The 130571-nt window shown below is 38.6% G+C and overlaps 4 protein-coding genes across 10 annotated transcripts in view; 2 read left to right on the top strand and 2 right to left on the bottom strand.

Moving 5' to 3' along the window:
* Positions 1-10765: 10765 nt before the first annotated feature.
* On the top strand, positions 10766-49798 carry golim4a (golgi integral membrane protein 4a). 6 transcript variants are annotated; one of them, XM_038285558.1, is made up of 16 exons: positions 10766-11163; positions 32514-32588; positions 32680-32729; positions 32856-32876; positions 33124-33274; positions 36145-36227; positions 36374-36457; positions 38814-39014; positions 39097-39369; positions 41562-41857; positions 44651-44730; positions 44910-44977; positions 45164-45379; positions 45462-45524; positions 45702-45797; positions 48845-49798. In XM_038285558.1, the coding sequence occupies exons 1-16, from the start codon at positions 10977-10979 to the stop codon at positions 48989-48991; spliced, it is 2091 nt and encodes a 696-aa protein (XP_038141486.1). In that variant the 5' UTR covers positions 10766-10976; the 3' UTR covers positions 48992-49798. The 6 variants fall into 6 exon arrangements, with proteins under 6 accessions (XP_038141486.1, XP_038141482.1, XP_038141484.1 ...); XM_038285554.1 differs by having other exon boundaries at positions 32823-32876; XM_038285556.1 differs by having other exon boundaries at positions 10977-11163; positions 32823-32876; positions 41571-41857.
* A 6962-nt stretch (positions 49799-56760) lies between these two features.
* On the bottom strand, positions 56761-64706 carry LOC119783860. The gene is made up of 7 exons (XM_038285567.1): positions 64402-64706; positions 63842-63971; positions 61099-61192; positions 60817-60947; positions 59295-59437; positions 57197-57394; positions 56761-57121 (listed from the first exon to the last, which is right to left on the bottom strand). The coding sequence occupies exons 1-7, from the start codon at positions 64410-64412 to the stop codon at positions 57004-57006; spliced, it is 825 nt and encodes a 274-aa protein (XP_038141495.1). The 5' UTR covers positions 64413-64706; the 3' UTR covers positions 56761-57003.
* A 2510-nt stretch (positions 64707-67216) lies between these two features.
* On the bottom strand, positions 67217-93852 carry serpini1 (serpin peptidase inhibitor, clade I (neuroserpin), member 1). Of its 2 annotated transcripts, none has more exons than XM_038285565.1 (9): positions 93717-93852; positions 80774-81075; positions 79491-79721; positions 79102-79296; positions 74672-74876; positions 72313-72410; positions 69865-69951; positions 69675-69764; positions 67217-68280 (listed from the first exon to the last, which is right to left on the bottom strand). In XM_038285565.1, exons 2-9 carry the CDS (start codon positions 81051-81053, stop codon positions 68204-68206), a joined length of 1263 nt encoding a protein of 420 aa, XP_038141493.1. In that variant the 5' UTR covers positions 81054-81075; positions 93717-93852; the 3' UTR covers positions 67217-68203. The 2 variants fall into 2 exon arrangements, with proteins under 2 accessions (XP_038141493.1, XP_038141494.1); XM_038285566.1 differs by lacking the exon at positions 93717-93852 and adding an exon at positions 92647-92671.
* Positions 93853-122844: 28992 nt separating this feature from the next.
* LOC119783842 overlaps positions 122845-130571 on the top strand; it is an 18374-nt gene continuing 10647 nt past the window's right edge. Inside the window, exons 1-6 of the mRNA XM_038285535.1 lie at positions 122845-123019; positions 123131-123436; positions 127986-128159; positions 128644-128718; positions 130112-130204; positions 130334-130508. Coding sequence (XP_038141463.1) covers positions 122879-123019; positions 123131-123436; positions 127986-128159; positions 128644-128718; positions 130112-130204; positions 130334-130508 — 964 coding nt within the window. The 5' untranslated portion in view covers positions 122845-122878. The remainder of the gene's footprint in view (positions 123020-123130; positions 123437-127985; positions 128160-128643; positions 128719-130111; positions 130205-130333; positions 130509-130571) is intronic.

Genomic DNA, 130571 nt, shown 5'->3' with positions numbered 1-130571 from the left:
AGGTAGAATATTTACTTTTGATTGCACAGCCACAGCATATTTTTTTGCTCATTATTCACTATTTATTGAGACACTAAAATCGATAACTTAATTGTAAAAACTAAAAATATTCCTGCAAATTATTAAATTATCACACTCAAAATATTGCAGCTAGACTTCCTTTATTTGACAGTGTTTTAATCTTTTGCTCATGTACCCGTCCTTTCTATTGTCGCCCTCGGTAACTGCTAACATGGCGCTTATCAAAAACCCACCAACCACACTGCTGTCGTTTTTGATAAGGGCCAGTGGGCACCTTCACTCCTCTGTGTTTTTGAGTGCTTCTCATTTTTCCAACAGTTCTCCAAATCTGAGTTCTTTCTACCATCTTTCTGCATGACATGGTTTCTATTCTAGAACACTTGTTTGCACTTGGTGACGGCTCAGAAAGCTGCAGGTCCTGCAAAACAGCATAAAGAGCATGAGTGAAATTTGTTTTTACAATACGTGTCAAAATGGGAACCAGGCAGTGAAGACAATGGGGCCGTTGTGTTGAGGAAAAGAGTTGGCTCAAAAGCAGCTATTAGTCACTAGAAGGGATGGTCTCTGTGGACTGTCAGTGCCAGACAAACCTCTGGACAAACATTGTAGAGGCAGTGATGATTGTGAATCAAATTTCCTAAACTAAATGGAATTCTTTCAAACAGTGAGCAAAGGCTGAGCCGACACGTTTCTTCAACACAAAATATTAACTACCACTGTTATTTTATCTATAAATACATTTTCAGAATACACTTTTTTTCTTTATGCAATATTCATAAATTCTAAAGAATTGGTGGAAGTTGCAAATTATATAATGCACAAAAAACAATTAATTTAATAATAAAAAAAAGACTTGGGAGCAGTTGAATAAATAAATGAGTCAGTTAAATTACAAATTAGTAAAGCAATACCTAAAAAAGTTGCTAAAAAGTTATTTTCCATGGTTTATCATAGCTTGCTGATTACAGATTTAATAAATCTGCCCTTTGAAATGGCTAAAATACCAGTGAAACTGGTCTTTTTTGTCAGAGATAATTTTAACACAAATTATTGGCCCATTTTGCATTGTATCAAAGAAAAAAAAAAAAAAAAATGGACGCCATGTTTATTTAGGACAATTCACAGTTCATATATTTATATCCATCCATCCATTATCCCAATTGGGGTTGCGAGGGGTGCTGGTGCCTATCTCCAGCTGTCAATGAGTGAGAGGCGAGATACACCCTGGACAGGTCGCCAGTCCATCGCAGGGCAACAAAGAGACAAACAACCATTCACTCACACACTCAAACCTAAGGAGAATTTTTAGAGAAGCCAAATAACGTAACAGTCATGTTTTTGGACTGTGGTAGGAAGCCAGAGTACCCGGAGAGAACCCACGCATGCTCAGGGAGAACATGCAAACTCCATGCAGAAAGACCCCGAGCCAGGAATCGAACCCTGAACCTTCTTGCTGCAAGGCAGCAAGATGTTTTAAAAGAAACATCACAGAAAAAGCACTGAGAAAAATACATTACAGTGGCATAGAGCTAATTAAATATGAATAATGAAAAATAAAATAAATACAAAATAAAATAAAATGATAAGATGATTAATAAACCATGAATAATACAATTGCTGTTAATGATATGCAAGAATGTTAAATATTAGCATTTTTACAGTTTCCTGAGAATTTGTTCAAGATTAGCGGAGCAGAAGAACAAAAGCTGCTTCCACATGTTTGCTTCTAGTTCTGGATAGTGTAGAGATAGGAGCTAGTAGACTTGCGAAATATGAGCTTTAAAAACACTAAGTCTGTAATGTATTCTGGTGTTAAGATATTTTTGTTAGTCTACAAATCAAAGAATAATTTAAGGTATATTCTCTCAGACATCGGAAGCCAGTGTTTAGTTTTAGTGAGGATTCAAGCAGCAGTATTCTGGATCAACTGCAGCTGTTTGATCAACTTTTTCGGCAGACCTCTGAAAATGCTGTTTTCAGATCCTGCTTAGACATTAGTCCTTTAATCCTGAAGATTTTCTTTAGGTGATAAAAGCCTTACTTTGTTACTGTCTTCATGTGCCACTGGATTTTCAGGTCTCAGTCCATAATTACACACAGATTCCTGATTGATGGTTTCTGACTGTATCGAGTAAAGATGTGTGCGATCTTTTCAACACTCTTCTTTTGTTCCTAAAATGGTTACGTCAGTTTTAATTTATGTCATCATATCCATGCATTAAGTTATTCTATGCATTCATTCAGAACTTGATTAGGTTCATAGTCACCTTGTTGCACCTTAATGTACAGCTGTGTGTCGACCACATGGTTATATTAACTATTGCTGTTTATTAAAAACTGAGAAAGAAGAACATGTAGATATTGAATTGGATGGGCTCTAAGATAGATCGACGCGGAACACCAGAGGTCATTTTTGTGGTCTATAATGTAAAGTAACCTACTAACACAAAAATGTCCCTGTCCTTCATGTCCCTTGAATGAGAAAGGCTGACCCAGTTTTCAAAGCCTATAAAAATGAAGTGATCAACAGTGTTGAATGCGACACTGAGGTCCAATAATACCAGCACTGTTGTTCTTCCACAGTCTGTATTCATATAGATGTCACTGAACACCTTGACGGTGTCAGTCTTTGTGCTGTGATGTATGTATTTACTATTTGAGTTGAATATCAATTTTCCAAAAATAATCTTCTCTCTGCTAATAATTTTGGTTTCAGACTGAGCCATTGCTTTATCGTGACAACATTAAGTCTTGTCATGTGTGTGTGTGTGTGTTTGTGTGTGTGTGTGTGTGTGTGTGTGTGTGTGTGTGTGTGTGTGTGTGTGTGTGTGTGTGTGTGTGTGTGTGTGTGTGTAGATCACCTCCTAAACCCGTAATACAGACAGTTGATGTTATGTCCCAATTTTGTTCTTTTTGTGCACATCACTGTTGTCTATATTCTAATGTGAATCGCTCATCCTGACAAAATTGAAGGAAACCCCACTGGTATGTGATTACTTAGAAATGTCCAATAGGTCTATGTCTATTCTATGTTTATTTGCTACACACTCTACTTGACTTACCATGTTCAATATTTTCAAAATAAAATAAAAAGACGGAGCTAGCTTTCCGTTATACTACAGCAAAAATACTGGAATAAGCTTCAAACAGCACTAAAACAGATTTTTTTTTTGTATTCATGGTATTTTTAAAACATATTGTAATGTAAATGATTAACTATCAAAGTATAAATTTTCATGATCTGAACAGTTTTCTTGATTGTAAGGTGTTCTGCCTGATGGGCCATCGTGTCACTACTTCCACCAGGTTGTTAGTATAAATAAGAATTTGTTCTTTTAAACTTATTTGGAAAACTAAAGGTTAATGTACTACTTTCTTTCATCTTGTTCCAGCACAAAAACATTTGCTCCCTGAAGAAACATCACTCTGTTGCAAAGTGCTATAAGATTAAAACACTAAAGACTTATAAAACAACACCATTAAGTCTAAAGTCTCCTTTTTTATGACATCAGTTAAATGTAATTTCTTTTGACATTTTACTTTCTAAAGATATGTAAAGATAGAGGAGATAACTGATAGATTGTCCGTCTTTTAAGTTCACCAGGGAGACATACAGCTTTCTTCCTGTATGCTTTAAAAGAACTGCTGTCAGTGAAATCGGTTCATTGTTGATTAGCTTTTCCTCTAAGGGATCTGTTGATAGCAACAAGAAAGACAAAATACAGTCAGTCTAAGCTTTTAATCTTCTTGAAGTTTTCAGTCCACAGGGCAAACCCATAGAAAACAGATTTATGTAAGTGAAACAGAGACCTGACATGTGGTTAACAACCTGCTGAGGAAATAATATATTCAAAGAAAATGACTAATAAACTGTGTAGTTCTTCTGGTGGTTGGTTATTTTTTTTTATTTCAGAGGGGAACGCGCTTTCTATGTTGCAGCTTCAAAGCTCTGGAATGACCTGCCTCAGCACATCAGACAGACTTCTTATCTGACTGGTTTCAAAACCCACCTTTTCTCTTTGGCTTTTAACACCTACTGTAGCATAACATTGGGCTATATTTGATTTTCTATCTTTTACCCAATTTTATTGATTTGATTGTGTGAATGTTATTTTTCCCCATGTTTTAGCTGTTTTGTTTTTATCTGTACTTTTTTATGTTTTATTTATTTATTTTGTATGGCGCTTTGGTCAGCTGTGGTTGCTTTTGTGCTTAACAAATAAAACTGCATTGGATGCAGTCAGCTGTAGATCCAGTGAAAGCTTATAATAGAGGAATCCTCTATCATGACCTCTGTAAAAAAGGATTTAAATTATGCATCACACTGGTCACTTATTAGAGGCTGCAAGCAGACCTTGTCCAACAAACATTTCTTAGTGGTTCATTGGCAACCTGGACTCTTTGTATCTTAATAAGCATGTATCCAAAAACAGGAGGAAAAAAAATACTCAGATCCTTACAAGTACAATTTATTCAAATAGTACATACAATATTGATTTCCAGCTAATCTGCCCCCTGTGCATTAGTTGGATAAAGATAAACAGGCGTCAGGAATATTGAAAGACTTGAGTGATGATGGCGATGTGGAGGTAAAGTTGAGAGCTGTTTACGTACTTTTTTGCCTTCATATTAAGTCTATTACAGGGCACAATTCTGTTTCACATCATTGTTTAAACAAACTTTACATTGCTTATCAAGGCTACAAGAATCATCAATAAAATTAACTAAAATACCAAATCAGGCCACTAAATTTTAAAATGTCCTAATCCATTGATTTAAAAAACACTACTTGGCCGAGCCTCAAAGGATGAATGCTAATGGTTACATAGATAACTCCTGCATGTTTACAGAGGAGGATTCAGGAGAAGAAAACTGAGAGGCAACAACTGGGAGCCCTAATGGAGCAACATACTACCTGAGGATTCACAAACTCTCTAGAGCAGTGTGATTCCCAACAGGGGATACTTGTACCCCTAGTTATCCACGAGTACATTGCAAGGGGTACATTAAAATATCTTATTTCTCAGGTAATTAAATAAAATAGTGTTGGGATCTGTTCCACTTTATGAGGACCCAACTACAAAACAAAACAAGCTTTTTCAACCAAAACATTTTTTTAATATATGTTTAATTTCAGCTTCAGGTTTGACACACATCAAAACCAAGCAGAAGAACAGGCTGGGTGTAGAGAACAGCCTGGAATCAGCTGTTTTCCCATATTTGAGCTCATCAAAGCAGCTCAGGTGTCATGAATGTTGAAAACAAAGTAAAACAAATAGAGTGAGTCTGACTATAAATTTTATTCAGTATTTCGTTCCCAATTCCCATAAGTTTAAATGTGATTATAGGGAAGTTACTCAGCCGAACTCCAGTTTTATAAAGGCAGATTTATAGTCGGATTTTATCGGATTTATCTATCTTTTATTTTGATTCCTTACTAACTTTAAGGCAACATATTTGTGTTTTTTTTTTTATTATTATTATTATTTGAGTTAAAAAGCATAACATGCCAAAGAGTTAAATGCTCGAGTTAAAAAGGTTTAATAAAATATTTTAAATTTTATACTAAGTTATTGTACATTCCCCTTTTGGGCAGTCGTCCATACTTTTGACTGAGGGGGGAATTCATGGTAAGACAAAATGACTATAGGGGTACAAAGGTCAAAAAAGGTTGGGAACCACTGCTCTAGAGAACCCTGTTGTCATCCATTAACTTGCCAAGTGCCAAGACAGCAAAAGAATAAATAAATAATAGAAATTCCCTCACAGACTTCTAAAAAATTTTGCTTTTCCATTTTCTACTGAAAGCTTTGGCAGCAAATTACTTTGATTGCCAACATGTGCTATGTTAAATATAGCAACTGGATATACAGCATAAGTAAAAAAATAAATAAAAAAATAATTTATTTATATAACCTCTATTATATGTGAAATAAAAAATTAGACATACAATGAAAATGATATTAGATGAAAAAAGTCACAAAAACAATATAAATAAGACATAGAAAAAAAAAACTGTGTCAACATTGACCTGTCTTAAATTCTTTATATGGAAGGAAAAGCTATAAAGTCTCCTTCATGTGTCATGGATAAGATGGCAGGTTTGTAGGACGTTGATTGATCACCACCATCTCCTACTGAGTCAATAGTAGGCGGTTTACTATGCAGCATAATCTGTTTTGATCAAATTGACGGTTCTCAGGGGTTGCTGAGCAGCTTTGCAGAACTCAATCACTCCAGCAACACTGGAAAATAACACAGAAGCTGCTTCCTCTTCTTTCTTTACCCATTGCTGGTGCTCATCTTGAATCAAGCCTTCTTACCACATATTACAGTTTTTTCTGATTGCTTAAGCACATTTTTTGTAACTATTGGCTATTTTTGCAAAACTCTACACACAAATAAGAAAACCTTTCACCCAATTATCAAAACATTGCAGTTCTCTTGCAAAAGTGAACACAGCTATATTAACTCTTCACACCTTTGTAAAAATTGTGTTTTCGTATCAAACAGTAAACACAAACCATCATCTACTAAGTACACAATGTGCCAACTACACACTGATGGTATGAATACAAACCACATCTGGCTTTCCCTTTCTCTGTGTACAGATGTCAATTTGAGGTCATACTTTTGTCATAGTGCTCCAGAGCAAGAGACCCATATAGTGAACATGGTGATTGCCAATAATGCAATAAGACTGCACGAAATACAGCAGCGCATAATTGAAAATGACACCATCTTTCAAAATATACACAGTGTAAGCATTTCTTCACTAAGTCATGTACTTGCACGCCACAGAATAAGAATGAAGCAAATTTACAGAGTTCCTTTCCAGAGAAACACAGAACATGTAAAGCAACTGCGATATGACTATGTGCAGGTAAGCTATAGTGTCGTTGGTTCTGAATTTGGAAGTGCATACTGTAGTGCTGCGCATGGGCCTGATGTGATGCATTTGTTTTGTCTTGTCCAGAGAGTGATGGAACTAGAAGCAGATGCCATGGGACATGAGCTACTTTTTGTAGATGAAGCCGGATTTAACCTCAGTAAAACCAGGAGACGTGGCAGGAACATTATTGGACACCGTTCTATCATCAATGTCCCAGGACAACGTGGTGGTAACATAACCAAGTGTGCAGCTATAAGCCAAAATGGTGTTGTTCACCATCATGCAACCATAGACCCATACAACACTGCACACATTTTTGCATTCCTGGACACCTTACATGACATGCTCACTGTTCAGAGACCAGAGCATACCCGATATGTCATCATATGGGACAAAGTTAGTTTCCATAGGGCTGCTTTGGTCCGCAACTGGTTTACAGACCACCCATTCTTCATGGCACTCAACCTCCCTCCATACTCTCCATTCTTAAATCCCATCGAGGAGTTCTTCTCTGCCTGGCGCTGGAAAGTGTACAACTGTCATCCTCATCAACAGGTAGCCCTTTTACAGGCAATGGAGGAGGCATGTGGAGATATTGACCAGGCATCATGTCAGGCCTGGATACGGCATTCAAGAAGATATTTTTCCCGGTGCCTTGGACTGGAGGATATCGCATGCGATGTGGACAAAATTTTGTGGCCGGACCCAGAAAGACGACATGATGAAGGCTGATTGTTTTTTTGTTTTTTGTGAAATTACTATTTTATGTTCTTGGTTTTGATGAGTGTGAATAAACAGCAATACTTGAAATTTGGATCCTTGTATGTTTACATGACACTATGACAAAAGTTTGACCTCAAATTGACATCTGTACACAGAGAAAGAGAAAGCCAGATGTGTTTTGTATTCATACCATCAGTGTGTAGTTGGCACATTGTGTGCTTAGTAGATGATGGTTTGTGTTTACTGTTTGATACGAAAACACAATTTTTACAAAGGTGTGCAGAGTTAATCTAGCTGTTTTCGCTTTTGCAAGAGAACTACAATGTTTTGATAATTGGGTGAAAGGTTTTCTTATTTGTGTGTAGAGTTTTGCAAAAATAGCCAATAGTTACAAAAAATGTGCTTAAGCAATCAAAAAAAACTGTAATACAATAATGGTTTTGTGATCCCATGGACTTTATACCTTAGAAAAGCTGTTTGATCAAATGAATTAAGAACTTTCAGGGGTCTGGAAATTGTAACAGAACAAAGACACACACAAAAAAACTATTCTCTTCCTGTTATTTTATAATTTATTTATTTTTTTTTGCTCATGCTATATGCAGTAGCGTGGTGATGTCTTCAAATGCATCCACAGATGTCTCTTTCCCTACTAATACAATTCTATTTTGATTTCTAACACTCAAATTATGTTCCCATTTTTACAGCTTCTATCTGTATTGTCTCTCATTGTACCAATGTCTCCTTCGTGGCCGCAATGAGTGCAGACCTTTTAGTGTGGGATTCTGTACCTGATTTTCAAATGTGCTATAGACATAAAAACTGCACATCAGTTCCAGGTTAATGGATGTGTTTGAGGGTAGTAAGCATTTATATTTACATATCCTACACTGATAAATATGTGTTTTTTTCCCATTGTTCTGTTCTATTTACATAGGAAAATTACTTTGCATCTGGTATGAAAATCAGCTTTGCACCGGCTAACAAGTTTACACATGTTTCTCTATATGCAAACCTAAGGAAGATCAGGTCTTTTGACTATACTAAAAAGGAGATAAGAATATTTTGTGTTAAAAACAGTCTTGGGAAAATAAAGTTTTTGCAAAAGGCTTGTGTTTATAATGGGTTACCTACCTAATTAACATTTAGAAAAATAAATTTAGGAAAACAAGTGTAGTCTGCATGGGTGGTTCTAGACAAGGGCCAACAGTGGCCAGCTGCTGGGAGGAAGGATCTGACTCACGTTTTCCAGCCCAAAAAAATTTCATAAACCGCTTGTGTATACGAAATCTCACCCAATTAGAACCAAAGTCTATTGATCTCTTAAGCCATAAATCTAAAGAAAAAACTTTTTACCCATAGACGGCCATCCTAAACTGCCAGATTGGGAAACATCCCAACCTGGCAACAATGCACGTAAGAAGGGGAATGTTAGCCTTTAGATGCAAAACCCCATCATGCACCGCAGCATATTTTTGCGGAAATATTTGAACATAAATTCATAAATTCTACGAGAAACATCATAGTTTAGCTTATGGAAAGCATTTCAGTTTTATTATAATTTAGATTGTTGCAAGGATTGTTGCTTTTAAAGTTTGAAGAAAAAGGATTTTACAAGAAATAGAAAAATACACCATATGCCAACCGTCACAAGGATGCGCATGGCAAGGAAGGGCTATATATACTGCATGCATCATTTAAGTAGTTAAAAATTGTATTACTTCTTGAGCTCCTTGGGTTATTTACTGTCACAGTTAGGCGCTTCGGCCAGAGAATGAGTGATGGGGCCGGTATGATTTAAGGAGGACCGGCACTCGCACGCTGAAATTATGACCGGCCCACGGGCCAAATGACCAGTATCACAGATTACCAGTCCAAGCCTGCCACCATGAAATACACAGTCCCCACCCTGCCCCCCCTGGTAAATTGGTCTTTCACCTCCACTGGTGGTCTGAATGTATTTTCTATGACTATATGCATAAATCAACCCCTGTTTTTGCAAAAGAATGTGTTTTAAATTATTCTGTAAAAAAGGTGAATAATAAAGGGATTACTGTAACCTACAGAAGAGGATTAGAGCCACTGGAAAATAAAAGAAAGATTTTCAATTTTTATTTATTTCTGAAATTAAAGTCAGAATTCTAAGGGGAAAAAAAGTCAGAATTCTGAGATTTAAGCCAGAATTCTGAGATGAAAGTCAGAATTCTGAGGAAAAAAGTCAGAATTCTGAGATTAAAGTCAGAGTTCCGAGATGAAAGTCAGAATTCTGAGAAAAGAAGTCAGAATTCTGAGAAAAAAAGACAGAATTACAAGATAAAGTCAGAATTCTGAGAAAAAAGTCAGAATTCTGAGATTAAAGTCAGAATTCTGAGAAAAATATAATAATTCTGAGATTAAAGTCAGAATTCTGAGATTAAAGTCAGAGTTCCGAGATGAAAGTCAGAATTCTGAGAAAAAAAGACAGAATTACAAGATAAAGTCAGAATTCTGAGAAAAAAGTCAGAATTCTGAGATTAAAGTCAGAATTCTGAGAAAAATATAATAATTCTGAGATTAAAGTCAGAATTCTGAGAAAAAAAGTCAGAATTCTGAGATGAAAGTCAGAATTCTAAGAAAAAAAGTCAGACTTCTGAGATTAAAGTCAGAATTCTGACTTTTTTCCCATATTAAACTGAAATAAAATTGAAAAATCAGTTAACTATTTTTTCACTGGCCCTAATCCTCTTACGTAGTAATCAGTGGCTTTTCTACCGTACTTTTCTATTGCAAGTTAGAAATGACCAAAAGAGAAAAGTGCACAAAATCTCATCAGAGTGATTTGACCTGTGGCTCCTTGCCTTGACTTTTGATGGAGCTCCCTGGCGGCCAATTGGCAGCAGGCATGAGGGCTGAAATCTGTGACTTTAGAGGAGGGACTTCCTGCAGAGCTGTAGTTGGATGGAGGGCTGCTTTCAGTTGACACGTAACTAAAATTAAAGGTACTTCACAGGGCCTCGTCCTGTGTGTGAATCTTTCAACTTTAGCAAGCTTGGATTGAATTGCGTTGGATACTTCGGAAGGCGGAGGAGGAAACACCGAAGCGACCGAGAAACGTGAAAGTTCGAGAGTTTAGTTTTGCATGTTTTCAGTTGAAGTGAGACGTAGATCCGAGCGGTTCCTTTGAAGTCGCTTTGAGTTGGTTTAAATAATGCACACTGTTTACACGTAAAGCTGTGCTGTTTATAGTGGCGTGGAAATGCTCGGTGAGTGAGGGGAGGCCTGTGAAAAGTTGAGTCGGAAGTTTCCACCAGCAGAGACGGGGCTTTGTCGCTCCGGCGGCGGGGAGGGGTGCGGGTCCAACATGGGAAACGGGGTTTGCTCCCGCAGGCAGCGGCGGATCTTCCAGTGCCTGCTGCTGCTCACCGTGGTCTGCGGGATGATGTACGGGGGGCTCATGTCCTATGAGATGCATAAACAGCTGAAGAGGACGGAGGCGATGGCCGTGAAGTACCAGCAGCACCAGGAGTCACTGTCGGCTCAGCTCCAAGGTAAACAAGCTGACGGTGAAGTGATTGACAGCAGGGCAGAAAAGCTGCATGAAACCTGTGATCTCTGCAGAAAAACGCAATACAACTAAACTCTTAGATTTAACACCTAAACTCTCCTTTGAAATCTATAAAAAACGTCATAATAACTTTATTAATCCCATCAGACTTACAGTGCATTTTTTTTAAAACAAAAACAAAAATCTTATTTAATGTTGCACTTATATGGATATACTTAATAACTCATTGCAGTAATAACCCACTTTGAGTTCTGATATTCTTTCACATCTGCCATGTTAAGTAAATATATACTCACATGAACCAGTACTTTAAGATATAGAGGACAATCTTTTATTTCCGCGTGGATCATCTAAATAAGTGGTCCTCCTAATTGTCAATCATTCGGGTGATATGTTTGCATTTGTGCTCGCCCTGTTAAGGGCTGGTTATACTCCCCGAAGCAGTGTGTCGCAGTGAGGTTGACGTAGACCTTTTTTATTTATGCTCAATACGCTGTGGGTCTCGATACGACCAAGGTGGTGAGGAAGTAGGGGCGATTTTTGACCCACAACGGAGGGACGTGAGGGCGAAAAATAGCGGGGATCCAGGTGGAAAAAGGGTCCCAGCGTTCTTGCGCACCTCAATGTTCTAGCTGGTCAAACTTCACGAGTTGTTTTCATAAAAACAAAACAGGCCGGTCTCCTGTCTGTGACACTGTCTGCGGTCACCTACAATTTGGGCGAGGTGCAGCTGAGTGTCTGAGGAGGGGGCGGGGACGTCTTTTTGTTCACTGCGACACCTACGCAGACGACCTAGTTTGGCAATATAAATCAGCCTTTAGCCATATTTTTTCTGTGCATGCACACTTTAACTTCCTGTTAGAAGGGAGTTTTTCCTCTCCACTGTCGCTACAAGCATTCTTAGTGTGAGGGATTGCATGCGAGTCAATGAGTTGATGCAATTAACTGGTTTTCCTTAGATAGAAAACTGAATCAAATTGACTGTATGATCTAGTTGAATTTTAAAGTGCCTTGAGATGACATTTGTTGTGAATTGGCGCTATAGAAATAAACTGAATTGAATTTAAAGTGCTGGTTATACTCCCTGCAGCTGTGTGTCTCAGTGACCTTCCTGCAGATAGTTTTTATTTATGCTCAATATTGAAGTGTTGTCTGAGCTATGTTATTCCACGCCACAACGCAAAAGGGACAATCAGGAACTAGCTGTGGGTCTGGATACAGCCGAGGCGGTGAGAAAGTGGGCGCAGGTTTGTGCGACAATGGAGGGACATGAGGGTGAAAAAGAGCGGGGATCAAGGTGGAAAAAAGGGTTGCACACCTCGCTGTCCTGGATAACCTGTCTTCACGAGTTCACAAGTCTTAAAAAAACTTGCGAAAATTCTTCACAACACCTTTAAGGTAGGGGTTGCTTTTACAGCCAACTATAGCTGGGATTTGATTAAAAGCATTACTTTCTATCAGCGTCCATCTTAGACTAAAACAGTACAGAACCTCCCTGTCTTTGTCTTTCTAATCTGTAGATTCCGGGTTAATCTTCAGATGTTTTTTTGTGTTTGCACAATGTTGCTTCTTGTGTAGCACATGCCTGCTTTTAAAGTCACCTCAAACCCTGGAGAGCTTCATTTATTTATTCCTTTACTCAGTGCTTCACGGACACCTGGTTGTTATGACCTGGTGGTGATCTGTCACCCAGACAGAAGGTCTCCCTGGATTTCTGCTGCTGTCACAACTTTAATATCAGAGCAGGAAATGGAAGCACAGATGCTGCACTTTACAAAACACTGATCCGGCACAATGTTCAGGACATGATAATTGGTTTATGTCCAGCCAGGGAGCCACTTCGGGGACGTCCTGTTAACTTTAAACATTAGGGGGGAAAAAACCCAAACAGGTTTTAAAGCATAACAGCTACATTATCCCATTATTAACAATCTCCTTACTATTTGAGATCATTTTACCAGATCAAAAACTTTTTCACATTTGACATCATCAGGTTGTGGTCCAGCAATTCAACTGAAAGTTAAAGCCCAGACTTTGATAATGGTGACATGTCCTGCATTCAGAAAGCCATCTGATTATAGATTTTTTTTAAAGCCGTTTTGTTCCAGAGTAGAAAACATTGATCCCTGCAAAGTGCCAGTACAGTTGGAATGGTGTGGCTTAATTTAGGATGTTTATGGAAGACATGCTAGTGTTTTCTGTAATGTGCCTGGTGCTGGCTGGAAGCTTTTTGGTACCAGCTTTATTTGAAGAAGGCACCCAGGGCAGTACTGGGGTCTCTGTGACATTTCTAGTGGGGTGGTGTAAATGTTTATAGTGTCCAAAGGTCATCTATTTACTTGGCCACCTGATGCCTGTAAAATGTGATCTTCAAATGATTTAAATCCTATATGGAGTTTCTTTTAAATCATTTTTAATACCTAAAATGTTGCACATTTTATCATCAAGAAGATAAAAACTTAAAATGTGTTTGGATATTATTTTATGGCTCAATACAAAGTCATGTATCTATTTTAATAAAAGTAAATTGAACAAAATAGTTTTGTACCATACAGCTTTTAGTCCGCCTGAATAAAGTTCAATGCAGCTATTTTTCTGCTGTAGTCACCTGTGTAAAGGATTCACAGGTTCTAGCAGAGAACACTGAACAATTAAAGACCAAAATAACACATGAGACAGACCAGAGAGAAATTTATGGAGAAAAAAAATCGAGAGATTGTTTGCAAAACAATAACTCAAGTGCTGGAAAGCTCAGAAAGTTTTATTTGATCTAGAATCCAAAATCAGAAAGACCTTTAAAGAAATAGTACACCCAAAACATAATTAGCCTTCATTTTCTACTCACCCCCATGCTGAACAACACTCTGGAGTACTTTTTTGATATCTCAAATGCATCTGGAGATCTGGGAGGCTTCTTGCTGTCTGCTGACATTCAAATAATGGAGGTCTATGGCACCCAAGACACAAAGGTCCATAAAAGTCCACAAAAAATGTGTCAATATTCCTCCATACTGCTCGTCCAATGTATTCCAAGTGTCCTGAGCGGGTAGGGTCCATAATTTACTCGAAACGAAGTCATTTAGAATGTTTTTAGAGCATAAACAGTAGTGTATAGGATTTCCTAAAAGCGCGCGCCTGCGAGTTCACGACGCTACGGAAACCGCGGCAGACCAAGCCAGATGAAAGTGCGCATTCAGCGTCTGCTCTTGATAATGCAAGCGTAGAAGAAGAAATGTGCTGTTTACCTGTGCAAAGAAAGAAACAACGACAGAAAAATGTCTGAGGACTTCAGTGTTGAGGAAGAGCATGAGTTCTTTGCCGAGCTGAATGCGCACTTTCATCTGGTTTGGTCTGCCGCGGTTTCCGTAGCGTCGTGAACTCGCAGGCGCGCACTTTTAGGAAATCCTAAACACTACTGTTTATGCTCTAAAAACATTCTAAATGACTTTGTTTCGAGTAAATTATGGATGCTACCCACTCAGGACACTTGGAATACATTGGACGAGCAGTATGGAGGAATATTGACACGTTTTTTGTGGACTTTTATGGACCTTTCTGTCTCGGGCGCTGTAGACCTCCATTATTTGAATGTCAGCAGACAGCAAGAAGCCTCCCAGATCTCCAGATGCATTTGAGATATCAAAAAAGTACTCCAGAGTGTTGTTCAGCATGGGGGTGAGTAGAAAATGAAGGCTAATCATGTTTTGGGTGTACTATTCCTTTAAAACCACTGCAGACCTACCAACACAAGCAAGCAAAGCTTCAATTGTAGAAGCTGCAAGGATCCACAGCTCAGGTGAGCATTTATGGAAGAATGACCTAAAAAATACAATTGTTTAAAGAAAGCAAAGAAACGATAACCAGTTTGATGTTTTTGGTCATTTATTTAGGGGCCCCATCAGACATGTAGAAAAACATGCTATGTTCAACCCTTGACACAGAACACAACATTTACTACAGTGAAACATGGCAGAGGTGGCATCATGCTGTAGGGACGACCCAAGCAGGTTAAATTCATGGAGACAGAAATGTAAACTAACTTTAAACAAACAGCCAGAGCTCCAGTGGAATGCTTTAGATGTTATGATTTTTATTTATTTATTTTTTTTTAGAAATCCTCCTTCCAGTCTAGAGTTTTTCTCTGAACAAGAATAAAAAAAAATATTCGGTCTGTAGTGATGCAGGGCTGTTAGAAACATATCCTAAAACACTTGCTCCTGGAATTGCAGCAAAATGTAGTTCATCCAAGCACTCAGATGGACTGAAAGCATGTGTTCACCACACTTTTCAGATTCGTAATGGTTTAAAAAACTCTGCAAGCCATGTATCCTTGTTTCTTCCTGCTTCACGGTTACAGTGAATGCATCACTTTGTGTTGATCTATCAAGCAATAAGGGAAAAGGTTCAAAGCAGTTCCAAGTATTAATGGTATAAAATGACTTCTTTAAATGTCAAACAACATATATTATAATTTGATATTTTTATAAACCTGAAGGATGAGAATGATTTCATTTATCTGGACACTATATGTTTTAGTAATGCAGTCTGTTTGAAAACTGTACTGCAGACAAACAATGTAGAAGAGTGATAATGCCAAGAAATCTAAAGAAATCTTTTAAAGGTTTGAGCCCCTTTATTTGGTTTTCATAATGATAATAACTCAAGGACATAATTGGATTTAGAGTAGGGACATATGATTCATTAAAAAGATTTGCTGTTAAGGTCACGCCTCCTTTAGTAATTCCTTTAACTAATGCATTTGAGGTTGGGCTAACAGTGAGAAAGCTGTTTCAGAAGAGTAAACAGTAGTAAAGTTCCCTTATTTACTCTCTTAAACACTCTGCTGAGCTTAGAGGATGTGAGGGTGTTGTTTTACTTCATCATTTTTAGTTTAAAATGACCAACAGGGCGGAGAGCTATTTACCAAATGGCCTTTAAGACCAAAGGTTTATACTGTAGCACATCTGTGTTTGGTCTTTTCCACAAACTCTATACCCAATCCTCTACAGTAGTCTTTAATCCACATAACCAGAAATCCTTGGTCTCAATTCCTCACCGCTTTGTTTAGCAGGAGTTGCCCTAAGGCTCTAACCTCGTCATGAATGGAGGCTTTTGTTGTTTTTTTTAGGATACCATAACATTGCTCTTTAGTGTATGTAAAGCAGTGGCTAAGTCACTTTCCTTTATATTAAGTGATGATTGCAATGAAACTAAAAAGCTGCAGTGAAGCCGATCTGATGTACAATGGAAGGGTTGTGACATTTTTTTGAAATGCAAAGCTGTTGCTTAACTCTTTGTGGCTCAGTATTTGAACCGCACCCAGAACTTACATTATGAAGTGACGGGCGACCCCACAAGTCCCAAAGCTCCAGGGAGTGAATGTCTTCCACCAAATGTTAAACGTTGTTCCCTCCTATATTTAGAGCATGTAAATAGCTTGTGGGCTGTGAGCCAGCCATATGGATTTCCTGTCGCCCTTTGCAACAATGGCCTGGCAATTGTTATCGATTTAAATGATTCAGCAAGCACTCTGGGGGGGGGGGGGGGGGTATTGTCTCTTTTGATTGCACAGCCTCAAAGAATAATGGTAGAATAATTAAACTGCATATTTCACAAAGAAAGTAGCTTAAATATCTTAACTTCCAATTTTCTTTTGTGTTAATTTTGAGTTGTGGTATCTACAGAAACTTCTAGATTAGAAAATAATTAGAAATTTTAGAAATTCGTCTCAAATGCAGTTTCATTACATATCCAGTAATATAACTCATTCAAGCATTTGTGTTTTGCAATGATAATGGCTGACAAGGGAATAGGAATAAACCCATGTTCTACTTCTAATTGTGCTGCTTAAGGGGGCTGCATGTTGGAGTAACTCTGCTAGCTTGACTCTGGTTTTCTTTTTATGAGAACTTTAGTTTCTCTGTTTGTTTATCTTCTATTTATTCCTTTTTGGATACTTGTTATGATGCTTAACCACAGCAACTATAGCAAATAATCTTTTACACCAGGGAGCAGCTCTTTAACATCTCTAAAGCTGAAATAATACATCAACTGCTTCCGCAAGTACCGACTGATTTAAAAAGGAGGCGTCAGGGAGGCAGAGCAGGAGCAAGGAGACAAAAAGGGAACAATAAATGAAGCCATGTCTTCCATGAATCAACATGGGCAATGTGAAATCTATAGGAAACAAGTTACCCCCTGATTCCACATCCTCCATCACCGCTCTGCCCAGCTCACTTATGTCATGTGGAGTACTTGCACAGTCATGTCACGGACCGCTACAGTCCGGCCAGGTCCAGATCCGTAATCACAATTGCACCAAAGAGGAAAAAGTACATAGAAAATCTGGTTTGTCAAATAAAAATATGGTAATGACAGATCATTAACTACAAATTAGAGCATAATTCTTATATATTCCCCAAAACTAAGACCGTTTAATTAAATGATTGGATGCAAACTATTGGTACCTCAACATGCCAGGAAGCAGATTTCTCATCTCGATCAAAATATTTATTTTATACAGAGAGGCTTAAAAGTTTAATCAAATCCGGTCACAGCAGCTTCTGAAGGCGCATCTCAAAACTTCGAAAGAAACCTCTTGTCGCAGGCATGGATGAAGAGATGCTGAGTTGGAAGTAGAGGACAAACACAGTTCATACAAACCGTGTATGATCCCAGTTATCCCTGTTACAAAAATACACATCAAAAACAAAATATTTGGGCTGACACTTTACACATGCTGGATGCTGATGGGGATTTTTTTTTATGTCATATTAAATTAAGCATTCATTTCCGCATGTTTTGCTCCTACGAGTATAATAATATAGTGCATGCTCTCCTCGAGCCCCGAGGAAGTTCGAGTAGAGCAGGATGGGAGGAACAGTGGAAGCTCTAGGCTTTGCTTTCCACAGGCATGCTTCATGTTAACGGAAGTAAACATGGATGGTAGTGTTGGAGCGTATCTAGCAATCTTTCCAAACCTTAAAACCTCGGTTAAACATAAATACTACTCCCTTAGAGATAGGGTGAGGAGCTCGGTCATTCGGGAGAGGCTCAGTGTAGAGCCGGTTTTCCTCCACATCGAGAGGAGTCAGTTGAGGTGGCTCGGACATCTTCTTCGGATGCCCCCTGAACGCCTCCCTCGGGAGGTGTTCCAGGCACGTCCCACCGGGAGGAAGCCCAGGCGACGACCCAGGACACGCTGGAGAGACTATGTCTCTCGGCTGGCCTGGGGGCGCCTAGGGCTTCCCCCAACAGAGCTGGAGGAGGTGTCTGCGGAGAGGGAAGTCTGGGAGTCTCTGCTTAGTCTGCTGCCCCCGCGACCTGGTTTCGGATAAAGCGGGAGACGACGAGTACGAGTACTACTATCCGCATCATCGTCCACCATGGTTGTTGTTTTTTTGGTTCTTCTGTGTAGCAAGCAGCACAATAGTGTAGGGTTGGGAATTGAAAAGATTTTCACGATTCCGATTCCCTTTTCGATTCTATGAAACGATTCGATTCTTTATCGATTCTTTTTTCGATTCCAATTTGGGGAAAAAAGGAGAACAAACAGTTTGATTATCAGCATCAACTTTGTTTACTTAACTATTGCACAATCTTACAAACTCAACAAGATCAATATGTCCACAGGAAATGTGAAACTGGAGTAACATCTGTGTTTAAATGAAAAATGAATACAAGAACAAACTTAATAACCAACAATGTCTAATAACAAATGATGGGATAATAACCTATTTTAAATAACAAAAAATACTAATTATAAAACAGTAGTAGGGAAAATTAACAGTTCTTTTGCAGAAAGATGAGCATATCTGCTTTTTCTGGAAGGATACAGGATATTTCAGCGCTTAAGGTGTCTCCAGCCGTGGAGAACACCCTCTCAGATGGGGTGGAGGAAGCCTGCACGCAGAGGTAGTTTTCAGCCAGTCCAGATAGCAAGGGCAGCATATCTTGCTTGTTCCACCACCACAGTGTGGCGCTATCCCTGCAGGGGATGGAGGGCAAGCTTTTATAGAGCTGGATTTCCTGATCTACCCTCTGGGCTAATGAAAGACGGGGCTTTGATTCACAAAGTGACCGCAGCTCGTTGTCTTCCTCCTCGAATAGTTCTTCCAACTTGCGTAACTTACTTAACTTGCGTAACTTACGTAAAAAACGTGACGTAAGTCGTGCTCCCCAGAGCCGACGCTCTAGGCTCTGGTGCTGCGGGAATCGAAAAAAGAATCGTTCAGCGAGCTGCCAAACGATGCCATGGAATCGGAAAATACGGAACCGGTTCTGAACAGGAACCAGTTTTCGATTCCCATCCCTACAATAGTGACCTATGTCAGTTACTAATAGTGTTAGGTCGGTTGAATGCGACCTGGCCTTTCAGACACAGGTTACATTTGAAAAGATTAGATTCGTATCGGATTCAGGACCACATTGCCAAGTGGCCTGGGTCGGATTGGAAAAAATTGGATCTGTGTTGTTCAGAAAGCCATGAAAAGATCAGATCCAGGTCGCATGTGGGCAAAAAAAATCGGATTTGGGTCACTTCATGCTGCAGTGTGAACGTAGCCTAAATGCCTCCTTGTTCACCTGGACAACAAGCTAGATTGGAGACACAACTGTGAAGCCATCTACAAGAAGGAACAGAGCAGATTATACTTCCTAAAGAAGTTTAGTTCCTTTGGCGTTTGCAGCAAGATGCTAAATATCTTAAATAAGTCTGCTGTGGAGAGTGTGATCTCTTTCTGCATCATCTGCTGTGGTAACAACATCAGAGATTAGAGGCATAAAGAAGGCCAGCCCTGTCCTAGGAACTCCTCTAGAACTTCAGGAGATTATTTCACATATAAGGATTCTTCATAAACTGAAGAAGATTATGGATTACAGTTAGCATCCTCTTCAGAAGATAAACGACAACAAAGCTTCTTTAGTAGAAGACTTCTCCAGATTAAGTGCAGGAAAGACCGATACAGAAGATCCTTCCTGCCTACAGCTATTAAGATCTACAACAATCTATGATAACTTGATGAAAAAAAAACAAAACAAAAAAAAACCCATATTACTTACTGTGACATTTAATTTCCCTTTGGGATTAAAAAAGTATTTTCCCATTGAATTGAAGTTCAGTTTCTCTTTTAATTCTTATGCTGCATAACAGCAGTTAAGATACATTTCAGGTTACAGAAATCCACTCTCAGTCATGCCTCAAGTGGGATAAAGCACAGGTTTTTCACTAGGAAAGCTGGTGGCTCATAGTGCTGTGTCCATTTTGTGAGTGTAAAGAAAAATAGATGAATGCTTTCTAGAGGACCAGAGTTAACTTTGGAATTGAGAGGATTGTGACGCAAAGCCTGTTTTAAAGTGTGTGGGAGATGTATAAGACTGATAGTGCTACATGAGTCTCCACACAAAGGACATGGGTAACAACTGCCTTATTCCTTATAGAAAGCCTCCTACTGAATTGGTGGAAATGTGAGAAGCATCTTGCTTCTCTATTGAAAGGGGCTGGGGTATATGAAAAGAAACAAGAATGTAATAACTTGGCTTTCCAAATAAGATTGTTATGGTCTAAGAGAACCATAGAAGAACTACTCTTTGGCGAGATGCGTGTCGATGGTCCGTGATTCTGGGTCATTAGTTTTGAGTGTTTCGTGCTTCTCCCTGCTGACAAGCTTTTTGAGGATGCTGATTTGATTTTACATCAAGACCTTTGCAGCTGTCCGCACGATCAGATGTGTCAATAGGTGCTTTGTGGACCGTGCGTCACTGTTCTTGATTGCTCAGCAGACTTACCTCAGTTAAACTCTGCAGAGAACCGATAAACCTTTCATTTGGCCTCAGTGGTCATCGGTATTAATCTAAATTTTAGAGTTTTCATTAAGACTAGGCATGCTTAAAAGCATCCATCTGTGTAGTGAATCTGAGTTTCCCTTTAGTGTTTCTGTTACTGGGGGGGGCAGAGGGCTACAGAGGTGCTACATGTGTGGGAAACGTTTACCACAGCATGGTTAGAATAAAGCACCCACAGTAGCCTCAAGAACAGGAAGCTTAAAACCTGTGAAAATTCTGCTGGATGCTTTCTTCAGGTTTCACACCTACTTGTAGTAACTCGAGGAAATTGACACTAAATGTAAGATAAATTTCAATGATCAAACACTAGTTATCCATAGCTTAGTTTTTTATTTTTGGGACATTATTCTGAATAGAAGAATCTCATAGAATAGATCAGATAGTTTGGTTTGTTATAATATAACTACAACTACATTACAATTTAGAACAGGAACTGAAAATCAGACTTTGTTGACTCAAATTAGAACTGCCTTTATGAGTAATTGTAAAATAAAAACCAGCATTCTTTACATAACATCTATTCTCTAGCAGCTATTCAACATTCATCATTATATATTCAATTAAAGTACGACACAATAATAAGGCAGGAAGTAATAAATAAGAGCAACCTAGCCACAGGAAGGCAGGAGATCTCTGATAAACTCAACTATAAGAACCACATCGTTATTGTTTCATTGTGGTTACACACATACACACGTTTCACACCATCCTTGTGGGGACTTTCCATTGACTTCCATTAATTTCTAACCCATTTTTGAAGCCTAACTTTGACCCTTAGCCTAAATCAAACCATTATGGGCTCATACCTAATTTGGGTAGTGGCCGGCTTGTGGTTCGGGCATAGAGCTGGGAATCCTGAGGTTCTGAGTTCAAGTCCTACTCCCACAGACTGACACTCTGAGTCTCTGAGCCAGACCCTTAACCCCACACTGCTCCCTGGGTGCCACACAATGGCAGACCACTGCTCCCCAAGGGGATGGGTTAAATGCAGAGGTACATTTCTCCAAGTTTCAATAAAGTTCTAACCATAACCTCCCCAACTCAATTTAGATCTTAGTCCTGCACCTAACACCTAATCCTTACAAATTATTTGTACCCATGGGTAGCAGGCATTGGTCCCCATGAGAAAAAGTCAGCCCCCAAGATGTGCTATGATTTATAGAAAATGTTTCCCACAATGTATCTAATACCTGCCTCCTTTTACTAGAAAATTAGTCCCCACAACATAACAAAAAAAAACAAGTAAGCGTGCACACACACAAATGCCAGTTTTCTCCATTGCAATGGAGCTTTTCATTGACTTCCATTCATTTGCATAGTCTCACCCAGACCCTAATTATTAAAAACGTATACTTAACCCTAAACTAAACTGAATGAATTCCTTAGACCTAAACCAACTCAAAGCTCTTTGATCTTGCTCTTGATGTAGTAGAACTTTTCTTGGTAACTGGTCCTCACAAGGTATTTTAACAAAAATTGTTGATCTGATTGGTTTTACTCAAAACAAACAAAAACATTACTCCATCTAGCCTTATAACTTCACTTTGTTGTCCACAGAGTCACCATGACTTTATCTTCATGTTAACGAAAAATTAAAAAATAAAACTGTTGGAAAGGCATGATGGGTTTTATTTGCAAGGGGGAAAGATTTTTTCTGTTTAGTGCTTACCTTAAAACTGTTTTTGTTTAGTGAAATGTTATTAAATTTGGAAAAGCTCATTATGAGTCATTATGTGCAGCAGTGAAGGTGATTTTCTAGGACATCAGGTTCTTTCATATCTTTGAAGTAGATGGGTGACCACTGACGTCCTTATGAATAGTGCGTGTGTATTGAGATGAAAGGTGTGAAGAACAATGTACTGCTTTGCTTCAACTGTTCCCTTTTTTATATTTGTAAATAATCCTCTGATTGGGCAAGACATTCCAGAGCTTCATAAGTTCTACTTACATGATGTCATTAACTCATTACGGCTTTATAGGGTCTTCAGTTGGGTTATTTTTGTAGAAAGGCTACATATGCATGTTATACTTTACGATCGAGAGCTGTGGTACTGTTGCATCCTTGGAAACTACATTCTGGTTAATGAGATAATCTTGCTTCGTATGCTATGTGTGCTATGGTAGCTTCATCTGGTCTGTTCCTGTTTAGCTGTGACTCCATCCCGGAGAGAAATATCAGCTATGCTGCTGCCATCAAAGCCTTTGTTTAAAGATGCCGGAGATTGTTTTTCAGTGTAATCCTGTTTCTCTGACTGTGACTAACCCTATTTGCTCTCTTTCATCCTCTGACATGGGAGCTGGCTCAGAGCTCATCTGCCTGGCTGTGTGTTTCCAGGACGGGGCCGCCTGTGGAGCTGGTTGACAGTTACCTTTTATATCTCTGCTTCTTTTTCTATGTCTGCTTCTGTCTCCTTGAACCCCGGTCGGCCTCAGCAGATGGCTGCTCACACTGAGCCTGATTCTGCTGGAGGTTTCTTCCTCGAGTTTTTCCTCTCCACTGTCGCTACAAGCATACTTGGTGTGAGGGATTTCTTTCAAGTCAATGAGTCGATGCAATCAGTTTGTTTTCCTGAGATAGAGAACTGAATGAGATGTATAGTAAGGAGATGCAGGGTTTTCATTTAGCTTGGAGTTACGCACCATTAAGATAAATAATATTCTGACAAAGGTATTGGTAAGCTATTCTCAATAAAATTAAAACATAATTTTGTGTGAACTTTACTATAAATGATCACCTAGTTATTTTCAACCAGTATAGAAATATCAAACCTATGAAGTCTAAGATAATCTTATAATTTTTCGAGTGTTTAAAAAGCAGCGCAGCAGGACGGCATCCTGACAGAATTTATCCCCTCTGCATTGTTTACTGCCCCTTCATCCCACTCAGCTAGACGTGGAAGAGGTTGGTTTTATTTTTTATGGACAGAGGAATGATGCGGTTTCCTACTGTCATTCAGTTAGTGGGATTTATCATATGACACAGATGCTTAAAATATTCATAAGTTTGGCAGATTTACATTAAAGTGCTGTTCACTTTATTCAGAATGTGTAGGAAACAAGGTGGGTATCTATATATGTAAAATAAAAGGGAGAAATTGGGATAGCTGCTCTGAGAATTTAGAGGAGGTACAATTTCCCTCAGGAAAACCTACTTTAGCACAACACCGGTGCAACACGTCAAAGATGGGGCTCTGTGTTTTAAATCTGGTCATTTACTTAACATTAAGCCACACTTTCTAATGCCGCTGTGCACACACTGCTGAATATTCTTTTTCGCTGATATCGGGCAACTTCTATTTTCAATTGGCATAATGAACATCAACTTAGAATTGAAAATAAATGAATAAATTGAACGATTCTGGGAGAACTGAAAGATTGCAACTGGTTCCTGTTCATTCTCGATGTCCAACTCTAGATTTTAAATAAAAATACAGCAGTTGTGAAATTGTGTTGTTTTTGTAATGAGCAAAATATTGACAAAGGTTTGTAACTGAAGCACAGCCACTGTTTCTCATTTGCTAAGTGTCGTGTGGATCTGCACACAGCTACATAAACTGAAACTACCAAGTCTTCAGTTCTTCAGAGCCTCTCTGCTGTCATGTTTACAAACAGGATGTTTTCATTCAGATTATTTAGAATTACAATCACACAGTGTTGTCAGACTTTTCTTTTGCAGCTTGTACTCCGTCCTTATCATAGATTTCACAATTATTTCTATCCAGATCTGCTTTCTTTTTTTCTTTTTTACATGTAATGAAGCATTCCTCCATTAAACGCATTATTTATATTAATTCTCCTTTTTCTGTAGCTTCCAACATCCTCCATTTTGCAGTTATTCCTTATTATCAAGATTAGAGTGCATTTCCAAGAACTTATGATTGAATTTGAGACTTAGCTCAGTTATTACAAGAGGCTAAGTTAATCATAGGCGCACCCACAACCATTAAACATATTAAAGCCAAATTAAACATATTAATTTTACCATGAGGGGTTGTCTGCCTTGCTGAGTAGCATTATTGAAGGATTCAATTCAATTCAATTCAGTTTATTTATATAGCGCCAAATTCACAACACATGTCATCTCAAGGCACTTTACAGTTCAACCAGATCAAATTGATACAAAGTTTTCTATCTAAGGAAAACCAGTTGATTGCATTGACTCATTGACTCAAATACAATCCCCCACACTAAGCATGCTTGTAGCGACAGTGGAGAGGAAAAACTCCCTTTTAACAGGAAGAAACCTCCAGCAGAACCAGGCTCAGTGTGAGCGGCCATCTGCCGAGGCCGACTGGGGTTCAAGGAGACAGAAGCAGAGATACAAAAAGCAGCTGTAAAAGGCGGCCCCGTCCAGGAAACACACAGCCAGGCAGACGAGCTCCAAGGCAGCTCCCATGCCAGAGGACGAAGAAAGCACATCCACTCAGTCACGGTCAGAGAAACAGGACCACACTGGAAAACAGGCCGATCTCCAACATCTATAAACAAGGGTGTTGATAGAACACACAGTGATGTTTTTTCCAGGATGTGTCACAGCCAAACAGGAACGACGGGCAAAGCTATCTAAAAAAGCAGAAGAGCAGAAGGTTAGAGATTGAACTAACGATTCTCGAATGGGGAAAAAAGGGGAAAAAAAGAAGCAAATGATAAATGGGGGTCCCTATGCCCTCCAAAAAGTCTAAGCCTATAGCAGAAATTTTAAAGAATCTCGGGATAAACCTGACCACTCTAACTAAAAGCTTTATCAAAAAGGAAAGTTTTAACCTCCTTTTTAAAAGTAACTGGGGTCTGCCTCACGGACTAAAACGGGGTAGTTGGTTCCACAGGAGAGGAGCCTGATAAAATAAAAAAACTGCCTCCATTCTTTTTAGAAATTCTAGGGAACCACTAGTAAACCCCAGATTTTAGAGCGAAATCTTGTTGGAAAATAAGGAACAATCAGATCTTGATATAAGATGGAGCTTGGCCATTTAAGGCTTTATATTTTGAAAGGGGATTTTTTAAATTTTATTCTTGATTTAACGGAACCAATGAAGAGAAGCCGGGAAAAGGGAGATTTGATCTCTCTTTTTTAATTTTTTATTAGAACTGGCTGCAGCATTTTTGGGTAGCTGAAGGCTTTTAATACAGTTTGTGGACTTCCTATATAAAAAATTACAATGTCCAGCCTTGAAAATAACAAATGCATGGACTAGTTTCTCAGCATCACCCCTGGAAGGTATTTCTAATTTTTTCAATGTTCCTCAGATGAAAGAAGGAAATTCAGAAACCCTTTGATGTGGGGTTTTAAATTCGGTCCTGATCAAAAAAAAACACAAGATTTTTTATTTATTTTTTAAATCAGTTTTTAAACCCATCCAAATGAAGTGACTGGGTAATCAGTTTTTTTTTAGAGACTGGGTTTAAAGACTATTTAAACCGTTTTTCGCATTCGAAGCGAAATTTAAGGTCATCCAGGTTTTAAGTCTTCAAAACATCCTGTAATCTAGTAAAGGGTTAGCTTTATCTGGATTTATAAAAGATTGCTGGGTATCATCAGCATAAAAAGTGGAAATTTTTAAACCCCTGCTGTCAATAATTTACCAAATTTGGGGTGTATAAATAAGGAATTGGTCCCCGCACTGATCCCCGTGGTATCCCCAGGGAAAACCTTTGAGCTTTTTGAAGATCTATCTTTTAAAAACAAACTGAATTTATCGATGTAAGATTTTAAAAACCCGTCTAGTGCTGTTCCTTTTTCCAACAAAAAATTCAAGTCTTTCAAAAGAATATTTTGGTCAAGTATCAAATGCACCTAAGATCCAACAGGACGAGCAAGATACAAAAACCATTTTTTGAGGCCATGAGAATACTTAGTGACTTTCACCAGAGCTGTTTCAGTGCTATGATGAGCTCTAAAGCCAGACTGAAACTCTTCAAAAAGTTCATTATGGTGGAAGTGATCGCAAACTTGTTTGGCAACTACTTTCTCAAGAATTTTGGATAAGAAAGGAAGATTGGATATAGGTCTATAATTGACCAAGTCATCTGGGTCAAGAGACGGTTTCTTAAGCAGAGGTTTAATTACAGCAACCTTAAAAGCTTTAGGTACATATCCCTGTAACAGAGATAGATTAATCACATTAAAATGGAGGAGGAGATCAAAGGGAATACCTCCTTAAATAACCTGGTTGGAACTGGATCTAACATACAAGTTGAAGGCTTAGATGAAGACAATAATTTTGCTAATTCAGAGAGTTCAACTGGATCAAAGCAGTCTAAACCCAGTTCAGATTCCATGACTACCTCAGGTACAATCGCGGATAGAGGAGTGCTTATGATCTTATTTTTAATAAGATCAATCTTATTTATAAAGAATCCCATAAAGTCATTGCTGCTAAGAGCAGGTGGAATGGACGGTTCAACAGAGCTATGGCTCTGGGTGAGTTTGGCAACTGTATTAAAAAGAAATCTAGGATTATTCTTATTCTCCTCTATTAATGAGGAGAAGTATGCTGCTCTTGCTTTACAAAGGGTCCTCTTATACAGCAGTAAACCATTTTTCCAGACTAGGAAGGACTCTCGCAGGCCTGTGGAGCGATATTTTCTCTCCAGTTTCCTAGCATTTTGCTTCAAAGTACGCAGCTCTGCATTAAACCAAGGAGCAAGCTTTCTATTTTTAACGGTTTTCATTTTCAAAGGAGCTGCGTTGTCTAAGGCAATACGCAGAGAACTAGCAACCCCATCAACAAAATCTCAAACCTGTGAAGGGGAATAAGCTAAACTTTTGCACTCTCACTGCTCAGTGACACAGAGGAGAGAGAAAGTGAAGCAGATTCTTTAAAATTTATAACTGCACTATCTGATAAAGATCTACTAAAATTGAACCTTCTTTTGGGGGAGGAGAACTCTGTTAAAGTAATCCTGAAGGTTATTAGAAAGTGGTCAGAGAGGACAGGGTTGTGAGGAAATACTGTTATTTCTTCACATTCTATGCCGTATGTCAGCACAAGATCCAAAGTATGAAGATGAGAATGCGTGGGACTATTCACATTTTGAACAAAGCCAATAGTGTCTAAGATAGCATTAAAGGCTGCTCTTAAGCTATCGCCTTCAATGTCAGCATGGATGTTAAAATCTCCCGCTATGATGACCCTGTCAGTATTTAATACCAAATCAGAAAGGAACTCTGAAAACTCATCTAAAAATTCAGAGTAAGGACCTGGTGGACGATACAAAGTTACAAAAAGAAGAGGTTTTCTTGCCTTGAAATTTGGATCAGGGAAATTAAGGGTTAAATATTCAAAAGAGTTGTAGGTATTAACTGTTTTGGGAGTAATCAGTAAGTCAGACTGGAAGATTGTTGCTACTCCTCCTCCTCGCCCAGAACTTCTGGGGATGTGAAAATTTAAATAGCTTGAAGGAGTTGCCTCATTTATGCTCACATAATCCTCTTGCTGCAGCCAGGTTTCTGTAAGGCAAAACAAGTCAATGTGATTATCACAAATCAAGTCATTAACTAGTAGACTTTTAGAGGAAAGCGATCTTATGTTAAACAGACCGCATTTAATTGTTTTAACTTTTTCCCCAATTTGAGTTATTTTGATTTTAATTAGATTATCATGATTTACTCCTTTGGGAATCTTTGCTAATTTATTAGATTTTGGTCGTGGGCAAGACACTGTCTGGATGGAGTAAAGAGTGGGTAACAGTAGAGAAGCTGCAGAGATGTGTGTTAAACTACAACTCTGCTTCCTGGTCTGCACCCTGGGTGGTCAGGGTTTTGGAGGACTAATAAATGTGGCCAGATTCCTAGAAAGAAGAGCTGCACCATCCAAAGTGGGATGGATGCCGTCTCTCCGAATCAGACCAGGCTTTCCCCAAAAGGATTGCCAATTTTTAATGTAGCCCACGTTGTTTTCAGGGCACCACCTAGACAACCAGCGGTTGAATGACGACATGCGGCTAAACATGTCATCACTGGTCAGATCAGGGAGGGGACCAGAGAAAATTACGGAGTCCGACATTTTTTTGGCAAACTTACACACCGAAGCAACACTTTAATTTTAGTGACCTCCGATCGGCGTAACCGGGTGTCATTACCACCAGCGTGAATAACAATCTTACTGTATTTAACCTTATCCTTAGCCAGTAGTTTCAGGTAGGATTTGATGTCGCCCGTTCTGGCCCCCGGCAAACATTTGACTATGGTCCCTGGTGTCTCTAATGCCACGTTTCTGACTATGGAGCTGCCAATCACCAGAGTGGGCTTCTCAGTGGGTGTGTCACTGAGTGGGGAAAACCGGTTAGAAATGTGAACGGGTTGGTGGTGACCAGTGGGCAGAGATCCACGACTACGCTTTCTGCGTACAGTTACCCAATCGCCTGGCTGCTCAGGCACTTTTGGAGGACAGCTACGTGGGGGGCCTACTTCAACAGCCTGAAGCCTGGATTCTAACTCTGACACCCTCGCCTCCAAAGCTACAAAAATACTACACTTATTACACATCCCATTATCACTAAAGGAGGCAGAGGAATAACTGAACATCTGACACAGAGAGCAGGAGAGAGGAGAGGAAGAAGGAAGAGTTGGAAAAGAGTCAAGGGAGGGAGAGAGAGAAGCCATAGCAATGCTAAGCTAGCGCTAGCCTAGGCTAGCTACTTCTTGCTATCAGAAATAAAACCGTGTGAAACTGACAAGTGCTCAGTAGAAAAGTGCAGCAGAAGGTGCTATGTTTTAAAGTAGTCAGTTAGAGTTACTTAGATACAGAGATATCACAGAGAAAATAACTTAACTTCAGATGGAGATCCTCTGAACAGCTGCACACTCAGTTAATCCAAACAGGAAGTGAACAGGTCCAAACAGGAAGGATGAAAAATATATATATAAAAAAGGAGACAAATCCAGTTTATCGATGGGATTTGCAGTGTAACACAACACACTGTTTTATATGCTGTCTAGGAAGTTGCTTTTTTTAAATTGGGAGCTGATGTAAAGAGATTAACAAATTCATTAGAGGACTCGTCTCAAACTCGTCTCAAACTCTTGCCCTGTGTAGGCTTTTTTGATTTCCAAAAAGGAGAACACTTTGCCCACGGATTCAGACAGGCTTCTGAAAGGTTAAAGGTACACTATGCAACCGGTGTTGATTTTCCAGCGAGGCTCCCCCCAGAGGGCGAAAGTAAAAGTGCACTGTCGTAAATATGCACAGCTGTTCTCCTGGTTTCTCCGTCAAGCCAGGCACGGTTGTTTTGAGCTTAGCAGACAGGCGAACGCAACGAATGACTAATGCTGCGTTCACACCGGACGCAGCTGGCGCGACAGAAGCAGTGAGTTTACATGCAAAGTCAATGGTTGACCCGCGTCAAGGCGCAGCAAAAGGTCCCGCGGCGCGTTTTGAGCAGCAGGCGCAGCGCGTCTGAGCAACTGAAGCAGCGCGTCGGGCGCGTTTAAGCATCTGACGTGCCGCAAACGTGCTGCTGCTCGAGATGGAACAATTTTATTTTTGCTGCTCGAAGCGCCGCGTCAACCAATCAGAGAAGCTGATCTGGGAGCTGGCAGGGAGAGAGACACAGCGCTGATGATCAGAGCGCTATGATCACTCCTCTTAAACAGTTTATTGACGCCTAAATTAACTTAAAATGCAGAAATCTGCCGGCAGAATATGTTCGCTTTTATTATCCTGCTGCCTGCAGTTTGGATTATTTAGATCAAAAACACCTACCAGCTGCCGCAGTGAACCGCGAGGAGGCGACCCGGCCAGAGGCTGCTGATGAAGGGATTCCTACTGTCGGCGCACCGCTGGTATGTGGGGGTCTGAGCGGCTCCGACAGAAAAAATATTGGAAGGCAGGATGATAATCTGAATGAACTGACTGCACTGATTACGTTTTCAGGTGTATTTTCTCACTTAAAAACATATTAAAACTACTTTATTCCCACTGATCACAGCAAATATAGCTGCAAGGCAGAGAAAGGATAGTGAAGCTCCGCCCAACGCGCGTCAGACACACTTTTGCACCGCGCAGCCAGAGCAGCAAAGCTGCTTCAGCCGCGCGTCAGAACTAACTGGTACAAGCAGCAAAAATGAAGCAGCAGACGCGATTTTGCTGCTTTTGCTGCGTCCGATGTGAACGTAGCATAACTGCACAAAGATCGCCACTGTGCTAGCAACGAGCATGCTTTTAACTGGGGGCGTGTAGCAGTTCTCGCCGTAAAGTAAGACCGACTCTCGCGAGACTTCTGAGCCTGTGGGTGCGGGCCGAGGGCTCCTGCAATTGCAAGTGCAGTATTTCCCCCAGAGACCACCACGGCGGCCGATAATACCTTTGTTCAACCTGAAATTACTCATTTAATCATCCAAAACGTTATGGAACACATTAATTAACTGAAAAATGTTGCATAGTGTGCCTTTAATAAACATGCTATGTTATACCTAAATGTTAAATAACTTTTGTAGTAAAACAAAATCTGTAACAACCAGTAACAAATGTATAGGTCTCTTTTAAAATACATAAATAAAATCAAATATAACATCTTCTGTATTAGAAAATACAGTTTCAACAAATTACCTCGTTACAGCGTCCTCTGTTTTCCCAGGTCTTTCAAAGCGCTCAGTCAACTTTGTCGAATAACTCTCCCCTCACACAGCTTTGTTATGTTTTTCAGTGTCCATATGAGCTTTTAGATCTCCAGCATCTTAATTAGACACTGAAATATGTGCCAGCTTTGCACGCTGTGTACTCAGCCTCCCACTTGTCGCAACAAAATACCGTTGTATTCTGTGCAAAGCGGCAGTCGATTTAAGCATGAAGTTATGGTTCCCCCCCCATCCCATGTCCATGCAAACTAGAACGTATGGCACCGTATCTAAAAGTTCCTGTACACCAGCCTCCAAAGATGTAAAGGGATGGCCATCTCAGAACCTCAGCAGATGATCCCAATGTTGGATCAATTGGATTTTTTATTTTTATTTTTTTACATCAGGACATTTTTTTTCCCCCAACAATTTAAATAATCAATGCTAATTGAAAAAACATTTATTTAGAAAACATAAGTTACCCTTTATGTAAGAGTCATGAACGCTTCATCGATCAACTCAAATTTAGCTGAGATGGAGGAGTCTAGTGTTTATATATAAAAAAAATAAAAAAAATAGCAATAATATTCTATAATAAACACAAAAAATACCTGAATTAACAAATACTAAAACTGAATTACTTTAAGACTTTTTTTGTTGTTACAAATTAAAGAAAAACCCCTTAGAGACGTCTTCCCCCTCTTACGGAGATATTTACTGACATCACTACCCACTTGGGTAAATATCACATCTGACTGTTATATAACCCATAAACTTCTTGCTTCGTCTCGGTCGACCTCTGTGAGCAAAAAAAAAAAAGTTAATATTTGGATTTTATCTGTCTTTGATTTTTTTTTTCTTCCACCTGCATCATCCTATTACGGTATGCTTTATTCTATTTTATTCTATTTTCATTTTTTAAATATATTTAGTGGTGTACGAGCATAGATCCCGGTTGGAGAAATCTCTACAGAAGGAGAGGTTAGAGCACAAAAAGGCCAAAGAAGGTAAGAAAAAAAAAAAAAAAAAAGTTCTGATTTTTTTTTTTTTTTTGCAGTAGCTGATATTCACCCTAGTTGTATGGATTTGTTTCCATAGATTACCTTGTTTATAAACTTGAAGCAGAGAAATCTTTGAACAAGGAGAAGGTGAGTTACTTCATCTTCTTTCTTCATGCTGGCTTCTTCCTTCTGTATTTTTATGGGTTTTTTTTTAACTTTAATTCTTATGTGTTTAAACAGCAAGATGCCAACAGCAAACTCAACTCTTTACAGGTGCAACATCAGATGCTGAAGGTAAGGATTGTTAAAATCTCAGCGCACCAATTGTTTCACCTGGATTCACCATTCTGGTTGCTTTCCTCCTTTTCGTTTTTCTACCTCGACATTTGCATACATTATTCAGGTCTCTTCCTGTTGTACTAGTATGCAAATAATCCCACATTTTTATCACGTATCCTGTCTATAATGGTTTTAATGTACAGTTAGTGTCTGTGTAGTATAGAAAAGCCACACAATGATATCAATCTTTTATTCCTGTAAGAACCAGCATAGTGAACTGAAGAGGCAGTACTACGAGCTAAACGAGCAGCATCAAGCGCAAGGAGAGGACCACAGCCGGCTGCTGGGCGAACACAGAGATCGCTACGATAAACTGCAGAAAGCCAAAGAAGTGGAGATCTCACAGCTTAAAGGTATTAATGGGGTTGGAAAAAGTTAAGTAGAAATACTATTTTCTAGTTTAACACAAAAGAATAAAATAAAAGGAGATACAGGGCGTGGCAGAGACTTATGGCATTAAGGCCTCTTTCCTTGATCCTTCTGTCCTGGGTTTGGGTCTCAACTCTTGGTGACATATGCGCCTCTTCAGACCTTAGTATAAATACACACCAAATGTAATAGCTCTCAAGTTGTTACGTAGAATATTATACCTCCTTGGTTTCTCACTCTTTGTAGAGCCACACAATTGTGACTCTACAATTTTCTGTGTTTGTCATAGCCTGAAACATTTCCAACAGCTTGATTTATCTGTCTTGAAAGCAAATAAATCTGATGCCAGTGACTGCTGGTGCTCAGCAACAGGTGGTGGAAGTAAAGCTTGTTACTCTACGTTCGAGTAAATGCTTAATAGTTCAGAAATTTCTTTGGGATCTCATTAAAAATACCTGGAAACCATTTTTTAGGTTTTGAAATGGAAACCTTTTAAACCAGCCAAACCACAGCCTTTCACTCTTCAGACATGGAAAAGCCCTTTTATATAAGGTCTTTGGGTCTGTGTAGAACACATGACTGAATGTTACTGGGCAATCTTCAAGCCCTGCTTTTCTTTTTTTTATTCTATGCAAAAAGTTTCAGAGATTTTGATCTCCTCTTACGCTTGTGCATAGATTCGCCTGGAATGTTTGAGAACACTGGGCCTCATGCAAAAACATTTTCGTATTATTGCCAATAAATATTTTTTCATTTTTTTTCTGTCCTGGGCTTTTACGAATGCGCCACATCAGATTCAAGAAACGTTCTTAACTTCAGTTAATAATCCCTGTAAATGTGATGCAGTCCACCTGTGCATAAATGAGTTTGCTTTCTGACAAATGTAAATCTGCATAATTACCGCTCCAATAATCCCATATAAGGCTATGACTTCCACGCTTGTTCATTCAGAGAAATTACTCAGAGAAAAAAAAGACTACATGAACATTAATAACCTGAAACAAGAAACAACATTGAAATGGATTTTAAACTATGATGTGCTTTCTTACAAATCTGAGCAAATTTTTTCAATTTTTAATAATACAGTAAAGTAAAAGAACTATATTTAAGAGACCGGTTTGGAGGGCGCGGCCCTGCTGACCAAGACCTGAGCAGCAGAATTAATGGACAAGAATAAAATCCAAGCAGCAGAGAATAAATTAAAAAGCTGCAAATTCTGCTGTTGCACTGTTATGCTACGTTCACACCGGACGCAGCAGGAGCAGGAAAATCGCCGCTGCTGCTTCCTTTTTGCTGCTTGTACCAGTTTAGTTCTGACGCGCGGCTGAAGCAGCTTTGCTGCTCTGGCTGCGTGGTGCAAAAGTGGGTCTTGCGCATGTTGGGCGAAGCTACTCTATCCTTTATTTGCCTGGCAGCTATATTTGCTGTGATCAGTGGGAATAAAGTAGTTTTAATATGTTTTTAAGTGGGAAAACTTAATCAGTGCAGTCAGTTCATCCAGATTACAAACCTGCCTTCCAATATTATTTCTGTCTGAGCCGCTCAGACCCCCACATACCGGCTGTGCACTGTCAGTAATCCCATTCAACAGCAGCCTGTGGACCGGTCACCTCCTCTCGGTTTGCGCAGCGGCTGGAAAGCACTTTTCATGTACATAATCCAAACTGCAGGCACCAGGATAATAAAGGCAAACATGTTTTGCCGGCAGATTTCTACACTTTAAGCCAATTTAGGCACTAATAAACTGTTTCAGAGGATAGCGTCCTGCATCAACAGCAATGTGTCTGTCTCCCTGCCAGCTCCAGATCAGCGTGTCTGATTGGGTGATGTGGAGCGTTGAGCAGCAAAAGTTCAATTTTTGCTCTCGCCGCTTCAGATGCTCAGACGCGCGGCGGGATCTTTTGCTGCGCCTTGACGCGTGTCAACTATTGACTTTGCATCTAAACTCGCTGCTTCTGCGGCTCCTGCTGCATTCGGTGTGAAAGCAGCATTACAGAAGTAAAAGTAAAATAAGAAATAAAAATAATTTGATATAAAAACAGCCAATGAAAACTACTGGTAGAGGCAAGACATGCAAAATATGGTGTAAATGATTAATATGAACTGCCATCAACAAACGCAACGTTTTGCAAAATCTTCTTTTAATATACAAACACAAGCATGTAATAAAAGATCATGTCTGTCAGCCCTTGGTTGTTCTCTCCATCTCTTGTACAATAAACATTAAGGCGTTAATGGTGAAACCCTGATTTGACCCAAACGCAAATATTTTACATGTGTGTAATACAAAAACCAAGGAGCTGCCATATAGTGAGATGAATGGATGTTTTACCATTAGATGAATTTTATGCAGCAAGTTTCTAAACTTTATATCCATTTTCTGTCTCAATTGTTATTTCAATAGTAGCTCGATCTCACATAGATCTCACTGACATTCAACCAGTGTTACCTGGATACCGACATGCCAGCTGCAAGTGCTGTGACTGATGGTTCTGTCATCATTGAATTAATATGTAGTTTATGATTGCAGAGTTGCATAATGTATAATGATGTAGCCTAATAAAATGTACAATTGCTTCTCAGTTAAACAAAGGCAGTAATTTATTGAAAAACTAGGTTTGGAAAACAGCTGGCTCATTGTGCAAGACTCCTACGTCAGGTCTGGAGGACTCGTAAAATGTGTTCGTACCTGATAGATTAGAAATAGATGATAAATGGTGAATGTGACATTTCCTCACAAAACCAATAAAGAAGAAATTTGTTCCTAAGAAAACTGCTTTGATGAGGCCTATTGTCTGTTTTTAACACATTTTTTTAAAAGTGTCTTTTTACTTTTTTTTTTTTTTAATACCAGAACATGTTTATAACCTAAGAGAAGAAAACACACAGTTGAGGAAAGCCCACCACGAGATTCATACCCAGCTGCAGGATGCACACGTGAGGAGGACACAACAGTTTGTCTTTAATAATTAATATGACTAAAATCCAACTCTTTCTGCATGTATTGAATTCTGTTATACAAAAAAAATGCTGACTTATCTGCAGAGTCTATTTAGCTGTAAGTGGTTCTGTTCTGTGCTCAGCTCAAGCATCAGGACCTAAAGGCAGCCCACGACCAGCTTGCACTGAACCTGGAGGACCACAAGAGTGCGCTAGCTGCAGCTCAGGTGAGAAAGCAGTGATGGGGGCTTACTGTTACTGCAGTCCTCTAACACCCAGGCAGATTAATACTGACAATGTGTGCCTCTGCTCATGTGAGTCCCGCAGAGGAGAAAGGTTCTCATAATGACTTATTCAATTCAATCCTTCCTTAAACATAAAGGCTAAATTACTCTGTATTGTGTCTTTATGATGGATAGTAAATCACCTTTTTTCCCCTCGATCTGTTTTTGTCCATTTCCGTTATCTAATCGGTTTTATGGTTTTCCATTAGTGCCTCTAGTTGGGGGTTTGGGTAAAAGTAGTCCATCTCCAACGCAGCAAAGCTAATGGGATGGCAATCTGTAATAAAGACATGAAACAATGGAGCAGAAACTAAGGCCGCCTTTTTGGATTTAATCACCCCGGCATGTCTGTGTGACTCTTTTCAGAAAAAAGAAAGCCAATTTATTTAATCTTTGAAGGGCTGGTGTTACATTAGCAAAACAGAAAGTGGTTAAAAGAAAATATTTAAAGTTTTGTTTGTAATGTGCAAAGAAGTTACTATGGAGGATTGGCACGATGCTCTTCCATGGTAAATATTGTTTATGTTAAAAATTTACGAACACAAAGGATTTTGAAGCTAACAGGAATACAGAATTTATAAACGTCAGTTAGAATCAGTTATCTGAAGAAGCTTGTCTTATTACCTCAGCACTGACTGACAGCTGCTGCCTTTATCCAAACATTTCCATTATTTTCTCAGTGTTGGATGGACTTTACTTGCATGGTTTTGCATTAAACAGCGCTTTGTTTATTCTGCAATACTTTAACGGAAACTTTTTTTCAATTAAACAGGAGTAACACTATAGAATTAAATAATTTCTTTTGCAAAGTATATTTTATTTTTCAGCTTTACACATTTTCTTTGAACAAGTTAAAGTTAAAGGCTGTCAAAGAGCAAAATTATAAAGTTCTAAAACATTTATTTAATTACAAACAAATAATAAAGTCTTATCTATATAACTGTATAACAGCTCACTTGTCCCATCACGAACACCAGATGGTGCAGATCAGTATTCAACATTGTCAGTGTGTATTCCTTTTAATTATTTAATTAATTAATTAAATTTTTTTTAGAATTCTTAATTAAACCTCTAGTTCTTCTCATAAAGGGAAACCTCAGTTCTACAACGTTTTAGATAATAAAAAGTAACTGCTTAGTTACTTTGACTGCTAACAAGTTACTTTGATTGTTCAGTAACTAACTCCTCCAGAGTTACTAAGTCTGTTACCTTTTTTCCCGAAAATTAGCCTTTACAACTCAAAATTTTTTTGATGAGCAGACAGACGCCTCAGTATTTCAGCACAGATGTACTTCTGGTCAGACGTTCCCGCTCTGTTTGGTGGATGTGGCCATGTTAAACATGTTCGATCTAGCAAACAATTGAAGCGTTATATTAATGGTGGATTTTGTGGATACTCAGAAGCAATCAGACATTAATGGGAACTCCACTTAAGGAGAGAGTAAAAAAACAAACCCTAGTGAAGTGCAAGCGTTCACTAAAAGAATGTGAATGTGCAGAAGACGGCTGGAGTTTCATTTTTGACCACAGGTGGCAGTGTCATTCAAAAACTCCATCATGCCTTTTAAACTAGAACTCGCTCCTTTTTAAAGCTCTCTCTGTTCGCTTAGCTCGTATGGCACATTTTAAGTAACGATCCCGACACTGAATGTAACAAGTGCTTCCTGTTCAAATTAATATCTATTACGTCACAAAAGCCTCTAAATGAACTGACATCAAACCAGCCTATTTTAAAAGAACTATATGTCCATGGTGTTGCACCTGTTCTTTCTGCAGGAACACATTAGGTCAAATTAGTCCCTTCTGCAGGAAGTCAATATCATGGTGTCACACCAGTCTCTCCTGTAGCTAAATATCTATGCTTTGTGATTTTCTCTGCTGCATGAATAAATGACAGAGAGTCTAAATGTTTTATAGACAAAAAGATAAAATTCTGATAAAGTTGGTGGCCTCAATTATTTTTCCAAAGGAACACATTTCAGATGGAAGCTCATCTCTGTAAGTTGGAGCGGTCATGGTTGTACTAAACCATTATGTACAAGTGTCTGATTGGATTAAGCCAAAAATTAAAGGATTGTCACTTTTGACCCCCCCCCTAAATAATTTATTTTTTAGCTTCCTGTAGACTAATGTTTCTCTCTATAAATAAACTGATAATAGAATGAATCTGTTACCTATTGCCTATTGCTATTATTGGCTGTTGTCCACTGAATGCTGACCCACTTCTGGATTAGCTTCTTGCTATTTGCACCATTTCCCTATGGCTTAGCCTTTCTTTCGTGTATGCTGTTCTCCCTAGGCCCAGGTGGATGAATACAAGCAGCTCAAAGACACTCAAAACAGGAACCCAAACCAGGTAGAGCCTGATCCAAACCATGTTTCTCAGCAGCTGCCAGCAGCAGCTGTAACAGCTGGATCACATGCTCATGAATCCCAGCTGACTGGAAAAGAGATGCATGTTCAAGATGACCGTCATCCGCACTGGGACACAGAATCAAGGGTAATGAGAGGGAAAAAAAAACAACAAAACAAAAAATACTGTAAATATCCAACTATGAGGACTCTGTTATTTTCTTGTTAAGTTGGATCATCAGGAGGTGAACGATGTCCACGCCCAGTCTGAAATAATTTCCCAGCTCGGCCCATCTGAGAGAGATGAGGATAGAGAGGGGGAGGCGGAGAGGAAGAGGGAGTTGGCAGAGGAGGAGATGGCTCAAGCCGGACAGCCTCAAAAGCTGGAGGAGGATCTGGACCAGACACATGATGGGCAGATGGAGGAGGAGGGGGAGGAAGAGAGGGAGAAAGAGCAGCCTGATGAGAACGCCTTGGACCGACAGAAACGACAGCCGCAGCTGGTAAGACCTAGTTTACACAAACAGATTTGGACTTTCAAAGGGTCGGTCACTTTTTCACTTTTCTAGTGTAGCAAAGGTTCACCTCCAACAGTAAGATGACCCTATTTAACAAACCCTTATCACATTGTTGGAGCCTATTTAGATTAAATTATTTTTTGCTAAATTATTCATGTTAAATCTAAGGTTGTGTGAATGGTAGAGCTATTGTTTATTTGTTTATGTATTGGTTTTGCTTTGACCCTCCTCCTTGTCAGTCTAGATTAACAAGTAGAAGCAGCTGATGAGGTGGATCTGATTGTTTGAAGGAGTGAGGAGTGCAACAGTTTTTTCACACACATCACTTAATGTTTATACTTGAATTTTTTGTAAGTCAACTCTGAGAATATTATTGTTATTTTTTTTGAGACAAGAAAATTATCCACGAGTGCTTTTTGTTTTGTGAGTCGAAAAACCTCCTCCTAAGACTACTCTGGCAATTTTTTTTATTTTTTTTGGGAAACCAATAAACCAATAAAATACATTAAAGTCGTAGGAAAGTCAGATTAAAATTTCAAAACATTCTGGCTTATATAAATGTACTCTTTATCAGATGATATTGTCCCAAAAGTTATTTTATGCAGGCCAGTTAGGCTACGTTCACACTGCAGCCTGAAGTGACCCAATTCCGATTTTTTTGCCCATATGTGACCTGTATCAGATCTTTTTATGACAGTCTGAACGACACAGATCGGATTTTTTCAAATGCGACCCAGGCCACTTGAATATGTGGTCCTGAATCCGATACGTATCTGATCTTTTCAAATGTGACCTGTGTCTGTACGGCCAGGTCGCATTCATCCGACCTACACGTCATTGATACTTGACAAATGTTACTAAACGTTACTAATCTGCGTCCTACTAAGCGGAGGTGGGAAAAACTAACAACCATGGCGGAAGATAACACAGAGAGCAGTCAATGGAGAGAAAGTGAGGTTGCTGACTTAATTCATATTTGGAAAGATAGCTCGATTCAGATCAAACTCGAAGGGTCTTACCGGAACCTGGCTCTCTTTCTTTTTGATCTTCTTAAAAAGATTTTGTTCGTAATGTGCCTGCTCCTGTTGGAGAAGAACTTAAAGAACGCAATATACGCTGCGGTATTACGAGTCATGTTTACTTCCGCAAACACTGAGGACGCTTGCTACATGTGACGTCATCGCGTCCTCGAGTGCGCATGCGGGACACTTCGGTTGAACGCTTTCATTTCACACAGTAGATCACATACAAGTCGCATATACTTGGAAGTGTGAACAAAAAAATCGGAATTGAGCATTAAGGCCTGCAGTGTGAACGTAGCCTAAGTTATACGTCAGCTTGGACACCTAAATTCAGCCAATCATATATCAACAGTCATCTGTCAATCTAATTTTTTTGGTCATAGCATCTTGATTCATATTTCGCAGCTAATATACGCCACGGTTGAAATAACAGCCATTATTTACTTAACCATTGAGTTCCGTCCCAGTGTTCACTGGGATGGACGTCTGTGTCTTCAGGAGGAGTAGTGCTAACAGAACTGGCAGCGTTGCGAGGCAAGGGCTCAAACAAGTACAGCTGTAAGCCTTTTACACCAAACCAAGCTTCTGCCGCCCTGGCGTCCTCTTCCATAACATCTTCGTCCACGCTTTCCTCCTCTAAATAAAAATGTATGACGGAGGAGACTCATCCAGGACCTCCGACGCAAAACTTTCCTCCTCTTGCATGTTTTTGCGTTCATCGAAAGTGTCGTTGCTAAGTGCTACTTGGTCTCAATGTAATTTCCCATTGGGAACCAACTAGCACTAAGTCGCTAACTGGTTAGCAAGATGCTTCCGAGACACCGGCCACAATCACGCTTGCTTGCGAAATTTGCCGCAAAAATCCGCCCCCTTGATAAACGACCAATCACTTTATTCACTCATGTAAAGTCGTGTACCATTCGGGAGAATTCGGAAATGCAGCGGTTGGAACAGCTGCTTCCCTTTGACTTTAGTGTATGTGGATGTAATTTTAAAAAAGGGATTTAATTTTTTATTTTTTGTCAGAGGATGTTTATAGATTGCTTGTTAAATAGTTTTAGAGGAAATTATGTACAAGTTAAGTGTCCTTTTCATATGGACATATCTGCTATTCGCATAGATGAACAAAATGTTTTTTTTTCTCTTATTTTTCTGATTTCTGAGGACAACCATGTGGAGCTCCATCAGGCGACTCAGCTGCAGCACCAGGCACCACCACAGGCGCACAACCTGAAGTCAGCCTATGAGCAGCAGCAAGAGGAGCAGCGCCTGGAGGCCCGGAGGGCCGAAGAGCGTAGGCGAATCCAGATGCAGCAGGAAGCCCTGCAGGCTCAGAGAGAGAAGGTGCTGAAAGAGAGGGAGCAGCGTCTAAAGGAAGAGCAAAACCTGGAGGAGCAGCATCACAGGGAGGCTGACAGAAAGGAGCAGCTGCTGAGAGAGGAGCACCAAAGGTTATATTGAGCCCTGGAGTTGTTAAAATTCTCTAAGAAAAGTTAATCCAGTAAAAACTTGTTCACTGCACAAAATGAACTATGTAGATTTTTCTTTAAAAAAAAGTATTTGCATTTCATTTGAGGAGGTAGAATGATCTGATTAATCGATGAATCGGACAAAAAATATTTTTTATATTAACCTCTTTATTCCAAAATAAACATTTTAGACAGAACAAACAAGCACACAAGTACAGGTTGCTCATTAACTGTACTGGTGCAATATGAAAAATAAATGTTTGTGTTAAAACTACGCAAACTTACATGAGAAATGTAGCTGTACATCCACAAAATATAGGCTACTTTGTTTCATAAAGCGCAAAAAAAGACATTTTTGTTTTTAAAAGCCCCTAAGGGGTTCAAACAATAGGCCCCCCCATTTCAACAAATGAGTTTTTTTAGAGTAGAAGAGTTCTGGCTTTTAAGACAGGAAAGTATAGCAGTTAAAGTTGCTACTTGAGAAAATACTGAACCATAGAGATAAAAATAGCCCTGTGATTCAAATTATAAATTGTATTTGGAATAAAAATGAGAGAACTAGGGGTGCTAAAAAACACATCCTCCAAAGACAGATATTTACATGGGAATGTGGCATATAATTAATTGACATATTACTGATCTTGCTGGATTTTATTCTGCTTTACTTCCATAAATTGCAGGATCTTCTTTACTTTATCTTCGCCAGAAGATTTAAACTTTAAAAGCCTTGCCCTCATAATTTGCAAGTAAATTTATTTATAAAGTAAATGTAAACGCTGCTTAAGCTAATTCAAATTAAATTAAAAGTAAAATAAGTAGCCAACCTTATCACTGTCTGTAACCTACTAACACGGTAAGGAAAGCATCAGATGAGCTACCTGAGAAACTAACGTTACGTTTCCCCACTTTAAAACCAAACAAACATGGTGGTTCCGTGCCATGTTCATTTCTTTTGAAAAAAGTTGCATGTTATCACTTTTTTCGCTTTACAAAGCGCAGGCTATTTTAATTATTGTGATCAATTTGCGCCATCAATCCCGGTGCATGCGCGCTTCATTTGCAGTCTGGACGCTGAGGCTCTGACTGCAGCGCAGAGAGGGACTCCTGCGGGAGCGGGGGGAGGCGCCCCACGGCAGAGTAGGAACGATACATTTTTTCACGTAAGAGTCTCCAAAAGCCGCCAGTGAAACCGAAAAAAGTCGCCAGATTTGTCGTTAGTCGCTTTTTTGAAAAATAGTCGCTGGAGGGGTCTGAAAAGTCGCTGAGTTGGTAACACTGCTCCTGCGGCGCTGACTCGCTCTGCCATATTTTTTTTTCTTCCTCTTTCAGTCAAGAGGCAGTGATGACGGCGCGGCGGATGACGCAATAATCGCGCGACACAACTAATCGATGATGAATTTCGTTGCCAACGCTTTTAAAAGTCGATTTTTATCGATTTTATCGATTCGTTGTTGCAGCCCTAGTGTAGATTATCTCTTATTTTAAGGAACAAGACACTAAGTCCACTTATAGATAATCTCACTAACACCTCAACCAAAGATCAAATACACAAAAATATTTTACCTGCTTTTATACATATTTTATGATCAGAATCAAAGAAATGTCTCTTTTCCAGTACAAAATGCGACAAGGTTAGATATCTTCCAAGAAGCAAGGTTGTTACCTGCTGAAGTATGAAATTTTTTTCAGTATTTTCCAGGTTAGGAAAAGTTTAAAAGAATAAAATAAGGGTTTAAAAAATATTTGTATTTTCTTATTTGCCATCACACTGTAAAGTTGTCTTAAGCTGTCTTTCCTTCTTGTTCTTGTCCTTCCTTCCTTCTGGAAATCCTTTGTTTAAAACTTCCGACTTATTAACTTTTATGTAGTTTCAAGCTTATTGCATACTCTAAATTTTAGACAACATTGCCTATTCCTGTTTTAGACTCTAAAACGGGTTGGCAAAGTTGTTCCTTGAGTGCTATTTACCTGCAACTTTTGCACGCATCCCTGCTTCAACCCACCTGAAACTAAAGGCCAAATTACCTCCTTGGCAAGTCAGTAAGTGTAGCAGAGGTCTGGCCATTAAGCATTCATTTGTTTCAGGTGTGTTGAGGAAGGGATGCATGCAAAAGCTGCAGGATAGTGACATTTAAGGAAGGACTTTATCGAATAAGTCTGATCCAGTGTAACTTTTGTCACACCCACAAAAAAAACACCACAGCAGTACAATGGCAGAGGATGGATTTCTTTTCAGTGCAAAATGCTTTATGCTACTTAAATGAATCATACAAATGATCATATTTTCTTCATATTTTATGTTTCTCACTGCCTTTACCAGACAATACTCAAAGTATCCTTTACATAACAGATCACTGTATGGATTTTCAGAACTGAAATACAATTGGAAATCCAATCTGGAAACAAAAGTGGGAAAACATCCCCACTTTTTCTACTGAACAATGGCCATCCATATTCTAACCAATCACATGGCTGTTTTTAGATGTGCTGCAAGAACAAAGTTCTGCAAAGAAAAAGAAGTGTCAGGAACGCAAGAAAAAAAAAATGCTGTCATTCACTGCAGGAGCAAGAATAAATGTCTCTGTTCTTGTGGAGCATTCAGCTACCTTAACATAAACCTAAAAGACTGAAAAATCCTCCCTGGTCTGGACAGATTAGCGATGCAGTGACTACAGTTGTAACGTAGCGTTAAGTTTCCATGTTCTTTATGTTCAGACATGACTTTTAAATTGGAGGTTTTTCTCCTCTAGCTGCTGATGGGTGTTGTTTTCTTAGGAAAAGGACTGAGTATGAGAACATGGATGAGGATGAGGATGTTCAGAATGAAGAGGACCATCACATCACTAATGAAGATGGTGAGACAAGAAAGATGTTTTTCAATGCATGACTTATGATAAAGCTATTGATATTCATAAATCAAGCGGAACAGTATGATTTGTATCACAGTACAAATCAAGAGCTAAATGATTACTGAAATTATAGGTATTTTTTGATATTGAAAACATGCACAGATTGTTTACATTTTGTTTGTTAGCAGAGAGAGACGTTCACATGTTACCAGAAGAGGAAGAGGAGGAGAAACGCAGAGTTTCCCTGCATCAGGTGATTTTTATCTCCAAACTGTGAAAAAGGACACTCAGCAGTAATGTGGAATGGGTGCTTATGTCGCCTTTCTGTGTCTTTTCTTTTTACACATTATTATCAAAAGGTGGGTTTGAACATGCAGCAATAGTCAGATGTTTTTGTTGTCATCCTTTAATGATGTATACTTCTGGTTCCACTTTGAAGCGTGGCATAAATGGTGAGGTGGATCCTGAAGACGACCCCAATAACCAGGGAGAGGATGAGTTTGAGGAGGCTGGGGATGAGCATCCAGCACATGGGGCTGCCGAGGAGGAAGAAGAGGAAGACGGGTTAGAAGAGGAAGAAGAGCCAGCTGCTCTTGGCCAGCACATAGAGCCTCATCCGGATCCTGGACGACCTGCTGTGGAGGACGAGCTGGTGGTGAGTATGGGCACAGTGAAGATGTCCTCCAGAGGTTACACCGTTTTAAAGTTAGGTGCATTTAAAATGTTGTGTTTAACAGATGGCTGGAAACCCTGATCAGCAGGAGGACAATCTGGATGACCAGTACCAAGAGGAGGACGAGGTAAAAACCAGCAACTCACAGATCAAAACATTAGTCATGGAAAACTTAATGTGATCTTTGTTCCAGAGTGACCCAACTAGCTATTAGATTTATTCAAAGGGATTCTGACTAAACCTTAGATCTACTTTAAGTTTGTTTTTTTAATGGATCGCATATATGGGGTGTCTGTATCTCAAGGCGCAGGAGGATGTAGCTGGTGGAGAGAAAAGAGAGGGAGAAGAGGAGGGGGTGGAAGAGGAAGGAGAAGAGCAGTACAATGAGAACATGGAGCAGGTGAGTTTTGTAGGGAGAGAGTTAGAAACTGAAAAACTAGCAGAGATGGAATAAATTATTGATTAATGGGATATAGTTATACTTTCCTGCACCGGGCTGCGCAGTGGAGAGCACTGCCACCTTGCAGCAAAAAGATCAGGGTTCGAATCCCGCCCTGGCTCTTTCTGCATGGAGTTTGCATGTTCTCCCTGTGCATGTGTGGGTTCTCTCCGGGTACTCCGGCTTCCTCCCACAGTCCAAAAACATGATGTTAGGTTATTTGGTTTCTCTAAATTGTCCTTAGGTGTGAGTGTGTGTGTGTGGTTGTTTGTCTCTGTGTTGCCCTGCACCCCTCACGACCCCGCTTGGAATAAGTGTGACAGATAAAGAATGGATGGGATATATACCTTCTTGCACAAACTGAGTTGCATCATAATGTACAGAATAAAATATAGACTTTAGTAAAATACTGTAGAACAGAGGTCTTCAACAGGGGGTCCGTGACCCCTAGGGGGTCCACGGAGGTACTGCATGGGGGTTGCAAAACTTTTGGTTGACTCATTTTTTTTTTTTTTTTTTATTCCCTGCTGAATTGAAATGTCTTTAAATCCACATCAACATGAATTGAACAGACTGTTGTAAACAGATAAATGGAGGCAGAAGATGCCTTTCAGTCATCAATGCACACATTCAGCGACACACAGGAGCTCTTTCAAGCTGGGCACCGTTTCATTCACAACACCTGTCCCATCAACCAGGAATCCGAATCAGGAATACTTTAATAATCCCAGGGCAAATTACTTTTGTTACATGACTCCATCTAAAATAGAATGACTATAGGACCAGTTTGATATAACACAATTTCATACAATATATATAATTAGGGGGTTCCCGCTCCATCTTGTCATCAGTTTGGGGGTCCTTGGCCTGAAAAACGTTGAAGACCCCTGCTGTAGAATGATGAGTTAGTGCTCATTTAGGCTACGTTCACACCGCAGCCTGAAGTGACCCAATTCCGATTTTTTTGCCCATATGTGACCTGTATCTGATCTTTTTATGACAGTCTGAACGACACAGATCGGATTTTTTCAAATGCGACCCAGGCCACTTGGATATGTGGTCCTGAATCCGATACGTATCTGATCTTTTCAAATGCGACCTGTGTCTGTACGGCCAGGTCGCATTCATCCGACCTACACGTCATTGATACTTGACAAATATTACTAAACGTTACTAATCTGCGTCCTACTAAGCGGAGGCGGGAAAAACTAACAACCATGGCGGAAGATAACACAGAGAGCAGTCAATGGAGAGAAAGTGAGGTTGCTGACTTAATTCATATTTAGAAAGCTCGATTCAGACCAAACTCGAAGGGTCTTACCGGAACCGGGGGAGGGTCTTTCTTTTTGATCTTCTTAAAAAGATTTCGTTCGTAATGTGCCTGCTCCTGTTGGAGAAGAACTTAAAGAACGCAATATACGCTGCGGTATTACGAGTCATGTTTACTTCCGCAAACACTGAGGACGCTCGCTACGTGTGACGTCATCGCGTCCTCGAGTGCGCATGCGGGACACTTCGGTTTGACGCATTCAGTTCACGCAGTAGATCACATACAAGTCGCATATACTTGGAAGTGTGAACGGACACGCAAAAAAATCCGATTTCACAAAAAAATCGGAATTGAGCATTAAGGCCTGCAGTGTGAACGTAGCCTTAGAAACTAACCCCTCTATGTTTACTGAAGGTTATAAAGAAACTTCCTCTTCGTTAAGCTAATACTGCACTAACTGGATGTAATGCTAAAATATCCAGCATTTAAAGTTGTTTGAGTAGCAGTGGGAATAAATATGTCCTGTTAGAAAATAATTTATCTCAACAAAATCAGCTGTGCTGCACCCAGGGAGTGGGCCGTAACACCACGGTTCCACCGACGTCATCTGAATGTTTGCAGGTCCTCTCCGTGTCAGAAGTGCATGGGCTGAACAGCTGTATCCTGTTGTTGTGCTTCATAAACAGTGAAGTGCCCTGCAACATGGTTGTTATTAGAACAATGTTCACTTGGGAAGGGCAGACTTTCTCTCAGTTCTTGGCAAGGCAGAAAGTGCAGGAAAGGTTGCCTCTGACTCACCAATAAGTGCCCCTTGTGGGCGGCCATGCATGGAGCTGAGTAGCTGCTGCAGTGCAGCGCAGCACAGGGAAACCGATTGGAGGATTCTTAGTAAGTTTTGTTCAGTTTCCAAAAATTTTATGATGCCTTGCGTTCTGTAAAGGGACCCTAAGTATTTGGAAGAGAAACGGGTTCACCAGCGTGCTTATTGATGCCCATGAAATGCTTTTCTGCACAATTTTAGCAAAGATGCAGAAAGATTTGCTTAAGTCTCACCTGCTAAAAGCATTCAATTTATAGTCTAATCTAAGTTTAACTAACTAAACACTTTAAGATTTGGTGGTTGGAAAGAAATTGCATATTTTTCTGACATCACTCCATAAGAACTGGTTTCCGTTTAGAATTTTATAGCTGGTTGTTCCATAGACCAGTTTGGCAACAGTCAGCCTTGGAGAGACTTTATGCCCCCTGCTGGGGTACCAACAATCTACTACCTTTGCATTTGCCTCCATGTTTTAAATTACTACTTTTTGTAGTCTGAAAGTTTTTTTGTGAAGGAAATGAATCAATTTTAGTTTTGTATTTTTTTTAAAAATTTCCATCAGGATGCAGATATTTTAGCTGCATTTTCTAAGTAATAGAAGCCTGAGGATGAGCTGGTGCTCGGGTGTGTATGCGTCTCTGTGTTGTGTGAGTGTAAGTTGAACCCAGGCCTGCATTAGTTCAGGAAAACCAGGTCAGAAAGGTGCTGGGTTCATCAGGGTGTCAGATTTTCACCTGGGCTTGGCTCATCACCTGCAAAATAACTAAATGAATGGAGTTCTTCATCCTTTATTTCTCAGAAAGTATCATTACTGTTCATCCAGGACCTTTTAAAGGTAATTTGTAGAAATAAACATATTTTATAACACATTATTAAAGAGTCCCTGTTCTATTTTCTGTGCTTGTTTTTGGGGACCAGGATGATACAAAAAACCAGGAAGGAGAAAGGAAGGAGGGGAATCACCAGAACCGAGCACATGAGGTAGGGAATTACGAGGAAGAAGAAGAGGAAGAGGAGGAAGCAGCCGGAGGAAATAAAAGAACCAATCGACGAGCAGAAATGTAGGAAGAAAAGCTGAGGCTGCTTGGACAACCGAGGAAAAGTTAAAACCTGCCATCCACTCAGTTTCCCTTTGGAAAACCTGGAATCCTGCCAGGAATGTGGGAATCCAAACACTGAACACTGTGGAAAAGGACACAACTTTGAAAAAAATAATAAATTCCATATATGATTATGTATTTTCTACTTGTTACATGTTTTTTTTTTTTTTTTGCTCCTCTGGTTTAGAGAATGTAATTTTTCTTTGTGCCAAGTTTGTGTGTATTTAACAAAAGGAGAGACACAATAATGTAATTCTAATATTGTCCGACCCCCTTTTATTTACGACAATTGTTTTTGCAACAATTTCATGTTCATTTTCTACCGCACATTCCCAGGAATCAGCACGTTTTGTTATTTATTGCCGAGCATAACGACACTGACAATCATGAAATGGTGCAACATTTTAAATATTCATCCTATGCTGCTGGAAGGTTGACATTCAGGCTTAAACCAGCCTCCGGACAGGTGGCTGGATATTTCTGTAAAATGACACTCGTGGGCAATGGTGTGCTGCAATGTGCCTTTCGTCTGTTGTAGCCATTTAACATTTAGGAAATAATTTTGACAGAAAAGATGTGAGTATGGCGTCTGAGCTGAGGTTCATCTCAGGTCAGCTGCTGGTGTGAATGAAATTCACATTGTATAGAAAACATTTTTGTAAATTTGTACACCTGTTATATTTGATACAAAACAAAGGGATTTTTTTTATAGTATTAAAGCCTTGTTTGTCATTTTAATGGTGTTTGGAATAAAGAAGTTTCAAATTTTTAAGTTTTGGGTCCATTTATATATTTGAATTAGACAGAAATGAAGCTTAAAAATATAGTCCTGATCAGATATGTTTAACTTTGGATCTTTCTGGCTGTTTTTTAGCAGAATCTCTAACTTTTGAGAAAGTGATATTCTGTGCTAAGCCTTTAAAGTTGGTTTCGGCTGTGTTTTGTGTGTATTTCTGCTTTGATTTGCATCCAATTGATCACAAGAAAGAAACTCGTCACCAAAAAATGGTTGGTCTATTTGAATTAATATGTAGCATGCTGAGTTTTTCGTTCCTTTCAGAAGATCTCCCCAACAATCCATGTTCAGTAAGACTTTGAACATCATGGTGCAGTCTCTGTTTGAAGAGAGCTTTTTACAATTTTAACTGATGCCAAACATTTTAGAGCAGGAAATTTGAGCAATAGACTTGCATCAGCAAAATGTTCTGCAGAACCAGAAACAAAGCAGATGTTGAACACATTCCTTTGGTCTTCTACTTTTAGATTTGTTGCAGGCAAAGGTTTAGATCATCAGGTTTTCAAATGTTGGTATTCAATAGATAATCTTGTTTTTTACTGTAGATATTTGTTCCAACTTCATTTAAGATGGTGAAGGGATGCATCTAAACATTCAGGAATATAGTATCTCTCCAGAACTGGACTTGGGTATTCCTGATTTAGTTTTCTTGATTCTATAAATCAAGCAGCAATCTGGTCTCTGGGTTCCTTGTGAGATTAAACTTCTCTTTCTAAAGAAAATGGTCATTTTGTTATTCAAGGTTTAAGAATGGGTGTAATTACTTTCACCTACTGGATAGCTTTTTTTTACTTTATCACATCCCACCACTAGTCATTTCCTCTCACTAGCTCAGTACGTTAATTACTGTATGGATTAAAATGGATAGGTAAAGCAGTATTTTTAAAATTTGCATAAAATATATAAAATTATATTCCTACAAGTTTATCCAGCTTTTGTTTTATGAGTTTTATTGGTGTTCAGCTATATAAAAGGATGTGTTATGCAGGGTTAGGTTTATACTAAGGAATATGTGTATGTTGTACTTTTTCCTTTTGTATATATTGTTTAACTGTTGGAGGAGGAAAGTTAACTTACATAAATTCACTCAATCTCAAAGTCTCACAATTATTGTATTTTATATTTATGTATATATAGTAAATTATAATTTATTCAAAAAATTGATATTGAATTTTTGTAAAAAAATAATTATGAAGAAAAAACAGTTTCTTGCTAATAACATTTTTATTTGGGAGCTCCCTCAGGCTTGTTTACTCGTTTTATTTATTGATACATATATACATATGTTTTTTTTTTATAAATTATTAAAAATGTCATGATTAGACTTACACTTTGACAACTTTTATCATCACTTTGTATACACAGAGTGTATAAAGCTTTTTATACAGCTTTCATGATATTTCCATTCCTTAAAGTGCAGCAGTGATCAGATGTAAACAGTGTGGGAGAAAAAAAACATGGTGCAAAAAAAATCGCATTGATATGGAAGTTAAGAGCATTAAATATATATGGTGCAACTATGCTGTGTTTTGGTTTGGTGTTGTCAGTTTCATGAAGAGTCTGTGACATGATGATGATTTTCTTTTCTGTCTTTAATGGAAGGGTATGTAAACTTCAAGCATATATATATATATATATATATATATATATATATATATTTCTTGTTAAAAGGGAGTTTTTCCTTTCTACTGTTGCTGCATGCATGCTCGGGATTGCTGAGCAACAAAATGGCAACTCATCGCTGCAAGATCATCCAGGAGGAGCATGTCTTCTAATTCAATGAGTCAATGCAGTCAACTGGTTTTCCTTGAAAGACACTTTTAACCAATCTGACTGTGTTGAGATTATGTGTGATGTGAATTGGTGCTCTCTAAAAAAAACAGAATTGAAAAACATAAGGAGAAATAGTACTTCACAAACCTGTGTGATGATAATTTGATGATGATAATCGCACAGGTTTTTGACTTGCAAAGGGTTTTTTAGTGGGCTAAAGCGTCATCGTTTCAAATAGCTTTTACATAATGTGATAGTTATCAATCAATGCAATTGGGACCTATCAACTAAATCTGCAACTTGTTAGTGAGCTTAAGATTTCCGGACATTGTAGAGGTTTTTCAAGGACTTCTGACACAACTGATGATAAGCCACATTTTATTCCTGCAGGCTGATCACAAAGCTTTCATATCAGCCTTTAATCTCTTCTTCGTCAAAGTGATTGCATTTCTGCATCCTATTCAAGTGGTTGTTTTCTTTTAGAGGTGAGATGTCATCTGCTGATGAGGGAGATTAACAGATATATCAGGATTTTCATGACGGAGAAATGTTATTATGGTTTTTATAAACAGCATTTATACTTGACAGGCAATCTCAGTTAGATCATCTCTCTTCTCTTCAATCCTGCCTCTTTGCTACTGTCATCATCCCAGTGGATCTCATTTTTCTCCACCCTACTGCTTCTTGTTTTGCTCCTCTCCGTATCCCTCCTGTCACCATTACTCTATACTTGGTAGACAGCAGATTTCCCTTTTCCACCCCAAAGGGACAGAGGGATGCAGAAGGAGTGCACCACTAACAAGTGTCTCATTACTGTGCTAATAGTAGGCCACAGGGAGATGTACACACATTTTTATTTTTTTTATGTTAACGAAAGGTGGCTCCTCTGCTGTTCTCCGCATTCCTTCTTGTCTATCAGTTATTTTATGGATGAATTACCAGGAGTGAATAAATTGAACTTGCTGATAGCCTGGAGCCAAAGTCTATGAAACCCCACATGATTCCCACTGGTTATCGGAGGTAATCAAGCAATAAGTTCTACTGTTAGCTGAAACTTTTTGTCCTGGATTGCAGTGATGATGAAAACAGCAGAGTTCCTTTTTACAAAGATAAGCTGTGCTTGACCTGGATTGTTTGCGGTATAAATATCCAATTAGCTCATTATCCCATCCATCTGCAGCCTCCCTCACTCTTCAGCTGGAGACTTGGCTAGTTCAACCAAACTCATGACTGCACAAACAATATTTTGCAGTTAAGCAAGTCCTGATGAGGCATGTAACTGCATTATATGTAGGGCCGTACGCCCTTGTTAGAGCGCCAATGTTGCTTACGTTGTAGTGTAGTTTATTCTTCTGAATTACAGAGTGCTGAGCTGTTTCTGCCTTTGTCAGTGTGCTCATTGTTATTATTTATGGGCCGCTGCCTTGGTTGCATGTGTGGCAGCTATTCATATTTATATAGACTGCAATATCAGATGGCTTAGTGTGCTTATGTGAGAGGCGAACGCTGAAACTGAAACTATTGTTAAACAGAGCGGAATGCTCCATTGTATTAATAAGTCAATAGGAGGTGGGAAAGCTCCACAGTCCCTTTATATTTGAAACCAAACACTTTTAAAAGAAACATATAATCTTTTTTTGACATCAGACCTTTTTGTTTTTGGTAAGAACAACCAAATACTGCTTTTTGAGAAATGTCAGAATAATGAGCAGGAAATCTATTTGGCTTTCTTCAATTTTTATTTTGATATATTTCTAAACATTTGTTAAAGTTAGCTGCCTTCTAAACCATTTAGGTCAAAAGTATTGGTTTTCCATCCACAGACTTCCTATAATAGTTTGATTGAACTTTGGCAAATTCCTCCTGACAGAACTGGTGGAAGTGTGTCAGGTTTTGTAGGCAACCTTGTCTGTACACAGCTATGGCTACAACGTTCACAAAACAACTGAGGCAACGCTGAAACTTTATTATATTAAATAAACTACTCACTACTTATCTTAGGCAGAGAGTCCAATATGAAAATCAGTTTGTGGTCAAGTTAATGTTCTTTCTGTTGTTTTGCTGTAAAACATCCACAGGATGCCGGCAGCCCTGTAGTTCAAAGCTGGGGTGCTATCGTATAAGTCTCATTAGCTCGCCCAAAAATGTAACAATTAACATTATGGTTAAAGAATTTGTAACATTTGTTTCATGAAAACACATGACATTTCTGAGAAAATCTGTGTCTATGATTGCATTTTCAAAGTAAAATTTTTATTTCTTGCTTTTGCCGTTATTGCTTCCTCTTCTCAGAGCTTTTCAGTCCATGTTGGTCCATGATTCATTTTACTGTGGTGCTTTTACATTCTCTTACTAGCTTTATCTTCACAAGGTCTTTATTTCTGGAATACAGAACCCATCTTTTTCCAGATTGGTATGATGGCTGGTTCTAATTCTAATTCTATTTGTACCAGCATGTAAATGAAGCTTAAGCTTCACCTAAACCAATCATCTTTCCAGATCCCCTTCACTTCAATGCAATTCAGTTTATTTGTGTAGCTCCAATTCACAACAAATGTCATCTCAAAGCACTTTACAGTTAACCAAATCATACAGTGTAATTGATTCAAAGTTTTCTATCTGAGGAAAAGCTCCTGGTCCACCCTCTCTTTCCCATATGCAAGCAAACTTTCACCCACCTCCATCCCATTTCCCCATTCCTCATTCTCAGTCTCACTCACCCTCTGGCTTATTCCACCATCACTGTCCGGGCCCCAGGATTCAAGTTTGTCGGGGCCCGGTGGCCAAATAACATATTTGGTTTATGTCTTCATCTGCTTCTGCCTCCTTGAACCCCAGTCGGCCTCAGCAGATGGCCGCTCACACTGAGCCTGGTTCTGCTGGATGTTTCTACCTGTTTAAATTGAGTTTTTCTCTCCACTGTCGCTACAAGCATGCTTGGAGTGAGGGATTGCAGATAGTCAATGAGTCCTTGCAATCAGCTGGTTTTTCTTAGATAAAAATATTTTGAAGAATATGATTATGTTACCTGCATAAATAAATTAAGTATTTTCTAATTCTAGCTTTTCTCTGTGTGAGTCTTTCAGGTTGAATTATATGATCAGATTAACATGGAAACCTCGGCTGTCTGGGAAAAGTACACAAATATAGAGTCAGATCTGTGGAGACCCACAACTTCACATAACATCATACAATAATGCTTTATGTTGCCTTTAAAATCAATTTAAAATACTAAAAAAACATGTTATCATGTTTTTCCTCCAAAATTTACACTAGTATTGTGTAAACCTCTGTCTTTGGAGAAAATTTGACAACTTTGAACAATTCACTCCTTATTCTGAAATGTATAAAACAGATCATGGTCATCGTAGTTGACCTCAAACAAGAAAAAATGAAACTGATTTAATCAGTAGAATAAATCCTAATCTATTTGTACACTGTATGTAAATATCTGGTTCTAACTGTAAATGAACAATTACTGTTTTTATGATCAGGTAGCACACACACCTTTATCTAGATTTTTAGTAAATCCAGGCAGATTGAATGTAGTAAAATCCTCCTACTCTTTTCTTTGCACTTTGTGTGTGCATGTGTGCATGAAGCTGATGGGTCATTACCCTGTCAGCAGGAGGACATGAGAGGCCATTATCCAAAGGAGTCTGAACTATAAATATTTGATAAGTCTCTAAAGAGGATGTCCAGTATTTCTCATTTTATGTCATCTGACCCAGCTACTATTTGAAATCATGGAAATATACAGGAGGTCACCAAAGCGCTCTTCCCCCTATGAGCTGTCACACATTTCCTCCAATTATAGCACTTTGTGTCAAAAACAGTATCTTATTGGAATTTTATATTACTGACCAATACAAAAATATACAGATATTTGAAGAGGAAGTGAAGGAAGAGGAGGGGAAGGATACATGAAGAGGAGGGGAAGGATACATGGGCTGCTCAGTGGAACGATGGGAAGGTTTGGGGTTCAATTCCTGGCCTGGGGGTTTCTGCATGGAGTTTGCATGTTCTCTCTGGGTACACTGGCTTTCTCCACAGTCCAAAAACATGACATTCAGATTAATTGTCTTCTCTACAGTTCTCCTTAGGTGTGTGTGTGAATAGTTTTTTTTGTCTCTGTGAATAAGGTGATGAATATTTTTATATTTACCCTAGCAAAGTTAATATTTTGTAAAATCAGTCAATTCAGAACTGCAATCTTTCTGGGAGAAGCTCCACTTGCTTTGAACATCTAGAGAGGAAAGTGTGAATCAATTTCTGATGAAACAGCATCCAATAGCCTTAAATACCAAGTCTGGACTCAGTTGGATCTAGGTTGGGACTTGGACTGTACCGTTTTAATAATAATAATAATATAATATAATTTTTACCATTACATTTTAGTTTAATTATTAGTGATGTTGCTCTGGTGGAAAGTGAACCTCTGTCTCAGGCGCTTTCCTTCTGAGATTTAATGATAAAATAGTGAACTACTAATTGGGAGAATTAAGTAAAATAGACCAAAGGTAAACAGAAGTACTAGGTACTAATATAGATAACACTTTCCTGAGTTTTCTCTTTAGAAATATGAGAAGATCCTGTGTCCTGTTCTCTCCACTTCTTAATCATGCATTAGTGTCATTTGAAGTTTGCAGTGTTTAAGTGGCAAAATGTAAAACATTTCATTGAGTATGAATCTGTTTAATAGGTGCTGTACATCTGTATTAGAAACCTAATTTCTGTAAATTTCTGTAAAGAGTTTGAGCTGATCAAGACAGGTTGATCCATATTTGCACCAATTAATGAACTGAATCTCAAGGCTTATGAATTATGACCAAACAAACATGATACTAAATATGAGAAGTTCAAATGTTGTTTCTATTTAGTGGGGCTGGGTTCAGATTTACAGATGAGGGTAGGAGCTAGAAGCAGAGCTGCCTGCCTCCTTTTTGAGGTTTTCTGTTCATCTCCCCTTGGGAGGAGACCCCACTAAAACATTTCAGGCTGCAAACTTCTTGGGATCCATAAAGTAAATCCCAGTTAATCACTTAAGAGATAAATCTCCTCTCTGTGTTTTTGGCTTTTACCTCCAAGACCATTTTTTTAACTAGTAAAATGCTATGAATAGATAGATGAAAGGTTATACAAATTATTATACAAACTTCTTTATTAAGTATAAAATATGTCACTTATAAAATACAAGCCAAATTCAGACATGATTCACTCAAATTAACATTTTTCATCAAGTATCTCACAAGCAGTTTTTGATCATTTAAATGAATCATGATATCGTTACTCCACTGACTGTTGTTTGAGGAAAATGACAGAAGTTTTCTGTGTTGTTTCACACGTTATAAATGTAGCTGAATTGAATATCAGAATTAAGTCTGTTTGCATTCTTCACTGAAAAAGAGTCATAAAATATTGCACAATCTGCTGGTTTCCGGGCCCTTTACTCGGAGAGGCAACAAGTCTCCTGGCAACTTTGGAATGCCGTCCAAAACCTCAAGATTTGGCAAACAGGAGAAAACACTATAAAAAGAGAAAAAGCAGCAAATAAAGATATCGTCCTAGGGATGAATGTTATTATAGCCTTTCTCTACCCACTGTGCACGGTAGTCCAGGCTGAAGGTCACCGGGTTGCGGGTCAGGTTGAGGGAGCGCAGCGGGCTGCTCCCCAGAGCCCCCAGCCCCCGCAGGGAGCTGATGGCGTTCTCCGATAAAGTGAGATGCTCCACCGCTGGAAGTTTTGGCAGCTGACGCAGACACACCAGGTGGTTACGATGCAGGTTTAGCATTTTGCACCTGCTTGGACGAAAAACAAACAGGACTTCTTGTTTGCACTGAAGCGTCATCATATTTATAAAGGGTCCTAAAAGCCCCAGAAAAGGAGATAATGGATGTTGTAGCAGATAAAATAGGAACATTGTTTCTGATATGGGAGAGATTTTTTTTTATTTTTTTAAGGGTAGAATAAAAAAGTTAAACAAAATTATTAATTCATCCATATCCTCCAGTGTATTGCACCAGAGTCGTGGTGGGGTATTTACGCCATTGCACAGAGCATGACAAATCATATAAACTTTTAAAAAAGAGACAATTTTAGCAACTATAAGGTCTGATAACCAACAGGATAAAGGAAAATACAGGCAGAACTGAAGAGCAACGATCATCATGAAAGCCTAATATGGATTCTGCTTTAATTCAGAGGGGTGAAAAGGTTTCTCCAAAAGCTGTTGTCTTTAATTACACCTTCAATTAAATATATCTGTGAAGATTCTCAGTCATCCAGGTTGTGGTGAAGCTTGAAAGTTTCAGTTTAGACAACTGGACGTTTCTAGAAGACGTTTCACATCTCATCTAAGAGGCGCCTTTTACTCTAAATTTTGTTAATGGGGTTGTTGATAGGGTTGCTAGTTCTCTGCATACTGCCTTAGGCAAAGTAGCCCCTTTGAAAAAGAAAAACTTCAAAAATAGAGAGCTGGCTCCCAGGTTTAATGCAGAGCTGCGCACTTTGAAGCAAAATGCTAGAAAACTGGAAAGAAAATGGTGCTCTACATGCCTACAGGAATCCTACCTAGTCTGGAAAAAATGTTCACTGCTGTATAAAATGACTCTTCATCAAGCAAGGCGGTATATTTCTCCTCAGTAATAGAAGAGAATAAGAATAAACCTTTCCAACCTAAAATAAGCCCCAGTGCCTTTTCTGAGTTGTATTTTATTTTTTTTTCAGCCTTAGGCATTGTAATAAAACAAAATCAGTGTCCAAACTTAAAAAAAATTTATATGACCATTGTTATTACTCTACTTGGAGCTGCGAGCATTGATCCATTTCCAGCTGTGTATTTCACTCTTATGCAAGCCAGTAACACGGCTCAGCCTAATATAAACCAGCCATGTCTACCATTGTTTGAAACCTTATTTCATTTGCTACAAAGCCAAACAGCCCATGTGGTCTTAACCAATAACAGCAGGACTCTATGAGGCATAATATCGCTCTACTAGGTGCGTCATTGGCTGACATACAAGGACTGACTGTCCCTGACTAAAATCGTGTCATTTAAAGATGCAGATACTTTTGTCTTGTAGGTAAGAAGACGATGTAAAGAACCATAACAAACATTGCAGGCTAACAACTGAGGAAATAATTATTAGGTAGTAAATATCAGCAAGATGCTAAGCATTAGCTATGACCAACTAACTTTTCTGATGTCAACATCCGGATGTTATGGGAAATTTTCTCATCATGGAATATTTTTATCACGGATATGCTGGATTACTTTTAATCTGTGGACCCTAATGAACGAATAGAGTATAAACAATTGAAGATTGGATTTATAAAATGGCTTCTGTACGCCTTCAAATGTATGTTGTTGTGTTTGTCATTTTTTTTTTTTTTTTTTTTTTTTTTTTTTTTTTTTTACAGTGTCCTGTCTGGCAAGGTGGCAATAAGAATAATTGTCTTGATGCCAAAAGAAGCCCAACAGATTTTACTTTCACAAGTGTAGCGGTATCGCAATTGCCATACCGCTCCACTTGTTTCATGTATATATGTGTTTGTCATTTTTACGTTTTGACGTGCTGCTATATCTGTGTTAATTGTGCATTGGTGCTTTCTATGACCAATAATTTTCGCCGGCGATCCGCGAGTTTGGAGAGACTAGACAAGGGAGTTATCACACATTCTTACCAGAGCAGGCTTTACCTTGGCAGACGTACTGAACTCAGGTCAGTGAGTGAATTGTCGATCAGCTGTAGTTTCTCTACACGGATCAAGCGTCGAAGGATACGAAAAAAGTTTTCCCTCTGGTAGGGATCCCCCAGGTCTTGGTAGGACAGATTTAGCTCCTGTGGAGAGGCAGTTAAAACAGACATTAGCAGGTTTCAGTGCCTCCTCTCTCTCTATTCTATTTAGGTTTTATTTTTTGGCAAGAAAGCAATTAAGTCACCTGCATTTTTATTGGCAGCCCTGGTAAAGATGCATTGATGAAACCGGAATTTGTTTAATCTTTCAGTTTAGCTTCATAGTCTTACAGTGACTGAACAAGAGTTATATAAACAAGTTTATATTGTCATTGGAAATTGTTGACCCTCTTCTATCATGCATTCATTATTGTTTCTTCAATTGTTTCTTCTGCCTAAATTTACTTTCCAATGTTTTATTAGCATGTATTGCTTTATCATAGTATTTGAAAGAAAATAAATTTGCAAATGAACTCTATGTTATGTCTGTCTGATTACATTATTTTAAACAGTAAACAGTTACTCAGTTCTTAAATAGCCTTTTGGCCAAATAATTCTTGGGCGTTTTCTGTTACTCTATTTGAGATATACTGAAGAAGTGCAACTTTTTCTTGAAACCTTGAAAGAGTTCATTACATAAAACAATTTTGGAAAAATAAAAGGTATTTTAAAAAAAGCTGCTAACCTCTAACGGAAAATTAGAAATGGGTGATCAGTAGTGTTGCACCAATGCCATTTTTTGGCCCCGATACCTGGCTGTGCAGCATTGGCCGATACCGATTGATCTGTGTGTGTGTGTGTATGTATGTATATGAAGAACTGCATGCTACTTGGATGTATAATAATTGCCATCATGGCTTTGTCAAGCTGCTGCCTACCTTTGTGAAGCAGGAAAAAGACTAATACAAAGTGAATCCAGTAGAACTTTTTATTGTCTACCTGGAATGGGTGACAATAGCTGAATGAACTTTTGTCGGTACTCGCCGATACCAATACCACCATTTTAGTGCAGTTTCAGGGCCCTGCCCGATACTGGTGTTGGTATCGGTGCAACACTAGTGATCAGTGGGTATTTTTACATGACATCGATCCAAATGCAGCCATATCATGACAGAAAAAGTTAATCAGCTACAAATTTGACCTTTCAATTAGTCATCTTAATCCCCGGACCCAAATCCTGTTAAATATCTTTTAAAAGAGACCAACACATTAAACAGGACACATGATAGAGAGAAATTATGTAAAGAGGAAAGGTTGAGGTATGCCCTTGAGGCCAAAGATTTTTTTTTTCCGGGACTAATCTGCATGAGTGCCTATACTGTAACGGTGGTACACTGAATTTCAGACAGAGTTATCTTATAATGTGAAATCATTAGATGTTGGAAATTGCATAAACATTGAGGCTACAATGCAGGATGAATTTATTACAGCTTTTTACACATCCTAACTAATTCAGTCAATAAATGCAGCGTCCTGTGGCATACCAGACAGTTTTCCCAATTTTCCTTCAATCTCTCCTCCCAGCTTTGTCCTTCCTCCTCTCTCCTCTTTCTCCTTCCTCTGTTTAAACAGAAATCTCTTCCCTCTCTAAAATGAAGGTCTTCCTCTGATGGTCCTATTTATGAAAAAAAAACAACAAAACAAACTGATTAATTATAATTGCAGCTTTCTGATATCTGATGTTACAAAAGTCTCCATAAGCCACCAATAATTAAACATATTACATCAGTTGATTAACATTGTAGATATTTTAGGGGATGACATGCCTTCTCTAACCCTGGGGCAGGTCAGCTGGTCGCCGGTGACATCGCACTGCTCCAGGCGGTGCCATGGTACAAACTGGAAGCGACTTGAAGGAAGCTGTAAAGGAGAAGAGGAAAAGGGCAGGTTATGTGCTAGTCTCAGTTAAGCACTTTTAATACATGTCATTATCAATATCAATAACAGCAAACAACCAGTACATAATAGTCTAAAGCATGGGATTAACTGATGATTTCAACAGTAAATCATGTTTTTCACCCAAATTTAAACCAAATTCAACACAGAAAAGAGGATATACTTATGTTTAATGTACTATAGCTCCCCAAAAGCCAAACTCCACAATTAGGCCCAATCAATGCACCATTTTAAAGGCAATTATCAAGCAGCCACCTGTTAACTTGAGCCTGAGACGAGCCGCTAAAGGCTGCTTAATCTTAAGATTTAATGTAGGACATTTTAAGAAACATGAATCAGCCTGCAACAAAATTTACAATTCCTTCTTTTTTTTCCATTTTGTGTTTTTAGTGGTAAGTGAAGTTGCGACTATCCATTTGTTTGACCCTTTTCACCCCTCAGACTCACTCTTGTTCACCTCTGCTTTACCTTTGTAACTTCACACCCACATCTATTAACACACAGACACAGGAATGATCCTAGTGCACTTGACCACTGCACACCTGCTGACAGAGTGGACACTACTAAAACAGTCCGAAGACACCTGATCTTGTCGAATAAAATTAGTAAACCACTAAAATATTCTTAAAAAAAGAAGAGAAAATTGATTATTTCATTGACTGTCAAAAAGAAAAGAAATAATTCCAACATGGTTTATGAAATGTCTACCCCCACATTTTTGAGAAATCTGATGCATTCATGCGTATAAAGTCCTTTTGGTTTAATCAATAAAATCCATTTGCAGAATTCACGTACAAAGAGTCCATGTCTTAGAAATTAAACTTGGCAGATGCTACAAAGAAGGTTCACAGCCAGAGCTAATATAAAATGTCTAGAATGTGCAGACCTTCAACCTAGACTTTGTGGCAGAATGACATACAGAATCGATGGGGCTGATTGTAAATGTAAAAAAACAATGTTCAGGTTTGTATTCATAGGCAGTTGAAACTCCATGTGTGCTTTTCTTTTTGCTTGGCACTGTATCATGCTGGTTTATTGCATAAAATCCAAAGAGCAGAGACAGACTTTGCAAAGTGAGGAAGTGTTAGGAAACCCAAACACATTGTGCACACTTTTTGCAAGGCACAGCAAGAGACAAAAGATGAATTGGACTAAAGCGTGCCTTTTGAGTAGGATCTGCAGAAAGATCTATATACTGTAGATGTTATATAAAAGGAAATTTCTACTTGGAGAGAAAAAGAAAAAAAGGTGAAGAATTTTCCTTTTTCTGTTGACAGCATGAAAGTAAAAAACTTGTAGATAGAAAAACAATGAATGAATAAAATAAAAAAAAGGTTAATAACAGTATAAAGGATGAAAAACTAAGTTTCCCTTTACAAAATTAAAAGCATTGGAGCAAATCCATCTGGACAGGTTCTTATTTGTTGAAATGTAAGAAAAAAACACATTCAGTCTAAAGAATTCCGAGTGAGCCCAGCCTTATAAGCACTACTGTTTGCAAAGTTGCAACTGGTTGCAGAAAAACAGGTTGCTCCAATGCAAACAAGGACCAAAGGATAGATCATTCTTACTCTGACTGCTTGTTTCCGGATGGGTGACTCCTGATAGCAATGACAGTATTGTAAGGAATGACAGATGGACCCTACCCTGTTTAAAGATGAATTGTTTCTCTTTAGAAAAATAGCTTCCTTTGCTCCTCCTTTAAACCAGTGTTTCTACCTATCCAGGATGAGAACATTGTCAACCCTTAATGAGTGACCGTTGGCCTAGAGATGAGTGTAAACTGCTGGATCTTGGACTGATGATGATGTTCTGTGCTGGGCCATCCTTTTGGCCAATGGCTGCTTTGTTTCCCTGATATTTCTCTGGTCACAGTCCTCCTGATATTTAAAGGCATGACAGCATATACAATATTACCCTGTTTGTGTCAGGGACCCGGATCATTGGTGTCAAGCAGTCTTTGCTGTTTTTCTTTAGGGTTGGAAAGCCACTGGGACGTCATGTGTAGAAAACACCTCTGTGGTCCTGTTTGGGTTTCTTGTCTACTTTAAGAAAATCCCAGTTAGGACAATTGTTTTTAGGCCTGTCTTATGTGTAATTTCTTCTTCTCCCGTGTGTCTGCTCTGTTATAGAGTCCTGATGACTTCAGTCTTGTGCCCAAAAGGGTAATGAAAGCCAGACTGCAAATACTGGTCTATTTGTGTAGGTTTGTTGTAAAAGTCTTTTTCTAACTGTCTTTAATCTAAAACTGAGATGTCACTGTCCAGGATGACTATCCTGCTTGCATTTATTGCATCTTTTTGTGTGAACTTTATTAACTTATCCACAACGTTGATGTGATTATGGGGAATGTTGGACTCCCTGAGAAGTTTAATCATTATACCTGAACCAATTGGTTTGCTGGTCTCCCTGGAAGAGACATTAAAGCTCTCTTTTCTACCACTTCCATGTACAGGTTTGGAACAGTAGGAAAAACTAGAGCTCCCATAGCACACACATGTTTCTGCCTATAATTATCCCCCATATGTGAAATCCAACATTCATTATTGAGATGCTGCAGGGCATAGGAGCAAATATGGAGCTTAGCAGCAGAAGTTAGTGTGTGTTACTCACAGGTGTAGAAACCAGTCCAGAATCAGGACTGTGGTCCACTGACAGAGGTGTAGGTCTAACAACGAGCTCTGAATACTGGGATGAGTGGGATTTAGGAAAGCTTCCGCTGAGAGTGTTTACACCAGAAGAACTGACAGGAGAAAAAAAAACAAAGGAAATATGAAAAAACAAAAAAACTGAGAGGAGAATGGTGCGCTACCACATTCTTCCTCTCTGGTTTAATGAGAGTTGTATGCTCTGTTATTGTAATGTAAGCCTTGTGTGTGTGCTGATGGACACCCTGACCACTGGCCGGGTGGTTAGAGTTACAGTGAACAGGGCCTGACAATGCAGATTAGGACCCGTTGCCGTGGCACCAGTGGATATCTGAGCAGGTGCTGTTAGCTTATAATAGTCCCTGTCTGCAGGTGATAGATGGACTCTGGTGTTTCTATAATTTATCCTTCTTGTTTTCTGCTTTATGCAGACCATAATAAAAACTGAAAAGATAATGATTAAATATATTCTGTACATTTATTTAAAAAGGAAAACTATCCAAATTTGTTCTGAATGGTACATACCTTTCTGACATGTCCCAATCGCCTTGTGATGGACTCTCCTGCCCTTTAGTAAAACATTCTGAGCTGTTCGCTGAAGTGCAGCAGCCAAGCAGCTGTTACCCATGGAGCCCGTTGGCTTTGTTAATATTCACTCAGAGAAAGTTCACCGTCACATCAGCTCCACGGCCCAGAGTCTGACACCGGAGCGGACCTGCTGTCACTGAATGAGGCTGCTTACCGGAAGCTGTACAAAAGCACCAAGCTTTCGGTTGCCAGGCAATCAGGGTCACCTTTTTCCTGACCCCATCTGAAAATACCTTAAAAAGAAAAACTCCAGTCCCTACATTTTTTTTATTTTATTTTCCTTTTATTTTATTTTATTTTTTTTATAATTTATTTGTTTAACACAACAAACTAAATGATTTTTCAAAGTCATGGTGGGACAAAATTGACTCTATGCTAAATTGAACTTCAAACAAAGACTTTCTGAAACAGTTTGATAAAAAGAAGGACTTTTCCAATGATAAAATGTTTGCATGTTAACGTGATCTGATTGATAATATCTGACAATAATTTTCAAAAAAGGAAGTGTTAAACTGAACTATTTTATCACCCATTTACTTAGTTCATAATGCATAGTTAGCATGTTAAAGAAGTCTCTCCTACTGGAAACGTTTTACGTCTTGAAATAGATGCTGAAGCAAATTTCTTATGTTTTTTATTTTCATGTGTTAATCATAATAAAAGCGGTTTCCTGTATACCTTTTAATGTGATTTAATGCCATTTCCTCACACCTCATCAGCTCTCATCAGGTTTGTCCGACAGCCTTCTCTGCTAAATGCCCCAGATGTTACCCTGCAGGTCTGACCTTTGGTCCAAGATGGCACCAAATACAGTTATGAACTTATTTTCAGTTATAATCTTAAACAAATAACTGATTTACTAATCATATATTATTAACTGAGGTATCCCATTTAAACTGAAAGAATAGTTGATAAATTAACTAATCGACAGATTTACAAAATAATAGTCGGTTGCAGCCCTGACTCAAACACTGTATTGTTTTATGGACATTTTTTCCCATGCAAAGAACTCCAATAACAACACTGAGCAGATTAAAATCAAGTGGGCTGCCCATCCTTATCCCTCTGCTTTAAATCATCATAACGTATCCTCTAGTGAACTGTTATTTTGCACCCCTGTGATCTATGTTGTCCATAGTTTCAACACCTGGACCTCCTGGGGAAGTTGTTTTGCAGGGAAGGATATGATTAAATTAAATTCAGTTATCCAAACAAAACAGACCAAATAAAGAGCCCAATCTAATCTGGATTAGGGAGACTGGGAGCTTGCCAGGGAGAAAGGTTGAGGCTGGAATCCACGGGCTCAGCTGGGCTAAACCCAGAAAAGCTACAGGAAGCCTTCCTCTTTACTGCCCATCCCCTGCAATGAGGAACATTAGTATTCTGTAACATCCAAACTGGGTGCCAGGCTAGATGGGTGGCCTTGAAATGCTGCTTTCTAGAAGACTGTGGTTTTGGGAGCATAGGATATCACTGCTTGGTAGGATATGGAGTGGGTGAATGAGATTAACTGAGACCAGTTAGATGTACACATGTGTACATGTACTGAGCTTTTATGCAAAGCTTGAGGACTATTAATCATTGATTTTATTGGAGCGCCTGAAAAACTGGATCGACCTTTCTGGGACAGGACTGGACTGGTTTAAATCTGATATCAGCAAAATAACATTCATGGTTCCTCAAGGCTCCCTTTTGGGGCCCTTCCTATTAAACATCTTCATGCTCCCCTTAGCTCAGATGATAGAAAAACAAGATCAGTAACCAAAACTATGCAGCCGACACTCAGCTTTAGATCGCAATTTCATCAGGTGACTATGAACCCATCAGAGCCTTGGGTATATGCTCAATATGTGGATGCACCATAATTTTCCCTGAGGTAATAATCTTTGGACCAAAGGAGGAGAGATCGAAAGTTAGCTCAAAGCTTCAGCTACTAGCTAGAAACCAGTGATTGTGGCCAAAATCTTGGTGTCATGAGGGACTCCGGTCTGAACCTTCAGAGGCTAATAAAGGCAGTTACTAAGTCAGCCTTTTATCACCTGAAGAACATTTATAAGGTTAAGGACTAATGCCCAAGCAGGATCTAGAAAAACTCATTCATGCATTTATTTTTGGTAGAATTGATTGATGCAACAGCATGTTCATAGGTTTTGCCTAAAAAGTCCATCAGACAGCTGCAGCTGATCCAAAACTCTGCTGCCCATGTTCTCACTAGAACTAAGAAAGCAGAGCACATCAGCCCAGTTCTGAAGACCTTCCACTGGCTCCCTGTAGCTCAGAGAACAGACTTTAAAATCCTTCTGTTAGTCTATATATATTTGAATGGATCAAACAACTCAACTTACTGCAGCGTCGCTTCTGCTCGAACAACCTTCTTGTTTTCCATGTCTACATTCTGCACTTTAGATAGCCTTTTGTAAGAGGAACGATAGGAACATAAGACAGAAGCTAAAAATCTCTTACCAGCTGGTACAAGAAAAGTTACCTCCTATGATGAGCTGTAGTTCCTCAACATGAAAGCTGCTTGATAAAACACATATTGGACCCGGGTGATATTAGTATTGATACATTTTGCAGCTGTTGCATTACATTACTCTCTTACATCTAGAACTTCATGGTTAAAATACTGTAAATGCTTAAATTAACCTCCTTCTTTTTGGATGCTTGTTTGTTTTAAGGAGTTGGGTTACGTCCCTCCAGGGATTTTTGGTAGGACAATACCGTTCTGATTTCGTGAAAAAATACATTTGAATATGTTTTTAGAAAAAATGCCTTTTATTGATTTTTTCTCATTTCCTAATTTTATTCAAATAACCCAGTTCAGACATAGCAGAAGTTTATATGTTCTTCTAACAGTTAAGTAACTTTCAAGCCATGTTGTTTTAAGCCTAGTGTCCTTCAGCAATACAAAAACATAATCTTCACACACAAAAGGTTATATATCTATATATATATATATATATATTTAGAGAGAGACAGATTTAAAGAAAACACATTCATGTTTTGTCAGATAAAATAATCAATACAGCTGGTGTTACGGTTTCCTTCAAATTGTACATCCAAACGATTTCAGATCTACCTGCATCATCCGTCTCCATGGTAACATGGCCTAGTTACAAAATCCCCTCGGCCTACCTTTAAGATGCCAAGCTGAGGCTCAATGAACCATTCGCATATGATAAGGCATAGTCATTTTTTCAGTAGTTAACCATGCTCCTACATCAGAGAGAAAATCGTCCCGATGCAAAGATACTAAGATATTTTTAGGAAGGTTAAGCTCTCGAAGTACAAACTGCAATAAATAGTAAGCATTTTCATGTAAACAGAACACAATGCCAATCGTACAAGAATGTTACAGTAGCATCGCTCTTAAAGTGTTATATTTCATGTGCCTTTTGATTTTTAGCAAGTGAGTAAAGAGCAGAAGTTGCTGAGCTGAACTTAAAGGGGGATGCATGGATTACATACAGTGTGTCCGTGCCCATACAAACCGCACTTTACTCCCAAATATTTACATCAATCTTTGCCTGCTTGTCTGTATCCAAGAATTTAAAGCTCCAAGTATAAAACACAGTAACATCATACACTATGCTGTATGTCATATTTTCTATATTGTATACTAATAGGATAATATTCTTTGTGAAGAGTATAAAATACAGCTGAGGGTGGCGATAGAGAATAGGTAGCATTTATGATGTCAAGATTTGATTTGCAGAGATAGAGCGGCCGTCCGTGTCGACTAAATGGAGTCGAAGTCTGGGTCGAAGGGGTCAACGACTTCGGGGGTCATGACTCTTCCCATGAAGAGGATTGAGCCTTAGAAACAAACACACAGATAAAAACATATCAAAAGGAGCTTTCATTTGTGTCAACAACAGATATTTTTCTAAAACCTTGGCCGTTTCTCAATGTGTACTTGTGCATTCTTATGTGCTTGTGTACTCGTGAAACGTCATCAACCTCAGCCCTAGTACTGTTCCAATTCACAAGAACGAGAGGACCGAGAACAGACAAAGTCCCCGGATGTTGTTCTCGGTCCTCCCTATTTAGCGAGTATGCATCAGAGCAGACTTGTCCATTCTTGAGATTGACAGCTGTCCCAGCATGCACTGCGGCAGCAGCAGCTTTCAATGGAGAGCTCAATTAAAAGTTAAAAGTTCTCTTTTCTGTTGCCGTTGTTCAATAAAAATATGTTTTAAGATAATTTGAGGCGAGAATATTATACTTTAAAGCGTCACTATAAGGTCCATTTACCGACAATTCCGAAGTTGAGAGGACCACGGCAACCAGCGGACCTCCGAGGCTACCGGCAGCCAGGGCTAACCGCAGCCCGTCTGCAGCAGCCCTCTCTCGGCATAGTCATATGTGAAGTACCGCTGGCTCTAATGACGATTTTTTTTGTTTTATTTTGCAAAATGTTCATTTGATTTGTGTTTATCTGACTGTGTGAATATTTATTCCCCCACTAAATGAAAAAAAGTAAGAATTTATTGTTATCTAGAGAGTATTAAAAACAGGAGGTGAAATGGAGCTCTAGAGGAGCTGGGCATGTGGTGATGTCACAAGTACGCCTCTGTTCCAATTCACCCATATTGACCCAGACGGAGGATGTGGGATTTCGGGGTTAGACACTGTCGTCGGACAACATGCAGTAATTTATAAATGTTTTAAATCAGGTTGGGTCCAGATCAGCCAGCAGGTGGGTCCGGATCCGGACCGCGGTCCGCTAATCCGTGACCTCTGTGCTAGAGGTTTAACTATTTGATTAATTTTCTGTGATAGACCACTCTAACATGTATTTACTTTCGTCTATAGGTTCATCTATGTTATGTATTTCTATTTTATGACCAACAGTAAACCTGCTTCCAACATTTCAACCCTTGTCCCTACTGTCTGCTCAGTACAGCTGTACTTACAGAGAATTAATTACAGAAGTGACGATTTAACCCACGTTCCATCTGAAGGCAAATACTAAAGCTAGATTTTACTTATGAGCAATGGGGGTTGAAGGGCCTTGAAATAAAGACAACTTTTTAGATTTAATTCCTAAACTGACACCTCTTTGTGTTGGCTTATAATGTTCAAATCTAGTAAAATACTTCAAAGGTTTGTTGTTGTGAAATGATAAAAGATTAATAACTTCAACATGAATAGTTTTGGAATGTTCTCCACACAAGGGTTCATAATAATGCATCTAGTTTTATATGCACCTGTCCTTCTGTTTCTGATGACAAAGAAAAATGGGTGATCTGCCATGACCTGCGGGTACAGCACCAGAGTCCTGGTCAGGGCAATCATTCCTGACAGAGAAAGAGAGGGGGGAGTTTGTTAATATTCTGTTCTACTCGATCACAAAATATGCATTTCTAAAGTCAGGGCAGGGGGAAAAAAAGGAGATACCAGATCCAACAGCTCCTTCTGAACCTTCCTCTGTGACCTCCAGGTAAGCTTTCTGCACTGCCTTTCCGATGTACAGGTCCTTACCATCTGCAAAACACACAGAACACACAAAAAGGTCTTTATAATATCTTTATATACAGACTATGACATAACTGCGGGAAGTGGAGTGCTGCAGCAAATAAATAAAAAATGCGTTGAACAACTTATACATTTTTTATGAATATTTTATTTTACTATTACATGTATTTGGATTTTAATTGAATTATTTTGAGGCCTAATCATCACAAGTTCCCGGAAGTTACATTGTCATGGCAATGTCAATCTAGCTATTGGTCGCAGAGTAAAGAGGTGTCCCGCACGCGGCAGCAGACTAGTAAATTTACATAGTCTAATTGAAGAAACGAGGAGGTGATATGGCACAGAAAAATGAAAGACTTTTCCTGACCCCAGAGCGCACCTCAACATTTGGACACCTGTAACCAGGGCACCCTGCCTGTAGCTCAAAGTAACCCCTGAAACAGTGACGTGCGGTCAGGGGAGGCAGGTGAGGCAGTGCCTCACCAGCCATCATGGAAAGAAAGAAAATATATAATCATAAAGTAATTTAAATTGTTATATTCATCCGGTGGTTTGTACTAAAAAATATTCATTTTTCATGTAGCTTCACCAATTTCGATTTTTATTTGTTCAAAATCGCTGAATTTTCTTATTTTCCCATTCAAATGCTTGGAAGCGATGCCGGTGAGGCAGCAGCGAGCTCTGCCTCACCTTGGATTGCGCAACCCCTGGCTCTGCGCTGGCTGCAAAGCGGAGAGAGCATGTTGCTGTACGGCGTCAATAAAATGGTTTAAACAAATGTAATATGTGAACTTATTTCTAATAATTTGGCTTATGTATATAATGTACAGAGCTTTTTGTCACCAACTGTGTTTGTGTAACGTGTTTCGTGTAATGAGCGATTATAAACGGCAGAGAACAAGTTCGAGGTGAGGCAGGCAGTTCTCTTGCCTCATGGCAGGGGGTGCTCAAGAGACTGAAAACATAAGGCAGGAACAGGACGGATCAAGGAAGGCTTTCTTCCCTGGCAGTGATCTCCATTGAGACAGAGAGACTTTTAAAACTGAAGGAAGATAAGGAGGACTTCTATTCATTTATAAGTAAAGGTAAGACAGTAATAACATTTATTTTGTTTTGTTTTTTAAGGAAATGTGTGTTTTGTGAGCTACAGTTTGTATGTGTAAGGATGCAGAAGTGAAACATAACCTGTAAACTGCTGTCAATCTATGCATCTATTTGCAAATCTGATTCTGATGACGTCAGTGCCTCACCAGCTATGAACCTCACCGCACGTCACTGCCCTGAAATGATGCCTGTGTGTTACAGACCAGTTTGCGTGCAGTGAAGTGCATATGACAATAAAGTAGAGAATCTCAATCTATTTACTTATTTATTTTTATTGTATTTTGAATGATATATTACCTACTGTAACTTAAGCTGAAAAAAAAGGTAAAAAACTTATTGAAAAGTTAATAAGCCTAGTTAATAATTATATTTAGGCTTATAAACTAAAAAATGTAAGTGCCAGTATCAGCATTAATCTCTCTAAGGTTATGTTGGACCAAAAGAAAAAGTGTTTTTTTCACTTTTATTATGTTTCTTAATATATTCGGGCATGTTGGTGTTTCTTGTTATTACATTGCCATCAAAATATCCACATTTATTGAATGTTACAAAGGTAATAAGGTCTTTTCCTGGATTCCAATAACACTATTGGTTTGAAATGTGGATTTTCAACATATTTCACTGAGTGCCCTATAAAGGGTTAACTAAAGGATGACAACACACTAGTCTTGAGTGTGTTTTAGTAAAACCAACACTTCCAAGCAGACAGATAGATTACATCAAGACATTATTTCTGCTCACAGGTTACAGCCTAATTATTTCCACAGAGACTGAAAGTGAGTTAAGTGGCCTTCCTCTTATCTGCCCCGTCCTCTGAGTATATGTCAAGCTGAAGAGGTTTGAATAGGTACGTGCACAAGTTGCCATTCTGTCTAAAGACAGGGCTTTACAATGTAATCCCCTCTTTTTCCACCTTAAAGGAGTGAGCTGAATTTAACAGCAGGATTAATGTTACCAGTGCGTGACAAATTAAAGGTTCTTCTTTCTAGTGTTGATGTGAAAATATCTACATATTCCTTCTTATTTCTGACTCAGCTTCTCTTTGAGGATCTATTTTTACTGGTTGACATGGCAGCTATGAACTGCCCACTCACTGAAAGCTACTGGGGTTTCTTTGAAAATTTTATCTCCTGCTCTACCTCTCTACCAGCTTTACCATTAGTATTTATGTCTGCATCTATGTGGTTGTTATTCAAATGAACAGTTGTGGTTTAAAAGGCCTCAGCAGGTTGGGATACTGAGTATGAATTGAGTGACATGCATCACCTGTCATAGCAGAGAGATCAGCGTCATTGTTGAAGATTTTTGTAATTCCCAGCTCCTGCAGGATGCTCCTCAGATCAATCTTCTGCTCCACTTTAAACCTGAAGGTGGATGTTAGTTAGTAAAAGTCATGCAGGATTATAGCTGAGATTATCAAGGTAACAAAGGAAAACTGATGATAAAAAGTAGGATGTAGTCACACGGATTTCAATGATTTTAGAGCATGGAACACAAACAGTAGCTGTTGAATAGAAGGAATAGGATGCTATCTGCTGCTTTGCCTGCAAACAGATTTCTTCTCTTTTTACCTTGGTGTCACATCTCTTTATTTGACATCAAACAACAATAAAACTTGAATAAATTGAAAATACCTTTTTTCTTTCAAGAAAAGAAACTTTTTAAATTAACCTTATCCAATAAGACAGTAGATCTGTCTATGTTGATAATCATAAATGAAATCAGACTGTATATTTGGGGTCATTATCCTGCTGGAAGGTGAATCTGTCCCGGCCTGAAGTCTCTGCATTCTTCAAAGCTTTTATTTCAGATTTTATCTCTTAAATCTCTAATCCTCATTCGACCGACTCTGATTAGACTTCCTGTGCCTGCTGGAAGCAAAGCATCCTCTCAGCCTGATGCTACCTCCGCCGTGTTTAATGTAGGGAGTGGATTATTCTCAGCGGTATATTATGCAGTTTTACTTTTCTGCCAAAGATTCCGTTTTGCATAATCATCCACAAAATGGTCCTCAGGGCCCAATGTCCTGTATGTTTTAGCTGTGCCACATGCTCTACTTTATGTCCTCACTCTGCTAACAAGCTTCTGCAGTGCTTAATGGGATCCTAAGGAGGTAATAAATTCATCTGAATCATTTGTATTGAAACAACACATCTGAAACATGCAGGACAGTAGGCTCTGAGTTATGGGTACTACTGCTCTGCAGGACGTGTATTAAACTGCTAACTGTACCTGTTGTGGCCTTCTTTGTCCAGGGGGTTTCTTCCTTTTCTGTCTCTAGTGAGATGCAATCTGTTGTGTGTATAACTAATAATCCTTCTATTGATGATTAGAGCTCGAAAATGCATATCTACTGTATCTATCTATCCAGGCTCGGACTGGGAACGATTTTCGGCCCTGGCATTTTTCACTCTACACCGATCCACCTACTGTATGCACCGCCCCCCCAAAAAAATAGAAGCACAGCCAAACGCGTCCGTCTCAAAAGGTGAAACAGAATATGAATACACATTGTGGATTAACGAATCTATCTTCAAGCATCACACAACAACCATCACAAGGACTTCTACGCGAAAGTGACTGCTGCTACGCACATACTAGATCTACAACTTAATCACCGGGTTTGTCAAATGTCACAGACTCACGTTTTCCAGCCCAAAAATGTTCATAAACTGCCTCAATATACGAAATGTCTCCCAATTTTAACCAAATTCTATTGATCTCTTAGGCCATAAATCTAAAGAAAAACCTTTTTTACCCATAGACAGCCATCCTAAACTGCCAGATAGGGAAACATCCCAACCTGGCAACAACGCATGTAAGACGGAAAACGTTAGCCTTTAGATGCAAAACCCCATCATGCACCACAACATATTTTTGCTAAATATTCGAACATAAATTCGACAAATAAAAGAGGAACATCGTAGTTTGGTTTAAAGAAAGCATTTTAGTTTTATTATAATTTAGATTGTTGCAAGGACTGTTGCTTTTACAGTTTGAAGAAATAGAAAATTACACGATATGCCAACTGTCACAAGGATGTGGATGACAAGGAAGGGCTATATATACTGCATGCATCATTGAGGTAGTTAACGTTGTTTTACTTCTTTAGCTCCTTGAGTTATTTACTGCCACTGGTAGGCGCTTCGGCCAGAGAATGATTGATGGGGTCGGTATGATTTAAGGAAGACCGGCCCTTGCATGCTGAAATTAAGACCAGCCCACCGGGCAAATGCACAGTATCACAGATTACCAGTCCAAGCCTGTCTGTCTGTCTGTCTGTCTGTTTGTCTGTCTGTCACCCTATTATTTATAAAGTAGTTGAAAACATTTTGTTAATCCTATAAAATACACTCTGAAAGGCTCAGGATGAACAGATATTCAAGGCTGTTTTAGGATGTTTCTGTGGTGTCATGAATAGAGAACCATATAAAACAATATTTGCTAAAAATAAAATAAATTCTGTTTCTAGAAAAATATGAGATGTAGAAAACATGGATAAAAAAATATTTTAAAACGGTTTCCATGCCAGGGGAAAGCAATGGGTAGAACTTAAAAAACGGTATAAGGATAGAATCATACTTTTGTGGCTAGTTTTAATGTGAGTCTATATGTTGTTTCTCACCTTGGCAGGTACACCTCCACCTTCTGCCGTTTGACATTGTTTGCCCACTCCTCTAGCAGCGGTGCTTTGATGATGGGCTCTAGGGAAGCCAGGGGAACCTCCTGCCGAGGCAGTACGATCATCATGGACATGTCATCTCCCTCGTAGGGCATCTCCAGCACTTGGTACACACCGCCTGCCTCCTGGGATCCATCACTGAACTCACCTGATTGAAAGAAAAAAACTGGTCACTGAAATATCAGCTCAACCTAATCGGTCGACAGACATGCATTGGGATCAGAATGAGAAGAAACATCCAGATTTAAAAATCTTGCCGGTAGGGCTTTGCAAAAATCATTTGCAGGGGTATGAGGTCATTTGTAAACATCTTAAGTTCTGTAAAAAAAAAAAAAAAAAAAAAAAAAAAAATATATATATATATATATATATATATATATATATATATATATATATCACAACCACAATTAAAGCTAAGATAAATGTGCAATGAAAAGAGTAAATTCAGCAAACTGTAAAAAGAATTAAAAAGTTTAAGACGATCAGTGTATAAAAAAAAAAAAAGAAGAATAATTTACGACATATCCAACAATTACTAATGCATCCTATTTTTAACATTATGATTTATTGCAAATGTTATCTTTTCTGGGAAATCATCATAATGTAATTTAAGTAATAAACTGTAAACAGGCAGATTCTGGGCTGGGTAAGGAACATCAGATTTTGCGTAAAAAGAACCACCTGAAAATCTGACTGTTAAAGGTCTATCTTGCTCTATCCCCATGGTAACGAATACTGAGTAGTTTAGGGTTTCAGATAAAAAAAAAAACACCATAAGGAACAGCTGCCAACCAAACACTGATCTTTGGAGTTTCCAAACTTATAAAATGAAGCTGGTACCGGAGCAGAAACTTTAGTTTTCTACTCACTGACTAGTTACAGAACAATCAAAAAATGATTGAAGGGAATCACCAAAAAGGACTGACACCTACAGCCAAGGAGAGTATTCATAGCGCTGCTCTTTTTCCTCATTCAAATACATCAGAGCCTCAATCCAAAGGCTTTTGAATTAAATTACACACAATATTCTATTATGATGATGTGAAACAAGCCGTTTATGAGATTTACATAAGTAGAAACAGAATTTGCCACAAAGCTTAAAACAGCTGAGGGTCATACTGGCTCCACTGGTCGCCCTTGAGATATTTCTGCAGTGTAAAAAGAGTCCATCTTGGTGAATTAAGTTGATTGGACATGAAGAGAAAGGTGCAGGCCTGTTTATATAGGGTCACACAGTAGACAGAGGAGGTCTGAGAGCAAACAGCAAGTGTGGAGTCAGAGGAAATGTTCTTAGAGCTTAGAGACAGGATTCACCAGAGACCAGAGGTGTAAAAAGAATTTATTTATATTACTCAAATAAAAGCATTAATTTTACTATTTAAAAACACGTTTGTAGAAGTTAGAGTATCATCAGCATCATTTTTACTAAAGTAAAACTGTAAAAGTACCATTTTTAAAACAACTTAAAGTGTAAAAGTAAAAGTAATGCAAGAAAAAATGTTAAGGACAGAAGCTTAAAACCCTATACTATTTACTGCACTGTTCTATTAATGGAATATCTTTCTAAAATTCTGGATGATAACATAATTCTATTTAATTTTCAAAATCTTGAATTTAACTTTGCATAATTAAAAAAAAAAGGTTAATTTAGGTATGTGGTGAACAAGTTTTTGCTGTATCGAGTCCAACCACAAATAAATTAATAGTCTGGATAAAACAAATCACTTTGATGGGTTTTAGTTTTTTTTAACACCAACAGGCCATAAAGAAAATTAACTAACTGGTCTATTTTTAAAATGTAAGAAGGTGGCAAGTAGAGATAACTGCAAAAAAATGTAAAGAATAGAAGTAAAAAGTTGTCTAAAAATAAATTATACCAGTAAAGTATTGATAGCCTAAATTTCTACTTAATTAAGCAAAGTATTACGTTAAGTAACAAAGTATTTGTACTTTGTCACTTGACACCTCTGCTAGAGGCACATATCTGGGAAGGCATGCAAAAAATATCCTGATGCTTTGAAGTTCCAGAGATTTGGGACCACCAGGCCTCTGTAGAGCTCCTAGCTGTAAACGGAGTGACTGGGGGGAGAAGGGCCTTATACAGGAGGTGACCAGGAACCCGGCGTCACTTTGAGCTTCAGGATTCCCCTGTGGAATGAGGAGAACGTTCCGTTCGACAATCTCATTACATGGATATCTGTCTGGAGCTGACCAAACACCACCTGAAGGACTCTCAGATCCTCTGGTCTGACAAGACAAAGATTGAACTCTATGGTGTTACTGCCAGGCGTCATGTTTGGAGGAAACCAGGCACGGCTAATCAGCAGGGCAGAAAAATTCCTACAGTAAAGCATGGTGGTGACAGCATCATGCTATGGGGATGTTTTTCAGCAGCAGAAACAGGAAGCCTGGATGAAAACCTGTTCCAGAGTGCTATGGAACTGAGATTGGGGTGACGGTTTATTTTTCAGCAGGACAGAAAAACAAATGCAGACTTTCTATGGATAAATAAAACGTACCTTTGAACACAGAAGAAAGACAGCAACAAAAAAAAAAGAGAAAGTCAAGAGAGTTTAATAATAAGACTCTAAATCATATAAACATTAATTAGTGTTTCAAATTATAAGCAAACTCATAATTTGACCCCTATGAGAAAACCTCATGGTTTTATTCAGTCTAAATCTTTGAAAGTTATAGAATTAATGGGAAAAGAAATAATGTTTTCAATAGTTAACTCTGCCGTCCTCTCGCTAACTTTCCACTGATTATTTGGTGTACTGCCCTCTGTACTATTTTCGGATCATGCTGTACCAGTGACAGGACGAGGTAAAAATTAAGTATAGTCAGGCTCTCGTGCTGTCTGCAGAGACCTGCACAGCATGGCTTCAGAACCACACTGCAAATATCCTAAAGCGGCCGAGCCAAAGTCCAGACTGCTGTCTGATCAAACATCTCTGAAGAGATCTGAAAATGGCTGTGCCTGGACGTCTGTTATCCTATCTGATGGAGTTTAAGATGTACCGCAAAGAATAATGGGTTAAACTGCCTCAGATTTCTAAGATTGTGGCCTCATTTTTAAAAAGACTTCTGGGTAAATCTGCTGTCAAAAGTGGATCAATGAAGAACGTAACAAATGCTGTGCATATTTCAATAAATGGGATTATTTAGTTGCTCTGTTTGTTATGAATTTGCAACAATCTTTGCAATACCATGGGGGGGGAAAAAAAGTCTGGATGGTTGTAATTGGTCAAAGTCCTCATTTTGAATAATAGTAATAAGAATATCAGTAAAGAAAACAGAGGCACATCTTCCCCCTTTTTTAAGCAAAGCAGAGAAAATTCCATGAACCATTGCACTAAATCTCATAAGCTCAAAAAGGCTAAACCATAATAAGATGCTGATCACGCCAGCTTAATGCAGAGCAGGTTAACCTCTCATTACGTTTCAGGTTGTGACTTAACCGAAAAACTTTAGTCATTCAGTATTATTGTGCAGTAAGATGAGATGGCAAACACAGCCTTCTCCCCAAGGAGCTGTCCCTATTCGCCGCTCTCACACCCACTCCCACACATGGTGCTAACCAGAGGAGCACAAATGATGGATCTTTCTGGATCGGGAAAGTGTGGTGGCTCTGCCCCCGCATGCAGATTGCACCAAAATAACTGAAATAAACCGACTTTAGTTGCAGAGGAACTACGATGTGATGCAGCTATTTTTGGAAGTACAGAAGAGACAAAATAGATTAGATATGGGAATAATTACGCTGCAAAAATGATCAAGAAATAAGTAAATATGACTTTAATTAAGTGTATTTTCCCCTAATTTGAGTAGGTTAATAAGATGATTTGCCAATGGAATAATTTTTTATTATTATCTTAAAATAAGATAATTAGATAATATGCAATTAAAATAAGACCTTACAAATTTTTTTTCTTATTTTAAATGTAAATTGTCTTGTTCCATTGGCAAAGTGTATTACCTCCTCAATTCAAGAAAAATGCAATTATTTTAAGAAAAAAAAAATCAAAAGATGTGACTAAAGATTATCACCACAGTAGTAATATTAATATTAATAGAAAGTTTCAATAGTTCTTATTTTCAGAAGTGTTGGTACATTCTGATCTGGTATAGAACCGACCTCCGAATTAAAAATTCATACACAGAGTTTTTTTTGCATGTCTGCATTTTTTTTCCAGGTCAGGAGACCTCACCCAGTGGAAAAAAATGCACTTTTCCCTCGAAGTATGCAGCAAATATCAATATTTCAGATCTTAGATCAGCGATTTAAATCACCCTGAAGAGGAGGTGAGGTAAAGGTACTTTTTCTCTGCACTAAAATCTACAGACACATGCACTTCCAGACTACAGCTCACCATAGTAGAAGTCTCCCTGCTGATACATCATCAGGGTCTGAACCTCTGAGCCATCGTCTCTGCTAAAGGAAAAGGTCCTGGTGTTCTCTGGCCTGAACTGGTTTTTCCAGGAGCCTCGGAAATAGACGGCGTTCACCAGAGTCAGACGGGTGATGCTGCTGAAGTCTTCAGCGGACAGCAGCGAGCGGATCTTACCTACAGGGAACAAAGTTTAGACTCAATTATAACCTACATTTGGTATTTTTCCAACAAAGACAAAGAAATAGAAAAGAATGAGACTTGATACAAACTCTTGTTTTCTAGATAAAGTAGAACATTTATAAAAACAGTTCTGCCTGTATCTGTTTCATTGCCCCTACAGTATCTATTTCTCTATCTGTTTTCCTTACGCTCTGTGTGGTTCTCCACCCAGTTGTTGATGCGGTCAGCAACTGCAGAGGATTCGCTGAAATCCACGTTTTCTACTTCGGCTCGGAAATATTTCTTCATCAGATGTAGAAACTCCGGGTTAAAGCTGATGCCTTCCTGCAGGAAAAGGGCGTTTGCAAAGCGGATCACGTAGTGAGCGTCATCATCGGAAAGCGCCTCTGTCAAGTTCTGGAGCAAAGAGAACTCCAGTCCTGTAACAGGAGATACACACATTGACTCTATTGTACACACATATTTTAATGCCATGAATAAAAAATATTTAAAGTACAAATAATACACAGAGTCTCCAAATTGACTCACTTTTATAGTAAACATTATTTTATCTAGGCAGATGATTCATTCAGTAAGGATTTCAGCTGCTGTTTATTTCACCTTCCATTAATGTACTGTAACACGTTTCCATCTCTCTTTTGTATTTACATGTTTGTATCATTTTATTGTGTTTTCTAATTTATATGGAGGTGATAATTGTAAAATCCAGTGTGCTTTGCTGCGATCTTCAGTGTTTATGTTCAATCGCCTGATCCTCTTAGCCTAAAAGGTGCAACACTCTAAACACAGTCAACTATTTACAAAGCAGAATAAATAGGAGAATAGGTTAATGTTGCAAACTATACCAGCTATGTAAGCATTCAGCATGCTGAGGTGAGAGAACTTTCTTGCAGACACAGCATCTGCGTGGTGAAGAATCAGATTAAATAACTATTTTACTCAACACAGTGAATTTCAAAAGTCTTAAAGTTTGTGCCATGGAAATATTCAACTTGTTTAGAGTAAAAAGTATTATAATGTGGATTACAACCGCAAAAGGATCCCTAAAACTTGGGAAGATTATAAGTGTTTTTTTTTTATAAACTGTTGTTACTTCATTAGACTAATGTTTTATCTAAGCTGAATCAGTTTTTGATGCTGAAATTAAGATATTTATTGGTGTTTTCTTTACAGAACCCCATTTTGGAAAAAATAAAATCAACAACTTTCTATTTTGCTGTTAGACTTATATTGGATAATGTAAAATAGTTTCAAACTGTTTATCCAAAATTAAAATTTACCATAAGTATTGATAAATATGTTTACCTGAAAAAACATAGTTGAGTTGAGAATGCATAAAAACTCCCTTCATGTTATATGAAATTTGAATTCTAATAAATGTCTGAGAGCACAACTGAACCTTCAACTATACAGTAAGGTAGAACGTTATTCCCTCAGCCTGCTGAGTGCGATTCTTCTTAGTTTATCTCACCCGGCAGCATGTGGTTAAATCCCACAGCCTCTCGGATCTCCTCCAGCGAAGCCCCCCCAGCTCCCAGCTCCACCATTCCGAGAGCAACAGCCACACTCAGAGGGGAAAAAATGATGTTTTCCTGACTCCCCGCTGCCTGCAGCTGGTGGTAGAGTCTGACCGAGAACTCCGATGTGGTGTCCTCTGGAATGTCCGCCGCCCGGCAACCGTAGCCCGGCAACAGGATGGAGAGCAGGAGGAGGAGGGGGAGAAGCGGGGACGAAATATCCAGGTTCAACATCTTAGCGCACACCGCAGGACAGCTGAGAAAAAAGAAAGAATATAAACAACAATGTGATGACTGGGACATATAGGAAGATAGAAGGTTTGGAGATCTATAGATAGATAGGTTAGGGAGAAAAGAGAATGGGACGGACGCTCAAAAAGATGTCAGGGTTAGTGAGAAGAAATGATTTGTAGAAGGGACAGATTAATAATAGGAGAGAAGAGAAATGAAGGCAGGATTAAGAGGTGAATCCGCAGAGAGAAGAAATTAGAAAAGAGAAAAAAGGAGGATAGTTACAAAGCAGATGGAGGACAAGAGGATTTGGGGAAACCACCAATTGGAGAAAGTAGCAATATGGATTGGCACAAGAATATTTGAAGGTCAGCAGCGAAACAGGAAATGTCTGACAATCATTCTGCCATTTTAAATCCTGCAGGGAGATTCACACGGGGTAAAAAGAATGAAGAACATTTAACAAGAAAACATAATTTGTAAATCACAAAACTACATTTTAAAAGAATGTTTTAAAAATTAAGAAAACTATGAACCAAGAAAGTACAGGGAAACAATCAAATGGTATTATATAAAGAATTCAAAAGAATATGTGTGGATAGTATATGCCTTTAGTAGCATTAGTTAGTTCATTAAATCATTTAAAACATTACTTCCTATAAGACAGACCTTTCTATTAACTTATCATAAGCTTGAAGGTCATGTGAATTTGGAAAATTGTAATTATTCTTGATGCTTAGAAATCTTGATTAAAGCTTCATTTTCAGATAAAGCTTTGCTTCAGCTTGAGATATTTGTGCTTTTTTTCAAGCAGAGGAAAGTGCTTAATTTTGGCAAATGTCTTCATTGAGTAATAAGAGTAATAATAATAGTAATAATAATAAAAAAATATTTTGCATTTTTTATTTGCTCAAAAAGATGTTTTGATTAAACAAGAAAGTAATGTTCAAATCAAATATTTCACATTTTTACGTTCGATTTATCAAAATTATGGAACCTTGTTCAGAAATTATTTTAGATTTGAAAAATGAAAAAGTGGAGATGGACAGATACATCAATCTGCCAATATTTTTGGCCGATATTAGTGCTTTTTTCTTTAATCATTATCAGCAGATACGTGCATGCATACGCTGCTTCATTCTTGCATTCAGCAGCCACGCATTGCAGCTTCCTCCATTGCTATCCATTGTTAAATGTTTTCATCGACTTAAATTAATTTATGTTTTCTTTGTCTAACATGAGACTTGTGTAACATTTGTTTGAATAATCTCAACTTTAATTATCTGTAATAATATTCTGCATGGCTTTAAAATAGGGATGCACGATATAATCGGCCCCCTATCGGTATCGGCCTGTATCGGCCTTAAAACTGAATATCGGACATCGGCCACCCCACCGATATTTAACCCGATATTTGATCAGCTTCTGAGTTTCTAAAGTCTAAAAAAAAAATACTACTTCTTCTTCTTCCTCAAAAACTTCTTTTTTACAGACTTAAAAACTTCTAAAGACGAGGAAAAAAAATATTGATACATTAAAATATCACAATATCTTCATATGCTGATATATTGCCATTTAAAAATCTCATCAATCTCTTTTACTAATGAAATATTGCTATATGTCATCGTTATGCTACGATATCCTCTGAAAATTCAAGAAATTTTGCCCTATTTTTATATGTTGATATATTGACGCGGTATCGATCTATTTTACTAACAAAATCTCACAAGAATTTGCAAAATATCACGAGAGTTTTTAACAGAACGATGAAATTTTATGACATTTTTAAAGTACAATAGATCGATACCGCGTTTTTAAAAATCTATTTGATATCAGCATATAAAAATATATTTGAGTATATTATTTTTCAAAGTGTCAGAAATGGATAACAAAACTGCTATTTTCAATGACTACTTATTTTTGTCCAGCTTTAACATCAGTATCGATATTGGTTATCGGCTACATGAGTTTTAAAATATCGGCATATCGGATAAAATCCCAATATCGTGCATCCCTACTTTAAAATGCATGTATCAGTCAACCTCTATGAAAAAGGTCCCATTTAATAAGGAATAATAATAAAAAAAAAAGCCTAGAGGACAGATTTGGATGATTTTAGGTTTAAGACCATTTTGCCCTAAGAAAATGAAAACTCTCCATCTGCATTAACTACCTGTGCTGGCCAAGTTTGTGTCAATCTTGAACTATAGTGGCAGGGCTGATAAATCAGTCCAATGGTCTCCAGGGCACCCTTCCTTTAGGAGTACAATATGCAGTCTGAATTATACAGTTGATGGCTATAGCGGAGGTCTTCAACCGTGGCCTGCGATCCTTAGGGGGTCCACGGCGGTACTGCATGGGGGTCGCAAAAGTTTGGTTGATTAGACCTTTTTTTTTTTATATTCCCCTCTGCAATTTTTTCCACTAATTGAAATGTCTTTAAATACACATTAACATGAATTCAACACACTGTAGTAAACAGATAAATGGAGGCAGAAGATGTCTTTAATTCATCAATGCACACATTCAGCGACACACAGGAGCTCTTTCAAGCTGGGCACCGTTTCATTCACAACACCTGTCCCATCAACCAGGAATCAGAATCAGAAATACTTTAATAATCCAAAGCGAAATTACTTTTGTTACATTACTCCACGTGTAATAGAGTGTCTATAGGACCAGTTTGATATAACACAATTTAATACAACATATGTAATCAGGGGGTCTCCGCTCCATCTCGCCATCAGTTTGGGGTCCTTCGCCTGGAAAACGTTGAAGACCTCTGATATAGAAGGTATGCGTTACTCTTTGGCCATGTGTGAATTAGAAAAAATAAAAGGTTCAAACTTCAGCTTCTTTTTTTTTTTTTAAGAATCATTGAAGTTGTGTGTTTTGTAATGATTTAATTCTGGAAAAGATTAACTGTTAAAAATAAACCTTTATAAAACCATGGATACCTTCGATGAGACGATGTGAAAATCTGTGTTCCCTCATTTTCCCCCACCTTTCCTTTTCTTTCCTCCCTCTGCTGTCCTACCTTGTTTGACTTTTTAGCTCCCCCCATTAAAAAAGGGATTACACACAGACGCTGTGTGCTGTGTTTCTGGTACTGCTGTTGCCAAGCAACATTGTTTTCTGCTAGCCGAACCGAGAAACAGAGCATTAATGATAAATGGCAGAAACAAGCAGAGAGCTGCTGAATTCAGACGGTGATAAAGAGGTAACGGATCGTTCTGTTGTCTGTTTCTCTGCTGTGCTGTGCGGCTGGCGTCAGGGATGTAATTAGCAGTCCCAGGAATGGCTGGAATCTGCTAGTTAATGCTGTATGTGCGAAGCGGCAGGTGAATGCGCTGTCAACAACCGAAACAATAAACGTCGTCCGGAAAATGGGCTCCCCATCCTGCTGCTGCTGTCCTTTCCTCTGAGCCTGTCTGCTCTGATGCACTTCTGTTCTTCTGCCACAAAAAAAACTTCATTAAAAACACTGTGGGATTAAGCAAAGCCTGATATGGATTATTTTCACTCCTAAATGCCCATTACTCTCCTCATAATCCAATCAGGTTCCCACCACATTTCTGAATTATTATAATTTTGAATCCAGCACTGCCTGCTGGACCTCTGGTGATAAAATTTAGGAAACTTAAAACAGAAGCTGCTTTTATATTCAGGAGAATTTAGTTAAATATAAGAAAAGTTCATAATAATTTAAGTTCAATTCTTTTTAAATATGTAAACTTCAAACAGCGTTAATGATGAAGGGGTAAAAAGTTTTCTTGCAAATAAAAGCAGGGCCCAGCGGGAAAAGTTTGGGAACTACTGGTTAAGTAGAAGCAATAGGTTGTAGAAGACATTCAAGTTTTAAAAGCATGCCAGAAGTTTGATTTTGCAGGGAGGCTACTGAGATGCTGGTAGCAGCAAGAAGCGTGGGCTGCAGGGGTTTCTTTGAGTAATGGTTTGGTTCTACATCCTAATGATCTGCTGTACTTTCTGAGGACAAAGAAGTGGAGTTGGGAAGTCTTCTCTTTAAGACAAAAACCTCCAAGCCTGGCTGAAATCTCTCAACAATTTCCAGAACAATCTGCTGGGGTTAGATTAAACCAGTTAGTAGTGCTTGGGCAACAATCACAAAAGATAAATTTAGCCCATGTACACTATATCAACACTTAGGCTTTGTCAAAAGTCCACCCTAATCCCTATATAGGCCCCTTTATAGTGGTAACGCCATTTTAAATGAGTGTCTGAATGTTTAGTGGATGAAAAAGTAGTGGACTCGAAATTTCCCACATTGCACCTCAAAAGGTAGAAATCATCTATGGTCACTAGATCAGAGGATATGAGCAGGGGGGAGTGGAGGCCCTGTGGTTAGGGCATAGAGCTTGGAATCCTGAGGTTCTGAGCTCAAGCCCCGCTCCCACAGAGTGCCACTCTGGATCCCAGAGCAAAGACCCTTAACCCCACATTGCCCTGCAATGGCAGCCCACTGCCTCCCCAAAGGGAGGGGTTAAATGCAGAGAGCTCATTTCATTGGGGCGACAGTGGCGTTGGATGTAGGAGTTTGCCCTGAAATCGAAGGATTGACGGTTCAAGCCCCGGCTCCGACTTTCAGTGTCGTTGTGTCTTTGGGCAAGACACTTCACCTGCATTGTCAACTGATGGTGGTCAGAGGGCCTGGTGGCGCCAGTGTACGGCAGCCCCGCTTCTGTCAGTGAGCCCCAGGGCAGCTATGGCTACAATGTAGCTTGCCACCATCAGTGTGTGCGTGAATGGGTGAATAAATGTAGTGTAAAGCACTTTGGTCAAGTCTCCTGACTTGAATAAAGGTGCTATATAAGTACATGCCATTTACCATTGCTCTGTACTTGTGACAGTGTAATGACAATAAACACTAGAAAAAGAGATACATTGCATTGTGAAAATTTTCCTTGCAAAGCATTATGGGATTTCTTGTCACAGCGGGTATAACAAAGATGGTACATGCATTAGGTGGGGAGATGGAGTCACGTGATCAACGGGGTGTGAAAAGTAGTGATCATCGGTCCAAACAGTAAGTTAACTGAGTTCACTATAAAATCCACTATATAGTCCCCTCTCTATATAGTGATTGAGGGCTTTAGGGCTTAGGGCGGACATTCGGACACAGCCTTAGACTCTGAGCATTAGACCAAATCAACTTGACTTCTTCAAAAGAAAATTCATCTTTTAAACAATGAGTCAGTACAGAACTAAATTCTAGAGAAAATCTGAAGACACTAAATCATAGTGTGTTTCAACAAAGCCTTAGTTTATTGTATTGGTTTGTCTGATTCTTTATCATCTTTACTCTCTTTATTACCATTTTAAGTTGTAGGGGACGAATGCCAAATTAACAAAATCAGCTGTCTCAAACCTCATGCATTGCAGCTGTTGGTTATTTTCACCTATTATTTATCTCATATTGTCCCGAAAATGAAAATGACCCTGAGAACAGAGATGGGAGCAGCTGGGACACACAGAAAATGCAGGTAATGCTTCTGACCTTCCGAGCTGTGGGAGCTGAACTTTTTTTCAAAGACTGGCACTCTTAATTGTCTGTAAGAAAAGTCCCAGCAGTGCAGCTCAGGCAGTCAACCTTTTGTGACGATGTGAAAGCATGAGAGGATAACTCCATGGGTGGCTGGCTTTTACTTGAAATGGTGACACCGTTCTGACCTTTGGAATGGGGGCACACCGTCTGCCAGCAGGTCCCCTGCTTTGCCAGTTCGGCCATTGATGAGCTCAAGCGCAACTTTGGATTAAGTCGACTCAGGTGGGTTTCCCACAATACCTAATAACAAGTTATAATGCTCTCCCGTGACTAAAACGACAGGAAATCTGTGGTTAGAGTTACGCGAGTTTAATCCTGACAAGTTAATTCCATGCAATTAAACTCTCTGGCCTTTAAAAGCTGCCTTTAATCTTTCTGTGTAATCCTAATTCTCAGACAGAATAGATCAGCGGTTGACATTTTGGCAATCAAAAGATGACGTCAACTGAATCCGTGTTCACGTACATAATCCTTACTGCCATTTAAACTCGACACCTTTTGACAGCATGCTTCGGAGGCCACTGGAATTTACATCCACTCTTCATGATTCAGATCCACAGGCACATGCAAACCCACTCACACATACACAGATGATGTTTCAGGTGCTTACGTAGAATTTCAAATCTAGATTGCCAAGGCAACTGCAAGTGATGGCCATTTTTTTCCTTTTTCAAGCTGATGGAGAGACATTTTCTCTTCCACTCTTTGAATATATCTCACTTCTTCAAGGTAGGCAGATAAAGCCCTTTCTCTTTTCACACTCCACTAAGCAATTTCTACCTCCAATAACATCTCTCTTTGAAATATCTCTGCACATCAGTTCCAGTCACTTAATGTCTCCCCCCCGCAATACACACACAGAAGATTAACAGCCACTGCAGTTTTATAAAAAAAAAGATAAATAAAAGAGACAAACCTGCCAGCTCTTCCTCATTTGTTTTTTTCTGGAAATGAGGAGATACAGCAGACTCTTCATTTATCAACAGCGTTCAACACTTTCAAAATGCTTAGGCCAAGAGAAATTCTGTAAAAATGCCAACATCCTATTTCGTCAAGGTCTTTTCCTATGGTTATACACAGCAGTGACTGATGTCTGTTATTATGTCCGGCCTAGAAACCCCTTGGATTCCCACAACAGGAGCTTATAAGAAAATGGTAGGGCAATCTTGGCATAACTTCACTGTAAAAATGTTTAAGTTATAAATGGCTTTTTCAGAATGGAGATAATGAACGTTGATTAATATTCATGAGTTCTCCTCAGAGGTGGCACTGGGACAGCTTTTAATTTCAACCTGAACGGAGTCAGATGCAGAGAAACACATGCATAGCACGCTGAAGGTGATTAAACTTACATTAAAGCAACCTCATAAATATTAAAGGAGTCCTGCAATGCAACTCTCTGCATTCAGCTCTGAAGCCAGCTAAAATGCATGAAAATCGGTCTCTACTCATTGCACCTGTGGAGCTGTGCACCAGATGTGTCACTTAAAGGTAGTTATTACTTTCACTATCATCCTGTGATAAGTAAGGGACACTGAGAACCTCAATAAAGTGGACCCAGGTCAAATGACATCATTCAAAATGGTCATTTCTAGTGTCTGCTGCAGAGTCAAAATTATAAAATGCCTTCATAGCAAGGATTTTTCACAGGTTTGCTCTAGTGAAGAAAGATGCCAGCTTGTTTCCTCAGTCTTAAGGCCAATTTATGCTTCTGATGCAGTCTTTGCAACCATCAAATCTGTCTCTGTGTGCGACCACGACCCCTGCGCAGAGGTTCTGAAATCGTTGTCACGATTCTCAACAAGATCCTGACTATGCGTCGGATGGTCGCAAACCCGCACAGTCCTCAAGTGGAAGTGCGCAGACAAAAAGCAGCTGTGATTGGTCCTTGGTATGCCTTTGCAGCTGTCTGTGTGGTTGTCCTCAATTCGGTGCTGGGATGCGCCATTTTTAAAAACCGAGGAACAGCTACAATGGCCAACCTACGCGTCCACCTTTGTCTTTTAGCCAACTCCATTAACAGAACCTGGTCCTCTTCGATGTCCAGCAACTCAAGATCCATCTCCATGACCGTCATATCTTGCAGTCGCGCCATTATTGGTTTAGGATGATGAACACTCCCGGCACCACAGAAGTTCTCGTGACCATCCGCCGAAGTTCTCGCGAGTTCTCAAATAGGCTCCCCCTGGCGCTTTGGCGGCAGACTGCTGTGCGTCCCAAGAAATTCCAGACCGACAGTGAAGAAGCATACGAACAAAACTGTTTCGCGACCAGACCCAAGCAATATTTGATGTGTGCTGTTGCAGAAGTGTAATCTGCCCTTAAGGTGCTTTTCAGCGTGTTCTTCACCTTCCATATTTCCCTTGTCGGCTGTGCCAACAGGTTCTGGTTTTAATTATTATTCAGAACAGAATTTTTAAAAGTCTGTAGTTGTGCAGCACAATTCCAATAAAAATGTGTTGTCTTATTAATGTTCAGTACTTTAATGGTGTTTAACCCACATTTCCCTCATAACTTCCAGTTTCCATTATTACACTCCTCCAACATCTCCATGAGCTTCAGGATCTTGGTCACTAAGTTCAATATGGCATATGAACATAAAGATCCAATTATACACGATTTGCAAGCAGAAATTAGAAATGCATTCCAGCCAAACAAATACTGCATACAACAATCATTTGCAGCTGTCATTATGCCCTTCAGAGTTAACTATGTGTGCCTTTGTGTACACATTAGAGGTATTTTGCTGTTGTTTGAGGGTTTCTGACCACTGTCCTCCTCAGATATCTGATGTCATTTATAGCTTCCTCAGTCTACCAGCTCATGGTGGAATACCCTCTTTAGATTTTAAGCTTGCAAAATTAAATTTCACTTAGATCGCTAGCGGCGATCATATTTTTTTTTACCATTTCCTTGTTTTAGCAGAGCATTGATCTCATCTCTAAACTCTGAATTATAGATTATTTCCACTGGTATCGGCCTATAAAGAAAGGTCTGCAAACTGCTAACTGAACTTTGCACTGGAAAAAAATCTAAATCTAAATAAGTCCTATTTTCTTAAAATAAGTGTGTTTGTTCTTGAATTGAGGAGGTAAGTGAGACAATTTGCCAATGGAACAAGACAATTTGCATATAGAATAAGAAAAAACAATTGCATTGTCTTATTTCAAGTGCATATTATCTAATTATCTTATTTTAAGAGTAAAAATACTAATTCCATTGGGAAATCATCTTATTTACCTTCTCAAATTACACTTGATTTAAGAAATGTTGACTTATTTCCAGATCGTTTTTGCAGTGTGAACTCAGGGCAAAATAAACTGCGGCTACGCCTCAAAGAAGAGACTAAAAAGGCCGATGGAATCAGAAAACTGAGCTGGGACAAAGAACAACTAAACCAGGATGACCTTCTTTTGGGATTTTGTAAAAGAAAAGACCTAAATAATAAAAAGTGGACAAAGTAGAGGGTGGAGACGGAGTCTACTGAGGAGCTGCTTCCATGCAATCTCCTGTTTTTTTTTTTTTTCTTAGATTTAGCACATATGATATGTAACGACCCAATTTCATTGGCACACATCGACACTTTGCCAAGGTAAACATAATAGCGCCTACCCTCCTTTTTTATGAGAAACACGCACGCAATGAGATACACTAACAGCTCGGCTGCTGTGGGAACAGAGGTAAGAGCTTTGAGCTGTAATTATATGCCTGGATTTGGGGTCAGTGTGAAAGGTAAAAGACGGGAGGGTTCTTAAACAAAAGGAGACAGAAGGGATGCCTGGGTGACCTGTATTTCTAGTCAACGAAGCAGCAGAAGTTAAACCCTGATATTTGATAATTTGATAACAGATCAACATAAAATAGTTCATAGTTGTTAAGTTGAAGAAAAAGTACACTGAATTTTGACATTTGTGTCATAGTGTAATATCACCCCAGAAATTATTAACATGTTTTTCTTCCTATGGCATATTCTTCTTTTTTGTCAATTTGAGCTTATGTAAGGAGTGAATTTCTCCACTGTGAGATCAATAAAGTCAATCAACCAATCAATCAATATACAGGTTTTTAAGGTTGATGCCAGTACCGGTTTTTAAACATCAGGCTAACCAAACGCCCAATTTGTGCTGCTGACTTTTTGGGGCTGATTCATGAAGCCAAATTGGCCTTTTGTCCTTCCTCCATTAAAGCCCAGAGTACACTGTGCGATTTTCCAGTGCAACAATCTTTCGATCGGGCCGACTTACAGCCTGATTGCGCGTCGTGAGTTGTGTAGTGTACAAGGGGTTACGAGCGGCGATCAGCCTCTCACGACCTACTCCCAATCAGGAATCATGAGGTCGGGAGAAAATCGTTTTCATTGGCAAATCTCTCAGGGCGCATGCACAAACAAGGATTCTTCTTTTTATTCTTCCTCTCAGATGTAAACACAGCAGTGTGGCAGGGATGCAATGAGTGAAATTAGATCTTTCTGTTAAATTCATGTAGACAGTAGTAGCCACCTTTGCTCAGCCATGTGTTTTTTTTCCAAATATGTTGTCGCATTTTCTTTTTAGGGCTTTCAGCACAAAATTGCACAAATTGCCAAGGCGGTGCGTTTCACTAAAGTGAGCTTAATATCCCCCTTGTATTTGTTTGGCTTCCGGATAGACGAGTCGGAATAGCTCCATCTCACTGCAATGCTGAGACCGACATGGTTTTTAGTCGTACTGTACAATGTGAGCAGGTAGATCGCATCAGAGCGTCGGGCCGAACATAAATGGTGAGCTCTGAACTCACACTGCACGACTAAACCCTGCGTTTAGTCGTGCAGTGTGAGCAGCAGCTGTGTGCAACGACTGAAAAAAATTCGCACAGTGTTCACCCGGCTTTACATAACAACAAACAAAACTAAACAAAAAAAAACAAAAAAAACAGAATGATTAGAAATGTTACACAAATTTAAACAGAAATGAAACATTTAAGAAACAAATCAAAACATAAAAAAATCAATCAAATGGAGGGAGTAGCAGGAATGCATGCGCCTCATTTGATCGTAAGGCATGGATACTGAATTAACTAATGAATCTGTACTTGCATTCACAGATTGGCTGATGCGGATACAAGAAAATCAGCCCAGAATATTGTCCCACCTCAACACCCAAGTGTTAATATAGCTGTCAAAGAAAGGCTGTTGGAGAATATTAAATGAACACACTAGTTTAAGATTAATGGGTGGATAAGTATCAGGGTGATAAACAGCACTCTAAGCTTTAGGGATCTTACAGACTTTTCCAGTTTAAAAAAAACAACAAAAAACAAGCATGTCCTTTTTGATTAGTTTTTCTTATCCATCTATAAATTCAGTTATTCTGCAAAGCCCTTAAAGGTTTGCTGGAGGACATTAGTGAAGAGAACAGCATTATAAAATAAACAGCAAACAGGTTATAGAGATCGCCATGGAGACACTTCAAGCAAGATTAGGTTGTAAGACAATATCCCCAACTTTGACCAACTCATAGAGCAGCGTTCAACTCCGTAGGAGCTCACATGGAAGCATCTGATAGCTGATATTGTAGCCGTTGAACCCAAAAATCTAGTCTTTGTGGAAGTTTGTGGAAAAAAGCTACTGTATATCAGCCAGCTATGAGAAAAAAACGTTTTTTAATAAAAGCTATTCAGGTATTAGAATGGCGCAGTAAAGGTCAAGAACTTTTCCTTTTCCCACAATTTTCTACATTTTTTTAAGTTAGTTTGGAAATAATTTCTAAAGTGTCTAAAAATCCTGTTTTAAATCAAATTTAACAATAATGCTAATCAAAACAGCATTATTTGTTTTAAGGTTATTATAAGATTAATGCAAAACAAATTCCAACTTTAGAGTGAAAACAGGTATAACTTTCTATTGTGCTGCATTTAACAGCACATAGAAAATGCAGAAGAGATTTGGTACAAACCCCAGTAACTGCAGATCATATTCTGGGATAAACAACGCCACTGTTTATTAAAGGTTTCTTTCCCTTCTTGTCTGAGCAGAAAACTCTGACAGAAACACACCAGTAGTCGTGGAAACGCACGCTCTCTATGCTGAAGTGCGAACGCAGATCTTCGACGTTAGGCACGTTGCCTCTCCTCCATTCCAGCTCGTTCGGTTCGCATGGATGATTCGAAAGACATTTAATTATTGAAATGCAATTAAGGTATTAATGCTCTGAGGGAATAAGCAGTGCAAACACACACACATCACAGGATAACAGGAAGGAAACTGAAGGTTATCAGCAGGAATAAAGTGCAGAATCAAGCGCATAATGTTTTAATTCATAAGGATTAGGATTTAAACTTATACTCTTAATTTCCTGAATATGAAATGGCAACTATAGGCCTGAATGGGGACATTATTTTAAATGACATAGAGGAAGAGATTAGAGATGGATTGAGACTAAAGCAGGAGAAGCAGCACTTTATTATTAGATGCAAATTTTTCTGATGATTTTGAATAAATTGCATAAAATATTCCACTTTTACACAGTATTTAAAATGTATTTTAATCAGCCTAAAATAGAAAACTCTCTTTTAGGGACATATCCTTTTGTAGCTTAGTTATTCCAAGCATTGATCAAGCATAATGGGAATACTGCAATTACCTGCAGGAGGAAAAATAAATAAATAAATAAACAAGTGCATGAACTGTTGTGGATGTGTTTGGGTGGGAATAAGGTTCATAATCAGGCTGATCTTCACATATTTTCTCAATCCTCCTTTGGCTATATTTCAAGGACAATAAACCCACGGAATCTACAAAAATGATTTAAGTGGGGAAAATAAGAGGAGGAGACGCGCAGTAATCAAGGATCAAACCTCCCTTATTGGTGAAACACATGGTCAGTGATAACCAGCGTCCCATTTTTAACCAAGAGCTCCCACATGTTGATAACGCCTATCTCCTCATTTAATACCATCAAATCCCCACACCTTAATAAATAACTCATCCTTGGTTTAAACTCCTATAATACGTTATTTCATGAAAGAAAATAAACAAGCTAGAGAGCTGAGAAACCGATGCGACAAATAATGTCAGTGAATGTGAATAAGCATCATCAGAATGTCAAATAAAAAGCGTCTCTTACCGTTAAAGGGCGGAAGGTAGAGTAGGATGGATGGATAAGTGAGATCTCTCTCATCCGCAGCTCACAGCTTGTTCATTTGCCGCAGACTCCGCCCCCTTCTATCTGATTGGTCCACAGCAAATGAACCAAAGAGTCAGGATGTGGAGTGAGATAGATCCCCGCTTCCTGTTTCCCTCAAGAGTCGTGGTCGTTGCATTTCTCTAGTCTGTGTTTCCCAACCTTTTTTTTACTTGTTTCCGACCTTTAAGCATTTTTTTTGCCATTAGTTCCCCTCTCAGTCAAAAGTATTGATAATTGTCCAAAAGTTGAACATATTTATTATAAAATAAAGACTATTTTTACTTTTTTATTTTTTATTTGAGCATTTAATTCTTGTTATGTTATGCTTTCCATCTCAAATAATAATTAAAAAAATGCTAAATATGTTACCTGGAAGATAGTAAGGATTCCAAATTAATAAAAAACTAAATCATATTATAAACCTGTATTTATAAAGCTGGAGCTCCTCTGAGTAACTCCCTTATAATCACATTTAAACTGGAGGAATTGGGTACAAAATACAGAAAAAAAATTATAGTCAGACTGACTTAATTAGTTTTACTTTGTTTTCATCAATACAGCTAAGATGCTTTGATGAGCTCTGATAGCTCAGTATTAGGGTTGCCAACTCCCTGGGGAAAAAAAGGGACACCTCATGTGCGTGCCAGCTGACCTGATTGCCTTTACCCCTCCTGGGGTGGTGATTTTTTTTTAGTCCCCCTTTGTGTGTGAAATAAATTTTTTTTAACTACTTAAGGGTAGTAATACTTAATACTTAAGCCTACCCTTACTACTTTTAAAGGTAGGCTTAAAACTTTCCTTTTTGATAAAGCTTATAGTTAGAGTGGCACAGGTTATCCTGAGCCATCTCTATAGTTATGCTGCTATAGGCTTAGGCTTCTGGAGGACATAGGGACCCCTATTTCATCATTTTTGCTTCATTCTATCTCTATTCTTCCACACTGCAGAATCTGTTAGTTTAATCTCTGATGTTATGCTCTCTTTGCCTTTTCTCATAGTAGCTTTGCCTCATTTGTAGAAATTTATAGAATTTATAGAAATAAACTGAACTGAATTTAATTAGATGCATATTTGTGAGTGACTTGAACATATGGAAAATAAATTGTTATCCAGTAATTCACTTAATTAATACAAAATAACAAACTTTGTTGAACAAAATAAGTATGTTAAACATAAGCCTGTCCTGCTTAATTTCAATCTGTAAAAATTTATATAAAACAATAAATAAATAGTGCAAATTTTTGGTGCAACAGCAAACTGCAACATATCACAAACTTGTAAACCTATTTGTGCCTTAAATGCAATGACTGTAGGCTACAGTTGTAAAACAGAAAAAAAAAATCATTACCTCAATGCCAAATTATGTGGCGATAGTTGATTTTTTCCACTTGCATTTCCTCTGAGCTCTTGCAGCAGTGAGGAGTTGTTTGTCTTCTAGTGCTGCACAGTAAAACTCTGAGCAAGACAGTTGATAATTGAAGCTGACGATTAGCGCAGCTTTAATTAATTCAGTGGAACATTTGTTCCCCACATCAGTCCATTTGTTCTTCATTAAGGAGAAAATCCTCTCCACAAAACCAGTGGAAGATGGGATGCTGAGGACAAAGGACACAGCAGCTTGGATTTTGGGAAGGTCAGCTCCCCAAATAACCTCCATCCACCTCTCTGCTGTTCCTTTGGACTGCCAGGATTCCTTGTCCTGAGTGAGGTGTTCCAGAAGACTGTTTGCAGTTGCACATTCTTCATACAGATCATCCATGGACATGCTCAGCCTGCTCTGTTGTCTCCCGCTTTCTTCTCCGTGATTCTATTCTGAATCGTATTCTGGATCATTACATATATGTTGTAAGCTCATTGGTCATAATGCAGGACAGGGCCCGGAAATAAGTTTACCGTAAGTTTTATATCTAACGTGCCCTTGTTCTTTTATTTTTTTACAAAGTTCCTTCCTTTTCCACTAAATACTGGACAGGTACTTCTATTTCTAAGTACGGAACAATTCCATTTTTCAAGGTTCGGTTGGTGACCCTACTCATTGTGAAAAACAGCTGATACCAGGCTGTTTTCTACATCCACTCTGTTCCTGTGTTTGGTTTGGATGTGCGTCAAAGCTGTAGGTGAACTCAAAACATATAAGAAAAACGTACTTTTTGGTTGATAAAAGCTTGTTTAATTTTCCTCACAAAGCAAAACAGAACCCAGAACTATTTAACTGCACAAGAAATAAAATCTTTTCATGTACCCCTTGCAATGCACTTGCGGACCACTAAGAGTCTGCATACCCCTGTTTGGAAAACACTACTCTAGATAGTCACAAAAATGATGAGATTTCTACTATTTCAAACCATAGAAAGTAACTTTATGTTTAATAGAGGGCTTTTTAGCTAAGATATTAGTCACTTTACCCACTTTCTGTAGGTCAAATTCCCCCACTACTCTAAAGTATAATGGCTGTTGTAAGGTCCAGCTTGTGGTTTTCCTTGGCTTGAATAAAAAGAGAATATTACAATACAATATTACAGCAGGAGGTTTAAAGTTATAATTCTGAATCATTTCAAAATAATTTTTTAGTGTTTCAACAGTAGTAATGAAGTGCTTTAAAAATCATCACTTCAAGTGTTATGAGCAAAGAGACATGAAGTTCTATTTTGATTTTTACTGACATAGATATGATTTTTATACTCAGAATTTTAACCTTTGAATTAAAAGTATGTTTTTTTTTAAGTTTCACCACATGTAAGGAGGATATTTGCAAAGTTGTTAAAGATTTAAGAGCCACCAAGAAAGGTGGTTTGAGAGGGGTGAGAAGGAAGCCATCTATGCTAAAAAAGAAAAAACAACCTTAAACAGAGAAGTTGGACTCAGATTTCAGCTTTCAAAAACCTACAATTCAGCAATTGAGTTGATCCCTTCCCGCTATCATCGCAGCCCCAACTCTTTGTAGGGGAACAGATGACCTCCTCTATTCAGCCAGGCCAACAATTCCCTTTAACGACACACCTTTCAAAGACATAGACAGGTACGGGGCATTGCAGGCTACCACAAGAAGCAAAATGACCAACATTCCAAAGGGGTGGATCCGGCTACTGTATAAAGCCTCGAACTCAACGCTATTTCTGACATTTTGAACTGAAAAAGCCTCCTGGATGGGAAGGCCTTGGCTGCAGCATGTGATGACATTCTACAGTTGTTCCTTTTCAATGTGCTGCACAGTTGTTTACAGTTGGGCCCAAAGTTGCGTTGTAAAATATATTGTATTTCATTTGTGTTGTTTCGCAGAATTGTGTAGATGTTGGGAGCTGGAGAAATCCCATCTTTCTCCAGCAGAGTCCGCCGTGGATCCTCTGAGGGAGCTCCCTGCACAGCCGCAGCTCGTCAAGATCATCAGAGGATCCACTACTTAAGCTGTCTTCAGACCTTGCCTCAACGCCGCAGTGTTGTTCCAGTTGGTCAGCGCTAAAGCCTAGATCCTCTGAGTATCTCCATGACTTTGAATCCAGTCTGGATTCTAACTATTATCTCTATCTTCCAGGAAACCTGTGCCTCCTCTGAGAAAGCTCTGGAAGAGCTAACCTGCCGAGCCGACCCTCTGAGCCAAACCCTGAAGATCCCTCTGAGAAACCTCAAGCAGCTCAGGACTGAGCTGGGACTTCCAAGCCAAGGTCTGTTCTAACAAGACGTGAGACGCTGAAGCAGCTAACGGACTCTGCTGATGAACCCTTCTCCAGAACCAACAGTGACTCTCCCAAAGTTAACCTCAAGAACCCTCAAGGTACAATCAGTGAACTTCTGGAAGTAAAACCCTGCCAGCAAACCGCTAACTGTGCTGTCTCTCACGCAGACTCCGGTGAACCAGTATCCAGGCCCCGAACCAGAATCAGTACATTCTGTGTGTTTGTGCTTTAATAAACTGTTGAACTCTTCATCCTTGTGTCCGTCAGTGGTGTTCTGCATAACTGGGTCGCCTTCTGTGAACCCATCATGACAGTAGACCAGTGTTTTTCAATCCTGGTCCTCAAGGCACCCTGCTCTGCGTGTTTTGGATGTTTCTGAGGTTCATCACACGTGATTCAGATGATTGCAGTTCAGCAAAGCCTGATAATCTGCTATCAATTGATAACAGGTGTGTAAAAGCTGGAAAACATCTAAAACATGCAGGGCAGGGTGCCTTGAGGACAAGGGTTGAAAAACACTGGTGTAGACTACTTAGAGTTGAAAATAGCATATGCTGTAGAAATACAAAATAACATCATATTGTGTCTCACTGAATATGTAGCAGATTTCTCCTGAGCATTTTCAGGTGACACCAAGACCTGACTTTTTGTATTGGGAAACATTTGCGGCGTAACCTATCATATTGAAGAGATGACAGAGCTGTTCAAATATGCTGTTCATTAAAAATTGTGTTCATCTTGATCACACTGACAGATTCTTGCTTTTGAGGAATGACATATCCATTTTGAGTAAGTGACATCATTTTGAAGGTTATCAACTGGGTTTTGTAGTTTGTACTAACAAAAAAAAAAAGAAAACTGCATTCACTATTGCATAAATGTAAAGATATTGAGATATATACACCAAAGCTACTTTGAACAACTGAAATGTGATGTAAACTGATGTGTGAATAAAACATTTATTACAGAGATTATCACTGCCATTTTAGCAGCTTTATTTTCTTTCTCTGAATCCAATTGAGAGTTTCCTTGGCTGTGTCTTTGGGGTCATTGTCTTTCTGAAAATTCCACCCACATTTCATCTTCATCATCTTGGTAAATAGCAATTACATTTATCTTTGCTTCAATTATTTGAATTTTGTCAGTACCATATGCTGAAGAAAAGCCCCACAACATGATTTTCCCACCACCAAACTTCACTGTTGGTATGGTGTTTTTGGGGTGATGAGCAGTGCCATTTGACCTCCATACATAATGTATATTACGGCATCCAAAGAATTCAATTTTGGTCTCATCTGACCAGACTATATTCTCCCAGTATTCCATAGACTTGTCCAAAAGTAGGGCAGCAAACTTTAAACAAGCTTCAACATGCTTTTTCTTCAGCAATGGAGCCTTTCATGGTGCATACAGGCCATGGTGGCTGAGTGAATTACTCATTTATTTCTTTTAAATAATTGTATCTGCTATTTCCAGGCGTTTCTGAAGCTCTCCACAAGTGGTCTTTGGCTATTGGACAACTTCTGATAATTATTTTCACTCTTCTGTCAGAAATCTTGCAAGAAGCACCTAGTTGTGGTCGGTTTATGGTGAAATTTTATTATTTTTATTTCCAGATTATGGCAGCAACATTGCTCGCTGGAACATTCAGAAGTTTAGCAATCCTACGGTAACCAATACCATTGCTATGATTGGCAACAATAAGGTTGTGAAGGTCTTGAGAAGGCCCTTTACTTTTAACCAACATTAGTTGTTTCTTGTATGATACTAGAGACACCTTTTATAGACCATCATTTGGGACTGAGCCTGCTAACATTAATTTGCACTAACAACGGGCAGGATTGCTTTCTTATTACTGAGAGATTTTAGCTGGTGTCTTGGCTTTCTATTCCTTTTTGCGCCTTCCTTCCTTCACGTGATCGATATTACACCTGAGTGTGTTTATCAATTTCACATTTAGCATCTTAGGGCTAACTAATCTTCATGATATGTCATCCCCCATGCTTTTTACAAACAAAAGTTGTACTGTAAAGCAAGGCAAGTCTTTAAATAAAGCATATCTCATAGATAAGACTTTACAAGTGCTGTACATGAGGAAAAAAGGAAATAAAGGCTTAAAGAAGACTGACAGTGACTAACTAAAATAAGACTATTACATAAAAGATAAACAAAGTGTGACTGAAAACATAAGAAAATAATTTCTATAACTTGTGTTTTTAATCTCAATTTAAAGCAACTGGAGGGTTTAGGGCTTTTAAAGTTCACTTTGAGATTATTCCAGTTTGATAGAGCCTAAGGACTGAAAGCTGTTTCTCCATTTTTGGTTCTGGTTCTGGGTATGCAGGGTAGATATGAGCCACACAACTTGACAGGTCTGGGTGGTTGATCCACTGATGTATTTTGGTGCTAAGCTATTCAGTGATTTAAAGACTAATGTTACTTTCAGACCGCAAGCAACAAAAGGAGCAGAAGCACCTAGTTTACATGCAAAGTCAATGGTTGACGAGTGTCAAGGCACAACAAAAGGTCCTGAAGCGCATTTTGAGCAGCAGGAGCAGTGCATTTGAGCAGCCAAAGCAGTACATCATGAACTTCTGAGCATCTAAAGCGGGTGATGCACTTCAGAAACAGCAGCTGCTGGAGTTGGAAAGATTTAACTTTTGCTGCTCGACGTGCCACACCAACCAATCAGAGAAGCAGATCTGGGAGCTGGCAGGGAGACAGACACAGCACTGCTGATGCAGATCACTATGATCACTCCTCTGGAACAGTTTATTAACGCCTAAATGAAAATGTTGAAACCTGCTGGCAAAATATGTTGGCTTTTATTATTCTGGTGCCTGCAGTTTAGATTACGTACGTGAAAAAAGCCTTCCAGCCGCTGTGAACAGTAGCAAAAAAGCGCGAAGAGGCGACCAGGCCAGAGGCTGCCGCTGAATGGAATTCCCAGTGACCTTGCACCGTCGGTGTCCCGGGGTCTGAGCAGCTCTGACAGAGAAATAATATTTGAAGGCAGGATCATAATCTTCATAAACTGACTGTACACATAACATTTTCAGGTGGACTTTCTCACCAAAAAACATATTAAAACTGCTTTTACCCACTTATTACAGCAAATATAGCTGCCATTGTAACAGGCAAAGAAAGGATAGGGCAGCTCCGTCCAACATGCATCAGACCCACTTTTTTACCGCATAGCTAAAACAGCAAAGATGCTTCAGCCGCGCTTGTACGGAACTAAACTTGTACAAGCATCAAAACAGAAGCACCATGTGCGTTTTTGCTGCTTCTGCGGTGTGCGGCCTGAATGTAGCATAAGAGAAGTATTTTAAAGATAATTCTTTGAGATATGGGGAAAAAGTGGAAGGACTTTAGCACTAGGGGATGTGCTCTACTTTCTTAGTTTTAGTGAGGACGCACGCAGAAGCACTCTGGATTAATTGAAGCTGTCTGATCTACTTTTTAGTCAAAGCTTTACTGTTGCAGTAATCAATTCTACTACAGATGAGCACATAAATGTTTTTCAAAATCCTGCTGACATTTTTCATTTAATCCTGGATTTGTTTTTCAAGTGTTAGAAGGGCCGTTTTATTACTGTCTTTATATCTCTAGAGGTTCAGGTCTGAGTCCATCACTGCATCCAGATTTCCAGACTGATTAGCAGTTTCTAGCTGTAATTACTGAATATGTTTGGTAACATTTAAAACATTCTTCCTTTGGTCCAGAAACTATGATTTCAATTTTGTTTTGACTCAGATAAAGAGAATTTCAGCGCATCCATGCATTGATTTCTTCTATGCATTTGCCCAGCTCTTGAATGGGTTCATACCAAGTGACATAATAATGTAAAGCTGTCATCTGCATAGTTATGTTCTTGTTAATCAGGATGTGGGTTAGGAACAGCATGTAGAGATTTAACAAAAGGGGCCTCAAGATGGACGCTTGGGCAGCGGCACATGTCATTATTTTGCACCTTGCTGTCCTTTAAGAAGGATTTAAACAAATTGAGTGCTGTAGCAGAGGCCGAGTCAGTTTTCCAGAAAATCTAACAAAATGTAAATATCAACAGTGTCAAATGCAATTGCATTTAATCTTAAACAACATTTACAAATCAAAGTCTATTTACAATATATATTGGCAAAAGTTATTATGCTGTAGCGTTTATGAAAATAGTCATTTATAACTATAAACAGACAATGCTTCTTAAAATTTCGCCTGTTAATGTTTTTAACTTAATTTAAATAAGTTAATTATTTCATCTTTAATTTGTTTTTATAACCCTTCATTATATATCCTCCACCAAAGTTGTTTTCATTTTATTTACAATTTTTCATTTAACCTTAAATCTTTATTGTATTTTGTTTCATATCCCCTGGGCTGAATGTGAGGCAGCTGGCAATAGAGAAAAATTTCCCACCAAGCACCATTGATTGGAGCAGCAGGGACCAACACCTGTTTGAGTTTGAAAAACATTGTTCATGAGCTGATTAAACTAACTGCCCAGGCTGCGCTTGTATTTATTTTATCCATTGTGGTTAAGTATTGTGTTTGAAAAGTATTACAAATAAATCTCAGAGAATGATTAAAGATATAATTGTCAACTTGTACGGAGGTTGGATGAGGAGACAAACGCTCAAGTGATTTCTTTGCAAATGAGGCAATCCAAACATAAATTCAAAAATAAAATACAGAAAATAAGGAGACATTAGGGGAAACGGACAAGAGGAGCTAAGAAACGATCAGGAACCAGCAAAGAGAGACTGAACAGGAGGTGTTTATATAGGAGAAACAATGAGAGGACTAATTAGTAGACGAGAAACAGATGTGGACAGAAGAATCTAGTAGGGAGCTAGAAGAAAGAGACTGATACACAAGGGCAACAGAGGGTAAATAAGAAATACATAAGAACTCAAATACAACCAAAAACAACTAGAATAACACAAAATGGAAATTAAACAATGAAAACAATGATCCATAACCATGACAATAAAAAAAAGATGATTGACCTGCTTATTTAGTTATTTAAAAATTATTTCCTCATAGCTTAAATACTTGCTGTCCTTTCCCTTGAAAAAAAAACACCCCAGAAATGATATTTTATGGATGGATGACCCCTGTCTCCTCTCTCTTCTTCAGTCCTGTTACTTCTGGTATTAGGTATTTTATCAGAGGATTCTGCTTATGGTTTGTTGCCATTAGAATAAAATAGAACAGAACAGATTAGAATAGAATATTAAAACATATTAATTCTTCTTTTTTTCATTACTGAAAAACATGAGTATTCCAAGTAAGGGAGAAACTCAACTGCAGTTATGAGACATAGCCCAGAATAAATAAAATGTGTAACTGAGGCGATTGTACAAAATCCTTGTGTATATTTGCGCATGAAAGTGCATGAAAAAAAAAATCTCCCACAGAAAAACACGTATCTTTCCCTCCACCAGGGGGCATCCTAGGACAAAGCTGAGTTTCATGATGAGCCAGTCTAAAAGCCCCTTCCTCTCACAGGTACATAAATGGCTGCTCCAGTAAAAATATATCAAATATGACTAATGCCATCATGGAGTTAAATAATTATTTTAAGGAGTGCCACATCCACTCTTCATCCTCCTCAGTTGGTAAAATGTGCTTTTACTCCTGCTGTAAAGAGCATCAGTGTTGTGAATCCAATCCTGTTTATTGTTTAGACGAACACCCAAGTACTTATAAGAGCCTATTGCCTCTATGAAAGTTTCCTGTATACGTGGGAGAAATCCACCGCAAGGTTCTTGATTTTCATCACGCTGATAAGGAGATGGTTTCATTGGCACCATTCCACAAAATCCTGTATCCACTGTCTTTACCCTGATTTCCCTTCATATGTGATGAGGCCAAATATGGAAAAGTGGTCTGAAAACTTTTCAGGATGGAAGCCTCGATGTAAAGCCACCCATAAGGGGTTATCAGGACAGATCAGCATCTGTGTGTGAAACACGTTGGAGTCCACTGACTTGAAAATACTGCTGGTCCCACATACTACAGTTCCACCCCAGCAAAGGTATGCATGTTATAATGCCATTCTTTTATCAAAATTACACAGAGCATTATTTTGCCTTATTCCTGCATCTCTGAGTAATCCTCATGAGTTCTCCTTTCTGAGCAGAAGCACCTTCCTGTGCTGTGCAGGTAGAGATTGTTTAGGTAAGAATGCGCCCTCCAGGAAGCAAACACTTTCACTGTGACTGCACTGTAAACAAACACTTGCTTTGTCTGATCAGGTAGAGGTCTGATGAGGCAGAGCAAGATGAATATGGCTCAAAGTGGAGACAAAGTGGCTCTGTTAGGAGCTTATAGCACAGGGACGCAACCTGACTGAACTTATACAGCACCTTTTCAGGAGACTGGCCAAACACTTTCAGGCATTCATCCATTCACAAATGCACACACACACACACTGATAGAGGGAAGCTACATTGGAGCCTGCCCTGTTGCTCACTGATGGAAGCAAAGCTGCTGTACACAGACACCCCCCCTCCCACAGGCACCCTGACCACCATCAGTGGACAATGAGGGTGAAGCGTCTTGCCCAAGGACACAACGACACTGAAGCCAGAGCTGGGGTTTAAACCAATTACGTTGCAAACGTCTGCATCTGACCATGCTGTTGCCCCAAAACAACAACATTTAAGCAAAAACGAAAAAAAGGAAAAGAAAAGGGGGAAAAAAAGCAGAACAAGGGGGGGATTGATGAAGAAGACTTGAGGCATAACTGGAGGATCCAACACCGAACAATGGCCAACAGTGAATTTTAATACTGGAAGGAAGAAGAATTATATTGGAAGCTGGATTAATAATCTGAGGACGATGAGGAGAAGCTAAAGCAATAGGTAAGATAGAGAAAAAAACAGAGCTGGGATTATGAAACACTTGATCAAGAACAGACAAATACTAATCTAGAGAGACTATTGTAGGATATATATCTAAACACAGGATCAACTAGAAACAAAACAAACAACAATAAACTAATAGAATAAAACTGTACAGACAATGCAGCAAGATCTTCTGAAAACAGGGAGATACGGTATGTAGCAAGAACACAAATGAAAACCAAACCCTATCAGCCAGTCTTCACAACATACAGTAGGCACAAACAAATTCATTGGTACCATTCATGTTCACTGAAAGATGGTTAATTTTCCCAAATGACAATTTAATGAAAGCTAATTTGTTGAGTATAGTGCTTACATTCTTTAATCTGTGACAGAGAGAAGAAATATGTTTGTACAAAAGAATAGTTTGTGTTTTACAAGACAATACAACATTTATTATACAATTAGAATTATAACTGGTCTCATTTCAACATTAACTCAGATTATCTCAGATGAAGTCAAGCTATTTTATCAGCCTTTCAGCTCATCTATGGTCACAAACAAGATGCTAACAATCTCCCTCAATATCTGTGAGGGTCAACTGAACATGGACCTGAATAATTAGAGGAAGGTTTTCCCTGCCGAGTTTAGAGGGATTATTATAGAACCAAATGGTCAACAAATGGTCAATCTTATTAGATTATCTCCAAACAGCTCAAAATTGCTGTGATCACAGTTATCACTATGAATACAAAGTTCAATGTTCAGGAGACTGTAGCCAAGCAGATGGATCAGACTGATAGTGTGGTATAAAAAAAGAGAACCAAAGGAAACGTCACCAAGGGAAGTCCAAGGTCAATCCACTGTCCTTATTAGCCTCATCCATCACATCCTTAACTGTAATTGGGCGTTACAGAGGACTGAGGATGGATTAACTTTAAACAGAAACAAGCAAATAAAGCCGGAAAGCTGCCCAAATGAATATTGGCAAGCTTCAAAGTCTGTTAGAGGGTATCTTGTGGTCAAATGATTTGAGACAGACTTTAGAGATTACAGTAACATCAGATTTACATTTACACAAGCAAAAACAAAGCTTTTAAAGAAAAGACGATCGATCCTACAGTATGCTGCATTTTGAATGCACCTGAAATCTGTGTGGGGGACAATCAAGTCTAAGATGTTTTTGTGATGTGTTAATTTGATGGTTGTATTTACTTTTGGCTTTTTGTATTGTAATCTCATTCTTTTACAAAAATGTGGACCCTCACTCCTGTTTTATTTTACCTGCCTTTGCTTCAGTTCTGTGATTTTTTTTTGTTTTCTTCTTTTTAGAATCTTTATACCCTCTTGTTGGGTTATGTTCTTCTTCTGGTCTATACACTTTTCTGATATCTTTGAGTTTGTTTCCTTGGATCTCTTGGAATTTATCCTACTTATCATCCATTTCCCATTAGCCCTTGGTTTCATGCGTCTTACAGTCAAACTGCATCAGTTAATCACTCACCTACTTCCTCTGCAGCGATAACTTTTTTAATATATCAAACCCGTGAGTCTCCTCAGCTTAGATCTAAATCCTTTCATAGGAAGGTCTGATGATCCTTTCTATAAGGATTTGAAAAGTGAGGCAGGCAGAGATCATTGTTTTAACCTAGACAGCTTGAAAAGACATTTCATTGTGATCTGAACTAACTGCGGTGAATGGTGCTGCCACAAAATGTTAAATCAAATGTACAATCCAATCTGAATGTGTAATTTTCATTAATATTATCATAGGAAATAACCAATATTTAACAGCAAATTCTGATTTTATTAATCTAGAAATTACATTAAAGTCCCACCTAAACAGTGGTAAACTTTTGTCATATCACAAAGATTTGTTTGTGGTAATTTTTTTGTTTTTACAAAAATATAGCAGTATGCGTCTGAACATGGTGATGCCTGCATTGCCTGTTAATCTTATTGTCTTATTTATATTTCATAACTTTAATTATCCAGTCTGATTTCTCAAATTACATGAAAGGGAAGTTAAAGAAAACAAAATTCAGAAATTAAGAAAAATCTAATTATCATTATGTGCCATTCTGGACTTTTTGTTTCTGTGTAAGTTTTTTAGTTTTGGTTCTCAGTTATGCTTTATTTTATCTTATTCTGTTTAGTCAAGATTTATGTCATTTTTGATTTTTTACTTTTACTCTTCCTTGTTATATCTTATAGTATTTTTGTTAGTATTTATTCCTAGTTTTAGTTAGTTATCCTTTTTCCTTATTTTTTGCCCATAATGTAGCTTCAGTTGTCTCCAGTTCCTTCTTTTATCATCTAGTTTTCCCTGTGGTTATTCCTTATTTTGTAGTCATTAGTTTTATTCCCATTTAGCCTTATTTAAGTTATTTTGTAGCTACAGTTAAACCCTATTTTTCATGGTTATTCTTTGCTGCCCCCTAGTGCCCCTTTCCATTTCCATTAACGCCTTTCTAGCTGCTTCTGTCCACACCTGCTCCCAGTTAACTGATTGCCCCACTCTTTTTCTGAGTTCAAATTCATGGGATGTGCCTTCCGAAGGCCAGATTTATATATAAAATAGAACAGAATATATATATTTATATATATATATACTTTTTCTGTGCGGCCAGGTACCAAATGACCCACGGACCGGTACCGGTCCGCGGCCCGTTGGTTGGGGACCGCTGCTCTATATGACTTCTCTCTCCCGAGCTTCTTAGTTTTTAGTTCCTGAGTTCCCAGCCTATTTTTTCTGGATTTATGTTTTTATACCATCTACCTCAATGATAAAACTGCAATAACCATCTCTGACTCATCTACTCTACATTTAGGTCCACAACAACCTCCATCAACCCTGACACAAATATCAGAAAGAATTAAAGGGACTTGCATATTTATTTAGTTCATATTTACTCCAGAACCCCTAAATAAAACCCCTGTAGAAGCTTTTAGTGAATAGAGTTCATATGTCAATAGCTTTATCACAGTTTGAAGAAAGCTGATATTCTGCGACAAGGTTGTGGAGCATTTGGTCTAACAGAGCTTAATCAAAAGTATCATTTGAAAAAGAAAACTTAGCTCTCCTAACAAACTATGACAGCCTTAGTAAGAGAAATAGTCCTTGTTTACTTTGGGGGGAATGCAAAGATTTCCATCTCAGGTGGTTGAATCTGTTAAAAGAACAGATACAAACTGTGGCTTCCAGATGTCCTTAAGATAAAAGCCCTTCATGAAAACCCCCAATGATGCTCAATATAGATTTCAATTTAGAAAACGGTGAATGTGTGGAAAAAGAAGCAGCGATCAGATCATACCAAAAAAAACCCCCCAAAAAACCCAAATAAAAACAAAAATTTATGTTTGGCCATTACGCAGAACACCTGATCCTAAAAGGGAAAGTGGATGTTTATCTTCATCCGAGAGGGGAACAGATCAGAGTTAAAGTGAAGAGAAATTGAGGTAAATACAAGGCAATCGTGGCTGGATGTAGCTGGTTCACTTATGTTGGTCTATTACCTGCATTCCTACAAAAATATATTAAAGTCTGTGTATGAAGCATGACATCATCTTTAAAAAGTTCAGAGATTAGATAGTAATAGTTTTTTCCAGATGTTGTAACATGATCCATATATCAAACACAAAAGTAACTTCTTACAGTACATTTGTATCTATTTTCAACATTTCATACATTTAAGAATTGAATGTACTTAGATGGAAATGAAATGCCTCATTATAAGGTTACTCTTTATTTTGCCTTAAATATACCTTTCCATGACCATAATAGAATGTTTGTTTCTACTTTTAAGCACAATATTTATGCAAATGTATTATAAGTCACAATTGTTTCACTTCTATAATTAAATTAAATTCCGTTTATTTATATCGCGCCATTTGCCAACATATGTCATCTCAAGGTACTTTATAGAGACAATGGTCTCAGATTGGTTAGGATAACTAGTTAAATGCATTCAGCCATTAACTTGCAAGACATTCTCCTTCTGGATAAACCTGCGGTGATGAGCTTTGCTTGTATTTTCTCATTGACTGTTCAGCAATCCCTCACACCGAGCATGCATGTAGCGACAGTGGAGAGGAAACTCAATTTTAACAGGAAGAAATGTCCAGCAGAACCAGGGTCAATGTGAGTCTGCCGAGGCCGACTGGGGTTCAAGGAGACAGAAGCAGAGATACATAAAGAAGCAGAGATACAAAGGCAAATGTCAACCAGCTCCACAGGCGAAGTCCAGGAAACACACAGCCAGGCAGATGAGCTCTGAGCCAGTTCTGCTAGTCACATTAAAAGAAACAGGAGTACACTGGAAACCGGCCAAGCTCCAATATCTATAAACAGAGATGTCGATAGCAGCAGCACAGCTTATATTTCAATCCAGGATTGAGTCACAGCCACCAGGAACAGACCAGATGGAGCTACTATGATGAGAAAAAGTAAAGAAGACAAAGTTATGATTGGAACCTGACAAATCCTGCAGAGCGGGGAGAATAGATATAGAATTAAACAGAATATAGCTCAGGATAAATTACCATTTTGGATGAGGTATAAGAAAAATAGAGCCACAGTAGGGCCATGGTAGAGCCAAGGACAAATGTCTGTCCAGACTGAAATTCTCCCCCGCCTGATTGGGCTGTTCATCCAGTGAATAAGCAAAGACTACTCTGTTTTTAAGTATAAGTAATCAAAAATGACACTTTTAAGCTTAATTTTTAAAATAAACATGGTGTCTGCTTCATGGATTAAAACTGGTAGTTGGTTCCACAGGAGAGCAGCCTGGTACCTAAAAGATCTTCCTCCCATTCTACTTTAAGAAATTCTAGGAACCACTAAACCTGCAGATTGAGAGCGAAGTGCTCTGTTAGGAACATAAGGAACAATCAGTCCTCTGACATAACATAGAGCTATACCATTTAAGGCTTTGTATGTGAGAAGCATGATTTTAAATTCTAATCTGGATTAACTGGAAGCCAATGAAGAGAAGCTAGGATAAGAGAGATATGATCTTTCTTCGTAATTTTCATCAGAAGTCTGGCTGTAGTATTTTGGATCAGCTAAAGGCTTTTAATTACAGTTTGAGGACTCTCTAAGTATTCACATGTAATTAGTATAGTAATGTAAGACTTATATTGATTACAATGAGAGTAAGCAAACAGTAGAAATAGGGAGCTGTTCTCTAGAGGAGTGGTGTATTACCAAAGTATCAGCTCAGAGGAATTCAATTTGACTTCTCCTGAAGTTTACAAAAGAAAACATGGGTGAAAGGACTTGACAGAGCTTTTCACAATTCAATACCTCAGTAATAAATCTTTGATGTGTTTCGATTTTTGGACTGCATGCTCTTTTTTCCTGGAGAGATCCAGGTCCTCAGTGTGAGCTAAGCTGTGTGTGTCATGTGTTGTGATGTGCTGCCGGCTTATCGCTGTGATTCTTTGTATTACAGCTCACAGCTGCAAGAGAATCAATTTATTTGCAGCATACACCTTGAGAGGCGTTGTTAGAAAGGCAAACTTTCTGTTTGGTTGTTTGTTTACATTTCATGTCAGCTGCCATCTTTCCTGCAATAGCTCTTCTGATATCTTTTACCTTAGAAATGATCAGATGAAGCAGCTGGGTGGGTTGTGGCTTTGATAAGTGTTGTCATAAAAACACCCAAGCTGGCGGTGAATTCGCTGTACGGCTGCGTATTTGCGTTTCTGCAGACAGAAAAAGGCAATGCAGGTCTGATTTATGAGAGAACTGTGGAAATGCTGAAGATGAAAAGCTTAAAATGACCTATTGCTACTCTTCTTCACACAAAGATGGTAAAATGGGAGACAATAAAGAGTGGAAAAGTAGCATAAGATCGCAGAGGAATACCATGCCAATGAAGCTGTGTATAAAAGGTTCAGTCATTCTGTAATAAAAAAAAAAAACTCTACTTAAAACACTGATTAGTTTTTAATGTATTTTTGCTTTGCCTTCTAGAACTCCTGATTCAATTATCCACTGGGAGGCGCTGTTTCCCCACAAACTAACCCTCCTCCCCAGTGTTCAGATTCTCCCTTGTTTCTGCCTGTAATTGAATTCCTTTTTGCCGACCACAGTGATTGATGGTAGTAATGAATTCACGCGCACATATACGCATACATACACACACAGTTTGGCTGAATTTTTTATGTACCTCCAGCATGGCACATCCCAAGTTGCACCCTAATCTCGCCTTCACTTCCCAGAGCCGACCTTCTCAGTTTAAACCGCCTCCACACCCACTCACACGCGTATACACGCCAGTCCTCTGCATTTTCCACATTTCTGATGAAAACCTTTGTTTTTAACACACGCCACTGGTATTAATTGTCTCTGCTCCAATGTCCCACTGGGTGATTTGCATGTGTGTTGACGTTCTGATCGCTGAACAGTTTTGAGAAATGTATTTTTCTCTTCCTCCTGGCATTTTCAGGGTTTATGATTGACAGAATGGAGAACCCGAGTTGCAGGAGGTGAACCAGAGGGTCTGATCTCTGGAAAACATCCTCAGCACAATAGCAGATGAGATCAGTGACAGAGAAGGCTTGCTGCAAATTGTAAACTTAGACATTCTTAGAGTCTGTTTCAATTCTGAATAATAGTTTTCTATTTTTATAGTCACAAAACAAATATGTGTGTATATATATAGATATAAAATATGTATAAAAAAGTTATGAAGAATACTAGACATAGACATGTCCATAAAGGATGGACATTTTTGGAACCAGGAACAGCATCTGAAGCCTTTGTTATAAAAACCTCTGAAATCTGCCTGTTTATGGTCATTATATATGTTAGGATGACAATCCTCCTTTTATCTTCACGTGCTCTGAAGATCATGTATTGAAGCCAGATATTGCAGGTTGAGACCCCTGTATGCTAACTGTGCCTTTGATTGACAAAAGACTGTATGCTTCGTTTAAGTTATTAACATTTTATGTCAGATTGCGGTTTAATGTCAGATTAAATAATACTACTTATACTTCAGTGATAGTATCAAGGTGTTACTTTGTGGTATCTCTTATACTATATCCGTTGGTTGTTCTGTTATTTTTACATCTCTTTGCAGGCGATGAAGCGGACTGGAGATGTTTTATCGTTATCTACCTTTTATCTCCTCTTTCTTTCATCATTTCTCCTTTTTTTCAGTTTTCCTTTCCTGTTCTACTTACATTGCAGTGTCTAACAATCTGTAATACTCCCTGCATGAATTATAAAGCTGTTTTATATGCATAAATCAAGAGGAACATTATGGCGATAGCGGTACTGCTCCACTTGTGAAAGCAAAATCAGTTGGGCCCTTCTTTGGCATCAAGACAATTATTGCCACATTACCAGACAGGACACTGTTAAAGAAAACTGATAAAAAAGAATATGTTATTAACATTTTAGAAGGAATTTAGTGAAAATCTGCTAACCTTTGTTCAAAACATGTCTCTTATAAGAATCTCCTTAATTTTTTTCTGCAATATGCAGCATGTTCCCTTGAATTTTTCATTTATGGTCTAACTCTTTACAAAAGTCATGTTAAAATGTACAGATTATCTCAAAGTTCTTTTCTATTGTTTTTAGTATATTTTACTTAAATAAAGGACAGTACTCTTCCCACTTAGTGGCACCTTTGGTAAGGAGCTGTAAACAGCCTTGTATGAAATTACGTTGTATTTATCGAAGAGGTATCATTTCATACTGGAAATCCAACAGGAAAATAGGAAAAAAAACAACAAGAAAATAAACAAACAGGTAATTATTGTGTTTTTTTTAGTAAAATCATTGGTTTGAAAAATACCAGCGGCTCTAAAAAGTCCTATATAGTAAATGTACAACGACTATTTAGCATTTTACAGTTCATTATAGTATTGAGGATATTTTCATTATTTCCTCACAAAAATATTATGTTTCTGGCACTGATAGTGTGACAAGAAGGCACAGTTATGTTAGATAATCTTCAAAATTAGACAAAAAAAAAACAAAAAAATACCTTGTATATATGCTTTCATTGATCAAGGTTGACTATGGGGAAATAGATACTGACAAATAAACAAACCAAAAATTCATCCCAATAGGCTTTAGGAAAATAACAATTCATTCATTCATTTTCCCAGTACTTTATTTAAAGTTAAAAGAAAGTCTGCAGTGAGTTCTAGGAAATGGTTAGAAATTCTGGGTACATTCTGAAAAAAGTGTTCATTAAGTTTCAGTTATATGCGACTTGAGGTGAGTGTGGAATAAGGGCTGGAAAGTAGCCAGAGAGATCAGAGAGTGTCCAAACTAAGTTATTTAAAAGAAGGTGTGTTTTCCACCAATCAGAGTGAGGAGAATATCAAGCAAGGTAGAAAAATGTTCAAAGATCACATTTAGAGAGTTAATGGATGTCCAGAATGATTTAAGTCATAGCTTTTAAGATATGCCTTGAATTGTGTTAAAGGCACTGCACAAGTTTAGCCTTCTTCTTAAAATGTTTTATTAATCCAGATTGACCAGATGTAGGATTATGACCACCGGTCTAATAGTGTCTTGACCTCCCATTTTCTTTTAAACTAGCTGTGACCTATAGAGGTGTGGACTTCACTAAACCCCTAATGTATTGTTTGGTATCTGGCACCAAGATGTCAGGAGCAGATCTTTTAAGTCACGTAAGCTGTGAGGTGGGGACTTCATGGGTTGGACATTTCCTAGATGTTTAATTTAGCTCATATCAGAGGAATTTCTGCTACTAGGGAAAAGTACTTCCAATTACTGGCTCTGCAGAAATGCTTAAAATTGTGGTCCATCTTATAGTATTAGGAACTTGTTTGGCAGAATGTAGGAATTTCCTGAAAAATATCACATAGAGCACAAAACAGACCTTTTCCTGACAAGTAGGGGTCGGAATAGAAACTTTGACTGGTCTGCAGATATGCAACCCCACACAGGGTGATATACTTCCCCTTTGGTCAAGTTTCTAGCAGTTTGTAGCAGAACCATCTTTCTCAACCTTTTTTTAGTATAGCCTGAGCCATCCTGCACTCTGCCACTCATACATCAGCCTTGTTTCTTGCTTGGACCATTTCTGACACAGCAGCATCAGTTTTAATCACGCTCTAAACCCAGTTATCTGACAGTTTTGGCCCTTGTCAAACTCGTTTGAATCCCCATTCTTGCTCATGTTTTTGTATCTAACCCATTTGCTTTCAGGAGTTGATTTACTTCTGCTAACTGATACAGTTTATCTCACAGTAAAGGGAAAAAAATCTGTCCTATTTAACTTTCTCTCTGGTCATAATGTTATGCCCCATTGTTTAGATGACCGTGTCATTTAACTCTCCTCATCACCAGAAAACATTCCCAATATTTATCAGATGTCCAAACCTCAGCAGGATGTGTCAAAAGTAAAATCCTCATCAATGCATCTGTGAGCACTGTTCATGTCTGGCCATGATGGCCCATTATGTTTAACACCAGACCATTTAAAACTCTTCCTAATGGCACCATAACATTTTTATCGAAATGTTAAACTAGTGTTCCAATTGTAGTAATGTCCTGTAACCAAAAGACACCTTTTCAGGATTTTCATCATAACTGTGCTCAAATGTCCCCATATTCTAACTTTATTGTAATACTTTTAGTATAAGAAACTTAGTCAGCAGAGGGCTTAGAAGAATTTCAAAGGGAAAGCTGAGAATTTAAAGTTCTGAAACAGCAGATTTTATGAACATTTGAGAAAAAAGGTCAGAAGTATGTCTTTGAGAAAGTGGAGAAGAAAGGGAGCGAATGAGCCGGATCAAAGGAGTGTAGTTTCAGGCTATCAGCGCCTGATGGAAAGAAGACAAAATTCAAGACAAAAGAAGAGTGATAGTTTTGAGGTCATATGCGTTATTGTATCATCCTCAGAGAGACTGCCACTGCCATTATAAAGATGTTCGACAGTTAATGCTGCCTTCAGAAAAAAAACAAAAAACTGTCACAACAGATGGGTTTTTAGGAGGAAAACCATTCTAACTGAAACAGTCTCTGTAAAACAAGTGAAGCTGAAAGGATGTCTGTGTTTGTGGTTAGGAAGAGAGACAGAAGAACAAAGATTTTGTGAAACAAGCTCAGGACATTTTATTTCTTCTGTTTTTCTTTTTCTCAATCACTTGTTTTAAAATCTTCTCATCCTTGTGCACCGAAAAATGCAGTGCTTTTGCAGGCACATTCCGATTCACGATTGTGTCACCACCATGTAAATGGTGACTGTTTGATCACAGTCCCACCGCTATCAAATCCACCATTGCTAAATAATTCCCTTGACCCACTTCCAGTGGATTCATGCCGACTTGTATTCTCTGAAGACCGACATTCTCCATTTCAGGCAGATCAAAGTGTTTCCAGGATCAGTCCTAATATCGTTGCCACGGTTTCTTTACTGGGTGATTGACACGTGTGTCCTCACGTCTCAGTCACAGTCATTTCCTGGGCGATAAATATGTTTGTCATCGCAATCTGGGCCCGATCAGCAGATCAACATGATTACAACGGGTCTTCAAGGTTGTACAGAAGCAGGCTAAGCTTACTACTGCAGCAATGGGTTTTTGCAAAGAAAATGGTGAATGGAGATATTCGAGGATTATGGTTTGGAAAGACATTTTCTTTAAGTTAATTTATGGTTTTATGGATTTCAAAGAGGATTAGTCTGGTTGAGTTTGAAAAGTCAAGTTGATGTTTTTTTTAAGATGTAAGATTACTGTTTGGATAAAAAAAAAAAAACAATCTCCTAAGATCATCACATATCCAGGGTCTCTTTTCTTGTTTTCCCGCAGGTTTTCTGCTGAGGCTTTCTATATAATACATGTCTGGGGTTTGACACATAATGTTGATTTTGTGTTCGGAAAACCATTTCTCATGTTTGGCTCTATGTTTAAAAAAAAAAATGTGTTCATAACCCATGTCTAGTGAACTGGTTTTGGTCCACCTGCCATTCTTCTCAATGGTCAAGTACTTCTGAGCTCATTAAGCCAGTACTCTAAAGGTACAGTATGCTCACAAGAGCAGAAGTTTTGAGAATAAAGAGCTGATCAGATAATTTTGAAGAATAATAATAGTGCATCATGTAAACAAACCAAACTGTAATATTGTGATTGGATTCAGCTGAACCGAAATGAGGCTGATTTGCAAAAATAGGGATGGTTTATGCTGATTCATAATCTGACTAGCAGGCATCTGGAAAGAGGAAAACCGACCCTACCTTACATGTGTGCGGAGCAAGGTGTTAATTTCTTTCTGCTCTCTCATTCTGTAATTTAAAGAAAAGAAAAAGCATGGTTGCTGAGCCTTTAGCTTAATAAAGGGAAGAAATAACACCTCAGTCGCTCTATGAACCTGGCACACGTCTAATGTCTATTCTAAAAATTAGAACAGCCAGACTCAACATACTTTCATGTTTATTGTTTTTTTCCTCAACAGGCAGAAGTAACAGACTTTATCTGCAGTTGTTGCCTAATATGATATCTCAGACGGCTTTACCAATAAATCATGGTTAAAAGTAAAAAAAAAAGATTTGATTTGATGGCCGCATCTGTTTTTTTTTTCTCAAGCTACAGTAAACACATTTCAATTCGATTAAGAAACCTTTTACATGTAAATACTGAGTAAGATAAGCAGACCCACTGCATCATGGATCCCCTACTGTATGTTACAGTAAACAAAATGTGCTTTGCAGAGCATGTTTGTATTTAAGCTGAAACAATGTTTAGAAAAGTTTATGTTTGTAAATGGAAAAGAGAAAAGTGTATTTTTTCAGACTGAAAATGTACTGAAAATGTTCTGAAGTACAGGACTTGGAATTGAGAATCTTATCACTGAGGGAATTGAAATCTTTTATAAATGACAGAGTAAAAAGCCTGTTTGGGTAATTTGACAGAACTTTGTAAACTTAGAAATTTCACTGTGTGTGATATATGCTTTTGTATTTTTATATTTTTTTGTAACCATGTAACCAGTAAGTTGCTGTCTTGGCGAGGTCATTGGCCACAATTCTCAATTAGTTTTTTTCATCTGGCTAGATAAAGGAATCTATTACTCCCACAGATCTGGTTGGTATATAGAATACTAATGGCTATTGCTGAACACGATAATCCTTAAGGTGATACACATTTCATCAATATTCTTAAAGAGAGCTGTAAATATTTTCCACCTCTTTACCCCTCTTGCTCGCTGTGTGTTGCTATGGCATTAAAATGGATTTTTGTCCAGTGCAGTAGCCGGCGGAAAAAAATTATTTCTGTTACGGCATATTACAGCCCAGGAAACAGAAAGTCATGGATTAGTCCCGGATTCCATTGACAATTAAAGGTAAATAACAAAAGGAAAGCTTCGGCTAATGGGTGGATGGGATTTAATTGATCTCAAATAGTAAGGTAAAAAATCTTGGTGTTATTTTTAATCAGGGCCCGTTATTAAAATCCCATCAAAGAGGTTTCTGGAATTTCCTTTTTCCATCTCAGGAATATTGCAAAAATTAGGAATACCCTGTCCAGGGGTGATGCTGAGAAACTAGTCCATGCATTTGTTACTTCAGAGAAGGAATATTATAAGTGTTTACTATCAAGAAGTCCACAAACTTTAGTTAAAAGATTTCAGCTGATCCAAAATGCTGCAGACAGAGCTTTGATAAGTATTAAGAAGAGAGATCATATTTTTCCTATACTAGCTTCTCTTCATTGTCTTCCTGTTAAATCCAGAATAAAATCCTCCCTCTCACATTTAATAAATGGCCAAGATCTATCTTATAACAGAGAAATGATTGCGTCTTATCTTCCTAACAAGCCCTTTACTCTCAATCTGCAGCTTTACTAGTGGTTCCTAGAATTTCTAAAAGTAGAATGGGAGGCAGATGTTTTAGTTGTCAGGCTCCTCTCCTGTGGAACCAACTACCAGTTTTAGTCCGTGAGGCAGACACCCTGTCTACTTTTAAGGGTAGGCTTGAAACTTTCCTTTTAGATTATAGTTAGATGGGCTAATGTTATCCTGAGCTATCTCTATAGTTATGCTGCTATAGGTTTAGACTGTTAGAGGACATAGGGACCACTTTTTATCATTCCACTTCATTCTTTCTCTATTCTTTCATTTTGCATTGTTTGTTGTTCAATATAGTAGCTTCATCTGGTCTGTTCCTGTTTGACTGTGACTTCATCCTGGAGAGAAATATCAGATGTGCTGCTGCCATCAACACCTGTTTTATAGATGTTTAAGCTTGGCCTGTTTTTCAGCATAGTCCTGTTTCTCTGACTATGACTAACTGTATGTGCTCTGTTTCATCACCTGACATGGGAGCTGACTCGGTGCCCATCTGCCTGGCTGTGTGTTTCCTGGACAGGGCTGCCTGTGAAGCTGATTGACAGTTATCTTTTATATCTCTGCTTCTTTCTGTATGTCTACCTCTGTCTCCTTGAACCCCAGTCGGCCTCGGAAGATACCATTCACACCGAGTCTGGTGATGCTGGAGATTTCCTCCAGTTTTCCTCTCCACTATTGCTACAAGCCTGCTTGGTGTGAGGGATTACTGTTGAGTCAGAGTCGGTGCAATCAGCTGGTTTTCCATAGACAGAGGACTTTGAACCAATCTGACTGTTTGATCTTGCTGAATTGTCTCTGTGCCCTGAAATGACACTGAAATTAAACTGAATTGAATCTATTTTCACCCCCGCTCTGAATTGCTTCAGCGCAATGCAGTAAAAGCACAAACCACTTTTTTTCTCTCCCTTCAGTTCTGTTATGAAACCATAAGTCAAGCTCTAATTATCACTGACAACTCTCTCTTCTGCTTTTGGATCTCAAACATCGACAGCCTAGTTGTGTGTTTTTTGATTTGAAGACTTTTCTGAAGCCCTCCTTGTCAGTTTGTTGACATCAAAGAGCTTCTTTCAGTTGAGAGTCCAGTTTGCTACTCAGTCTCCTTCAGTGAGGAGTACTTTTTCGAATTATAGACACATTTTCATGTCTAAAAACTTCACTTGGATTGCAGTTATCAACAGAAATGGACAGCATCGGTTTGGAGAAAAAACAAATCTGAGGCAGAATTTGTTACATTTTATCACAAAACCTAGATGCATCGCACATCTGGTCTGCTGTTTGCATCATATGAAGTTTAAGCTAAAGTTTTATTTTCTTTCGCTTTGAAGAGATTTGAACTAAAACAAGTCATAATTTAGCAGGTACTACATAAATACTTTTGAAAATGTTTAAGAAGAATTCTTTTCTCATACTCTGAGATTTCCCTACTTTACTCACTTGACAGAGTCTTGGAGTGTGGAGGCACTTTCCTTTTTATTGTAAATTAAAGAGTTCTGAAAAGGATTTACAAAAGTGGGTCTCCCTTTGAATTTGCATTGTGGAATGAAAGTGCTTCGTTTTCGCTCAGTTGCCCTTGCATTCTCTTTTCTTCGACTGCACTTCTTTGCTTCTCACTCCAAGATCCGTACAATATTTTTTTCCGCCCCATTCCAGCAACTTCATTCTTCTCCCTGTATAATAGTGGATTCTCCATGGTGGATTTGAGTGGGGCTATTTTTGGGTTCTGCACTGGCTCCGGCATGCGCCGCCGTAATCCAATTGTGATAGTGTTAATTTTTAAAGCTTTATTATTGAAATTGCTGAGACCTAATTTTCTGATCCTGTCACTGTTGACGGCCACCATAATCATCCAATTCAAGTTATTCCAGACCATTAAGTCACAACTAGGGATTGGTCATGGCTGCTGATGCGGGAGGGGAGGAAGAGCTATGTGCGAGTCTTTGGGTGCATTCCTGCTTGTTGTCATGCTGGCAATCTTTTTGTTTGCTTTAAACAAGTCTCCAAGATTTTCTTTTTCTCTCTTTTTACTGTGCACACTGCTGTGAATGACACATGGGTTGCTTTCCGAAAGGCATTTGATTGGTCCCATAAAGCTTCTTGTTCTGTCTGCTTGATTTTTTTTCTGTTTAGGTTGGGGCTCAGTTCTTTTCTTTGCTTTCAGTGTGTCTTAACTGAAAAGTGAAAAAAACTACTACCTTGAATTGTGTTGTCGCTGCAGCAGCTGCATGCGTGCAGGTTGTGATGTGGTTGTTGTGTTTCAAACAGATTATCTTCTCTTTGTGACTACTCTGTGAATAGAAACATCGCCCACACACACCATCAGGCAGTGCCACATGTGTGGACAATAACAGCCACACTGACAAACACAACACTTTTTGACTACTTGGTTGCCAGGAAACTTAACCCGAGCCTTTAAGGGTGAGAGATAATAAAGAATTGTGTGTGCCCTGCCTCTGTCTGGGCAAGTTTGTTAACTGCCAGTGGGTGTCTGCATGCTGCAGGTGTTGATTTCCATGTGGCCATTGCTGTCTGTCATAAATCTGGGTGAAGACACAGAGCGTGTGCTGGATTCAGCAGATTTTACCCACGGACAAGGTCGAGATGAATCATCCAAAGGTTTGTTTGAGACAGCACAAATCTCTGTTTTATATCCTGATAGAACTAAGATTTTGAATGATGAAGAGAGCCATATTTGTGTGTTCCAATTGTTTTTTGTTTTTTTTTAAACAAGGGTGACTGAAATTTTTATAATTGAACAAGAACTACAAAAGATCTATAATCTGCCAGACCTGTAATGACAAGAAAGCGTATTAAAAGAATAATTTGGTGCAAAAGTTTAAATTGAAGACTTACCTCAATGAGATGTGAACGTTCCTTAACCAAAGTACATCTTGATTTTTTTTTCATTGCCATCGACACAACTGTGGCATCATCCAGTTTGAATATATGGTAAGAGTAGAGCCAATCTATTTGATTTCTTTGTACAAACTGGCTTGAAAATGTGAAAGTGTGTCTAACTCACGTTTAAGCAATCTGGATGTTTACTTAAGGTGAACTTGATGAATTTGGAAGATTTCCTTTGTCTTCATTGTTTCCCTTGCTTTCCTTTCATGGTTCTCTAAAGCCTGTGTTTCATTAAGTTTCCCTTGATTAACCTCAGTCTCAGCAGTATTAACAGGACTCTAAAGCTGTCACCTTTCAGCCTAATTTCTGTGAAAGCTTCTAAAATGCAACTAGAAACTCTTCTTTAGCCTTACTACATACAGTAGATGTACTGGTGTTTGTCAAGATTTAACGTTTCTACTTTACTGCCTGAAAATTTTCCTTTCATCTTAGTAAGTTTTAGTCAGATGGTTGAAATTCTGACCGACTTAGATATTCAAAGACAGCAATAATCCTTAAAGTGCAGCTTTCTCTATGCTTACCTGATTGAAATATTATGGATTATGCGAAAAAATCAGTTAATGAAAGTGATCTCTGGTATTTTGATTACAGCAGTTTGTACCCAGAAGCTTGTTTATGTCCACAAAGAAAAAAAAAAGTGGTTGCGATGCAGCTTGCTAAGTGGATTCACCCTCAGAGCAAATTAGTCCTTGCTTAGACAGATCAAATAACGGAAATGTTAAATGCTTTCAAGAAAAACAACTTGAAAGATGGATAGATCACTTAGTGTCAGACACTTTTGTAGAGAGATAATCAATGTTTTCCTCTTCACATCCAAGTGCCTGTAATGATTCCACTGATTAGTGTTTTTTATGTGATCTCACTGACAGAAAACAAAGAAAATTTTGCAATCTTTTCTCCATCACTCCAACACCAGCTTAGATGAATCATCAGCTGAAATGTTTCATCTGAGAAGAGCTGCCCCCATGTAATTGAATCCAGACTGATAACCAGTAGCTGGCTCCAAAACAAGTCAGGGTGCACTTGATTAAAAGCCATCATGATTACGAACAAAAGAGGAGTAAAGATTATCACCAGATTATCACCATTTTTTTTTGCATTTATAGCAGCTGCAGAGGCACATCTGTTGCTTCCTGCTGTTAACAGAGATGGGAAAAAGGGTGGCTTAAGCATCCAATCAGAATCACACCACAGAGTAATGACTTTAACGAAGCACTGTTGTGTTGTTCTTTTGCTTTTGTTTTACAGCCTGTCTTTAGAATCTCAGATCAGTTTAGAATAGCATAAAATAGTATATTCTTTATTGTCCCACCATGGGGTAATTTAGTTTAAAAGCACATTCAAGAAGATTTGCCACATAAACATTTGCATCAGAAGAAATTGTTGTCTGTTGCCCTTTTAAACCTCAGGGGAAGCTTCATTTGGTGCTACAGCTGTGTCCTTTAGCCACAGAGAAAATGAAAACCATTTCTTGTTTTTTTTTTTTTATTAATTTTTAATCTTACTATAAAAAAAATAACAACAAATTAAACTCAGTTATTTTATTTCTGTGAAGTTCTCTATAAATAAATTGCCACCCCAGGGTACCGCAAACAGACAATAAGAGACAGACTTGGCAGAAAACCATTATGCATCAACGTATTTCTTTATTAATGTAATTATTTCTTAGCTCTGCCTAAGTAATTATTATGTATTTAATTCCCTTTAAAGGTCAGTTTTAGCAATGAAAGTCTCCTAAAAAATGTGCATATTCATACATTTTTTTTTTACCTGTTTCATTAAAGCAAAATTAAATCCACATATTTATTTGCTGGCCTTTCTGTGAAGATTTTAATTACAATCTAACCTAGAAAAAAAAAATTAAAATAAAACAGGGAAAAAATAGCAAGGACTATGTGTATATAAATATATATATATATATACATCCATTCACTAACAGGCTTATCCCAAGTGGGGTCACAAGGGGTGCTGGTGCCTATTTCCAGCTTTCTACGGGCGAGAGGCGGGGTACACCCTAGACAGGTCATGTCCATCGCAGTGGAACACAGAGACAAACAACCATTCACACACACACTGGGGACTTTACAGAAGCCAATTAACCTAACAGTCATGTTTTTGGACTGTGGGAGGAGACCGGAGTACCCAGAGAGAACCCACACATGCTCAGGGAGAACATGCAAACTCCATGCAGAAAGACCGGGGATCGGGAATCGAACCATTAATCTTCTTGCTGCAAGGCAGCAGCGCTACCCACTGTTCTACTGAGCAGGCCATACACATTTAAAAAAAACTACATTCAAGGGACCCAGAGGAAGTGAAAGCTAAAAGCAAATTGCACATTCTCACATTTCTTATCTGCTATTACATGTACTCCTAATTATAGTGCAGACGACGCACCGAATAAATCCTACCTTTCATTCACAGCATTAGTCTGCTTTTTGACTATGTTATGTCCTTCTCTTTGGTGTTAGCTGACACAATCAGAGGCTTGACTGGTCTTGACAACCCACTGTGCCCTCAAACCATTTCTGAGGCCTGATTCAGAGACCTTTTCATCCGCCTCCAGAAGTCATCTACCTGGGTGAGAAAGAAAGACCTTTGCATGCTGTTCAACACAGACCCGTATGGATTAAGTAAAAAGACCCAACAAAAAAAAAAAAAAAAAGCCAACTGCTGTGATCCTGCTGTACGTCCATTATGACATGACAACCTGCTGTGAAATAGATTTTGAAGGTTACTAAGGGATTACTCAAGCTGGGGACATCTTGTTTCCGTTGTGTAACACAGAAATGTTGGTATGTATTATTAGACAGAGCTTGATGCACAAATACTATAGAGGTGTCTATGTCTCTGACCTTGCCTGCTATGTTTGGGGTGATTGATTGGCAAGTCTGCGCTGTAACCATGGCAACGAAGACAGAGGTGGCACAGCTTGAAGACAGGATGAACGTTCAGGATTATAGAAAATTACAGAGCCTTTTCCTTGTAAGTTTGATTTAGTGTCTCAGTTTATTAAATGTGCCGATTTAGACAAGGTTTCACAAGTCAAGATAACAAATGTAATACATTAAATGGTGCTGTTTATCTTGCATGCAGGACTTCTGTAGCGAATCCCGCTCCTTGTCCAGAAATGAGTTCATCGATCTTGCCTGGATGGCAGTCGGCCGTGGATCCAGGGAAGAATATGGTCTTCTGTTTGACAGTGTGGTTGCCTCTCAGGAGCCTCGAAAGCTCCTGGAAAGTGATGGTGTGAAGGAATGTGGGTGTGTCAGCTGGAGAGGGTTGAGCTCCTTTCTGCTCCTGAAGCTTTCTGATAAACTACACAACAGCAGAGCCATTTGTGCTCCTTGCTGGAAGCCGACGTTAACTCTGACTTGTCCTCATCGGGGACCTGTTCAGAAGGTAAAAGATTTCTAAGTTCACAGAAACTTATTAGAAGTTGAGTTTGTTACAAACCTAAACATACGGCTCATTTTGAACTTACGGCCCTGCGTGTTGTGAAAAAACACACATTCATCAAGTTTAGAATTTTAAACTCTGCTGACTGGGGGGAAATCCACATTATTAAACATTGTGCCGGGAAACGTTCACCAGTATTAGGGTCTTACTCATCAAAATGGCACACCTCTTTTGAGATAAATGGCTCTGGACTGCTCTTACATCTATCAATTAATATGCAAATGGAGAGCTAGTATAAAGTGCCTACTGCTGTGGATAAAGTGAAAGCTCACCGCTTTAATCTTTCAATCCGCAGGATGTCAAAATGTCAAAACGTTGTGTCAGTTGTTTTCCAAATGCCTGGAAGGTTTAGACCCTTTAAAGAGGAAGATTTTTCCCTGAGACAATGTGTCTGTCTATGAGCTTTTTAAATTGATGCAGACGCAGAAGTATTGAAAACGTTTTTAAACATACTGTAATAAAACCTAGAGGCACAATACAACATCATTTGTTCTGTGCTTTTCTGATGAAAATTGCACAAGGCTTTAGCAAAAACGATTCCAGATTGATTTTAAAATCAATAAAGAATCCCAAAGCGAGGTAAACTCAGGGCGAATGTTTTTTTTCCTGCCCTTATGGTCCCAGTAATGATTGTAGTTGCAGCATTTGCTGCTGATAATAGAAGAGACCTCACTAATGCAAGGTCAGAGCATGAAACTGTGTGAATAAGACTTTTAAGTAGACAGTTTAAAGAAATGTTTTTATTTTTGAGATTTCTGTAAGATGGAAGAGACGAGAACATGTTTGACTTGAGCATATAATGGAGTGTGCCCTTTATTACATCTAGAATGATTTTGCATAATAGGTTGTTAAAAGTGTTAAGCAAACAGACTAAAATATGATTTTGTGTTTAAAAAGAATAACTTTTGACTAATTCTATTCAAATGCAAAGAAAAATGTGAATATCTGTATATTAAGCTCAGAAATAGATTCTAACTGAAATCAGTAAGTATTATTTTAGAAATCATGTAAGCATGATCTACCATTTCCCTATAATATATTGAAAATATTTTAGAAATTACTAAATCAAAGAGCTAAAAATAATCTTTAGGATATGATCAGGGATTAAAGTATTCTGGCTCAGGCTGGATTTCCGGCTCCTAGCAATTGTCCGTGGGTAAAAAAATCCATCAAAAATAAATTGACAGTAAATCAATAAAAAAAGACAATCGAAATCCCTTTTGCATTTGTCAGCCAATGGTAGCAAAGGAGCGCTCTGAAACTGACAGTATTAGCCAATCATAAGAAGAAGGGGGCGGGTCTTAGGAAAGTGTGTACCTCTTCCTCATGCTTTTTGCTCAAGTCGCCAGATAAATTGTGTTACAGTGCTGAAATTATCCTCGGAAAGTGACCTTCCGCCGTTTACGGCTCCATTCAACGGAAAGACGTGTAAAAAACCACAAAATAAATATATTTAACTTTGTGTTTAGAGAGAAGGACGAGAGAGAGGGCACAATGCAGTACAAGAGATAAAGATCTCAAAAATAAATGGCGCTGGGCATGGCTGGAGGAGACTGGGTGACATGACAAGCCATTTAGCATCTGGTGCAGGAAGCTAGGGGAACCAGGCACTTGCCTCTACACGCTGTGCTCCAGCGTGTATGTATCCAGCGGCAAAAAGGTGCTACGCAAACATGAGTTAGATCCTGATCATCAAGCTGCTGTTAATGCCGGCCCGCACACCACATGTTTGGCGGGAGCTACAGCAACAGCTGATGACCAGCATGAATAACTGACCGTATATGCAAGTTAAAAATAAGGGTTTGTGCATTCCTCACTGAACACAATGCTTAGCAGCAAAACTGGATATCGAAAGAAATGTGGTACATGCAAGCGGTAGAAATAGATGCACTTTTGCCATCTTTTGCCTGTTTTTGGTATTAGTTTTTCAAAGTCAAATTTAGTCTTCAATCATTCTCTGATCCTAGGCCCAAACACCTGCCTGGCATGGCTTGAAAATACACACACACAAACACCCATGCATATATATATCTATATATATCTATATATATATACACACATATGAGTTTCTTGCCCGGTGGCTGCTTCAGTCATTGCTATCAGGTGGATATAAGGCAGTCACACAAAGCAGCATAGCAGGACAAGCTGTCAAACAGGATGGTTGGTGGTTAATGGGTTAACTTTTGAGGGTTTTTTTTTTCACAGCCACATGACCCTGACAGTAAATCACTGAGTAAGTCATGAACTTCTCTGTATACTAAAACATTCGCTGGTCAATTCTCTGACTATCTGACCTACAGTTTAAAACAAGGCAATCATTCCAAATATCCAATTAGTTTTCTAACCACAAAAAGAGAATCAAGTTAGCACCTAAATATCAATTCAATTGAAATGCTGTGCTTGGACCTAAACAGAGGTGTGCATTAAAGAAATGTTAACAAACCTCATTGCATGAGAGGACTGATGAAGTTAAACAGAAAACCTCTACTTTTGATTATTGCTGCTAAAAAGTTTTGCATCATGGAGTGTGCTTGTTTTCCCCATGTCTCTATTGACCACTTTTGCTAGAGTTATTAATGTTCTGTTGGGCACCTTAGGGCATCCTGAGAAAGGTGAGTTTTAATTTTGACCCAGCAGTGGAGGAGAATGCTGTGATCAACAATATCAAAGGACATATTCAGGTCTAAAAGTGCTAAAATTCAGCTGTCCTTTCAAATGAAAAAAAAAAAAAAGTAAATGACGTGATCTCTGTATAAGCCACTAAAAAAACCTTTGTTTACCTGTAATCACAAATGGCACAAATTTAGCAATCCTAATAAAATAGAGGGTTAAAAGGTAGAGCTGGAAAAATAACCAGGCAGATGGTGGAGAAATTTTATTTTTAACCAGAAAAGCAGTTGTAGAGCACAGGCTTCTGGACATCTTTGACACCACTCTCTGGTTTAGGGGGCAACTGCTTGTTCTGCCAAATGATGTTAATTAATCTTTTAAAAGATTCCTGCATCCTGATTATGATGTGGGTGATCAACGACATTTAATGAATTGTTACTTGGACTGAGGTGAAGCTTTGGTAAAAATGTTATTAAATTCCATTCATAACTTTTCAAGTTCTCCTGTACACAGACGAACAGGACCCCCTTGGCGGAGGTAATGAAAACAAATGCAATACGGAATGTCTGACACAATGCCTAACTCCTCCATCAAACTCCTCCATCACCATATAGAGCGAGGACCATATAGTGGACTTTATAGTGACCTCAATTAACTGACCGATCAAACAGATGGCCAGTAGACCATCCTGATCTCGCGAGCTTTCAAGGTTTCACTCGCAGATCAGTCTGGAGACTCTCCGTTAAAGAAAATTTAGAGCCGTTCACCAAACGAACGTCCAATCAGCGTTGGCTTTGAGGCGGGTTGAGGTGTGACGCAACGAGAAGCGCGACAGTTCAGTCTAAAGAACATGGCGGCTTCAGCCGATGAAACTAGCGTTAGAATGGCTATCGAACAAGTTTTATCGGAATTACAGAGTATTTCTTCACTGAAAGAAGAGCAAAACACTGCTCTGGAGGCTTTTCTCAGAGGAAAAGATGTTTTTGCTCTTCTCCCGACTGGTTTCGGCAAGAGTAGCCTGGCTTGTGGTTGTGTTTTCGTTGTTGTTCTGTTAGTACGTGATATGCTTCATTGATCTGATTGGTTTATTTGGCCCGTCTAACACCAACATAGGCCAATCAGCTAACCAGTATTTTCGCCCCTTCCCAAAATTACTTCAACGGAAGGTTTCCAGATGGATATGCGGAGCAAATCCATCTGGTGGAGTCAGGTTAGATGGCCAGTACTCTATGGCCCCATTTACACAACCTTCTGAAAACTGACCCGTGCTGAGTTGAGACCGAGCTTGGATCAGTTAACCATGCAGAGCTTGGTTCCTTAGGACCGTTTACACACAATACTAGCACGCTTCGTTGTGTTTCATATTGCAAATAAAATGGTATGACTACTTTTTGCAAGGGCCTGTAAAAGTTGTCAGAGGTTACCAGTATGTAGACCACCACAGACTAAAAGCAGACATCATAATTTTGACCAAATCAAAATGAGCACCTCACTTTTACTCTGTAGATAAAAAATTTCCTTTCCTGCACCTCAGCAAGTAAAATTCTGCAATTCATTAATGGAGTATTATTTTATCAGCTGCAGCACAGAAACTGGGCGGATTAGTTTCTTTCTCTTAAACCTGTGTGGATGAGGGTTTAGAAGGGGATTGAGTTATTGGGCCTCCTCAAGCATGGTTCTGTAGTAACTGAGAAGAGAAGAAAAGGGTATACTTAACAGTTAAAGCTCAGTTTAAAATCTTCCAAACCATTTGAATTAATATACTTTCGTCTTTGGTGTAGAATGTTACACGAATGTATTAGAAGCTGCTTTTGCCTTTGAGTTAAGAATAGTTTTTTCCCCAGCCAAACTGCTGTTTTTTTATATCCCCTGGTCTCCCCAGGTGTTGTACATCCAGAGCTCAGGTCAGTACCTGACTGTGAGCAAAGCAGGAACAGTGGTGCTGCGGGACAAAGGAGACATGTCCATTCAACAAAAGCATCGCTTGCAGAACAACACGGTCACACCCAGAGACCTCTGGGTAACAGACATGGTGCTCCTACCGAGCATGCACAAGGTTATTTGGTGTTGTTGTAAATGTTGCTTTTTAGCACTTTGTAGTTGATTAGTTGCATCCTTGCTCTGAAAGCCAGTTCATATTCTTTAAGATGATTCATTTAATAGTTAAGAGATAAATAGTCAGAATTATTGGGCCAGATATTGTAATTTACAAAGGGAGACAAATACTTCAGTCACTTGATTAATTATTGATCTGTTCTTTGTGTAACAGCTTCGCAGACAAGAGGCTATTGCATAATATTTAGAAAGTAAATGCTCATTTCTTTGTTGTAGGACCATCAATTATTGATCATTACTCCTAATTAGCAACTCTTTAATCTACAGATTTGTGAACGGCTTGGGGTATTTAATTATAAGCATGAATAAAATATTTTCATGGTTGGCATTGATTTTTTAGCCTGGGAAATTGGTAAATCATAATCATGTCACATTATAAAGTGCTCTGTGTGTCACTTTGTCTCTTATGGCCCTCCTGCTCTCAGATTGCTGTCTCATTCACGTGTAAAGAGGTATGTTTTTACGACATACAGGACTTCAGCTGCAAATATAAATTGAAGGTAAACTGTGTGGATGAAAAACTACTCTTAGATTTAAACTCTCTCTGCAAATGAGCTTTATTGCCTAAATTGAGCTGTTTAGATGTTTGCAATGTACATAAAAATGAAAGAAAAACAACGTAATAGGCTCAATGCAAGACATATTATGATCTAGAATTTAGTGTTAGATTTAATCAAAATCTAACACTAAATCCTACATTCCTGACCAATGCAGGTTAAAAAATACTCCATCATCTGTAGACAGTTCTCCTTCTTTGCAGATCAGATGTCTGGATTATTGACTGTTTTGTTTCATCGTATTTTTAGCCATATTGCTAAGTCAAAAGAATTTACTTTTGCTTTCCACCAAAAAGAAAAAGATTCGAACATAAAAGCACTTAATGTTCATAGAGGAATACAGCTAAAAGGCAAGCTCACAAGTTCATAGTTAAACGGAACGTTGCCACACTGCAAAAATAAGTTATGCATGGATGTTGCAACATTCCAGAAGATGCATTTGGAAAAATGTACTCAACTGACTGCAAAGACCTGATCAAAGACTTGGCAGTGCAGTCTTTCAGGTTTCAGCTTTTGTAACAAAGATGAAACATATTTCAAACTCAACCAAGTTTTCCAAGAAGATTTAAAATAAAATATGTTCTTAAAACATAAAAAATTAGGAATATTAATTATCAGTTAACTTCTAATGAGTGGCCTAAGATTACTACACTGTGAAAAGAGAAACATTGAACGAACTTTAAAAAGTAAGGAAACTTTTTTTTTTTTTGAGTTGGGTCATCTAAAGGCTTATGTAAAAAAGTTAAATGAAGGCAGAATCTTTAATTCAACGAAATTTAAACGATTGCTCATACTGTATCTACTCCCATCTTTAAGTAGACAAAACTTGTGTTAAGTTGATAAAATATCTACATGTAAAAGTTGAGCCAAGTCATAAACACAGTTTAACTGCGTGTTGAAAAGTTATTTCACTTTTGATTTACCCTGTTGGTTTAGGTTCACTCAACACAAGCCTGTTCATGGATGGTTGTCTTAATTTTTAAACTTTCCTTTTTTTACAGTTAAGGAACGAGAAGCCGATGTCTTCAAATCACTTTGGTAGCAAGTTTTCCCAGCAAAGCTATTCTTTTTTTAGGACAAATTATGGTTGACATGAGGCTGTTAAATAATTTTTAAACATCAGTAGTCATTTAAGTATTATTTTGGAGTGAATTTAAAATACTTAGTAACTGTTAGTCTGCAGATTTTGCCAGCAAAGCTATTTGCAGAGAAAGTTAAATAATATTACATGCTACTCTTAAAATGGTACATTGTTATACAGTATATCACCATAAAAGGGCATCCTGATGCAGCCATGATTTTCAATATTCATGCATTCTTTTACTGAAAAATCAAGGGATTGACATTTGCCCCGTGGTCTCTGGACTTCTGGATGGGTTCGTCTCATTCTGACCAAGCTGTGCTCACCATAGGAGATATTGGGGGAAAGGTAACACACGGAAAGAGATAAAACCAAAGTGACTATGGCAGAACACTGCCACTAATGTCCATTTTGTTTCACAACCTCCATGTGTTCATTGACCAATTAAGTAACAGATGTACATTTCTGTCCTCCCAGGTCAGTGCTTTGAATTTTACTTTCGCCCAGATCTGTCTGTTTGACAGCCTCTGTGTGAGGATGGATTCTGACTGTGGTGCACCGACAGTCCTGTGGGATGAGCTGGTCAAAGGCAAACACTGCTGCTGCTATGTGGAGACGCACCAAGCTCACTCTCCTGCATGGGTCAGAAAAGGTAGGGATTGTTCACATAAACAAAATCATTTGCTTCAATGCCAGAATTTGTTGCTTGAATTCA

This window comes from Cyprinodon tularosa, unplaced genomic scaffold (assembly GCF_016077235.1).
Source record: "Cyprinodon tularosa strain WSP-4 unplaced genomic scaffold, ASM1607723v1 ctg211, whole genome shotgun sequence".
NCBI lineage: Eukaryota > Metazoa > Chordata > Actinopteri > Cyprinodontiformes > Cyprinodontidae > Cyprinodon > Cyprinodon tularosa.
The sequence above is the reverse complement of the archived record's forward strand: the minus strand, read 5'-3'. Positions and strand labels throughout refer to the sequence as shown.

Excerpts from the sequence above, each read along its gene's own strand:
- serpini1 (XM_038285565.1), bottom strand. The coding sequence starts at position 81,053 with ATGTTGAACCTGGATATTTCGTCCCCGCTTCTCCCCCTCCTCCTCCTG. Across the intron at positions 72,411-74,671 it reads GTGGAGGTGTACCTGCCAAG|GTTTAAAGTGGAGCAGAAGA; the intron begins GTGAGAAACAAC and ends ATCCACCTTCAG. Across the intron at positions 69,765-69,864 it reads AGAAGGAGCTGTTGGATCTG|GAATGATTGCCCTGACCAGG; the intron begins GTATCTCCTTTT and ends TTTCTCTGTCAG.
- golim4a (XM_038285554.1), top strand. The coding sequence starts at position 10,977 with ATGGGAAACGGGGTTTGCTCCCGCAGGCAGCGGCGGATCTTCCAGTGC. Across the intron at positions 39,370-41,561 it reads AGAAACGACAGCCGCAGCTG|ATTTCTGAGGACAACCATGT; the intron begins GTAAGACCTAGT and ends CTTATTTTTCTG. Across the intron at positions 45,380-45,461 it reads CTGTGGAGGACGAGCTGGTG|ATGGCTGGAAACCCTGATCA; the intron begins GTGAGTATGGGC and ends TGTGTTTAACAG.
- LOC119783860 (XM_038285567.1), bottom strand. Across the intron at positions 59,438-60,816 it reads AAAATTGGGAAAACTGTCTG|GAGCTAAATCTGTCCTACCA; the intron begins GTATGCCACAGG and ends GCCTCTCCACAG. Across the intron at positions 57,122-57,196 it reads AGCCTGGACTACCGTGCACA|TGTTTTCTCCTGTTTGCCAA; the intron begins GTGGGTAGAGAA and ends CTCTTTTTATAG.